The sequence below is a fragment of the Rhamphochromis sp. 'chilingali' genome (assembly GCF_963969265.1).
Source record: "Rhamphochromis sp. 'chilingali' genome assembly, chromosome: 17".
Lineage (NCBI taxonomy): Eukaryota > Metazoa > Chordata > Actinopteri > Cichliformes > Cichlidae > Rhamphochromis > Rhamphochromis sp. 'chilingali'.
The window spans coordinates 101,470-232,500 of NC_137944.1; the positions used below are offsets into that span (position 1 = coordinate 101,470).

General features: G+C 43.2%; 7 protein-coding genes across 12 annotated transcripts in view; 1 reads left to right on the forward strand and 6 right to left on the reverse strand.

Moving 5' to 3' along the window:
• Positions 1-15,935: 15,935 nt before the first annotated feature.
• LOC308383993 (uncharacterized protein) lies at positions 15,936-31,783 on the reverse strand. Of its 2 annotated transcripts, none has more exons than XM_080862278.1 (6): positions 31,561-31,780; positions 28,743-29,087; positions 28,209-28,322; positions 27,331-27,672; positions 25,175-25,235; positions 15,936-18,432 (listed from the first exon to the last, which is right to left on the reverse strand). In XM_080862278.1, exons 1-6 carry the CDS (start codon positions 31,619-31,621, stop codon positions 18,369-18,371), a joined length of 987 nt encoding a protein of 328 aa, XP_080718404.1. In that variant the 5' UTR covers positions 31,622-31,780; the 3' UTR covers positions 15,936-18,368. The 2 variants fall into 2 exon arrangements, with proteins under 2 accessions (XP_080718404.1, XP_080718403.1); XM_080862277.1 differs by lacking the exon at positions 15,936-18,432 and adding an exon at positions 22,507-22,825 and having other exon boundaries at positions 31,561-31,783.
• A 3,122-nt stretch (positions 31,784-34,905) lies between these two features.
• LOC308385166 (uncharacterized protein) lies at positions 34,906-42,505 on the reverse strand (the record flags this gene model as incomplete). The annotated part of the gene is made up of 9 exons (XM_080863948.1): positions 34,906-35,479; positions 36,361-36,405; positions 36,509-36,532; positions 36,696-36,764; positions 37,671-37,877; positions 37,974-38,210; positions 38,296-38,568; positions 38,703-38,744; positions 42,391-42,505. 9 exons carry the CDS (start codon positions 42,503-42,505, stop codon positions 35,244-35,246), a joined length of 1,248 nt encoding a protein of 415 aa, XP_080720074.1. The 3' UTR covers positions 34,906-35,243.
• Positions 42,506-67,725: 25,220 nt separating this feature from the next.
• Positions 67,726-76,351, reverse strand: LOC308384342 (uncharacterized protein). Its single transcript, XM_080862844.1, has 12 exons — positions 75,089-76,351; positions 74,843-75,005; positions 74,537-74,729; positions 73,114-73,215; positions 72,142-72,213; positions 71,872-71,973; positions 70,797-70,868; positions 70,527-70,628; positions 70,207-70,312; positions 69,245-69,403; positions 69,110-69,163; positions 67,726-68,677 (listed from the first exon to the last, which is right to left on the reverse strand). The coding sequence occupies exons 1-12, from the start codon at positions 75,189-75,191 to the stop codon at positions 68,430-68,432; spliced, it is 1,476 nt and encodes a 491-aa protein (XP_080718970.1). The 5' UTR covers positions 75,192-76,351; the 3' UTR covers positions 67,726-68,429.
• A 7,450-nt stretch (positions 76,352-83,801) lies between these two features.
• Positions 83,802-106,566, reverse strand: sh3bp5lb (SH3-binding domain protein 5-like, b). Its single transcript, XM_080863548.1, has 6 exons — positions 106,203-106,566; positions 105,923-105,985; positions 95,224-95,352; positions 88,844-89,005; positions 88,096-88,269; positions 83,802-85,765 (listed from the first exon to the last, which is right to left on the reverse strand). The coding sequence occupies exons 1-6, from the start codon at positions 106,416-106,418 to the stop codon at positions 85,151-85,153; spliced, it is 1,359 nt and encodes a 452-aa protein (XP_080719674.1). The 5' UTR covers positions 106,419-106,566; the 3' UTR covers positions 83,802-85,150.
• Positions 106,567-110,933: 4,367 nt separating this feature from the next.
• gtf2h4 (general transcription factor IIH, polypeptide 4) lies at positions 110,934-121,669 on the reverse strand. Its single transcript, XM_080863879.1, has 14 exons — positions 121,190-121,669; positions 120,805-120,993; positions 120,609-120,713; positions 119,600-119,731; positions 118,898-119,080; positions 117,130-117,238; positions 115,053-115,121; positions 114,822-114,905; positions 114,154-114,310; positions 113,785-113,915; positions 112,976-113,023; positions 112,799-112,877; positions 111,935-111,996; positions 110,934-111,518 (listed from the first exon to the last, which is right to left on the reverse strand). Exons 2-14 carry the CDS (start codon positions 120,918-120,920, stop codon positions 111,408-111,410), a joined length of 1,386 nt encoding a protein of 461 aa, XP_080720005.1. The 5' UTR covers positions 120,921-120,993; positions 121,190-121,669; the 3' UTR covers positions 110,934-111,407.
• Positions 121,670-125,274: 3,605 nt separating this feature from the next.
• Positions 125,275-127,187, reverse strand: polr1h (RNA polymerase I subunit H). The gene is made up of 5 exons (XM_080863323.1): positions 126,901-127,187; positions 126,661-126,780; positions 125,764-125,864; positions 125,566-125,675; positions 125,275-125,492 (listed from the first exon to the last, which is right to left on the reverse strand). Exons 2-5 carry the CDS (start codon positions 126,776-126,778, stop codon positions 125,468-125,470), a joined length of 354 nt encoding a protein of 117 aa, XP_080719449.1. The 5' UTR covers positions 126,779-126,780; positions 126,901-127,187; the 3' UTR covers positions 125,275-125,467.
• Positions 127,188-127,222: 35 nt separating this feature from the next.
• The window catches only part of ddx39b (DEAD (Asp-Glu-Ala-Asp) box polypeptide 39B), a 23,645-nt gene continuing 19,836 nt past the window's right edge, over positions 127,223-131,031 (forward strand). For 2 of the 5 annotated variants that reach the window (XM_080862571.1, XM_080862572.1), the window contains exon 1: positions 127,298-128,411. In XM_080862571.1, the coding sequence (XP_080718697.1) occupies positions 128,335-128,411 (77 nt within the window). In that variant the 5' untranslated portion in view covers positions 127,298-128,334. The other 3 variants (XM_080862573.1, XM_080862575.1, XM_080862574.1) reach the window with 3 other exon arrangements.

Consider the following 131,031-nt stretch of genomic DNA (forward strand, 5'->3'; position numbering starts at 1 on the left):
TTATTCTCCTGCTAGGTAAGAATTTGTGTTTTATACGTTTATTGTCACATTGTGCGCCATGTTATTGTTTCGGTGAAATGAATTTCTACAATGGCGGACTTAGACAAAATAGTGTTACTGTTAAGACACAGACACTGCAAACCTCATCTCTGGAGAAAAACCACAAGAACAACATCCAAAAGAAAGAAAACATACCTTAGAAACATGCCGGGTTAGAGGAGACGGCAGCACTGCAGAGGTGAGGACAGGCATCTGTTTGAAATAGACAAAACAGTAAACATAGTCATACAGACTCAGAGACGCTTTCCATCCAATCTGTCTGAGTTTGAGCTGTTTTACAGTGAAGAATGGGCAAATAATTCAGTCTCTAGATGTGCAAAGCTGGTAGAGACGTACTCCAAAAGACCTGCAGGTGTAACTGGAGCAAAATGTGGCTCTATGAAGAGCAGGGGGTGAATAGAAAAGAATGACACACTTTTCCAAATTTCATTTGCTTAGAATTTTGACAACCATGTATTATTTTCATACCACTTCACAATTATGTGCTACTTTGTGTTAATCTACCATTGAAACTGTCAATAAAAACATCTTTTGTTTGTGGTTGTAAGGTGACAAAATGTGCACAAGTTCAAGGACTATGAATGCTTTTTCAAGGGACTGTAATGTCAAATCACCCCACATGCACACATCAGTGCACAGGCATGTACACACATGCAGAGTTACATTATCAAAGAAGCTAAAAAAACAAGCTCTGCTTTAACTTTTAACTAAAAAAAAGACTGCAAACTTTAGGAACAATATGGAATGAGTGATAATGTCATCATTCCATGAATTGAAAAAATTTGTTTCACCTTAAATCTTTTTTTCTTTTCTTAATTGCAAAAACTGTAAATTTGGCTCAAGGGGACCTGAAAGCCAGGAGACAATTTATTGACTTTGCCCACAATCTTATGAAGAAAAAGATTTCCAATAAATATTAACTCATTCACTGCCAGCCATTTTCAAATGTATGCTTTCAATTGACGTCTATACACGTCAATGGCAGTGAATGAGTTAATAGAGCAAAATCTCTCTCTCTTAAGTATTTGTTGCCTAACCACGTCCTAACCTAGCAGTCATATACAGCTATTAATTAATCCTGCATTTTTTTGTCAAAGACATTTCTCACCATGAAATTACCCGATTACAGTTAGCCTTTGCAGTAATTTCCATATCTTAGTACTGCAAAATCAACAGTAAAAAACTCTAAAGGATGTTAGCAGTTTAGTACTGTAATTTGCATGTAATTGTGGGAAAATTCCATGAGATTACACTATTTTTACGGTAACTCACCGTACTCATGGAAACAGCTGTAAAATACAGCAAATGTAACAATTGGTGATGTTACTGAGATTATACTATTACACCATCCGGATTTCTGTTGTTTTCTACTGTAGATCTAAGAGTAATTACTTAAATCCTCATTCAGAGTGTATTACTATAAAATGTGATTCACTGTGAAAGCAGTATAACATATAAACTACAATATACAGCATAATTTTTAACTTAAGGAGTAAGTTGCAGCCACACTAAAATTTAATTCCTTGAACTGAATGGAACCTCATATATTAATAAATGCATTTGTTTAGTCAAACAATGTGAAACATTAGTAATACTATTAATTAATAGTATACTTGTAAGGTTAGTATTGTGATAGAGTCGAGTATATTTTAATTATACCCTTGTAGACATTATGACATTATGCTAGTACAATTATGGTGAACAAAAAGTACATCTAAAAGTTAATTTCAAGAATACTGTTATGTACTAAAACGGGGGCCAATATAGTCCCAAGAAGCATTATTAGTATACGTACTAGGTAAGGTATACTTGGGAAATATAATTGAAGTATACTTATTTTTGTATGGCCAGCAACAAAAACTAATGGCTACATTTAGAGTAATGTTTAAAAATGACTTCATTTAGCAGGATGTTGCTTTTTTCTCTTCTTATTCTTTCTTATACTGGACCTTCATTTGTTTTGTATAAGGTGGTACTTTTTAAGACACCTCTGCCTAACTACAGTGAACTGATTTACTAATATGCTCTGGTCGTCATTTTACACAAGGTGTCACATCCATGAAACCTACACCACTAACCAGCATCAGTCCTACAACTTCACTCTCAAAATTAATAAATTCTGGGACAAGCAGAAACTGTATTTTTAGCGGTGCATTTTGTTGCAGGCCAGACTGCTATTAAATGCTCTCCTAAAGAAATAATTCCTTTGTAGCACCACTTCGTCTTGGTTCAGAAGAGATGTCCTGATATACGTGATAATGTAACACATTATCACAGTTTAGCGCGTTGGGTTGTGTTTTTAAAGTGATTGTTACGTTTTTAAAGCTTTGTAATGCGACAGGTGCGATAGCCGACACCACACCTTCACCTGACGTACAACGTGACGTATGACGCACACGTCGGGTATTCACTTTCAAAACAACAATGGGGATAGAAAATAGTGCTCGAGGTGGTTAATGCTCCTTTCGCTGGTTGCCAACCACCATTAAATAACAACAAGAAGAAAATATTGATCTGCTTCTCTTAGTTTTGCACGTTTAAGCCGCAATTCAGACTCAAAAAAAGCTGCAAAGCAGGAGAACAACATGGCCATCAACTATTCTGTGCCACAGATACAGTTCGCTGCAGCACAGAGTGATGATGAGACCGTTAACATGTGCAACTTAGAAGTAGTCAGAGATAACTGGATGTTCAATCGGGTTAAATGCAAGGTTGATTGGATTATATCTGAAGATCGTATGCTATTCGTGGTAACTCTGCTAGACTCCAAATTGCTGCTCGTCCATGCGGGAGTATCTCAAAATTAAATGAAACCACTTAACACTTTTTCCCTAAAACGGACTGACATGGGACACATTAAAGTTGGATCGGAACCTGCTAATCAGTCTGAAGGTAAGTGTTTTTTTCACTTATTCGAGAGAAGTCCGAAATGCGTTCTTAGTACTGTTTGTTTTGACTTTTAAGCTACCAGGATATTTTCATTTAAAGACAAAATGTCCATATCTCTGAATGTGGAGACTCAAAAGACTAGTTAGGTAATTTGCCGATGGATTTATGAGACTTGATAGAAACTTGGACGTTTGCAACAGGTGAATCGGTGAACTACCGAGGTTGCGCCCAAATGCTTAAAGCTGTTAGCTGGTCAGTGTTTTCAGGTGTGCTTGTACTACCTGTACGGTGCGGAGTGCTGACTAAGTCATGTTAAACCCATTAAAGCGTCGAGCTCAAATATCTTTTCATGTTTGTGCACTGCTCTCTTGTCGGCACACATTTTCTGTTTATTGAAGCCTTTTGTGAATAATTTTGATCATGTAAAAACTGGGAATTGGTCCCTATTGACAATACTCTTATTTTTTGCATTGAATATGTCATTCAGGAAAGGTAATTGGTCACTGAAGTTTTTGCAACTGTGTATTTCTAAATTTTGTGGCTTCAGTGCACGCAAATTTATATTGTTCAGTTTGCATGTTAAAAGCCTGCCAAGCACCCCAAGGCTGATTATGCTTGGTAAGAAGTCATTTATGACATAGAGCTGATTAGACCATATTAAAATTTCTGTTTGGCACAGGAGCTTTTTGTGGACACAGGTATCCAGTCTCTGTTTTGTTAGCTCAAATTTCTGTAATTTCCTTTATAAACCAAGGTTGTTGGACATGTGTCTCAGTGAATCCAGCAAAGTAACAATATCAAATTTCACATTACATATTACTGATCAACAGTAGTCTAGCTACACCAACAGCAGAAATACTGAAGTCAATACTGTAAAGTTTAACAGCAGCACAAACTATAAACTCCAAAATAACCATACAGTTGATTCACCTCCGGTAATTTAACTGGGCTGACTCTTTGTTAGGTGTGTTTAATGGGCAGAATAATTCCCAATTATGTACAATTATAATATGTTAAAATGGACTTATGTACATAAGGCCATTAATAATTAACTGTACGTAGGTATTTGCTTTATGACTATCTAGACAGTGTGAAGAAGTGAAGTATTGAAATTATTTTATGTTGCATAATGACAACATGTTGCCCCTATACATTTAAGGACAAAGTTCAATGACCGCCACCTGCTGGATGGTGAGTGCAGAGGGGCGTGTGATTGTTGAGCTGGACAAAGAGAACACCTGTGCTGATGCAATGTCAGTCTTCTTTGGTTCATTCTATGTATTGAACCTGGAATACCAGGAGTCAGCGTGTGCAAGGTTTTTTGTAAGGATAAACCCTGAAGAGGGAACAAAATGTACCTCCAAGGTTGGGACAAGCAGGAAGACTGGGACCACTGTGAAGCGAAAGGTTGTTCACATTAACCCTCATGTCACAACTTTCCTCCAGTGGCTTACTGAATTTGAGTGGAGAACTTCAAATTAGGGAAATTAGTAAATTTCTTGTATAATTTAAGTGACCAATGTGTTGTTACCCATGTCTCCACAGATGATCCATGGCCCATGCTTTCTGGACATTTACACAAGACGAGCAACAATGAAGACAAGCTCTCTCGCCATCTTGCAAGACGCTGTCTCTGTCCAATAGGTTTTTTTGAGTGCAACAGTTTTGATTTTTTTTCCTTCTTTTACCCATCCATCCATCCATCCATTCGCTTCCGCTTATCCTTTTTCAGGGTCGCGGGGGGCGCTGGAGCCTATCCCAGCTGTCATAGGGCGAAAGGCGGGGTACACCCTGGACAGGTCGCCAGTCTGTCGCAGGGCCAACACACAGGGACAGACAACCATTCACACTCACATTCACTCGCACATTCACACCTAGTGGCAATTTGGATTATCCAATTAACCTATCCCCACAAGCTTCATGTCTTTGGACGGTGGGAGGAAGCCGGAGTACCCGGAGAGAACCCACGCAAACACGGGGAGAACATGCAAACTCCACACAGAAAGACCCCGGCCTGATGGTGGAATTGAACTCAGGACCTTCTTGCTGTGCAGCACCAGTGCTAACCTTCTTTTACCCGTTTGTTAAAAATTATTTCAGCTACTTACACTTTAATTGTCACATGTATTGGCTCACCCTACAAATCAATGAACTCAGTCCACAAAGCAAGATCAGGGTTCAGTGCAGGTCAGTCAAGTTCCTTCACACCACACACGCTCATCCATGTCCTTGTGGACCCTGTTTTGTGCAATGATTTGGTCGTGTGAGCCAGTATTTTGGACAAAGTGTATATAAAGGCAGACGTGTGGGGCTTGATATTATATCCATTACAATTCAGTTTATTTGTATGGTGCCAACAAAATGAATGCCAAGGCACTTCACATTGTAGGTTTGAGACCCTACAAAATATAAGTAAGGAAACCCAACACTTGAGCATGTGTTGTCTGCCATGATATGGATATGACATAATATCGTTATTGTTTGTACAACCATCTGAGAAAATAATGGATTACATGGTTTAGTAAAAACAAGTGCTTCCTCAATGAAAATATGTTTTCAGTTCTTTTCAGTTTTTGATTTTGGAAATGTGTATTTCAGCAGGGAAAAATCAGAATTGAAATAAAGTGGTGCAAAGCACATGAATTATATTTTGTGTGTGTGTGTGTGTGTGTGTCTATCCATCCATCCATCCAATTTTTTTGGAACCCTCCAGTCTCTTACAGTATGTTACTGTTAACTGAAATTACGGTAAATTATGACCTGTTAAAAGAGTAAATGACCGCCTGTTGGGACACGGTATCCTCTAGCAGAGATGAATATTTTTGGTACTGATGATGCGTGATAACGGTAAGTTACTGGTTAATATATTGCAGTTTATTACCTTGCAGCGGGCTTACAGTGACATACCGTGAATAAGCGGTAGTATACCAATTTCTTAATCACAGTATGATGTTACTTTGTTGACGTAATTTACGACATAACGACATAACGGTATCTCACTGACATAACTGTCGCCAGTGAGATACCGTAAAAAAGGCTACGGTGCGTTACCATAATTTGTCCAAGAGTATTATACCACACCAGCAAAAAACGGTATCATCCTGCAGAAAGGTAAGCTACCGTAACACGGCGTCACGGTATGACGCTGGCAGCAGTGACGCCAGTATGTTACCGTAAAGTGGCGATGAAAAGTCTAACAGTGCAGATTCACGGAGTAATCAGAAAAGTTTAGCATGAATCTGGACATTAGATTTAAGATTTAAGCTTATCAGATATCACTTGTTAGAAGCTCCTTACCGTTTGAAGAAATCTCTTCTCAATCTGCTGTCCTCTTCTGCTTGCATCTTTTTTTTTTCATCTAACACTGACGTTATTCCATGTTAATTATTTTTTCTCCGTGAAAAACACAGCAACTCATCTTATCCCGGGGTGCCAGGAAGTCGAGCTGCGGATCTCAGCAGAAAACTTTTCAAACTGATTCCAGGTTGATCCAGGTATACATTTGAAACAGGTTCTCCTCTGTGACGTGACAGTCGGAACGCATCTGCGTAACCATGGTTACAGGGGGACGCTTTGGAGCTCTGCTGCTCAGCAGCAAAATATTTCAGATCACTATGTAAATACTCCAACTCTAAAACCAAGTAAAATAAATATGCTGCATATGTGTATAGTGCGTTCATGTGTGTGTGTGCGCTGCGTGGTAACGTAGGCGCGTGCATGTGTGCCCCGGTCACAGCTCCTTTCAGCATGGCCGGAGGTAAGTCACTGCCACGTTGCTCTCAGCTAATTAAATTTTGTTCAGATCCCAAGCTGCAATGTGAATACAGCCAAACCGCCGCGTTTTTGTTTGTCATTAAGAGACTCATTCGGGATAAGTTTTGTGGAGGGCGGAGTTCACTAATATACACTTATAATGAGTTTTAGCCGAGAACGCAGCTAAAATGCTAGCATGCTAAGTTAGCCTGATTGCTAGCGGCTACTCGCGGCAGTCTTTTTTTAACAGCATGCACTCTTTTTTCCTTCGTCAGGAGAGGTGTACTGGCAGTCGCGTGACACACACAGATCAGACACATATTTCTGTGTTGCAGGTATGGAGATGTTCTTATGTTTTGGAGATGCAGTCTTTCATTCATTGTTTTTATAAGTACAGTGTTGTATTGCCTGTTAGATGGCGGTTATTAATATAATTGTACTGAAGTATAATGTTTGAACTATAAGTACCAGAATATTGGGTCCTGGTTATTGAATTGTATTTATCTGACTGTTTATTTGTTTTTGAATTATTTTGTTTATTGTTCTTATAAGTTGTTTTTGCTGTTTTTTCAGTGACATATTATTTAGTTTGTGCTTTTTGTTTTTGAGAGCTTAAGTTAATGTTTTAAAACAATTTGTTGTATTTGATTCATTATATTATTGTAGTGTTAATGAAGCTGCAGACACAGCTGCTTTCAGCATGGCCGGAGGAGAGGTGTACTGGCAGTCGCGTGACACACACAGATCAGACACATATTTCTGTGTTGCAGATGTGCAGTAAAGAGCCAAAGACCCAGTACTGTCTCCTGCCTCTTACTTTCACGCCAGAACACAACGCAAGAACAACAGGCGTAACACATGAACGGGTTACACATACTGAGGTGAGTTGTTGAGGATATGTCGAGCTGTTGATGAGCACGGCTGGTTTTGTGCTCTTATATACTGTTAGCCTGTTTTGCTGGCGTTAGTGAAGCTGTTTTCAACTGGATGTAACATTGTTGAACTCTGATGATTAATGAATAAACTCTCGATGTGACGACGTGAGCATGTAATTGTAACCCTGTGTTCATTTAGTCGTTTGATACCGTTTAATATCCAGCACATCTATTGGGTGTTTTATAACATGCCCTGGAATCATTTTAAGTTTTACAATGCCGGTGATTTACGACTCTTTCGCGACAGTCAACTGTGGCGTAAACTCTGGCGGGTCTCAGAGCTAGCTTATGTGAGCCAGCAGTGACATCTATACATGCAGTAGCCTTAAAATACTGATTATTTATTCTCCTGCTAGGTAAGAATTTGTGTTTTATACGTTTATTGTCACATTGTGCGCCATGTTATTGTTTCGGTGAAATGAATTTCTACAATGGCGGACTTAGACAAAATAGTGTTACTGTTAATTTGACTCTCTGCAGTGTTTAAATGCTTACATATACACACACAGTTACTGTCCCTCCACACGTAGGACTCAGTTCTGCTTCTATGCCCCATCTTTGTTTACTCTTTCCCACCCAACAAGTGCATAAATAAGATGTTAAAAACGTCATCATCATATCAAACATGATCGATTTGGGGGGAGTTTGTTTGGCACATGCTGACTGCATCTAATTATAATCAGAAGAGGAGGCGAGAGCAGAGAACGAGAGTGCAGCAGTTTGGTGAAAGGAACAGGTGAAGAAGAGGTGAGCATCCAAGAGACGAGCAAGAGGACAGTTTCAAAGCAGACATTATGGCACAATAAAAGCTGTAAGAGCAGAGATTCATTCATATCTTTACTATTTTTCTTTAGCTTTTACTCCCGCTGCTTACAATAAATCCGAGATAAAGAACAAACAAGAACAACTCACATGGCATTGATTGTTTAGTTCAGTGTCACTCTGTGATTGTTTGACATTTCATATAAATGTGACTCTAAAATATAGCCAATAATAAAAAGCTGCTGTTACTGAGTGAAACTTGAAGGATTATGATAAACTTCAGTTCTTACTGAATCTGTAACATTGCTTTTTTTAAAATTGTTAAATGACTTTTGTGTCACTGTGCACAGTGAAAAGCTCACCTGATGTAGTGGTGAGGCCATGTTCACCACTAGATGGAGACAACCTGGCACAGGTATTTTCTATACACTAAATTTCACACTGAAAAGCCTTGGTGGGAATTTTTGTTTCATAGAAAGTAAAGGAAAACATGTCTTGAGGTCTTTTTCCAGTGTTTTCAAAATTGTGTTTTTCACATACACATCAAAACTTCACACAGACAAACACACACACAAAACAACAAAATATGTCAAATTACATATTTTGTTGACTATTTTGTTGACTATGCACCCCTACCCATAATAAATGGGTAGGGGTGCATAGTCAGTAAAAGTCACCAAGGCTCTGCAGAGCTCCAAACCTGCTCTGCCACAGACAGAAGCATCAAAAATGTGCGCTGGGAGCTTCATGGCATGGATTTCTACAGCCAAGCAAATCTATATGTGTGTGGCCAAGAACCTTAGTCCATGTAGGGCATCTTAGCACAGTTTACTTGTGTCAGCTAGTGGGAGGGCAGAGAGGGCAGCCTTTACATTGTTTTATTGTAGAGTGACAGGAACTGCCTATGAGCTTCTAATCAAGCAGAAGTGTTGACGGAAAATCTATCAAAGGAAATACATTGATGAAAATCAAAGAAGAGAAATATTTATGTGATGTTCCATTTTCCTGAGAGCTGATTGGCTGTGATGACTCCTTCAAGTACTACATGCTACTTTGTCCTGCTAGTTAAGCCTGCTGTCTGTTCTCAGGCCTCCTCCTGATTCACTGCCATATATCCACCACCAGAGGGCTCCACTGACCTGCCTGCTGACATCAGAGCACACCCCTGTGTCATGTGACCTGGCAGGAGTAGCAAAGCTGGACTCAGACCTGGCCCAGGCAAGTTCAAAGGCAGCTGTGGTAGAGAGAGTATATGGGCTCAAATTGTGGTCATAAATATTTTGTACTTGTAAATCAGGATTTGTGTGTGTATGGGATCAGAACGATGCCACCTTGAAATGAAACCGAAAAAAATATTGAAACTGAAAAAAATATTGAAACTGAAATAAATGTACAGCGCGGCTGCAGTCACGGACAAACTTGCATGTGTCTGTTCGGGAATGGCAGATGCTGAGAGGTCCAGCATTTACATTACCGGCTATTTCAAAGTGACAGCCTGAGGTGTTCTTCAGTAAATTGGACTACCAGACAGGAGGACCTGAGGCCCCACCGTATTATTTTCGGTAAGTTAAATGTGTGTGTAAGCTAATCCGTAACTTAGGTCCTTAGGTGAGCACTCGGCTGTCGGGGAAACTTGTTTTGTAAAGTTCGTTTAGCTAACCCGTGCAGGTGAATGAATTTACCCTGACTAAAGAAATCAAGAGAAACGCACCGGGCTGCTCAGTGACTAACCACGGTTACTGTACTTTCTTTATGAGTATTATACTGTAAGAGCAACAGGCTGGACTCTGCTTCTGCTCCTGTGCAGAGCTGATTATTAAATATGTGCAAACAGCAGCATGTTTTCTGTCGCTTTCCACATGTGGAACGACGTTAACGCCAACTTTTAAAAACCTGGCACTTCAGTAACCCCTCATTAGTCAATAGCTACGGATTAAATAGCAAAGCCCGATACTTATGTACTGAAACCAACTACTTCCGCTTGGCAGCTTAAGTTAAAATGTTAATTTTTTCCTCTGATTATTTTTTTAGCACTGACTCTGTATATTTTTTGTTTGTTGCAAATATTCAGGTTAAAAAACTGTCCGAATTATATTTAATGAGGTATGTTCACAAAGTCACATGTGCAGTACTCTGTACAGCTTGCATCCTTTAGGACAAATAATTTGAAGCATTAATATTTCTTGTTCAATACTGAGCTGATAACACCTCCGTATTGTCATGGCCCTGGGTCATGTGACCCAGTATTCTGAGTTTCTTGGTGTTTTGTTATTCTTTTTAGTCTAGTTTCATTTCGGTTTATCTAGTTACATTCTGCCATGTTTCATGTCCAAGTTTTCTTTGTTTGTCAAGTTCATGTCACGTCTAATCTCCATGTTTTCTGTTTTACTTTGAAAGTCTGTATTCAATGTCAGTGTATTCAGTTTCATTTCTCCTGTCCTGTCGTTAGGTTCATGTGTGTCAGCTGTGCTCCCATGTGTGGCCACTTCCCCTGATCATCCCTCATGTGTATTTAGTCTCTGTGTTTCATACAGTCTGTGTCGCGTCGTCTGTGTACTTCCCCCCGGTCAAGTTAAGTGTTTTTCAGGAGTCTGTGCAGTTCATGTTTGCCATTTGGTTTATGTTGTTTTTCATGCAGCCGCACGATGAGGTTCCGTGCAGGTCATGTTCATGTCTCTTTCGTCACGCCACTTGGTTCACAGTTTCCATGCATCTGCACAGCATTCTGTTCACAGTGATCATAGTTATGCCTTTCAGTCAGGTTAGTGTTTTTCCAGTTTAGGTTTTTGGTTAGTTGCAGTCTCAGTCCCTGTTATGTTTTGTCTACTCCCTTCTGCATCAGCCCAAATAAAGGCTCGCTTTCAGTTTAAGTTTTCCTTAAAGTGTCCTTAAGTGTCCTTCCCAGCGCTCATGAGACTGCTTTGCTGCACTGTGGTATGAGGTGCTAACCTGTTGACAGTGTTAATTTTAAAATGTATTCCACCAAAGATAATAGAAGTAACATATTCTGAATACTTTACAACTACATGAATATCCTATTGCTGTGTGATTTATTACTATTACCGAAGGTTACTCTCCATACCAACACCAACTAGATGTTAAAATCTTAATATAAATGAGTAACAGTAGGTGCACATTAGGTAAGGCTGCACTTTTTGCAGTGATCTCGTAAATAAAACAGGTCCGCGGCTCCGAACCGTAGTAAAGGGACCTCTGGCTAATACGTTGGGGTCTTTTTTTTTTTTTTTTCCTGGATCACCTGTTGAGAAAGAAAAAAGAAAACAAGCAGAAGAAGACTAGAGCAATAAAATAAACAACACCATGATGATCTATGGGAATATAACAGTAAATACTAAATGTTAAACATTATTGTGCAGCACGTAAGATCGACAGCGCACAGTGTGCTTTAAGGTAGGAGCCAAAAAGGAGCAGAGCAGCGGCGTTAAGGACGTCCTCGCCGTACCTGGGTCCATCAGGTCCTCCAGACGCGTGAGCAGTTTGGTGAGTTTCACCATTTGCTCCAGGAGCTGCGCCTGGATGACGGCAGATTCCAGCAATACCACCGTCTTTCACTCGCCCAGTTTGAGGACCTGCTGTCCCGCGTTGGTCCCAGCATTGCCCGCCTTGACACCAACTACAGACGCTCAATCCCACCTGCAGAGCGCCTGTCCATCTCCCTGAGGTTAGTAAAAGTGTTTAATACGGTAGTCCTTTATTGATACCTGTGCTAATATGCTAAACCATCCAGTTATACACTGCTAACATGGATGTGCTATGCTATCAATGAATGCTGTCGGTGTTTACTGATAGCAAGCTGTGGTACGGAGACGACTGTTTATAATATTTCTAGTGATACTCGGGTCTCATCAAGTCCCGATTTACAGTGGGGCAAAAAAGTATTTAGTCAGCCACCGATTGTGCAAGTTCCCCCACTTAAAATGATGACAGAGGTCAGTAATTTGCACCAGAGGTACACTTCAACTGTGAGAGACAGAATGTGAAAAAAAAAATCCATGAATTCACATGGTAGGATTTGTAAAGAATTTATTCGTAAATCAGGGTGGAAAATAAGTATTTGGTCACCTCAAACATGGAAAATCTCTGGCTCTCACAGACCTGTAACGTCTTCTGTAAGAAGCTTTTCTGTCCCCCACTCGTTACCTGTATGAATGGCACCTGTTTGAACTCATCATCTGTATAAAAGACACCTGTCCACAGCCTCAAACAGTCAGACTCCAAACTCCGCCATGGCCAAGACCAAAGAGCTTTCGAAGGACACCAGGAAAAGTATTGTAGACCTGCACCAGACTGGGAAGAGTGAATCTACAATAGGCAAGCAGCTTGGTGTGAAAAAATCAACTGTGGGAGCAATCATCAGAAAATGGAAGACATACAAGACCACTGATAATCTCCCTCGATCTGGGGCTCCACGCAAGATCTCATCCCGTGGGGTCAAAATGATCATGAGAACGGTGAGCAAAGATCCCAGAACCACACGGGGGGACCTGGTGAATGACCTGCAGAGAGCTGGGACCAAAGTAACAAAGGTCACCATCAGTAACACACTACAACGGCAGGGAATCAAATCCCGCAGTGCCAGACGTGTACCGCTGCTGAAGCCAGTGCATGTCCAGGCCCGTCTGAAGTTTGCCAGAGAGCACATGGATGATACAGCAGAGGATTGGGAGAATGTCATGTGGTCAGATGAAACCAAAGTAGAACTTTTTGGTATAAACTCAACTCGTCGTGTTTGGAGGAAGAAGAATACTGAGTTGCATCCCAAGAACACCATACCTACTGTGAAGCATGGGGGTGGGAACATCATGCTATGGGGCTGTTTTTCTGCCAAGGGGACAGGACGACTGATCCGTGTTAAGGACAGAATGAATGGGGCCATGTATCGTGAGATTTTGAGCCAAAACCTCCTTCCATCAGTGAGAACTTTGAAGATGAAACGAGGCTGGGTCTTCCAACATGACAATGATCCAAAACACACCGCCCGGGCAACAAAGGAGTGGCTCCGTAAGAAGCATTTGAAAGTCCTGGAGTGGCCTAGCCAGTCTCCAGACCTCAACCCCATAGAAAATCTGTGGCGGGAGTTGAAAGTCCGTGTTGCTCGGCGACAGCCCCAAAACATCACTGCTCTCGAGAAGATCTGCATGGAGGAATGGGCCAAAATACCAGCTACTGTGTGTGCAAACCTGGTAAAGACCTATAGTAAACGTTTGACCTCTGTTATTGCCAACAAAGGTTATGTTACAAAGTATTGAGTTGTATTTTGTTATTGACCAAATACTTATTTTCCACCCTGATTTACCAATAAATTCTTTACAAATCCTACCATGTGGATTCATGGATTTTTTTTTTTCACATTCTGTCTCTCACAGTTGAAGTGTACCTCTGGTGCAAATTACTGACCTCTGTCATCATTTTAGGTGGGGGAACTTGCACAATCGGTGGCTGACTAAATACTTTTTTGCCCCACTGTACATTACAGTAAAAACAGTAATTATATAAAGAACAGATGGATCAGGATCCTGTCTGTGTCTTTACTATGATCTCAGCTGATAATGAGGCTTGAAAGAGACATGTTTGAACTTTTGCATTGATCAGACAAATAAGCCTGCATGTTTGCATGAGCTTTAACTGTAAAACATGAAGCCTTTATTATTAAAAAAACAAAACCCTTTTAGTGTCATACAGGTAAGAAAGCAGCGAAGCGTTTTTCTCTCTAACAGATGTTTCATCTGTTTTCTCTGCCGTTGCTCTGATGGGACCTGCAGGGTGTTTTTGGTGACGTGGAGGTTTGCACAGTTGCTGCCTGTGGTGTGTGTAGAAATGTTCATGTTCTAGTCCCACTGTGAAGCACATAGACGTGTCCTGACTTCCTGTCTGTCCCACACTCTGTCTCTGTTTGTTGCTGCCAACAGTACAAGTCATCTTTGCAGATTTTACTGAATTAACAAAAACATATTTACTGAAAGACTTATTCAGTAAACATGTTTGTTACACTGAGACTGAAACAGAGATCCCTGTTTACGCTCATAGAAAACGAGCCTCTGTTTTACTTTATTGAAATCAATTCTAATCACAGACAGGATCAGCAGCGTGCAGCTGCAGTGAGGTGTTAGTAGAGGAGCTGTGTTTGTGAGCTGTAGTCTGGATCAGGTCTCTGTGGGAGACTCGGTTACAGTACTTCTGAATATCCACGTGTCTACCTCACACAGCACATTTCTTCAGAATCGGTTGCTGTTTGCTAACATTTGACCTTTGCCCTTTTAGGCTGCCCTTCTGGCGCCCGTCGATGAGGACTTGGGATCTGACAAGAAGCAAACTGGGGGAAGTAGCAGAGTACCAGACTTCCCTCCTCCAGCAGGCCGGGAGATCTTGTTGCGCACCTGTGTGCCGCGACCAGCAGCGTACTCCAAGGCGCTGCCTCAGCGGCTCTTCTGTGTCCTGATGAGGGAGGAGTTTAGGTTGACCGGAGGCTTTTCCACAGACACGTCCTCCTTTTAAGTCCTGTGAACAATTCACACCTGGGATGAAGATAAGTGAAGGACACAGGATGGAGACTTTCACATGTATGAATGTGGCCATGGAGTAAGATCATAGAAATACATTTCTTCATTTGTTTGCTTTATTTGTAAGAACGGTGCAATATTTCAGCATCTACGGCTCGCCCAAGCTTAAAAGCAGGAAGCAGTATATTACTGGCATTGATTAAGAAGCATTTATGGCTTTGTCTGGAAATATGTGAAACTAAATCCTTCTGTGTATTCATAAATCTGCAGCTTCCTGCAGCTGTGATAAAACAGTTTCACACTAAAACCTTCATTTTACCTTCAAAGCTTCTCTTGATGCCTTTTTAAGGAAATGAAATTTGTCGTTAGGATGGAGTTCCCCATCCTGCACTCACCACACGCTAACACAACCTTCTCAACTCTGATATTTAGTAGATTATATTTCAGTTGCAGGGATTGGTCCTGATGGTAAACATGAGAGCCGGTGAGGACTTCATGGGTCGTTTCAGCTGAGCTCCATCCTCCAGCATGTCCTGCTGCTGGATTAACACACAGCTGTTTGTTTGCATCCAACCAGAACCAGACCGTGCAGTTCTTATTCCTGTTCATAAGCTGATTGTTCAAACATGAAGCTCTTTGACGTTGTATAAAAACTGAAACGACACTTTACAGCTGACTGTGATGTTTTAAATGGAGCTGGTTCCTCGAGGCGCGTCCGACAGCATGAGGGGAAACTTGGTTTTGTCATATTTTCTTTGTTTTGTTAAGGGTGTATCCATCCCATGATACAGACACATACAGTTTAAACGATGTTTAATGTTAATCAAAACTTCTAAGATCCAGGTTGAATAAAACAGCATTAGGTGTGTGATTTCACTCTGCTCCACACACCTGCGTGCTCCAATCAGAGACACCAGAGGAACAGGTGATGAATGTGATGGGGAATGATAGGTTTGTAGCATAAACCTATTCGCTGGAACGTTAAGGACAATCTGCTACGCAGCAAAAAGCAAGACTCAAGGCACCAAAGTTCTCTGGTTCACTCATGCATGAGGGAGATCTGGCTGGAGCCAAGTGTCGTCCCACCACTTGACCTCCGTCAGACTCTCAGCCAGACTCCCCAGAGCACTCCTTTTATTGTGGTGACATGAATATGCATTGGGTCATTAACATATAACATCTTACATAGGTATACATGTGAACAAAGAATACTGTGTGTGTGAGGTCAAGATGTGACCCTGTGAAGACTCCCCAAAGCTGGTGCCAGGAGTCTAACAGGTCCATCTAAACAAAAGGCTCTTACACTCAAACAGATATACATGTGTTTGCTATACCATATATCAAGAAAAGATAAAACCTCTCCTAGGGGGTGTGATCTATGCCAGAACACACTCTGTAGAGGAGTGAACGCACTCCCCTCTTCATGCTACACAGAGTTGTTACAGACCTCCTAGGATGAGACATTCTTTCAATCTACAATTGATTATACACTTCTAAGCATATATGAGTAAATGTTTCTAAGCATAAATGACAATCAACAATACAAAACCTAACATTCCCCCCTTTATTGACCTTTATGCTAGAAAAGTTTCCAGTTATGAATACCTCATGTCTGACAGTTTCAATGCCAACATTGTTATACTCAGCATACGTCAAATCACCCTAAATCACTGTAAAAGTACAGAGTTTAACAAAGGTATTAGCGGATATCCCATTCCCCATTGATCTCATCTCATGGCAAACTGCATCCTACAAACAAACAAAGAAATTGTTAATTTAATAGTGAAAATAAGAAGATAACATTTTCAAAAACATCCCATCTTGGTGATGCTTCCTCCGGGTGTGCAATCACATGTCTCTCTGCAGAGTGGTTTGAGTTCTGCAGGGTGTCATAAATGTCTCTTCCAGTTGTTTCCATCACTGTCCATAGGACCAGAGTCCAAATGTATGTAGAATAGACATTCAAACATACCAGTTAGTTTTGTTGTTTGTCAACATGGGTCTCAGCTATTTCCAAAGCTGCAGACCTCATAGGAAACTGCTGTTATCACCACCATAGCTTCTGGTTCCTGTGCTTTTCACAGAATCATGATGTCATCCTTAGACTCCTTCCAACGCTGCTGAAGGTTTAAGGCAGAGCATGTCGTACACCTTAGTTGTCTTCCTCAGCGTCAACATTGAATCTTTCATTGTATTTAAAATCTTGCTGTGGGAAGTCTCCTCTTGATCTCCTGGAAGCTCAGTAGCACAGCTCTCTGTGTGATGTCTGCTGTGCTGAAGATGATCTCTGATCCTCCTGAAGTCTCTCTCCTGGCCTCAGCTCCCATCTTGTGGACGATCCTCTCAGGCACTCCTTTTCGTCATGGATAGTCCTGATTTTGGGCCTGCTGGATCTGTCTCAAAACATTCAGGGCGTCAGTCATGTTTGATGAATGTGCGTCTTCTTTATGTAAATGCAGCATGTGTTGTTGAAGAGGACACAAAGTCCCCTTTCTCTGCTAATATCATAGAGTAGTTCTTCCCTGAGAGTTGGTCCAGGAACATATATAGTGTGGGGTATGTTGCCGTGCTGGGTAGATGGGAACAGACATAATAGTCTGTATTTGCCGATTCTGCTTTTGTTCTGTCGTGGATATAACGGTACCAGGCATTATTCATCCATGGAGGGATGTGGTCTTGCATCATGTCTCTTAGGTGAGAGTTGTCATGTGTCCATCCTCTCTGCCTTCCTCCTGGTTCAGCTGATTCCGGCACCAGCTGGGGTCCTGTAAAGGTGAGCGTCGTAGTCAAGGTAACCAAGAGGGTCCACCTTCCCATGGTTGCACACAGGTGCGTCACGCCTCGCATTTGGTTGCCCTAGAGTTGATCAGAGGCTGGAGGTTGAAGTGCGAGCTTACCCTACGGGGGCTCAATCAGCACTCCCCCCTCACCACTGAAACAACCAAGTGTGAGATTTCTCTATTGTGCTGTCTTGGGGGTGCCGGGGTTTCCTGGGACCTCGACCTCTTTGCAGTGGCTCTGATAAATCCAGGAGGGTCTCTCGCTATTTTGCAGGCAGTTGAAATGGTCCTTGCTGTGGCTCCAAGGTCTGATCTCATGATGGGCCCCAACCAGCTTGACCTTTGACCTCAACCACTGCCTGGGCTGTCCGCTATGCCTGGAATGTTTCTCGCGTCTCACTGCTGCACCTGTATTTCAGAAAAACTTCTATTTGGAGAGCATGTCAACAATCATCAAACCACATTCTTTAGTTCAGTGAACTTCACTTATAGGCCATCAAAGCCTCATCTGAACATGTAAATAAACGGTTAATCACACAACTCACTGCAACAATAATAGTAAACATTGTTTAGTGTTAATTCTGGACCCCACCACTTGACGCATGGACACTCTCATGCGTCAACTCATCAAACTCAGATTCCTGTCTGAAAGAAAAAGGGTAGCCAGATCATGTCCCAGGCAACAGCAGGGCATCTCCTCCCCTGGAGCAGCACCACCCTGGACCTATAATCCTGCAATAAAAATGTTAGTGTGTTTTGCATATTAAAAGTCACAAGGAGAAATCAAATAAGGAACAATACACAAAAAGACATGAATACTAAGACTGCTGGGCCAACATGGCCCAGGATCATGACATCAACCCCCCCCCCCCCCCCCCCCCCCCAAGGGCCGGCTCCCGACAGCCCAAACCCGAGAACCAAAACACAAGACAAACAGAACAACCCACCCAGGGCGGGAGGCGGGGGACCCGGACGGAGGGAACAAAACCAAACAAAGACGAGGAGCATGAACCAAAACTGAGCCCACAAAGACACAAAAACAGTTCAAAACAGGGAGGCAAATGTCCAAAGAGGTCAGAAGGTCAACCTGGGGGGCGACAGCACAAAAGTTCACAATTCAGCTGTTCCGGGGCCGGAAAAAGTGGCAGTGGCCGGCAGAACAGATCCGGAGGCCGGCCGCGTGGAAGACGGCGGCGGCTACAGAGCGGGTCCGGAGGCCGGCCGCGTGGAAGACGGCGGCAGCTACAGAGCGGGTCCGGAGGCCGGCCGCGTGGAAGACGGCAGCGGCTACAGAGCGGGTCCGGAGGCCGGCCGCGTGGAAGGCAACGGCGGCAATGACGTAGAGACAGGTCAGGGGGCCGACCGTGCGGAAGGCAACGGCGGCGACTCAGGCGAAGGCGGTCTTGGGGCCGACGGCGATGACGTCTGGCTAGAGGCCCAGAAACTGGCCGACGATGCCGAGGTACCGGATGTACTTTGGACAGGGGTGTAACAACCAGGCGTGGAGGATGAAGGCTCGGAGGCCGGACCAGGCGTGGCAGAAGCAGAGGCTGCGGCTGGACCAGACGACGCAGAAGTAGATGGTGGCTGGACGGGCTCCCCGGGCCCTCCAGCTGACGTGGCTCGAGGCTGAACGGGCCCCTCGGACCCTCCAGCGGAGACAGGAGGCTGAATGGGCCCCTCGGACCCTCCAGCGGAGACAGGAGGCTGAACGGGCCCCTCGGACCCTCCAGCCGACGTGGCGTGAGGCTGAACGGGCCCCTCGGACCCTCCAGCGGAGACAGGAGGCTGAACGGGCCCCTCGGACCCTCCAGCTGACGTGGCGTGAGGCTGAACGGGCCCCTCGGACCCTCCAGCGGAGACAGGAGGCTGAACGGGCCTCTCGGACCCTCCAGCTGACGTGGCGTGAGGCTGGACGGGACCCTCGGACCCTCCAGCTGATGTGGCGTGAAGTGGTGTGCCTGCTGCAGGGTGCTGGAGTGGCACACCCAGGCATTCAGCTACAGATGCAGGATGAGCAGTTATGGAGACCCCTGGCAAAACAGAGAGCTGAGCAGGGGGCTGAGCCGTTACCCTGGCAGAAGAAAGATGCCGCTGACTCTCTGGGGAATTTAATGTAACATCACACGGTTCATTTCCCACCAGATCACCCCTGAAAACATTATTCATTTGGTCACCGTCTGGTTCAGAACCCAGAACAGACATGTCCATGGCAGTCTGGGAGAAAGTGGTGTCGCAGCCAAGTACTAGGTGTGTGTTCCTTTCAGAGGTCTGCCTGTCATTGTCCAAATTCATATTCTCGTTTTCCTTCACAAACATAAAGTCAGAGTCTTTATTCTCAGTATTTGGTTCTTTTAACTCAGAAGCAGAAAAACACAAACTCAGATTGGCTGCCTCACCCTCACCAGAATTACATTGATTAATCTTGAACACACAGGCAGCATCTACCCCATAATATTGCCCAGAGTCAGTAACAGTCTCTGCACCATCTCTAGCGGAAATCTCGCCATTCCTAGCAAGCAAGTTAACTGTTATGGACAAACCCTGTTCGAAAAGTGGACCCCCAAGGCTCTCAGCACAGTTTATTTCCTCTGTCACAGGAAGACAACGTGACGTTTCTTCAGTGTCCACCTGTGACAGGGTTTCAGTCACCAAAGGGGCTAGTTCGACCACATGAGCTGCATTTATAACTGAACCGTTCCTAGAAACATGATTAATCAGTTCACGGCTAGGTTCCTGGACATCCATTAAGTCGGCACAACTGGTCAAACAAGACACATACGCGCTCATTTTGCAGTCATGTGGTGGACTTGTAACCTCATCGGTGTCTGTGCTTACACACACAGTAGTTACACTTCCTTCTGATGGGACGGCTGGCACTAGGTTAACGGCAAGAGTCTGAATAAACTCTTCTGTGATTGGTTTGACAGAGCCATTAGCTTTAGCAGTGACCACATTAGTCACAAACAAATCAAAAGTGATGCTGTCAGAGGGGATTGAAGCCTCATTATGCTCTGACTGACAGGAATCATGCGGCTCGGCCTGGTATTTCGCAGTCTCAGGCCTGCATTCCCCAGCTAGCCCCCCCACCAGAAGCTGACTTAGACAGAGACTCTGAGTCATCTATGAATGGAGGTGCCGCTAACACAGTGTCTAATAGAGCTGTGGCTGCCAGTGGTGGTGCAGACTGTGAGCTTACTATATCAGTAGTACTCCCAACCAACACCCCATCCTGAAATGATTTAGAAGAATCAAAAGAACATGGTTCCAAATTTACGCAAACTGACGGTAAAACATGACCATTAGAGACAGTATCGGAGGCCCAGATCTCAGCTTCAGCATTCCCTGCACCCTGAGGGGTGCTGGAGCTACATGGTTCAGACATGTGTGCCCCATCTTCTTCCGGGGGGCACAATTCACTCTTAGAGTTCAGAGCATAGACCACATTGCCATTACTGTTCTCTTGACCTGGAACACAAAACTCAGGTGAATTGTGCTTGTTGAGTACAGGAGTGAGAGCATCACTCAGAGATCGCTTTGAATTGTTCTCCTCTGGTTTACACAATTCATAACAAGTAGATGAGTCACAAGATGGATGAGCTAAGGAACAGTCAAGTTGATCACCGGGTACAGACAGGGTGTCATTATTAAAGTCACACCGCTCATGACCAGAGGTTATATCACCACCCTTCACACCAAACATGAGTTCGTGATCAATACTTTCATCGTTTAGCAAGAGAATGGGTGGTGTTGAGGAGCACTGGGTCGCTATCGCTCCTCCAGCACATGTAGAAATTGTCTTTATCTCTGGAGCGTCTGCGAACCCTTCATGACAGTCACATTCCAGCAACTCAGGAAGACTTTGAGGCGAAAGATTGTCACTAACCTCTATTATTAACGGAGTCCGAGAGGAAACGAGAGTTCCACCAACCTCCAGCTGCTGCATGGTGCTGCGGCGACGTGGATGTCGCCTCTTCCTTGAGGAAACCACTGAGGCTGAAGCATTGGCTGTTGGGGAAGTGAGGGGTGGCAGACCCTGGCAGCTCCGAGGGCCCCCGAGAGCCAGGCGTGTTCCCCGAAAGATGTGCTGACAATCGGGGGTGAGCCACGGCATTCCCCGGAGCTCCTCCTCTACGTGGGTGCAAGCTGCTTGCTGCCGCTCACAGAGGCCGGCCTCCATGATTTCCGTAGTAGGTCTTTCTGAACAACTAAACACAGTTCTGTCGGCTTTGGAGCACAATTCCGCTATAGTTTCCGGCCCCGGCAAATCAATGCTCATCTCCCTCTTCTCCATAGAAGGATCGTGAGGCACAAAAACACAGTCACTCACCGGAGTTAGCGCGGTGCAACAGCGGCGCCGGCGCCGCTTCTTTCTGGTAGCTGGTGCCATGGACGCTGATGCCACCAAAGCAGAGGGTGACGTAGCGGCAATCTCATCCTCTGCCCATATCCTCGCTAAAGGCGAGGCAGGGGAAGTGAAGTCCGAGCGGGGTGGAGAGGGCGAGCGGCTGGTAGGCGATGCAACAGGTGTGAGTTCCTCCTCCAGAATGAGCCAGGGCTTCCACCGGAGCTCGTCCTCCCGATAAGCCCGTAACACCTGCTGCCGCTCTTCCTCACCAAAGTCTATGGCCTCCGTCATCTCTGTGTGCTGCGCCGTGTGGCCAGACCGCGGTGAAGACCCGGAAGCCGATGAGGCGCGAGCGGATGGTGTGACGGTGGTGAGCCTCACCGTTCCGACCCTAACTGCGTCTGGCTCGCGAAGCAGCGGGGAAACAGGACAACAGCAGGGCTCTGGCGGCGCAGCCCGCACACTGGGCAGCTGCGGCTGCGGACGGAGTTGGAGAGCGGTGACGAGAAAGTCAACGATCAGCGGGTGTAGTGCCTCCCATAACCAGGGAAATACAGACGCGCATACTCCCACTTGGCGGGCTAACTCCTCCCGTTCCTCCACTCCGGAACACTGCAGCCATTTGCTACATAGCGACTCCACCGTCTGGATGATCCCACTCTCTTGTGTCGCTGGGTCCGGCATGGTCGCGTCGTACTGTCACGGTCGCAGTGGCAGACCGTGTGGAGAGTGTGTTGAGGACCCAGGTGCGAACACAAGTGAGGATACGGGAGTGCACTTAAACAAAAGCGAGCCTTTTATTGTGGCTGATGATCACGAAAGAAACAAACAAGAATGAGGGCAGCACAAGAGCAGGAACTAAACAAACCTAAACTGGGAACAATCTATGCTATGGCTGGGGATACAAAAGACTGGGCATGGAAACACGGAGGGTGGGAACACAGACGACGCGACACAGACTACATGAAACACAGAGACTAAATACACAAGAGGGATGATCAGGGGAAGTGGCCACCCATGGGAGCACAGCTGACACAGATAAACATAACAAGACATGGCAGGAGTAAACAACACTGACGGGAGACTGTCAAAGTAAAACAGGAAGTACACAGAGGTGCAGACCGGAGGAGAGAGAGAGCACGGGCATAGTGGGCTGGGGAAACATGGAATGAAACACAAGGAGGGGAGACGAGGGCTCTCAGATACATAGAGGGGCACACAGGGGATAAAAGTCACAAGGGGAAATCAAATAAGGAACAATACACAAAAAGACATGAATACTAAGACTGCTGGGCCAACATGGCCCAGGATCATGACAATATTAAGCCCGCAGGTTCCCCTCAGGATCCTTTTCCTCCACAATTTTTAAAATAATTTTTCCTAGTATAGAGCAGTATGTCCTTGACATTATTAACAGCAGTCTGACTTCTGGTGTGGTTCCTGCAAATTTCAAAACCTGGCCTTGATCACACAGTTTTAGCTAATTATAGGCTTGTTTCCAAGCTGCCTTTACTTTCCAAGGTTTTAGAGAAATTGTTTTTAGTCAACTGAAAGATTTTCTAGATGATAATGGCATCTTTGAGGTTTTTCAGTCAGGTTTTAAAACCCTTCATAGCACAGAATCTGCATTATTAAGGGTTTGTGGGGTGGCTGTAGCTCAGGCGGTAGAGCAGGTCATCTACTGATTGGAAGGTTGGTGATTCAATTCCTGGCTTCTTCTAGTCTGCATGCCAAATATCCTTGGGCAAGATACTAACCCCAAATTGCAGCATCCCACAGGGCTCAATTTTAGGGCCACTGCTCTATTTACTGTATTTATTGCCTCTGGGTTCCATCTTTAGAAGGCATGGGATCTCATTTCATTGTTATGCCAAATTTATTTGCCACTCAAGCAGATGGATGGCATCTCCGTAAAACCTCTCATGACATTCCTAGATGACATTAAAACTTGGTTGGCTCTGAACATTTTTAAATTTTAATGACAAGAAAACAGAAGTGATGGTGTTTGGACCCAGTGGTCCCTGTGAGTCGTCCTCTGTGATTTGGGACGCCTGGAAGTCTATTTTAAACCTGTTGTTTGGTTTTACCACCATTCACCAGTGTGTGAATGGGTGGATGACTGGATGTGTAAAGCGCTTTGGGGTCCTTAGGGACTAGTAAAGTGCTATACAAATACAGGCCATTTACCATTTGCCATTTAAGTTGGACAGTTATTTTAAATTGGACGACCAAATTTGCTTTGCTTAGGCTGCTTCCCCCGCGACCCAGCCTCGGATAAAGCGGATGAAGATGGATGGATGGATGGACAACCAAATTAGAGCAGTGGTGAAGTCTAGTTTTTATTATTTAAGGCAACTGGCAGCAGTAAAATCTTTTCTTTCTAGGAAGCACTTTGAAACAGTGATCCATGCTTTTATTTCTTCCCGCCTGGACGACTGTAACTCACTCTATGTGGGGGTCAGTCAGTTGTTGCTCTCGGGTCTGCAGCAGGTTCAAAATGCGGCTGCACGACTCCTAACAGGAACTTGTAAAAGAGAGCATATAAGCCCTGTCTTAGCCTCACTGCACTGGCTGCCTGTGTCTTTTAGAGTTCATTTTAAAATTCTCATGTTTGTTTTTAAATGCTTTTACAATCTTGCCCCGCCTTACCTCTCTGAGCTTCTTCATCCCCACATACCCTGTCGGTCTCTCAGGTCAGCTGACCAGCTGCTCCTGGAGGTACCGAGATCCAGGAGGAAGCTCAGAGGGGACAGGGCCTTCTCTATCGTGGTTTCAAAATTATGGAATAATTTGCCCTGCACGTTAGAGAAGCCTCTTAACTGTCCACTTTTAAATCACGTCTTAAAACCACTTTTATTCTTTGGCTTTTAAACTCAGTGAGACTTAGTTTCTCTAATGAATTATTTTACTTTGTATTTTATTTGGCTTTTATTTATATCTTATGTCATTTTGTTATTTAGTTCCAATGTACAGAACTTTGTGTCAGCTGTGATTGTTTCAAAGTGTTTTTTAAGTAAATATGATGATGATGATGTGAACATGTGTCCACAGAGGGGAAGGAGTCAAACATCATGACTGTGAGAATCATTCATGACAAACCTTCAGATAAACTCACTGAACACTTACTTTTCTTCAGTGTCGAGGGTTCTCCTCTCAGACAAGCCTGTGATGATTTTCCACCAGGTCTCTGCAGAGGACAAACACAGCAGTGACATCATCAACATGAGAGTGATGAAGAACAGCTGAGGTCAGATCCATAATCTCAGGTGGAAACACACACTTCGGCTGTGTCCCAATTCAGGGTCTGCAGCCTTAAAGGCCACATTTTAAGGCCGATTACATCAGAAACGCGACGAAGGCTGTCCCAATTCAAAGGCTGCTCGAAATGCGTCCTTCATTGCCCTGAATTTTAAGGATGGGTCTGTGTATCCTTCGTTGCCCACCATAGCCCAGACTTCATAGCGCGCCGGTGGGTGTGGATAATTTTGCCGGAAAAAAAACGTGCATGGCTGAAGCAGGGCGGCCGAAGAGTAAACTTTCAAAAGTAAGTACTGAATATTATGTCACTTATTTATGTGCAAATGTTTAATAATGAAGAACATTAAAACATTGCTGTTGGCCACATGTCGGCAAAGTTATGTGACATTAGTGATGTTTGTGGGGCAACCGTAGCTCAGGGGGTTGGGAAGCGTATCTGTAACCGGAAGGTCGCCGGTTCGATCCCCGGGCTCTCTGTCCTGGTCGTTGTGTCCTTGGGCAAGACACTTTACCCTACCGCCTACTGGTGCTGGCCAGAGGGGCCGATGGCGCGATATGGCAGCCTCGCTTCTGTCAGTCTGCCCCAGGGCAGCTGTGGCTACAACCGTAGCTGCCTCCACCAGTGTGTGAATGCGAGAGTGAATGAATAGTGGCTTTGGGTGCCTTGAAAAGCGCTATATAAATCCAATCCATTATTATTATTTGTACTAACTTGGTTTTAAAGCCTTTACTTTAAAATATACGCCGTTCAATAGTCGACCTTAATCTTACAGAGAATGTGATGATTTTGTGGATAATTAAAGTCATATATCCACAAACACATCAAGCTGAAAGTGTGGAGCCTGTGGAGACGGCTTATGGTTGAGAAATGAACATTCAATGCACGGGCGACAGATCTGGTTGACATTCCTGCTGTCAGCATGCCAATTGCACGCTCCCTCATTGCTTGTGGCATCTGTGGCATTTTGCTGTGAGACAAAACTGCACATTCCAGGGTGGCCTTTTGTTGTGGGCAGTCTGAGGTACACCTGTGCACTACTCATGATGTCAGATCAGCATCCTGATGTGGCACACCTGTGAGGTGGGATGGATTATCTCAATATAGCAGATGTGCCCACTACCACACATTTGGACTGATTTGTGACCACTGTTTGGGAGGGATGGTTATATTGTGTATCTGGAATGAATTTTAGGTCTCTACGTCCATCCCATGGGGAATGGGAGCAGTAACAAAGGTGCTGCGTTTATATTTTTGTTGAGTGTATATTATAATAATCTGACAATAACTATAATATTGGCCAAATTATATTTACATTACCAAAGTGAAATGACTTTAGTCTCATGAACAACATTAACTAATTGTTATTTACTAGCTTAAACTGACTGTTCAGTACAGAAATGAAGCCCAACTATCATGTTTTACAGTCCCGTGGTCTCAGCCACAGATATTCAACTGATCAAAGTGATGTCATTAAAAAAATGAATGAACAAAAAATATTTTTTCTCCTTCATTTCTTTCAAACAATGCTGTATGAAACGTTTCTCGTGGTTAGTATCATGGTTGCTAGGCAACCTGAGCAGCATGATGAAGGCCAGACCGTCCCATTTCACAAGCCTCTCACTTCCGGCTTTAGCGGTCTTTGAGTACGTGGCCCTTGTGACCCGTTAGGGCTGCGTACTCTAAGGCTGCAGACCCTGAATTGGGACACAGCCGTCCTCCTTCATCTTACCCAGCATCCTTCACTCACTCACTCTGATCCGTTTTCTGTGTACCTCTCCACTTCCTGTGTTTCCTTCACAATAAATGCAGCAACCAAACAGATTCTAAAGTGTTTCTGTGAATGTCAGTGACTGATCAGAGTCTGTGAGAAGTTCGGCATAATATTAATAATAGTAATAATATCACAGGTGCGTGCAGGTTAATGTGGATGAGCAGTGTTATGACGGTGACTGTGTGTGACTGCAGTGACACTTCATTTTCTGTTTGTCTCAGCTCAGTCTACCTCACAGTCTGTCATACTGACCTTTGACCCACAGCGCCACTACTGTCACTTTAATGGGTTTTCCATCCTGGCCGTAGACGACAAACAAGTAAACACCTCCATCATCACAGCGAGGCTTCATCAGAGTCAGGGTGAAGTCTCCTTCAGTCAGCTGATCCATCTGTACACGACCTTTATAAACAGGACCAGACTCGAGCTTCCACTGACCCGTCTGATCCTTCACACACTCACAGATCTCTCCATGTTCAGGTTGTTCACGTGTCCACTTCACTCTGACAGCAGCAGGCGGAACTTCACTCTTATCCCAGAGCAGTTTGATATACTCCGCCCCCTCTGTCACCTTCTCTGCTTTCAGCATGGAGACTGAGAGAAGAGAGCAGAGCTGTGACACTGAACATGAGCTCACTTGTTACAGTACCTGTGTGAGCCTGAAACAATGAGCTGATACATTCACCTCCATCATGTAAAAAGGCTGTTACCATGACAACACCTCAGCTGTCTCTATGGATTACACACTGACAGCTGCCATCCATCAGCGTAACAGTCTGTGACTAAAGGTCACACAGACTACATATTTTAACAGAAAGTTCACATTTAGTTTAAAATGAGCTCTTATTTTGTTATTTTTCTTTGTGTTCTGTGTTTTTTTTTTTTTATTTTGAAAGCTTCCTGTGTTCTTCCACACACCTCTGCGCTTAACATAGTTCAGAGGTGTGTGGACAGCTGATGGAACATCCTCAGCATCATCAGTTATTAGTTTCAGGGATGTTTGGAACCTGCTGCTGTTTGTGGCTGATTCCAGATCAGCAGTTTAAGGACGTGTGAGGTAAAAGGTTGCAGACATCAGCATTAACATACTGGAGGTGAAGGTCAGTGAAGTTACTGTGTCACACACTAACCTGCTCTGTTCTTTACTTTATTATTTGCATGGTACACGAGGGCACCAAAGATAACAGCCAGGAGGAGCACAGGAACCACGAATGCCACAACTATGGGCCAGCGGGGAGGAGGTTCTGTAACACAAACACAAGATCATCCAACATGTTCAATGACATGATTACATGAATCTGTTATTAATATTTTACCTGTGTTACTCAGAGCATCATCAGGTTACTCTGTGGTAAGAACTGAACCACAGGCCGCAGGGTTCAGACACTGTAAAACTCTCTGAGTTTAAACTCTGAGGTTTCGGCCTCACAGAGTGATGTTAGTTTAAAGTTAATGAGGTTCAGTCTGAGCACAAACACACATAAAAGACTAAAGGTCTGTGAAACCAGATGACCTCAGAGCACACACCTTATTATTAGAGCAGATAGGAACCTCTGTGACAGAAACACTCACATCTCACTTTACTTTAACTGAACATGTTCATGCATGAAGTCTGTGTGGACCTCAGGACCTCTGCAGTTGACCTCTGACCTTTGTCCACTCACCTGAGACCTTCAGCTGCACATGGATCTCCTTCAGATTGTCTCCAGTCTTGCGGGCGGTGCAGGTATAGGTTCCACTGTCAGAGACTGTGGGGTTCCTCAGAGTGAGGCTGAGGTCTCCAGTCTGCAGAGCGGTGGCTCTCATTGATGTTCGACCGAGGTAACGAAGGTTTTGGTTTGTAAGATCGTCACTGCTCTGCACACGCTTGTGGACCATTGGGATCGTGAACTCATCACGGTTCCACACCACAGCTGTGGAGTCACTGGAAACATCAGCTGGTACCTGACAGGGCAGCAGGACAAACTCCGCTCCCTCATACACCTGCACCCTAGATGCATGCTGGGAAACTGAGGAGAGAAAGAAACAGCTTTCAGCAGTTATGTGAGCTTTGTGTTGGACATGAACACAGAACCAGCAGAGTGGCCTTTTTAACCTGTTTGGACTCAAACCTGAACACTCAGTCAAACAACACTCAGACCACGTTACATGAAACACACTGATGATGATGATGTTCCTTGAAGCAGAATCTGTGAGCTCCATTAAGCCCACACATTTTAGTCATATGATGCAGTCATGTGACCAATTAAACTAAGATAGTGGAGGGCATTATACAGCAGTTGTTTTGTTTGACAGCCCTGTTAAAGATTAATATTAGTCTGTACGTGCTCCAGAGAGCTTTTCTTCAAATTCTTTAATTCTCACTCACTTTTGCAACTTTGTACTTTTGTGTTACTTGCAGAAACAACTCCACCTCATTGTTAGTCCATTTAAAAAACTCGGTGCTTTTCAAAGAGACTTTTCAACAGTCGCAAAGTAAATAAACGGCAGACAGAAATGAGGCAGGCCTAATCTTCTTGCGTTTCACGCATGCGCAGTACTGGAACATAAGCGCTTTCAATGTGGACGCGCAACTCTGTGAAAACGACTGAAAACGCTAGTGTGGATGCAGAGCGTTTTCAGTAGTGATGGTGAGATGAAGCCTCATGATGAACTGAAGCTTTCCATCCAATTGGTCGACTCATGGTTCGAAGCATTGTGATGATTCATTTGCTCTACTGCGCCATCAAGTGGACAATTCAAGTGAAGCGGGCTCTTTGATTATAATGATGTGTAAACCTTATGTACATCTGGATAATGACACAATAGTGTTTGGTGCTTCACTTTTTAATAAACTAAAAGACAGAAATCAGATTATAGGATGTGTAGTGTTGTTTATTTATATTTTGGTGTTTATCATTTGTGATATTTATTACTGTGTGCATACTTTATTAGGAGAGACAAAATTAAAAAAAAAAAAAACCATCTCTTCCTTGCTGGTTCCATCGAAGAAGAAATGCACAAGTAACTATGTAGCACGTACGTAATCCAATTCCACAACACGGTGTGATGGGGAATCAGCTGTTTTCCTGCCCATGTTATTTCGAATCTGGCGCGAACCGGTGAACCAGTCCCTGAATCAGTCACGTGGTACGGACTGCCTGCGAGGCCTCGAACGTCACTGCCTACGTAATCAAAGCAAGCCTCGATACGCGCTTCAGAAAAACGCCCCCGCGATTACCCGACGCACGATTCGAAGCTTCGACACACAGGACACATCACTAGTTTTCAGACGAAAACGCTGTTTTCAAATCTATCCGGGCTAGTGTGGACGTAGCCTTAGTCTAAGGAGCATGGAAAGAAAAGTGGCTGGACTTCTTTACGTTTCTTGTGACCGACATCTGTTTGACCTCGGCTTGTTTGATTAGGTAGAGGATCATTAGGGGGTCCATGTCCCTCTTGGGGGGACACTCCCCTAGGGCTTAAATCTGGGACCCTCGACCAATTGATCGTAGAACTGAAGAAGCTTCTTGGATGACAGGTGAAATGTCTTCAAGCAACTTAAAGAAGTCCAGTCTCTCCCAAGCTCCTTAGATTCAGTGGGCTGGTTTCAGTCATTATGCCAATCCACTGTTTATAAGGTTGGGGAAATCTGCAGTCAGCTGAGACCGAAGACGTCACCTGGATCAGTGATGAAATGTTTCTCCCACTGAAAAGATCCAGATGAACAGAATCAACCTTTTGGGATTTACCTACATGGATCATTGAGAATAAGAACAAGACAAATTTGTTATTAATAATTACTGACTGATTTAAAATGTCCTTAAATTATTTTCCAGTATATTTCTAAACCCTGAACAATCCATTCATTCAGCTAACCTGCATTCATATTTAAACTAATTTGGTTCTGTACTTCAGATTTATAGTAACTATTTAAAACAACCATAACTTCACTAAACCATAAATGCAGTAAACCACTGTAAAAACTAAAATTTGAGATTCTCCAAACTTGTTTCTGTTTCTTGTCAGTGTGGCTCAGCTTACAGTCCTGTTACCAAACAAGTTTTATTGACAGTCCTGATCTGTGGATTCTTGTCACGCATCACTGACAGACAGACACGCGGAAGCATCCTGCCCTCAGCATGCGCACTAACTTTGTCAAAAACTGCATCAATCTTAGTAATAATATGATCTATTTTACGGCAAAATACGGAAGTTTGTTCAAATTTAATGTTTACGGCACAGCAGAGTCTCAGCTGCTCGTTATTCGAGGTTTGTGTGTCGAGTGTCAGCGCGATTACGTTCAGACACGTCAAAATGAAAGTAAACTTAAGATGACTCCATTGAATCCATTTCCCTGTCTCACCTTTACCTGTGTGCCTACATTTACTCTACACTGTCACGCTGACTTTCAAAGACACTGCAGTAAAGTACACAGTGTAAAACTCCCCACATCTCTCCCCGCAACCAGCAGGTTTATTCACATAGGTACGCGCAGCTTACCTGTACAGTCCAGATGTCGCAACAAACAGAAGAGAAACACAGAGAACGGTGATTTTAACATCCTCTCCTTCTCTTCTGCGACACTTTAACTGTTTTAGTTTCCTGGTCAAACTTTCTTTGCTGATAAAGGACATCAGCAGCTATTTAGAGCTGGTACGTTCACCTCAGAGTTTTCTTAGTGGCACTCCCTCCACCTGTAAAAGGTGCTGTGCAGAAGTCGTTGCAGGAAAACCTTTTGCAGCGGATGAACTCGCTCTACCTGTCAGTTTAGTTTAACCGGATTTCTGTGATTGTTCAGAATGTGTGTTGGGTTACACCTAAATAATAACACAGATTGTCTTATATATATATATTTATATGAGACAGTGATTCAGAACATCATTGTACTGGTAACCAGCTGTTTTTAACAGTCATGGTATTAGATTATTAGATTATTGTTAGATAATCATTAGAGAATCACACGTGATCAGCTTATCACGACCAAAGTAACTGACTTTAAATGTTAGTATTATAAAAGCTGTCGGCATTAAAAATAGACATAACAGTGATATTGTGAATAGCAGCGTATCAACAGCAGTATATCAGCGTATCTTTTATTTTGATAACTAAATATAATCATAAAAAAGTTTATGATGTGTTTAAATGTTCAAAAATGCACAATAATGGTTCAAATACAGAGAGAAACTATTTAAAATGTGTTCACATATTCGAAGTTGTATTGTTTACGCTTTAAGTGGAAGAGGTTGTATTCATACAAATGCGTGTAATGCACAGCTGGAGTGGCCAACGGACATAATGGGCATTTGCGTGGTGGGCTGGTGTTTTTTTTTTTTTTAATGGTATAAACGATGCTGGATTGGCCAATTGGTCCCAATCGACTCTGGGCTGGACCCATTACAGCCGAGGAGGTGTTCCACCTTTGGGCAACAGCTTTGAAAGCAATCTTATCGCAGACAAACAGAAGAAAGGGAATCGTCCTGCATTCAGAGAAAATATTACACATTTCGTATTGAGCTGAAAAGAAATACAGTTTGTCCCGTCCTTCAGCTAGAATGGAAAAAGACACAAAGGTGGAGTTATTCTGGTTCTTTACGCTGCGGCTGCCTCTCCTTCTCTCATTCTCTCCCCTTCCCTCTCCTGTTGCTACTTCAATCATGAAACTGATCAATGATCAGCTGATCGGCTTTTCTCTCTTGTTTGTTTATCGCCCACTTTGCGCCAGAAAGAGGAAACCAGCGGATGGCCAGGATTACTGAAATTGGAGACTCGGCTTCGCACCCTTCATTCACCCGTAGCTAGCCAGGCCCCTGTAGCTGGTGCAGCCAAAGATAGCGTAGGCCCCGCTAGCTGTTCCCCGGCAGACCCCAAGCAGCTGGGGAAAGAGGGCGGCTAGGGGGACGGTGAGGAGGAAGCATAGTCCTAAACAGAAGCCCCACCAACCTGTTCATGTGTCTAACCGTTTTTCACCAATCGGTGACACACCCGCCGGGGGTCAAACTCTGGTAATTGGTGATTCTGTTCTCAGACATGTGAAACTAGAGACATAGTCAATTGTCTTCCAGGGGCCAGAGCAGGCGACATTGAAGGAAATTTAAAACTGCTGGCTAAGGGTAAACGTAAATACAGTAAAATCATAATTCACGTCGGCAGTAATGACACCCGGTTACGCCAATCGGAGGTCACTAAAATCAATATTGAATCGGTGTGCAACTTTGCCAAAACAATGTCGGACTCTGTAGTTTTCTCTGGTCCCCTCCCCAATCAGACCAGGAGTGACATGTTTAGCCGCATGTTCTCCTTAAATTGCTGGCTGTCTGAGTGGTGTCCCAGAAACGATGTGGGCTTCATAGATAATTGGCAAACCTTCTGGAGGAAACCTGGTCTTGTTAGGAGAGACGGCATCCATCACACTTTGGATGGAGCAGCTCTCATTTCTAGAAATATGGACAAATTTATTAAACCCCCAAAATATGACTATCCAGAGTTGGGACCAGGAAGCAGAGTTGCAGTCTTACACGCCTCTCTGCAGCTTCTCTCCTCCTGCTACCCCCCCAAAAACCCATCTCCATAGAGACTGTGTCAGCTCCCAAAAAGACGAAAAACAAACTAAAAACCAGCAACAAACAACTTAAACATAAACAATTACAAAGAAAGAACAATACAGTATCCACATCTGAACCAAAGAGTAAAACAGTGAAATGTGGATTATTAAATATTAGGTCTCTCTCCTCCAAGTCTGTTAGTACATGACTGAATAATTGATCAACAAATCGATTTACTCTGCCGTACAGAAACCTGGTTGCAGCAGGATGATTATGTTAGTTTAAATGAATCAACACCCCTGAGTCAGTCTTAGTTTGACATTGTTGCACATTCTTGTCTCATATACGCTGAGTGAACTGTGGAGCACAACACTAACTAATAGTGCTGTCAATTCTGTCAATAAAAGCGTTGTTTTCTATGCATACTCTTCACCCCTGTGTGCTGTCTCCATCTGAGTCCATACGTCTTAGCCGTGACAGTGATGTGTGTGGTTTAGACTCACAGCCTTCTTATTGATATTTTGAAGTGCCCTTCATTATTTTCTTTAATTGGCATGTACTAAAGCTCTGGTGGCTCCAGCCATAGTTTTATGCCTCTATCCTGCATGTTTACCTTTAGGAGTTTGTTTTATTGGAGCTCTCAAAGCAATAGTTGATGATTTTACCTCAGCGTTTGTCCACAATCAGCCAACCTAGTTGATAGGATAACTAATCTCTTTATTTTTGTGAGACCGTTAGATTTCCAGAGACATAAGAGTTTGTTAGCACCGTTAGTTTCCATCCTTCTATTTACTTCACCAGAGACACTGGTTTAGGTTTTCAGATCGAGAGCGTTTATCCCAAATGTGATGTTTCTGTATTGTATGTACGGTCGGCAAGGTCAGTCTCTTAATTGCCCCTTGGGGATAAATAAAGTCTTCTGAATCTGAATTGCTATACCGTCTCTTTTTTATTCTTTGTTTAGCCTGTTTTAATGTGCATGGGGTAATCCTGGATCACCACTGCGCCTAGTCCCTGACTAGCCTCTCAATCGAACAAGGTCCTGCACCCACAAAATGGAGAGAAAGATCTGACACCGTTACTTGTTATGCTGTTATTAACACATTGACTATGTGTTAATAGACCTCTCTGCACTGTACGAACAACCTGCCACTGAACATAACAGAGACACTGATGATGCTTCAAACACTCCAACACACATGCACATCTGTACAAAATCAGTCGTAGAGACTTTGTGTTATAAATCAGACACAGACACACAGTTTCTGTGTGCCTGTGTCTGCCTTTTATGTTGATATTAACAGAATATCTTGTGTATGACAGCCAGCTTTCAGGTTAGAAGCTGTAAAACGACATAATCCAGCTACTTTTTGTTCAGCAGCTTTACCAAAGAGATTTCTGATGAAGATACACTCATGCTAGCAAAGGTGAGCTCAGCTAATGACTCTACAAGAAGCTGAAGGCAGAAAAACCCTTTAAGATGTTTGATTGCTCATACACAGCCCAGCAGAGGTTGGAGTCATTTAAAGAATTCACCTTCAGCAGCTACACATCAAAGTTATGAACACATGAATCCAGGAACACTCAAGAACATCCACCATGAAAGCAAACACAACTTCATCGTAAAACAGCCTCTGCAGCTCAGAAGGCATGCTCAGTGGTGATAATAGCAGTAACATCATCACACTTTTCATCCAATTGCTGCAAACGTTGACCTCCATCACGCTGGGTCATCTCCATGGAAACAGGTTGTTTGTTCCGTGTCTTCCTGCTACAGCAGATGGACAGCAGCAGACCAGTGGAGATGCAGTACAGACAGAAGACCACTAGATGGCAGAAGAGTCTAAGCACAGACTCAGAAAAAAGAAGTGGAGGACCTAAAGGAGAAAGACATAGAGGAAGAGTCAAGAGACTCAAAGCCTTGACTTATGTTTCTAATGTCAAATTAATTTACAAAATTCATTACTTTTTCAAGAAATGTGTACATCTGGGATGTGTTACAGATTGTTTATCTGAATCTATCCATCCATCACCGATTCTGTTCATAATTTTCTAAGGACAGGATTTCTAGGTGCAGCCAAGTGGCGGAGGGATTTCAGTTACGTGGCCTCAGAATCTCATCTCTGCCCCAAGTGGAGGAGTTTAAGCATCTCGGAGTCTTGTTCACGAGTGATGGGAGAAGGGAGCCGGAGATCGACAGACGGATTGGTGCTGCGGCCGCAGTGATGCAGACACTGCACAGGTCCGTCGTGGTGAAGAGAGAGCTGAGCGAAAAAGCAAAGCTCTCAATTTACTGGTCAATCTACGTCTCTACCCTCACCTATGGCCACGAGCTGTGGGTAGTGACCAAAAGAACGAGATCGCGGATACAAGCGGCAGAAATGAGCTTCCTCCGAAGGGTGGCTGGCCTCTCCCTTAGAGATAGGGTGAGAAGTTCAGCCATCCGGGAGGGGCTCAGAGTAGAGCCGCTGCTCCTCCACATCGAAAGGAGCCAGCTGAGGTGGTTCGGGCATCTGACAAGCATGCCTCCTGGGCGCCACCTGGGTGAGGTGTTCTGGGCATGTCCCACCAGGAGGAGGCCCGAGGCAGACCCAGGACACGCTGGAGAGATTATATCTCTCGGCTGGCCTGGGAACGCCTTGGTGAAGATGGAACTTCTTTTCTTTCCAAGCTCCTTACACCACAATGAACTGGATGACTGAGAACCGTCACAGACACATAACCAGAAAAATAATTGAATGTTTTTACTGTCACTCACCTATAGAAAAAATTAAAAAAAACCTCACCAGCAGCACACACACACCTGCAACAGAAGGACAGGGGTCACTAAAGGTGAGAGATCACTAAAGTTCACCAAAGGTCAGAGGTCATGATGAGGACAGACAGGTGTAGGAATATCAGCTCACCTGCAGCAGTCAGCAGAAACAGGCCTGAAAACGAAGAACATACTGATCAGAGATCAAATTTTCACATGACAAAAGAGAACCATTCATACTGCAGTGATTGGTTACTGTTCCCACACATCAATAATCCACAGCGCCCTCCAGTGGTGGAAACACAGATGATACGTGAAGAAACATGAACGAGACTCACAGAAGAGGGAGACGCTCCGTCTCAGACAGCCGTCACCACCACACCTCCACAGGTCTTCTCCCCGAGCTCCTACATTACACAGAGTCTCATCAGCACAGGAGGAGTTCCTAATAAATTAACTAATAATTTATGGCAAAAGGGTGGGATTAAATAGGTGTCTACTTCTTCCCACTCCCGTTCAACATGTAAATGAATCAGAACGGTAGCAATATTGAAATGTATTGACTTTTGTATAGAATTTTTTCACCCTCTTATTTTCTTTACTAAATGTACCTGAATATTTTTTTTACATGTTTGAAATAAATTAACAAACAAACAAACAATCATCATCTTCATCAGCACAGGAGGAGCTCTCCACTGACGTTAATTAAACCACCGCAAAAGCACCAAAGGAGGAAACAACTCACTGAGGATTATTAAACATTAGGTCTCTCTCCTCCAAGTCTCTGTTAGTACATGATTTTATAAATGATCAACAAATCGATTTACTCTGCCTTACAGAAACCTGGTCACAGCAGGATGATTATGTTAGTTTAAATGAAGCAGCTGAGTCATTCTAACTACCAGAAACCTCGATTTCTCAAAATGTAAAAGAGCCATGTTAATGACAGACCAACTCTTGTTCTTACATATATCATAAAAACTGAGCAGTATTCCCTAAAAAGCCTCTTTTTTCTTATCATTATCTGGCCTTATTTTCATACACTAAATTATATAAAGGTGCTGTGTTCCGTTGGAGGTTTCTTCCTGGGAGTTTTTCCTCCCACTGGGAGTCAAATGATTGTTGGGATTTCACTGTATGTATTATTGTAGGGTCTACCTTACAATATAAAGCACCTTCAGGAGACAGTTGTTGGGATTTGATGCTGTGGAAATAAAACTGAATTGAATCAAATTGTTTAATTCAAATATACAGTTCATTCTAAATGAATTTTTTAAAGTGACAGGACTTTTACTTCTGTCCAGGTTTCTCACCTTTTATTTCCCTGCAGAAGAACAGAACTCCACCCACAACTAGAATCAGGAGAACCACAGAGACGAGACTTGCTACAACTGTGACCAGGAGAGACGGAGGAGGGGGGGGGGGGGGGGGGGAGGCTGGGTGGTGAATGGAAAGAGTAAAAAAAAGAGGAGAGTTTACAGGAGGAGAGGAGGGAGATGGTGTTTGAGGAAGATGAGGATCTGCAGGAGAGATGATGAAGATGATTCAGTCACTTTATTATCAGCTCAGCAGATTAATTCATGGCTTTAAACAGGAAGTGATGTCAGTGATCTGACCTCTGACCCTCAGAAAGCTCTGAGGAGACTTTCCACCGTCATCAGTAGAGCACCAGTAGAGGCCTTCATCAGACTGCTGGATGTTAGTGATGCTGTGCTCTCGTTTAGGACCAACAGAACTTCCTTTGATGGAGAAATAACCCTGAACTGTGCCACCATTCCTTTGTCTGCAGCGCAGTGTGACATCACTTCCTGTCCTCACAGGAAGTGCAGGAACCTCAAGGATAAGATGTTTTTCTGACCAATGGAGACAAACAGAGTTAATGAGAGTAGAGTCATATCCAGATGCTGTACCAGCAGATGGAGCAGTGAGTTTGTGTACCAGTTACAGTGATGTTGATCTGATCACTCCTCTGTCCAGAACTGGTTTCACACCAGTAACTTGCAGAGTCTGGCTCGGAGATGTCTGAGAGGATGCAGGTGTAACTTTTAAACTCCCCAAAGCCTGCAGCTGCTCCACAGTCCTCAGTAAGTCCTCCTCTGGTCCTCTTCACTGTCCATCCATCAACTATCTGTCCATCATCAACACAAGTCAGATACACTGAAGAAGGTCCACTGAAGAACTGCTGAAGGTTTGGGCTGACAGACAGAGACACTGGAGGACAGACACACACACACACACACACACACACACACACACACACACACACACACACACACACACACAGAATAAATGTATTTGTGTTCTTGTTGGAGTCTCACTGAAAGTTTTCACTTCCACCAACTCACCTGCAGAAACAGTCAGTGCAGACTGCAGCAGCACACACACACCTGTAACAGGAGGACAGAGGTCACTGAGGGTCAGAGGTCACTAACAGGCAGACCACAGTTGGGACCCAGAACCTGTTACACAAGGGTCCAAAGACAAAACTAAACCAGATTTTTAAACGTGCATTCAACTAATGTGACTAACGTGGACCTGAAGACGCACCTGCAACCATTGTTTACACACAGAGAGAGACTTTAAGATCTGTGACACAAACATTATATTAGTACATGACTTAATAATTGATCAACAAATTGATTCACTCTGCCTTACAGAAACCTGGTTGCAGCAGGATGATTATGTTAGTTTAAATGAATCAACACCCCCGAGTCATTCTAACTACCAGAAATCTCGAAGCACAGGCCGAGGGGGCGGTGTGGCAGCAATTTTTCCACACCATCCTATTAATTAACGAAAGACCAAGACAGACTTTCATTTGAAAGCCTGATGCTTAGCCTCGTCCACCCCAGCTGTAAAACTCAGAAACCAGTCTTACTTGTTATCATCTATCATCCACCTGGGCCTTACACTGAGTTTCTCTCTGATTTCTCTGACTTTTTATCTGATTTAGTGCTCAGCTCAGATAAAATAATTATTGTGGGTGATTTTAACATCAATGTAGATGCTAAAAATGACAGCCTCAACATGGCATTTAATCTGTTATTAGACTCAACTGGCTTCTCTCAAAATGTAAAAGAACCCACCCACCACTTTAATCACACTCTAGATCTTGCAGGACTGCAGGAATGTCTTAAAGACATAAAGACCTGGATGGCCGCTAACTCTCTGCTTCTTAATTCAGATCAAACTGAGGTTATTGTACTCGGCCCTGAAAATCTTAGAAATATGGTATCTAACCAGATTCTTACTCTGGTTGGCATTACCTTGGCCTCCAGTAACGCTATGAGGAACCTTGGAGTCATTTTTGACCAGGACATGTCCTTCAACGCACATATTAAACTAATATGTAAGACTGCTTTCTTCCATTTGTGCAACATCTCTAAAGTTAGAAATATCCTGTCTCAGAGTGACGCTGAAAAACTAGTTCATGCATTTATTACTTCCAGGCTGGACGACTGTAATTCATTATTATCAGGATGTCCTAAAAACTCCCTGAAAAGCCTTCAGCTAATCCAAAATGCTGCAGCAAGAGTCCTGACAGGGACTAGAAAGAGAGAGCAGATTTCTCCTGTTTTGGCTTCCCTTGACTGGCTTCCTGTTAAATCCAGAATTCAAAATCCTGCTTCTCATATACAAGGTCTTAAATAATCAGGCCCCATCTTATCTTAATGACCTTGTAGTACCATATCACCCTATTAGAGCACTTCACTCTTGCACTGCAGGCTTACTTTTTGAGATTTGCTTGTTATTGCATATAACCTTAAAAATATTCAGCAGTAGATCAGAGGTATGATCTGCAGTAGAGGAAAGCATTTTGCAATTTGGCATAATTTGTGAAAGTTTAAATTTCTTCAGTATTGAACAGCAGAAATTTGGCGAAGTTATTTTTGAAAGAAAAACAGGCAACAACACTGTACACAACGGTAGACTGGTGCATAAGAAGCAGAAAATAATGCAGAAAACAGAGATATGGGTACACTGGGAGAGAGAAGGGCAATAGAGCTGTGGAGGAGTTAAAAACTAAAGTAGGAGGCAATCCATGACGATGTTTTTCAAATCTGAAGCGTAGTTTTGATCTTTGTTTGCTACTGATTCGGTGAATTTTGGTCAGACTGATGAAACCTGCAGCTTCAGAATCTGTGAGATGTCGTCTTTCAGCACCCACCAGTATGTCCGCATATGTGGCGCAAAAGTGAATGGGGGGATCCGTGCTTTGTGTTTACGTCTTTGTGTGAAATCAATTACCTGCTCTTATTTGCTGTTTTACCTGTTTGGTGGTTGTTGAAATAGTTTGTGAGCTTTAACCTGAGATTCTAGCAAAATATATCTATATTTAAAAATCGATTCGGGATTTAATGGATCTATATCACGTTATTCAACCTAAAATTAATTTGCATTGGAGAGAGTTTTTAAACAAACCCCTACTATGCCGTGTCAAGTGAAAATCTTGTCTGAATTTTGCTATGTTCCTTTGGTGATAAAAGGCAGTCCTTGTTGTCTTTATGGAGAGCTTTCTTAAAACACGCCATTTCCTCTCCAGCTTACGAGTCATCTGCTTTAGGGTACGTGTTTGAGAATTATACCACAGAGGCAGGTACTTGAGGCCTTAGATTTCACTGGAGCTACAGTATCCAGAGTCGTACATAGTGAGGAGGTAAAATTATTAACAAGATAATCGGCCTCTGTTGGAGTAGCATTCAGATAGCTGCTCTGCTCTATGTTGGTACAGGGCATTGAAGATGATAACAGTGGGTGGATTATATTCTTAAACTTAGTTACAGTGCTTTCAGAAAGACATCTACTGTGATAAAGTCTACTCTCCACTGCTGTGTAATCAATTATTATAAATGTAAATGTTATCAGGAAATGATCAGACAGGAGAGGGTTTTCAGGAAACACTGTTAAATGTTCAGTTTCTATGCCATATGTTAAAACGATGGGGGAACAATGGATTTAAACTAACATAATCATCCTGCTGCAACCAGGTTTCTGTAAGACAGAGTAAATCGATTTGTTGACCAATTATTAAGTCATGTACTAACAGAGACTTGGAGGAGAGATACCTAATATTTAACAATCCACATTTCACTGTTTTACTCTTTGGTTCAGATGTGGATCCTGTATTGTTCTTTCTTTGTGTTTTTTTGTTTAAGTCATTTTTGACTGGTGCAGATGTGGATACTCCATAGAAGCAAGATGGTCTAGGGAGATACATGGTCATAATAGATGGGGGAACGTGGAATGGCACACACAAGGGGAAGACATGGGCAAAGAGGAGGGAAATAAGGCACAAGGACTAACACACATAAACATAGACACACAGCAGGGGACACAGAGGGAAAAGACACAACAGGAATTCTTAAAATTCAAGAATCTAAACAGGAAATGAAAGAATAACTAATACCATAAATGAATTTGAACATAAGCAATAATACAAAATATTACTATAACACAAGAAACTTAAAATGCTGGGTCAAAAGGACACAGAACCATGACAATTTCTAGAAATGAGAGCTGCTCCATCCAAAGTGGGATGGATGCCGTCTCTCCTAACAAGACCAGGTTTCCTCCAGAAGGTTTGCCAATTATCTATGAAGTCCACATCGTTTCTGGGACACCACTCAGACAGCCAGCAATTTAAGGAGAACATGCGGCTAAACACGTCACTCCTGTGAATTTAATTAGCGAGTACACACAGTGTCCTTTGGGTGAATCACATGAAGTTGTGACACCCAAAGGGACCGGGAAATAACAAAGGTTTGCAGTTTAGAGGACAATATCAGCAATATAAATTTAATCTGTGTAATATACTGTGATATTGATAATTGAGCTATTTTGATATATTCCGTAACTTTGCCATATATTGTATTATTTAATTAATTTTAGTCAGTTACTTTTCTTGTCGACTTGAGCAACTATTACCACATAATTTCCTCAGGGATTAATAAAGTATTCTAATTAGGTCAGCTTTGCTGTGTTTCAGACTGAGCTGCTGTGAACATCTATCCTGGAAACAAATGAGGGACTCACCGAGGAGGACGCGCAGAGGGGCCCACTTCATGGTGTCTGGATGTCGACTGGGCATGTGTGGTCTGAGCAGCAGACAGAGACCTCGGGCTATGATTTCATCACTTCCTGTTGTCATGTCTCTACATCAGCATGCTGCTGTGTGTCCGGCTCACAGAGGTTCTTCGTAAAGTCCATCACAGCTCCATGAAGCTCAGAGAGGAGAGGCTGACTCTGCTCATTATGGAGTTACAGCAGAGGACAAGCTGCTGTCACAGCCATCCACACAGAGCTCATCCACTCTTTCAGCTCATCCAGCTCTGGTTAACTCTGTCATTGGAGCTGAAGGAGCTCCAGAGTCACAGACTGGCCTCACTGACTGATTTACTGATGCTCTCAGGCTGTTTACACATAACTGCAGCCTTGAACGTGAGTTTAATGAGACAATACAAATGTTCATGTTGTTTAGTGGAGATATTCAAACAGTGGTCCACAGTCTGTGTGAGAGTAAAGCAACTTATAGTTCCTGTACAGACAACACGTCTCACTGTTTCCTGCTATGTGCAACTTCACACCTTTTCCAGACTGGGTAATGGGGGGTTTGGGTGCTGCATGGGATGCACACTCTATGCATCTCACGATGCACTGATTGTTTCTTCTTCACTCCCTACATTTTTATACACATCTCTGCATTTAAGTTTAAGTTATTATTATTAATCTCTCTTCCACAGCGTGTCTTTGTCCCGTCTTCCTCTCCTCACCCAAACTGCTCTCTCGGATGGCCATCCATTTATACTCAAATTCACAACTATAGACAATATATAAAACAATATATAAAAGACAATATATAAAACGAGCTGGCCCCAGTGTTTTCTGGAATTTTCAACTCCTCACTGCAGGCATGTCATGTGCCTGCCTGCTTCAAGTCCTCTACCATAATCCCTGTCCCCAAGAAACCTAGGATCACTGGACTAAATGACTACAGACCCGTGGCTCTGACATCTGTGGTCATGAAGTCATTTGAGCGCCTAGTTCTCTCCCATCTCAAGACCCTCACGGCCCCCCTCCTGGACCCCCTGCAGTTTGCATATAGAGCCAACAGGTCTGTAGACGACGCCATCAACATGGCCCTACACTTCATCCTGCAGCATCTGGACTCCCCAGGAACCTACGCCAGGATCCTGTTTGTGGACTTCAGCTCTGCCTTCAACACCATCCTTCCAGACCATCTCCGAGGCAAGCTTTCCCAGATGAATGTGCCTGATCCCATCTGCCGGTGGATCACTGACTTCCTGACGGACAGGAAGCAGCATGTGAGGCTGGGAAAGAATGTCTCTTGTTTCTTCCCCTCTGCTGTTGGACACATGAACAATAACCATATGACTGTTCCCGCCACTAACACATGACCCTATGCTGTGTCACTGCATCATTCCATGTTTGGCACTGATCACCACCTGCACTCATGTATATATCTTTCTACGTAGCACTCTTAATTCTTATTCTCATGTATATATCTCATGTATAGCTCATGCACATATCTTTCTACGTAGCACTTTTAATTCTTATCCTTACTTTTATTTTTTCATGTCTATTTAAGCGCAATTTATGACACTATGTTTGCACTGAAGCACCGCAGCAATTTCCTAATGTTGTAAACCTGCTCAACATTTGGCAATAAACCCCTTTCTGATTCTGATTCTGATTCTGAAAAAATTTAGAATAACCAATTACCTTAACTCTGCTAATGTTTTTCTGCATGCGCAATCATCCAGGTTAGTAAATCCCCAAAAAGTTGATTCTGTTCATGCAACTGATTCTGGATGCAGCATTGTAAAGCAGATAACTTGTAAGCTAGAGAGATAATGGAGTATAAGAAATTCAGAAGATCATCATTTAGCCTGGAGAAATTGTTTACTGCTTTATCAGAAAGCCCTCCGTAATACTTCTGGTATGATTCAATGCTGTGGTTTGTAATTACATGCTGCCTGTTTTGATGTGTGGCTCTTCCCATTGGGATGTTTGGCCCTGTCTCAATATGCATACTTGTGTGTACTTGTGGTAGTGCAGACTCGTGATACGTCATCAGTTGGAGACCAAGTACTGTTCCAATTCAAAGCAGCAAGCTGAGAACACAAAACATTCCTGGATGTGTTCTCACTCCGCCCGTTTTATCAAGCATGCATTGATGGTGACTTATGTGGACTTGGAACAGCTAAATATCCCAGAATGCATTTCGTCCAAAACTCAAATGCGGCAATAGCGGAGAAACATGGCTAAAAAGTTTGAAATATTACTCTTTCTGGGTCACAAAATAAACTTTTAAGATATTTTCAGGCGATGCATGTAGCTGTGTAAGCTTCAAATATCTGCTCGATTTATCAAGACATCGCATGTTTACAAAAGTGCTCAGACATTTTCGGAAATGCCTGTTACCCACCAGCTCGATAGCTGACGACGACGGCGAAAAGAGCCGACTCCCGGCACATTGTTTTCAGACCGCCCGCAGTCTTTTGCTACTCAGGTTAAACATGATATACAAGTCAGTTGGATAACTTCTAAATTATTTCAGTGTTTGATATTTTCCTGAGTAAATTGGTTTGGCTGAGATTAAAGTTAAGGTGGATAGTTTTATTTAATACTAAGCTGTCAGTATATTTTGCATCTTCACCCATCATATCGCCCCTGATGTAAAATGTTCTGTTATTATTTAAAAAGGTGACTCCAAATTAAATCTAGCATTAAAATATTTAAATTCAGGAATAAGAAGAACAGAGAAGAAACAGCATATTTAATTGATCTCCAAAAGTTGATTCTGTTCATCTGGACGTAGCGTTTTCTGGGAGAAACGTTTCGTCACTCATCCAAGTGACTTCTTCAGTCACTGAAGAAGTCACTTGGATGAGTTATTTTCCTGGATGATTGAGAATGCATCAAGACATATTTAATTGAGGAGGAAACAAAAACAGCATGTTAATACCTGGAGATCCTGAAGGCAGAAATGATCAGATTATGTTTTAAATATTTGTTCTCTTCTCCTCCAAACTCCAGCAGCTATCTGTTGTCAGTTTTAAGTATAAAATATAAATATAAAATATAAAATAAAAGCAAAAGACCCTTATGAAAAGGATATCGAGGGAACAGTTTACCCTGCCCGGGATAGGGTTACCGGGGCCCCGCCCTGGAGCCAGGCCTGGGGAGGGTGCCCGAGGGCGAGCGCGGCCCGAAGAGGAGACATGGGCCCATCCTCCCGCAGGCCCACCACCCGCAGGAGGCGCCATAGGGGTCGGGTGCATTGTGTGCCGGGTGGCGGCCAGGAGCGGAGGCCCTAGCGGACTGACCCCCGGCTGCCAAGACTGGCAATAGGGACATGGAATGTCACCTCTCTGGTGGGGAAGGAGCCTGAGTTAGAGCGTGAGGTTGAGAGGTACCGGCTAGATATAGTCGGGCTCACCTCTACGCATGGCTTGGGCTCTGGAACCAGTCTCCTGGAGAGGGGCTGGACTCTGTCTCAGTCTGGAGTTGCCCCTGGTGAGAGGCGGCGGGCTGGGGTGGGTATTCTAATATCCCCTCGGCTTGCTGCCGGTACGTTGGGGTTTTTCCCGGTGGACGAGAGGGTTTGTTCCCTGCGCCTTAGGGTCGGGGAACGGGTCCTGACTGTCATCTGCGCTTATGCGCCGAGTGGCAGTTCAGAGTACCCAGCCTTCTTAGAGTCCCTGGGGGGGTGCTGGAGGGTGCTCCACCTGGAGACTCTGTTGTCCTGCTGGGAGACTTCAATGCTCACGTGGGTAACGACAGCGAGACCTGGAGGGGCGTGATTGGGAGGAACGGCCTCCCTGATCTGAACCCGAGCGGTGCTTTGTTATTGGACTTCTGTGCTAATCACAGTTTGGCCATAACGAACACCCTGTTCGAACATAAGAGTGTCCATAAGTGCACGTGGCACCAGGACGCTCTAGGCCGTAGGTCGATGATCGATTTTGTAATCGTATCAGCAGACCTGCGACCATATGTTCTGGACACTCGGGTAAAGAGAGGGGCTGAGCTGTCAACTGATCACCACCTGGTGGTGAGTTGGATCAGGTGGCGGGGGAGGACGCTGGACAGACCTGGTGCACCTAAACGCGTAGTGAGGGTGTCCTGGGAACCTCTAGCAGAGTCCCAGTCCGCGAGATCTTCAACGCACACCTCCGGCAGAGCTTCAACAGCATTCCGAGGGAGACTGGGGACATTGAGTCCGAATGGACCATGTTCAGCGTCTCCATTGCCGAAGCTGCTGCATTGAGCTGCGGCCGCAAGGTGGTTGGTGCCTGCCGCGGTGGTAATCCCCGAACCAAATGGTGGACACCAGAGGTGAAGGGAGCCACCAGGCTGAAGAAGGAGTCCTATCGGGCTTGGTTAGCCTGTGGGACTCCGGAGGCAGCCAACAGGTATCGACAGGCCAAGCGGAATGCGGCTCGGGCAGTGGCTGAAGCAAAAACTCGGGTGTGGGAGGAGTTCGGAGAGGCCATGGAAAAAGACTTTCGGACTGCCTCGAAGAGATTCTGGCAAACCGTCAGGCGTCTCAGGAGGGGAAAGCGGTGCTCTACCTGCACTGTGTATAGTGCTGGCGGAGCGCTACTGACGTCGACTGAGAAAATTGTCAGGCGGTGGAAGGAATACTTCGAGGACCTCCTTAATCCCACTGACACGTCTTCCGAGGAGGAAGCAGAGTCTGGGGATGAATGGTAAATGGTAAATGGCCTGTATTTATATAGCGCTTTACTAGTCCCTAAGGACCCCAAAGCGCTTTACATATCCAGTCATCCACCCATTCACACACACATTCACACACTGGTGATGGCAGCTACATTGTAGCCACAGCCACCCTGGGGCGCACTGACAGAGGCGAGGCTGCCGGACACTGGCGCCACCGGGCCCTCTGACCACCACCAGTAGGCAACGGGTGAAGTGTCTTGCCCAAGGACACAACGACCGAGACTGTCCGAGCCGGGGCTCGAACCAGCAACCTTCCGATTACAAGGCGAACTCCTAACTCTTGAGCCACGATCGCTTGGATGAGGGGAATGACCCGCCAATTTCCGAGGGCGAGGTCACTGAGGCAGTTAAACAACTCCTTGGTGGCAGAGCCCCTGGTGTTGATGAGGTCCGCCCCGAGTTCCTGAAGGCTCTGGACGTTGTAGGGCTGTCCTGGTTGACACGCCTCTGCAATGTTGCGTGGAGATCAGGGGCAGTACCTGTGGACTGGCAGACCGGGGTGGTGGTCCCCATCTTTAAGAAGGGGGACCGGAGGGTGTGTTCCAACTACAGGGGGATCACACTCCTCAGCCTCCCTGGGAAAGTCTATGCCAGGGTGCTGGAAAGGAGAGTTCGTCCGCTAGTCGAACCTCGGATACAGGAGGAACAATGCGGTTTTCGTCCTGGTCACGGAACACTGGACCAGCTCTTTATCCTCTCCAGGATACTTGAGTTTGCCCAACCAGTCTACATGTGTTTTGTGGACTTGGAGAAGGCATTCGACCGTGTCCCTTGAGGTGTCCTGTGGGAGGTGTTGCGGGAGTATGGGGTGTCTGGCCCATTGCTACGGGCCATTCGATCCCTATACAACCGTTGCAAGAGCTTGGTTCGCATTGCCGGCAATAAGTTGGACTCATTCCCGGTGGGTGATGGGCTCCGCCAGGGCTGCCCTTTGTCTCCGGTTCTGTTCATAATTTTTATGGACAGGATTTCTAGGCGCAGCCAAGTGGCGGAGGGCTTTCGCTTTGGTGGCCTCAGAATCTCATCTCTGATTTTTGCAGATGATGTGGTTCTGTTGGCTTCATCGGGTGAGGGCCTCCAGCTTGCACTGGAACGGTTCGCAGCCGAGTGTGAAGCAGCGGGAATGAGGATCAGCACCTCTGAGGCCATGGTTCTCAGCCGGAAAAGGGTGGAGTGCCCACTCCGGGTCGGGGATGAGTTCCTGCCCCAAGTGGAGGAGTTCAAGTATCTCGGGGTCTTGTTCGCGAGTGATGGGAGAAGGGAGCCGGAGATCGACAGACGGATTGGGGCTGCGGCTGCAGTAATGCAGACGCTGCACCGGTCCGTCGTGGTGAAGAGGGAGCTGAGTGTAAAAGCGAAGCTCTCAATTTACCGGTCGATCTACGTCCCTACCCTCACCTATGGCCACGAGCTGTGGGTAGTGACCGAAAGAACGAGATCGCGGATACAAGCGGCAGAAATGAGCTTCCTCCGAAGGGTGGCTGGCCTCTCCCTTAGAGATAGGGTGAGAAGTTCGGCCATCCAGGAGGGGCTCAGAGTAGAGCAGCTGCTGCTCCACATCGAAAGGAGCCAGCTGAGGTGGTTCAGGCATCTGACAAGGATGTCCCCTGGGCGCCTCCTGGGTGAGGTGTTCCAGGCATGTCCCACCGGGAGGAGGCCCCGGGGCAGACCCAGGACACGCTGGAGAGATTATATCTCTCGGCTGGCCTGGGAACGCCTTGGTATTCCCCCGGATAAGCTGGAGGAGGTGGCTGGGGAGAGGGAGTCTGGGCCTCTTTGCTTAGGCTGCTGCCCCCGCGACCCGGCCCCGGATAAAGCGGATGAAGATTGATGGATGGATGGATGGATGGATGGGAGCTTTTCCTTCCCACTGTCGCCAAAGTGATTGCTCATAGGGGGTCATATGATTGTTGGGTTTTTCTCTGTATCTATTATTGTGCGATCTACTGTACAATATAAAGCACTTTGAGGCGACTTTTGTTGTGATTTGGCGCTATATAAATAAAATTGAATTGAATTGAATCCTGAATGGAGCCTTAGTATCAGCAGAAGAACAATGGATAATAACATCATCAAGGCTAAGCAGGGAGGTGTTCTTATATTGTCTCTTACAGAGGAGGGAGCAGATACGAGGTGAGACGTGGACGGAGGAGGATTATAGCAGACTGCTATGTTTATGTTGGGAGAAAAGACCCATAATAATCACTTGTTATTGTCACTCTATAAAAACCTGTAAAGCCCATCTCAGGGTTTTCTTTGGTGTGACTGAACGCTGTTTCACATCACGGTCCACAACGCTGTGTAAACTTGTAATTTTAACTGAATTAAATGACAGAACCTTCTCCCGAATTCCTTCTGCAAAATTTGAACACAATATTAATGCAGTAAATCATTGTCATTTTGTTAGAGTTCTGCATTTAAAACCAGAGCAGCTACTTCCTGCTGTTGATTCCATTTGACATGTATTCTCATACTACAGAGACAACTCACCACAGAGTGCATTGGTTTGGCCAGTAACAATCTTCATGTTGTGAGAAAGTGTTCACTTTGTGCTTTGCGGTGAAATGTGTGAGTTTGCAGTGGAAAAAAAGAGGTCAGCTTTGTGGTTGTCTTTGTTTTCTTCTCACCCAGTTCTTTGTTTCACAGCAGAGGTGTTCAGAGGTTGGAGGAAAAAACTGAAAACCTCTTAACAACTATTATTTAATGTCACCTTAAACAGAAAGATATTTTGCCTGAGTGCTACTGTAATACTATAACAGTACTGTAGTTGTGGTGGCCGTGGTAATTTATCTATGTTTTTTTGTACAGTGTGATCCAGCTGTAATCTTGTCAGCAGTGATAACTGAAGATATCACAGGGTTCACAGTGCACCTAACCCTTTTCCTTAGGTGCACCAGCACAAAAGTTAGACGCACCCAAATTTTTCAACCTGAGCGCTTTACATGTTCACTTAAAAGAGAGAGAGAGAGAGAGAGAGAGAGAGAGAGAGAGAGAGAGAGAGGAGAAAAAGGAAGAAAAAATGCTGTCCATTGCTGACAATATTGATTTGTAAATGATTAATTAACAATCTTGTTAATACAAAGTTTTTTATTTGGAGCACATTTCTACAAGAAAGGTAAGTTACGGTATTTTTCGGATCACCAGATTATAAGGCACATTAAGCAAAACAAGACAGATAAGTTAAACTTTACTCAATTCATTCTTGCTTCCTCCAGCTCCGTACCATTGATTCATTAATGTTGAATTCTCTCACAGCTGCTCTATTCCCATGTTCTACTGCCTGACTGACAGAGTTTAAGATCCACTTTGTAAGCATGTTTCTTAACAGATGCCATTTCGGGGTCCTTATAAACACACAATACGGTAATATTATGTTGAAGCACAGTATGTATTACTCCGCGAGGCTCCTGACTACGGTAGCCATGATGCTCCAACAATCCATGAAGCGGTGTGGCTTACTAGTATACCAAAGTCGTACTAAAACATTTTTTGACAGATTTATGAGCGCTGTGTGCCACATAAAATTGATTTGAGATATGTAAGCACAACCATATCAAAAATCCTTGAAAGAGTAGTTGTCAAACAGCTAACAGATCATCTGCAGAGGAATGGTTTATTTGAAGAGTTTCAGTCAGGTTTCAGAGCTCAGCACAGCACAGAAACAGCTTTAGTGAAGGTTACAAATGATCTTCTTATGGCCTCTGACAGTGGACTCATCTCTGTGCTTGTCCTGCTAGACCTTAGCGCAGCATTCGATACTGTTGACCATAATATCCTATTAGAGCGATTAGAACATGCTGTAGGTATTACAGGTACTGTGCTGCAGTGGTTTGTATCATATCTATCTAATAGACTCCAATTTGTGCATGTAAATGGAGAGTCCTCTTCACACACTGAGGTTAATTATGGAGTTCCACAGGGTTCAGTGCTAGGACCAATTCTGTTTACATTATACATGCTTCCCTTAGGCAGCATCATTAGAAGACATAGCATACATTTTCACTGCTATGCTGATGACACCCAGCTCTATCTGTCCATGAAGCCAGATAACACACACCAATTAGTTAAACTGCAGGAATGTCTTAAAGACATAAAGACCTGGATGGCCGCTAACTTTCTGCTTCTTAATTCAGATAAAACTGAGGTTATTGTACTCGGCCCTGAAAATCTTAGAAATATGGTATCTAAGCAGATTCTTACTCTGGATGGCATTACCTTGGCCTCCAGTAACGCTGTGAGGAACCTTGGAGTCATTTTTGACCAGGACATGTCCTTCAATGCACATATTAAACAAATATGTAAGACTGCTTTCTTCCATTTGCGCAACATCTCTAAAATTAGAAATATCCTGTCTCAGAGTGACGCTGAAAAACTAGTTCATGCATTTATTACTTCCAGGCTGGACGACTGTAATTCATTATTATCAGGAAGTCCAAAAAACTCGCTGAAAAGCCTTCAGCTGATCCAAAATGCTGCAGCAAGAGTCCTGACGGGGACTAGAAAGAGAGAGCATATTTCTCCTGTTTTGGCTTCCCTTCATTGGCTTCCTGTTAAGTCCAGAATTGAATTCAAAATCCTGCTCCTCACATACAAGGTCTTAAATAATCAGGCCCCATCTTATCTTAATGACCTTGTAGTACCATATCACCCTATTAGAGCACTTCGCTCTCGCTCTGCAGGCCTACTTGTTGTTCCTAGAGTATTTAAAAGTAGAATGGGAGGCAGAGCCTTCAGTTTTCAGCCCCTCTTCTGTGGAACCAGCTTCCAGTTTGGATTCGGGAGACAGACACTATCTCTACTTTTAAGATTAGGCTTCAAACTTTCCTTTTTGCTAAAGCATATAGTTAGGGCTGGACCAGGTGACCCTGAATCCTCCCTTAGTTATGCTGCAATAGATGTAGGCTGATGGGGGATTCCCATGATGCATTGAGTTTTTCCTTTCCAGTCACCTTTCTCACTCACTATGTATTAATAGACCTCTCTGCATTGAATCATATCTGTTATTAACCTCTGTCTCTCTTCCACAGCATGTCTTTATCCTGTCTTCCTTCTCTCAGCCCAACCGGTCGCAGCAGATGGCCCCGCCCCTCCCTGAGCCTGGTTCTGCTGGAGGTTTCTTCCTGTTAAAAGGGAGTTTTCCCTTCCCACTGTCGCCAAAGTGCTTGCTCATAGGGGGTCATATGATTGTTGGGTTTTTCTCTGTATCTATGAAGCGCCTTGAGGCGACTTTTGTTGTGATTTGGCGCTATATAAATAAAATTGAATTGAATTGAATTGAACCAGAATTCATACATAAGGTGCACTGACGATTTCTGAGAAAATTTAAGGATTTTAAGTGCGCTTTATAGCTAGAAAAATATGGTACTGAAAAAGTGCTTGTACTTAAAGTGCTTCACTGCAGAAAAAGAAAATCTAAACTAGAAAAATTTGCATTATGGCGAAAATGCTGTGTGGATGCTGTGCTGAAAATAGCTGAAAATAGCTGAATAAGCTGAATAAGCTGAAGTCAGTATCTGAAAAGTTCTTGATGAAAGATTTTTAATTTTGTGATTAATGCTTAGTTGTAGCTTCATTTAAAGGAAGAATAGGTTGTGAATTGGAGCCAACACAGGAAGAGATTGAAGCCATATGTGTAGAGGAATGCGGGGACATACGACACTTCCTCTTATTCTTACAGACAAGCTGGCGTTCTCTCTCTCTTTCTCTCCTTTTATGGGAATGTCTGCATTTCTATACATACCAAGTTATCTCCTATTTCAGCTGACAAGCGAACAGTCTCTCCTTTTATGGAAATGTTTTTGCCACTCCTACTTCCTTGAAAGCTCGTTTTAAATATAAATAAAGGACGTTCTGGATGCCCTGCGCGGTTTTTCTGTGTCTCATCTGTTGTGCACGTCAGTGCAAAGCAGATCGGACCGTTGACTGCCCATGCGCATGTAAAAAATAGATATCTGAGTTGTGAGTTTCTTTATCTTCTAAATAATTTTCTCTTCACATTTTCTTGGTCCTCCGAGCCGGATAGGAAGCATCGGCCGCTGTGTCCTGGCGTCGTGGAAGCTGCACTGAAAAGCCTGTCGACAGCCTAGGAGTCAAAGTCCAGAGACGTGAAATTCGGGTTCTGGCCAGTGTCATTAAGTCGTCCACGACGCTGGGATCCAGTGGCTGACTTTCAACATAGCCAGAGAGTTTTGGGAAGGTAAAGAAACCACTCACTTACACTCGCGTAAAACGAACCTAGGTCTTATCCGAAAGGATGTAATTAGTCTGATCCACTGCACGGATCTGTAAAAATAGGACTAATCCGCCGAAAGGATTTTCAAAATAAAAGCTTAAGGACTAATCCGCCGAAAGGATTTTCAAAATAAAAGCTTAAGGACTAATCTGCCGAAAGGATTTTCAAAATAAAAGCTTAAGGACTAATCTGTCATGGTCTCCGTGCCTGCCCGGTCGGCCCCACAAGGCTACATTTGCTGTTTCTGTTCTCTCCCTCTCTGCCTGGGCGGAACTCACTGTGGGCTCCCGCCCTTGGCCCACACACACACCTGACAACAATCACTGGTCATCACCGGGAGCACTATTTGAGGCTGAAACATAGATCCTGTCGTCGCTGGATGATTGTACTCCTGGCATTAGTGTTCTCACAGCTCTTGTGCTTCGTAATTCGTGATTTTTGATTGGTTGGTGACTTTCCTTCTCTTCTGCCTCAGATCTCACTCAGTGTGCCCTTCAGTTTCGCCAGCAACCACAAGCCTTTTCTACTGATGGTGCGAAAATCGCTTATATCGTCCAGTTACTCCAGGACCGTGCTCTAACCTGGGCTCAAGCTCCGATGTGCGATCAGGTGCGCGCACATCGGAGCGCACGCGCGCGTTCGGGGCATGCCCCGCTGGACTTTTGTGGGACCCCTACTGCAGCCCATGGGTCGTCTGACGCCGACACCAATGATGGGGAAGAGCCCATGCAGCTTGGGCGCTCACGGCTGTCGCCCGCGGAGCGCCAGCACCGCCTTGCCTCCGGTGAGTGCGTTTATTGCAGCCGTAAAGGCCACTCTGTCTCCTCCTGCCCAACGCTGGCAAAAGGGCACGCTCACCAGTGATCGTGAGGGTGCTGGTGGGCGATCTGTCGAGTGAAAGCCCTCTCCCCAGACTTCTTTTGCCGGCTACACTGCGTGTTTGGACTGTTTCTCATTCTCTCTCCGTTCTCATTGACTCTGGGGCTGAGCAGAACTTTATTGACACCTCACTCGCCGCCAAACTGAACATCGCCTTGGAGCCTCTGTCACGCCCCCTCCGCGTTCACGCACTGTCGGGTCAGCGCCTGCCTGACATCACTCATGTTTCTGAATTCCTTTCATTATCTCTCTCGGGCAATCACGCAGAAAGGATTTGTTTTTTTTCGTTTAAGGCTCCTCTCACTCCGCTGGTTCTGGGTCACCCCTGGCTTGTCTTCCACAACCCGCATATCGACTGGGAGAAGGGTGCCGTGCTGGGTTGGAGTGTGGCCTGCCACATGAACTGCCTCCGGGCCACGGCTTCCCCCGTTCCGCTCCCGCCCGCGGCCTCGCCGTCGGACGCCCCGGACCTCTTGATGGTTCCGCGGGTTTATCATGATCTGCGGGATGTTTTTTGTAAGGATCGGGCGCAGTCCCTTCCCCCGCACCGCCCGTACGATTGTGCCGTCGATCTTCTTCCTGGAGCTCCGCTGCCGTCTAGCCGCCTGTACAGCCTCTCCCGGCCTGAGAGGGATCCTATGGAGCGCTACATCTCGGAGTCGCTGGCGGCAGGGTTGATTCCCCCCTCCTCTTCCCCTGTCGCGGCTGGGGGTTTTTTTGTGGATAAGAAGGATGGTTCGCTGCGGCCGTGTATTGACTTTCGGGGCCTTAACCAGATCACTGTTAAAAACAAATACCCTTTGCCGTTGCTTTCCTCCGCCTTTGAACTGCTTCAGGGCATGACCGTCTTTACCAAGCTGGATCTGCACAACGCTTACCACCTGGTGCGCATCAGAGAGGGGGATGAGTGGAAGACCGCGTTCAATACGCATCGGGGCCACTTTGAGTATCTCGTGATGCCGTTTGGGCTGGCTAACGCCCCCGCAGTGTTTCAGGCGATGGTTAATGATGTCCTTCGTGATTTTGTTAACCGTTGTGTGTTTGTGTACTTAGATGACATCTTGATCTTTTCTAAGACACTCGAGGAGCACAAGGTCCATGTCCGGCAGGTCCTGCTACGCCTTCTGGAGAACCGGCTCTTTGTGAAGGGGGAGAAGTGCGATTTCCACGTGACGTCAGTGAGTTTTCTGGGCCACATTATCGAGAAGGGGGACTTGCAGACTGATCCGGAGAAAGTGCGGGCTGTGGTGGAATGGCCTACTCCTCCTGATCGCCGCCAAGTGCAACGTTTTTTGGGATTCGCCAACTTTTACAGACGGTTCATTCGCGATTTCAGCAGAATCGCTCTCCCTCTCACTAAACTCACCTCTCCCAAAGTTCCCTTCCAGTGGGATTCTGCCGCTCAGCGAGCCTTCGCCCTGCTCAAGGACAGGTTCACCACTGCTCCCATACTCCAGCAACTGGACCTTACACGGCAGTTCGTTGTGGAGGTGGACGCGTCGGACTCCGGGGTTGGGGCAGTTCTGTCTCAACAGACGGACGGTAAGCTGCACCCGTGTGCCTTTTATTCTCGCCGTCTCTCCCCAGCAGAGTGTAACTATGACATCGGGGACCGGGAGCTTCTGGCCGTCAAGCTGGCCCTGGAGGAGTGGAGACATTGGTTGGAGGGAGCGGCACAACCATTCATCGTCTGGACGGATCACAAGAATCTGGAGTACCTGCGCTCGGCTAGACGTCTCAATTCCCGGCAAGCCAGGTGGGCGCTGTTTTTCGCTCGTTTTGACTTCACTATCACCTACAGGCCAGGAACACGGAACGTAAAGCCAGACGCCCTGTCCAGGCAATTCTCCATCACTGGGGAGGACTCGGACCCTGAGCCTGTCCTCCCGGCCGCCTGCGTAATTGGAGCCATCTCCTGGGAGATCGAGGGGCTCATCCAAGAGGCGCAGGAGACCGAACCGGATCCTGGCACTGGTCCACCTGGTCGCCTCTTCGTTCCTTCAGCCGTCCGCTCTCAGGTTCTCCAGTGGGCTTACACCGCTCGCTTTTCATGCCATCCTGGGGTCCTCCGCACCTACTCGTTCCTCTGACGTTACTTCTGGTGGCCTGCTATGGCTAGGGATGCCAAGGAGTACGTAGCGGCCTGTTCGACCTGCGCCCGGAATAAGCTTTCAAACCGCCCTCCACCGGGTCTTCTGCAGCCTCTCCCTACACCAGCCCGACCGTGGTCCCATGTTTCTTTGGACTTTGTCACGGGCCTGCCGCCCTCCGCTGGTAACACCGCCATACTTACCATTATCGATCGTTTCTCCAAAGCTGCACACTTCGTCGCCCTCCCGAAGCTCCCCTCTGCCTTGGAGACGGCCCGGCTCCTCACCTCCCATGTGTTCCGTCTTCACGGGATCCCCGAGGACATCGTCTCGGATAGAGGGCCGCAATTCACGTCCCGTGTTTGGAGGGAGTTCTGCTCCGCACTGGGGGCCAAGGTCAGTCTGTCTTCCGGTTTCCATCCACAGAGTAACGGGCAATTGGAGCGGGCCAACCAGGAGCTGGAAGCTGCCCTCCGCTGTGTCGCTTCGCACAACCAATCGACCTGGAGTGAACAGCTTCCATGGATCGAATACGCCCACAACAGCCACACGTCCTCCGCCACGGGCAAGTCTCCCTTCGAAGCGTCCCTGGGCTATCAACCGCCTTTGCTCCCGGCCATCGAAGGTGAGCACTCCGTTCCTTCTGTAAAGGCTCACCTCCGCGGGTGCCGTCGTGCCTGGCGGGCGACTCGGGCTGCCCTACTCCGTACTAAGGAGCGGAACAAGACCCTCGCTGACCGTCGCCGGACACCGGCCCCCGTGTACACCATCGGTCAACAGGTATGGCTGGCTACCCGTTTTGTGCCGCTACGGACTGAGTCGAAGAAGCTGTCTCCTCAGTTTGTTGGCCCTTTTCCCGTTGAAGCCATTGTGAACCCTGTGTCTGTCCGCCTCAAGCTGCCGCGCAACATGCGCATTCACAATGTCTTCCATGTGTCTCAGGTCAAGCCGGTGCTCTCCAGCCCGTTGTGCCCTCCCTCCAGGGCCCCGCCACCCCCCCGGCTAGTGGATGGTCAGCTGGTCTACAATATCACCCGCATCATGGACTCCCGGCGCCGGGGTCGGGGTTTTCAGTACCTGGTTGACTGGGAGGGCTACGGGATAGAGGAACGCTCCTGGGTGCCTCGAGCTGCTGTCCTGGATGGGGCCATGCTCCGGGACTTCCACCGCAGGTATCCAGGCAAGCCTGGTGGGTCACCGGGAGGCTCCCGTTGAGGGGGGGGGGGGGGGGGGGGTACTGTCATGGTCTCCGTGCCTGCCCGGCACCACAAGGCTACATTTGCTGTTTCTGTTCTCTCCCTCTCTGCCTGGGCGGAGCTCACTGTGGGCTCCCGCCCTTGGCCCACACACACACCTGACAACACTCACCCATCATCACCGGGAGCACTATTTGAGGCTGGAACACAGATCCTCTCGTCGCTGGATGATTGTACCCCTAACGTTAGTGTTCTCACAGCTCTTGTGCTTCATATTCGTGATTTGTGATTAGTTGGTGACCTGCCTTCTCGTCTGCCTCAGATCTCCCCCCCGGACCTGCGACCTCCCTGCTGCGGGAACGTGTGTGAGTGTGAGCAAAGAAGACGTGAGCGAGTTACCCTGTGATTCCCCCGGAGTTTTGGATCCCTTCACTGTACATATATTGCACTGGCACTGTAAATAAACTACACCTTGGAGATACCTTACCGCTCTGCGTTTGAATCCCTGTACCAGATCGTGACACCACCTGGGAAGGAAAATGTAGCCCATCTGCATTATCACAACTTAAAGGAGCATTACTGAAACAAGTAGGAGAAACAAAAGATTTAAAGAAAAAAGGAAAACGCATGCAAGAATTAAATATTTCCAAGTATGGAAGCGAGAGGCAGATAGACGATGTGAGAATAAAAAAAAGAAACAAGAAAAGAAAAATGAAAAAGGCAGAGGTAGTCAACCCCCACTCCTGCTGCTGTGAGGCAAACCCCCACTCCCGCTGCTGCGACCCCCCTTAAATTATCATCTGATCCGATTAGACCTCAGCCTGGTCCTTATGCAGAGGCACAAAACATGTTAGATAAAATGGCACTAGGTGAAAATCCACAGGAAAAAATAGGAAAACATCGCTACGGACGAGATATGGGAGGTGATGTCGATCCACCTGGTCCTCCCGGCATTTTTCCCATGATAGCAGTACCAAACCCCAGATATGGCCAACCCACGGGGGAAGGTAAAGAAGGTGGAGAGGCACAACGTGATAATAACCCAAATATATTCATGTTCCGGCCGTGGTCACAAAAAGATAGGCAAAATTGGTGAAGTGAAACAAAAAGAAAATGAAATAGCGTCCGATTTTTTAGATCGCCTGCATCCGGTTTTTAGGCAACATTCAGGAATGGATTATAATGAAGGTCCCGACGGTCCTTACCAACAGCAGCTAAAAAATGCATTCCTGAATCGCCTGCTACCCGCAGTGAAATCCCACGTTGGAAAACACTAGGTCACAATGAATGACCACTAGCCGACGCATTGCAATATGCCGAGCACGCGCTCCGTGTAATATATAAAAAACTGCAAGCACAGGTACTTTCACATTAGATCCAGAAACAGAGTTTATCGCATTTTCAGGAGGATTTAGAAGGTAACAGACAGGGACAGAGGAGAGGAAATAGAGGCAGAGGAAGAGGAGGATTTAGAGGAAAGGGCCAGAGATATGTAGGACAGACAGACTTACGCGAAAGAAGTGAAGAAAGAGATAGTACGTGCTGGAATTGTGGCAAGGAAGGGCATTTCACCAGAGATTGCAGACATAAAACAGACAAATGGCAGTATTTAAATGAATGACTAAATGAGAAAAAAGCCAAATGAAAATGACAAAAGTGACGCAGAAGTATTTAATGTCTATCAATTAGTGTCTGAAGTAAAAGGCAAACCTACACTGACAGTATATGTCAATGGCAAACCAGTGCAGATGTTACGTAATACAGAAGTATGTAAAACCGTTTTGAACAGAAAACCACAGGAAGTACAACTCTCAGAAGATAATTTAATAGTAAAATCAGCATCAGGTCACACTACAGTGCAGTGAAAACTAGAGATCAAAGTAGTTTAAAAAGGTTGGAAACAGACCCCAACGAATAGATATAAATATAAGAAGTACAAAAATAAAATAAACAAAGACAAAATTACATTAGAACTTATTTTTAACGTATTGAAACTAATAATAGGAAGGATAACAACCTGTAAACTGATATTAACAATGAAACATAGTTGGCATGACGTTCATGCCCAGAATGTATAAAATAAATAAAAGGAAATAATTCACATGAAAACCTTTTAAACAAAATAGAGAGATGTATAAGGTACATTAAGGCTGTGTCATTGTTCAGCCAAGGAAAGTGTGTGAAAAGGTAAATGTCTCCAGCTTGGGAAAGGGTGAAACTGCAGATCACCCGAAGCCCTTGATGGATACAAAATAAAATATAAAATATATAATAATAAATTACTTGGTTCGACATGCAACAGAGAGAATGAATGTGACTGAAGGTTGGATCTGAGATGAGGCAAACAGAAGACCAGTCTAAAAAGTAGGCACAAACCTGTTCAGAGAAAAAGCAATTTGTACAGATTGGATGAATTCTAAATTATCTGTTTGCTGAGTAAGATGATCCTAACTATTAAATTGGCTCAGTAGTAGTATAGTGATATACACTAATAAAATATTGTAATATACTATTGTTATTATATAGAAAGAAAAAGATGATAATATTAATAATGATATAATATTATTAATAACAAGAAGTATCCTAGTCAGTATGATGTGAGATGGACAATTGTTATGAAGTAGTCTGCATCAAGCTTAAGGTTTGCTCAAACTCAGTATAATGACATATGAGATGAAGAAAATAAAGGAAATATCTAAACCAATTAGGTGCATAGAGGCACTTAACCTGCTTGAAAACCTGTCATTTATCCTAGATAAAATATTACTGAGATATAGAGCACATCAATAATAACAACTAATAAGCCAAACCCTGTAGATAATAGCTAAACCTACAGGATTGAGAAGCTGAATTAAATATGTGGACACCGCTAAGTTGATGAGCATGTTACACATTTCTTTTATTTTTTATTTATTTGTTTTTTTAGAACAGAGGCTGCATGCTATTAAAGGCCAACACATGCAGCTGTCTGTGAGCTCAGTTTTCCCTCACACTTCTGCTCTGTTTCAGTAGCAGCATTTTTCTTTTTGTGTCCTGACTCATGTATGCTTTCAGTTTTGTTTGATTATTTTATTTTGTTGGTTTGGAAACAAATTTGTGACCATACTTGTGGATCACAGTGACACATAGTGATTAGGCATATGATTTACAAATGCCTAGTTTTAGAGCTGTAAGCTATGAACTGTGAGCAATGCAAAGTTTAAAAAAAAAAAAAAAATATATATATATATATATATATATATATATATATATATATATATATCCATAGGTCCCTCATCCTATTCATGTAGCCCCTTCCGCCGGGGTTACTTGCGTAGTAGCATTCCAACAACGCCCTGTTTTCGTCCCTTGCCCACCGATGCCTTCTTGTTCCAGTAGCCCACTTTTCGTCAGGGTGCCCTGGTTCCTCAACACCTGACGCGGACCTTGTTGATCCGGGCGACGTCCGAGCCGGCATGCCTTCATATTTATCTGTCTCGCTCATGTCTGCGGTAGGCTTGCTTAGCATAGGGGGTCTAGCCTTAGGACCCTTACTGGATACAGACGCCCCAGGCAGGAATCGAACTTGCGATCCTCTGTTCCAAAGGCGTGTAGTTTAACCACTGGAGAAGCTGGAGAAATACCAAGGGCTCAGAGAAGAGCTCGAGAGGATGTGGAGGGTGAAGGTAACGGTGGTCCCCGTGGTAATCGGAGCACTAGGTGCGGTGACTCCCAAGCTAGGCGAGTGGCTCCAGCAGATCCCGGGAACAACATCGGAGATCTCTGTCCAGAAGAGCGCAGTCCTGGGAACAGCTAAGATACTGCGCAGGACCCTCAAGCTCCCAGGCCTCTGGTAGAGGACCCGAGCTTGAAGGATAAACCGCCCGCAGGGGCGTGCTGGGTGTTTTTTATATATATATATATATATATATATATATAAAACAAAACAAAACCCTAACTTCGAAGTTTGAAATATGTAAGATGTGTGAGTTCTTTGAAAAACTAGAAATTATCTAAAAATGCCTCAAGTGAAAATGTAATGTTTCATCTATGGAGAGGAAAAAAGAAGAAGAAGCGTTCAGTTATTTAAAAATAGGCATTACAGACAGATACAGTTTTAGCCTTGCCTAACTATGATAAGCCTTTCTACTTACGTGTAGATAGAGGAGCAGGTTATATGACAGCTGTGATAACACAGGCGTTTGGAGGAAAACAATGCTCATTAACATTCCTGGTGAAACTTAGACTCGTGTAAATTAGACTCTGTTACGTCAGGCCTGCCTGCATGTGCAAGGCTGTGTAGCCGCAGCAGAGGCAGTAAAAAAGTCAGCTGCACGTACGCAGTCATATGTGCATATGAATTGCACACAGGCCACAATATAAATATATACACTGACAGCCAGTTTGTTCTTTCAGCAGTGCACCACTTTGCAAAAATTTGACATAACAGAGGTATGGTTACCTCTATGGGTAACCCAGTGAAACACGGCAGCTTTTTAAAATCTTGCTGGGAGTGATCACCTTGCCAAAACAATTGGCACTTTGCAAATGTGCAGCATATCAAGAAGACAATTTTATTGTCACAAAAGGTAATAATTTTGCAGATCAAGTAGCAAAACAGGCTGCACAACAATTGGCAGAGCTACTAGTATCCGACTGCTGCCCACAAATACCACTTGATGTACTAAAAACCGAACAAAAAGCTGCAACAACCACTGAACAAAACAAGTGGCTGAAATGTGGAGCACAACTGAAAGATGACTTAATGGTCTGTGATGGAAAACCAATATTACCAGAGTCGTTACACAGGACAGCGGCTGTAGTGACACATGAAGTAATACATGTGTAAACAGGAGGGAGATATAGTATAGATAAACAATACAATACACACTTTTACACTATAAATTTTGAAACTTTAATTTGTAAGAACATGCCTATTCTGTCAAAAACACAACTCACAAAGAAACTTAAGACCTAAGAGAGGCCAGTTTTCCACACCATCCACATGGATTTTATTGAATTGAATGAATGTCAAGGATCAAAATATGAAATTATTGTGTGAATGACGCTACATTTTAGATCAAAAGTTAGTAGAATTACAAAGGGTTTGTAGATTGTAAATGCAAAATGAGTTTGATTAGCCTGTAGAAACACAAAAGAGAGTAACAGGAAGTGTGTGTGTGACAGGACCTTTGCATGCCCATAGAAGGAGTGAGCACCCAGAGAGAAAAACAGAAGAGACAGACTCTAGCCAGATGAAGCAATGGAGGCTTTAAGAAAAGAAATGAAAATGATATTAATGGTATGGTTTAGTGTGTTAATATATAGGCCACAAATAGATAAAGGTGGACTTTTCTCAACCTAGAATTTTGAGCATAGCAGCAAAACCATAGATTAACATAATTGGGAGAAAACAGGCCAAAGTTTGGCTTAAAATTTTACAGCTTGACCTCCCACTTGTCCCGATCCTGAGAAGAAGCTCAAAGGACAGTCAATCTCCTGATGAAGACCAACAGAACATCGTGAACCTGAAGAATTAACAGCAGGCTGGTAAGAACAGTGCGACATAACTGTTTAAAGGCACTGAATGTGATATTTTGCCTGGCTGGGACTTAATCTATAAGGAAAATACTGAAAAGAAACGGAGAAGAAACAGATTGTGTTTGCTGGAGATTTAAGACAACAAAGGACACTTTGAGAAGGGTACAGGGGCCAGTGGGAAGGTGAAGCCCAGAGGAGTATAATTGGGTTGAAATTGAAGCCTGAACTCATGATGGTGTTTAGAGATGTCCACCAGATCACAACAAAGAGGTAAATAAAAATAGAAAACACACATATATAAATTGTTACATGTGAAATTATTTTTGGAAAGAATCAGTAGTCAGATAGTTTGAATCAGACCTCAGTGAAAAGATGCATGATTTGATGCAAGTGAACCCATAGATAAATCTGTTAGAGAGACAACTTTAGTAGAAAATAGGGATATTGTTTTGAACTGCTGTGCAACGCTTCTCAAGTCTCTTGCAGATTAAACCCAGGCGATAAGGTCCATGCCAAGTACTCTTGACGACACCAACAGCTTGCAAAATCGCTGAGAGGCCCTTTTGGATCCACCAGAGCCATTGCAAAAAGGTGGAAGTGAGTGACAACATAACCTAAAAGACACCACCACCCCGACTCTTTGGTGATCTACAGGTGAAGGGAGGGCTGATTGGGTATATCCCGCCTTCTACTTCTCGCCTGTAGTCTACTCACCAGAGCAAATCGGTGTGTCTGGTCATCATGAAGATTATTCTGTTTACCACCTTGGCCCTGCTGCTTACAGCATGGACTCTGATGCACTTAATGGATCAAGAAGCCAACTTGTATAGAAGGACATGGACATATGACAACTCACACCTGGTCGAAGTGACACAGGACCACATCCATCCCTGGATGAACAACGCCTGATACAAATATATATGCTCACACATGCCTACTACAACACAGTATGCTATATTATATGGCAAACCTATGAATATGACTCAAGTGACATGCACAGCAAGCGTTGCCAGTCCAGATTATCAATATTCAGGAATTGTCCTAAACCACAGTGACCCCCTGACTATTGGATTATCGTTTTGGGCTGTTTTTAAATGCATCAACCACCATCAACAATGAGCAAAATCAGGAAATTGATGCCATAAGAATGACTGTTATGCAACACCGAGTCGCCCTGGACATGATCTTGGCAGAAAAGGGCGGTCTGTGTGTTTTGTTCGATACGACTTGTTGTACATATATTTTAGACAATGTGCATTCTGATAATATGACAAATGCTCTACAATTACTTAGAAATGTTCAACAGGCACAGGTGACCGATTGAGCGGCTCATGGAGAACATTGATGTTTAAGGTTTTGATGTTTATTGGCCTAATACTTATCATGTTTTGTATCTTTACTACATGTATTATTCCCTGTGTAAGAGGAATGATATCAAGAATGATATCCTAATCTCTCGTTGCATATGTCACTGTGCCAGATGAGGAAGAAGGAGAAGACGATGAGTATGAAACTAATGTGATGAATGATTATGTTTGAATGATACACATTTTATGACGACCAGACCGAAAGCACTCACAATGTAGGGTCTGTGTCTGAAACACATTGATGTATATTCTTTAAATTCGCGACAACAGGAGGGAATGAGGAAAGATTTTTAATTTTGTGATTAATGCTTAGTTGTAGCTTCATTTAAAGGAAGAAGAGGTTGTGAATTGGAGCCAACACAGGAAGAGAGATTGAAGCCATATGTGTAGAGGAATGCGGTGACATACGACACTTCCTCTTATTCTTACAGACAAGCTGGCGTTCTCTCTCTCTTTCTCTCCTTTTATGGGAATGTCTGCATTTCTATACATACCAAGTTATCTCCTATTTCAGCTGACAAGCGAACAGTCTCTCCTTTTATGGAAATGTTTTTGCCACTCCTACTTCCTTGAAAGCTCGTTTTAAGTATAAATAAAGGACGTTCTGGATGCCCTGCGCGGTTTTTCTGTGTCTCATCTGTTGTGCACGTCAGTGCAAAGCAGATCGGACCGTTGACTGCCCATGCGCATGTAAAAAATAGATATCTGAGTTGTGAGTTTCTTTATCTTCTAAATAATTTTCTCTTCACAGTTGTTGAAATAAGATAAGATAAGATAAGATAAGATAACCTTTATTAGTCCCACACGTGGGAAATTTGTTTTGTCAATTGTAATAATGTTGCAGATGAATGACAAATTAGCAAAAATATAATAACTTTGCAGAAATGCAGTTACTTAGAAGACACACAATTACTTTGCAAAAATACTACATTAAAGGAGAATTTAGCAGAAATATTGTAACTTAGTAGAAACATAGTAACTTGGCAGAAACAGTACAACATGGCAGAGGTATTGTAATACAGCAGAAATGTTAATATTTAGCACAAAAATAACAACTTGGAAGAAAATGTGTAAGAGTACAACTTAATATAAAGTAGCATAATAGTATAACTTAGTAGAAATGCAACATAGTAGCAGAAACACTATAATTTAGCAGAAAAGTAATAACTTAAGCAGAAACATTAGAAAAGCATAATGGCCAGCTGAAAAAAGCTGAACTACTTGTTGTTCAACTGTGAAAAATTGGCAGAAACATTAGAAAAGCAAGAAGGAAGAGCCAGCAGGTACATAAGTGTAAGGCAAAAATGACATGCCTAACGATGTTTACAAATACAGGGAGTGCAGAATTATTAGGCAAATGAGTATTTTGTCCACATCATCCTCTTCATGCATGTTGTCTTACTCCAAGCTGTATAGGCTCGAAAGGCTACTACCAATTAAGCATATTAGGTGATGTGCATCTCTGTAATGAGAAGGGGTGTGGTCTAATGACATCAACACCCTATATCAGGTGTGCATGATTATTAGGCAACGTCCTTTCCTTTGGCAAAATGGGTCAAAAGAAGGACTTGACAGGCTCAGAAAAGTCAAAAATAGTGAGATATCTTGCAGAGGGATGCAGCAGTCTCAAAATTGCAAAGCTTCTGAAGCGTGATCATCGAACAATCAAGCGTTTCATTCAAAATAGTCAACAGGGTCGCAAGAAGCGTGTGGAAAAACCAAGGTGCAAAATAATGCCCATGAACTGAGAAAAGTCAAGCGTGCAGCTGCCAAGATGCCACTTGCCACCAGTTTGGCCATATTTCAGAGCTGCAACATCACTGGAGTGCCCAGAAGCACAAGGTGTGCAATACTCAGAGACATGGCCAAGGTAAGAAAGGCTGAAAGACGACCACCACTGAACAAGACACACAAGCTGAAACGTCAAGACTGGGCCAAGAAATATCTCAAGACTGGTTTTTCTAAGGTTTTATGGACTGATGAAATGAGAGTGAGTCTTGATGGGCCAGATGGATGGCTGGATTGGTAAAGGGCAGAGAGCTCCAGTCCGACTCAGACGCCAGCAAGGTGGAGGTGGAGTACTGGTTTGGGCTGGTATCATCAAAGATGAGCTTGTGGGGCCTTTTCGGGTTGAGGATGGAGTCAAGCTCAACTCCCAGTCCTACTGCCAGTTTCTGGAAGACACCTTCTTCAAGCAGTGGTACAGGAAGAAGTCTGTATCCTTCAAGAAAAACATGATTTTCATGCAGGACAATGCTCCATCACACGCGTCCAAGTACTCCACAGCGTGGCTGGCAAGAAAGGGTATAAAAGAAGAAAAACTAATGACATGGCCTCCTTGTTCACATGATCTGAACCCCATTGAGAACCTGTGGTCCATCATCAAATGTGAGATTTACAAGGAGTGAAAACAGTACACCTCTCTGAACAGTGTCTGGGAGGCTGTGGTTGCTGCTGCACGCAATGTTGATGGTGAACAGATCAAAACACTGACAGAATCCATGGATGGCAGGCTTTTGAGTGTCCTTGCAAAGAAAGGTGGCTATATTGGTCGCTGATTTGTTTTTGTTTTGTTTTTGAATGTCAGAAATGTATATTTGTGAATGTGGAGATGTTATATTGGTTTCACTGGTAAAAATAAATAATTGAAATGGGTATATATTTGTCTTTTGTTAAGTTGCCTAATAATTCTGCACAGTAATAGTCACCTGCACACACAGATATCCCCCTAAAATAGCTACAACTAAAAACAAACTAAAAACTACTTCCAAAAACATCCAGCTTTGATATTAATGAGTTTTTTGGGTTCATTGAGAACATGGTTGTTGTTCAATAATAACATTATTCCTCAAAAATACAACTTGCCTAATAATTCTGCACTCCCTGTATGGACAAAGACACGCAGTGACACATAAGCCACGTCCAGAAAACAATGTGTATGAACATGGATTCAAAGATGAACACAGACATGCAAACATATACACACACACACACACAGTCACACAGAGACACAAACAGCATGGAGTGTCCTATGTGTTTCTATGCCAGTCAATCAGGCTGAATCTGCTCACTTTGAATCCAGTAATGGGATGCTGCCCCCCACAATTGGCTGTCTGGCGACCTGTGGTGCTTAAAAAAAGCTGAACATGGTTAAGTTCCTGCAAAACTACTTGTTAACCTGTGAAAAAATGGCAGAAATTAAAAATAAATAAATAAAAATAAGAAAGAACAGCCAACAGATACACACAATCACAAATATGGACACACAGATGCACAGAGAGAGAGACACACACACACACGGGTCTATGTGGTATGGCGGGACTATACTACGTCAATCCGCCCGGTGGTGGTTTAAGTGGACTACCCTTTTGAAAGGACTTAGAGCCAAGGGAGCGAGGTTAAAGTGTTCGAAAAAATCTGAAAAAAATTTGGGTCACTTCAGACCTCATACACTCCCTATAGAAGTCTAGATACACTGATACACACCAACCAGACTCTATTGTGTTTTCTGGAGACATTGTCCACTTGACAACAATGTGTTTTATGAGGTCCAAAAAAAACAATATTGGGTCTTTAAAGGGACAATGATGTAATATGTAAATAGCTCATCATTACCATGAATACACATCTGACAGGACACAGGATTACTGGAACATCATTTTATTAGTGTTCTTGGATCTGAACATTAATTTTAACCATAAATAAAAAAAGAAATCTATGGACAAAAATGCCCACGCTTCCCACAGAAATATAAAAATATAGAAAACAGAAAAATTAAAAACATTTAAAATGAATTTTAATAGTTTAAAGGTAAATATTAAGGGGAGAAAATATGCATTTATAATTTTTTATTTTAAATATAACCCGTCAAAAAAAACCCTAAATAAATTAAATGTAAAAATTATGAAATACAAACTACTTCTGTATTTAACAAGAACTTTTTTTTCTTTAAACAGAACATCAGTGTTAACAACAATTGGCAATCTGACCAAGATGTAAAACCACAGCTCTCTAAACAGTTATTTTAGTTCATTTTTTTCTGCCTTTTTGCAGTTAATCCTCTGTTTCTTACAAAATCTCTTATGTTTTGAACTGTTCTTCCTGCCAACACCGGATCTTCTACCAATTTGCAATGACTGCATTCATTTTTGGTGGCTAGTTTCCCTTCGTTTATGTGGTCTTTCAAATGCCTCATCACTGCAGCAACCTCAGCCTTGGACCACATGTTTTTGGGAGCTCTTCGGGAATTGTGGGATTGAGCAGCATTTTTCTCTGGAAGATATATAAAGTAGTAGTAGTTAAAACAAACAAAAAACCAAACAAAAAAAACAAAAAACATTTGCTTGTTAAAAGAATGGATGCTACCCTGTACTAACTTCTGAAATGTGTTGCTACCATCAATATCAAAACGAGCTAAAATTCTGTTTGAAAATTTATCAAATTTCTAAAATGAGACAACATTTAGTGTTCCGCTGTGAATAAAAGACTGAATAAAAAGTTGAATAAAAGTCTCTTGATGCATGCTCAATCATCCAGGTAAGTAAATCCCAAAACGTTGATTCTGTTAATCTGGACGTAGCGTTTTCAGTGGGAGAAACATTTTGTCACTCATCCAAGTGACTTTTTGCCACCACTCTGCAGTTTGCCATATGTTGCAAAGTGATGAAACAATAATAAGCTTCGAGAACCAACTGCACCCCTTACCTTCAGAGGGAGCAGCAGTCTCACTTGCTGCAGGCATTGTGAGTAGTCCTTCATCTGCTGATTACACAATTTGATTAAGTTTTAATATTTGTAACAAACATTTTATCCACAGAAACCAAGCTAGTGGTAACTTACCACAATCTACAGTGTCTTGGGGCTGCGCTGTGTTTGTGGAATCAGCTACTGCATGTACAGGCTCACTGGTGCCACACGCCGACATTGTGAGTGATGTGTCATCATCATCTGATTCACTCTCACTGTCCTTTGTTTCAGCATCACTTAATGCAATTTCATCTGAGAAATTGTGGGGGAAAAAAACCAAAAAAACCAAACACATACAACCCCCCCAAAAACCTCACATTAACAACGAGATATGACAAAAAACAGAGCAAATACTGGAAATTATAGTACATAGTTTTACTATTTAAGGCCTGCTGCTGGGTTGTTGCCCTCCTATGGCCTACTCCACATCCAGGTAGCACCTCCATGCTCTGGACACTACACTAACAGACACAGCAAACCTTCTTGCCACAGCTCACATTGATGTGCTACGCTAGATGAGCTGCACTACCTGAGCCACTTGTGTGGGTTGTAGACTGTCTCATGCTACCACTAAAATGAAATCACCGCCAGCATTCAAAAGTGACCATAACATCAGCCAGAAAGAATAAGTGCTGAGAAGTGGTCTGTGGTCACCACCTGCAGAACCAGTCCTTTATTATGGTGAATTGACTATAATTTCCACTTGTTGTCTACTCTATTTGCAAAACAGCATGTGAAACTGGTTGTCAGTGTTACTTCCTAAGTGAACAGTTTGATATAACAGAAGTGTGACTGACTTGGAGTAACATCGCATTGTTTAAGTGTTCCCTTTATTATTTTGAGCAGTTTATGTTATGGAATGGGGAATTGAGGACAATCCCAAGTATACCATTTTTACAAGGTCCTGCACCAATGAGGTAATACTACATTTCTTTAATTAGACGTGACCACCCATTAATTAAAAAGGGAGCAGTGTTCATTTCAGCTGGTCTTAACTTGTTGAACTCCATTAATGCTTTTTACTATATAATGTACCTATTCACTAAATGTCTCACCTTTGCACTTATAGCCAAGCCACTTGAGGGAGGAAACCAGTCCCACACACTGAATGCACTTGTCCAAAGATGATATTGTTGTGCACACCAGACGATGATTGTGACACTGTTAGCAAAATATTGCAACATTTATTTGTTTTGGACAGTTGGAAAGGTGAGGTGTTTTCAATTCAGTTGCAGATATCAACTAATAAACTTCGTCCATGTAAATCACATCACACCCAGGTGACTGCCAAACACACACACACACACAGCATCCATAAAGAATGATGATAGATTAAATTATTAGTTCATTAAGTGGTACACTGGATTATATTTACCCTTTCAGGCTCTGGATGTTTCAGGTCCAGATCATTGTTTGGAAAGCTGTTTGGTTGCGGCTTTAGGCAGCTCACAGTCTTCTGAATCTGGCTGGTCTCAGTCTTCGTGTGTAACAGATAGAAAATGAAGACAAAAGAACAGTAATCTGACAGTTACTAAAAATGCATCACTCAAGAGGATGAATAGACCATTTCACTATCGGCAAATAGCGTAAGGTACACATCGTGCATGAGAAACATTCATTAAAATCTGTCCTAGGTCAATGTTACCTCTTCAAAATCTTGCACTGAAGAAGAATGCATGGCTTCTGAGCCTTGCTGAGGCATTTCTTCATCAAGATCCTGCAACAAAGAAAAGATGGCACAAAGATTAGACCAAGTGCTCTTCTTGCAACTGTACTGGGCAGGCCTGTGCTTCTGTTTTTAATTTGCATGTGTGTGTGTGTGTGTGTGTGTGGGGGGGGGGGGGGGGGGGGCTTTCCACTCAAGAAATGTTTTCTTCTGAAAAAAATACTGGCTACAATAGTTAACAACTGATTCCTTTGCAATCATCCATCCTCTTCCACTTATCCTTATCAGGATTGTGGGGTAGCAGTTTTGGGGCCTATACCAGCTACCATAGGGCAGTACAACCTGGACAGATCACCAGTCTAACATGGAAGGACAAGCATTTGCATTCACACCAAAGGGCAGTTTTGAATCACCAGTTAACCTAACCCCATAAGCTACATCTTTGGACTGTGGGAAGAAGCCAGAGTACACAGCCAGAGAGAGCCCATGCACTAAAGCAGTAAAAAGTGCCTAAAACAAGTTAAGAAGTTGTATAGTACTATCTATCTTAATGTTCAAGCCTGAGTTTCAAAAAATTTCAACATAGAAACAAAGCACATGCAGTCAGTTCTGCATGCTGTAGGTCAAACTGTCAAGACATACGAGAAGACCCCTCCTAAAACCAGAGTGATGTCACCATGAAGCAAACTTTGACGGAGTCCCCCAATAACAGTGTGGTCCTCCTAAGTCACATTTGGGTGGTTAACACACACACACACACACACACACACACACACACACACACACACACACACACACACACACACACACACTCAGATGTTATCCAGACTTGCACTTTGAAACAATGAAAAGGACCTACAAGCCACGGTCCATGTAAATCACATCACACCCAGGTGACTGCCAAACACACACACACACACACACACACACACACACACACACACACACACACACACACACACACACACACACACACACACACACACAGCATCCATAAAGAATGATGATAGATTAAATTATTAGTTCATTAAGTGGTACACTGGATTATATTTACCCTTTCAGGCTCTGGATGTTTCAGGTCCAGATCATTGTTTGGAAAGCTGTTTGGTTGCGGCTTTAGGCAGCTCACAGTCTTCTGAATCTGGCTGGTCTCAGTCTTCGTGTGTAACAGATAGAGAATGAAGACAAAAGAACAGTAATCTGACAGTTACTAAAAATGCATCACTCAAGAGGATGAATAGACCATTTCACTATCGGCAAATAGCGTAAGGTACACATCGTGCATGAGAAACATTCATTAAAATCTGTCCTAGGTCAATGTTACCTCTTCAAAATCTTGCACTGAAGAAGAATGCATGGCTTCTGAGCCTTGCTGAGGCATTTCTTCATCAAGATCCTGCAACAAAGAAAAGATGGCACAAAGATTAGACCAAGTGCTCTTCTTGCAACTGTACTGGGCAGGCCTGTGCTTCTGTTTTTAATTTGCATGTGTGTGTGTGTGTGTGTGTGGGGGGGGGGGGGGGGGGGGGGGGGGGCTTTCCACTCAAGAAATGTTTTCTTCTGAAAAAAATACTGGCTACAATAATTAACAACTGATTCCTTTGCAATCATCCATCCTCTTCCACTTATCCTTATCAGGATTGTGGGGTAGCAGTTTTGGGGCCTATACCAGCTACCATAGGGCAGTACAACCTGGACAGATCACCAGTCTAACATGGAAGGACAAGCATTTGCATTCACACCAAAGGGCAGTTTTGAATCACCAGTTAACCTAACCCCATAAGCTACATCTTTGGACTGTGGGAAGAAGCCAGAGTACACAGCCAGAGAGAGCCCATGCACTAAAGCAGTAAAAAGTGCCTAAAACAAGTTAAGAAGTTGTATAGTACTATCTATCTTAATGTTCAAGCCTGAGTTTCAAAAAATTTCAACATAGAAACAAAGCACATGCAGTCAGTTCTGCATGCTGTAGGTCAAACTGTCAAGACATACGAGAAGACCCCTCCTAAAACCAGAGTGATGTCACCATGAAGCAAACTTTGACGGAGTCCCCCAATAACAGTGTGGTCCTCCTAAGTCACATTTGGGTGGTTAACACACACACACACACACACACACACACTCAAATGTTATCCAGACTTGCACTTTGAAACAATGAAAAGGACCTACAAGCCACGGTCCATGTAAATCACATCACACCCAGGTGACTGCCAAACACACACACACACAGCATCCATAAAGAATGATGATAGATTAAATTATTAGTTCATTAAGTGGTACACTGGATTATATTTACCCTTTCAGGCTCTGGATGTTTCAGGTCCAGATCATTGTTTGGAAAGCTGTTTGGTTGCGGCTTTAGGCAGCTCACAGTCTTCTGAATCTGGCTGGTCTCCGTCTTCGTGTGTAACAGATAGAAAATGAATATACAGTGCATTTTTGAAGAGGCTTTTGAAACATTAAATAAACTGTATGAGAAAGATAAGTTTCAAGCTATTGTCTTTAAAATATTCACTGTCATGTATAGAGAATTTAAGGCCCTATGATTAAGAGACAAATAGTCAGTGTGATTTCTTTATTTTTTAAGCCATTGCTAAAGGAGTAAAACAATCACCTGTAGCAGCAACGAACTGTCACTAGGGCCCATTTATCTTCGAGGGACAAAATTTAAAATGAATCTAACTAAAGAGGCTACACAGCAAAATCTCCAGTGTTAAATTAACACTAGAGAGTGTCTATATGGGTCCACACAACACTGTTGAGTGTTGAATTAACACTTTTGACAGTGTTATATGTTTAAAAGTAACCTAGTCAGTTTTGAAGATTAACAAAGACTAACACTGAGCAGTGCTGATTTTCTAACACTGGAATATTTCTAACATTTTGAGTTATTTTCCAGTGTTAGAAAATCAGCACTGCTCAGTGTTAGCCATTGTTAATCTTCAAAACTGACTAGGTTACTTTTAAACATATAACACTGTCAAAAGTGTTAATTTAACACTCAACAGTGTTGTATTTAACACTCAGAGGTGTGGACCCTTATAGACACTCTCTAGTGTTAATTTAACACTGGAGATTTTGCTGTGTAGAATCACATTAAACATCAATCACTGTTAAAATTTAGAAACCGAAAGCCATTTTTTATTTCTGCATACCTGCTGATATTTTTTTAGTGCTTTTAGAGGGCTTTGATGTGGCAGCCATCACAATTGCCTGTTTTCCATTAGTACCTACCCCTGTTTTTCCAGTAGGTTATAGTACCATGTAGTTTTTCAGTAACTACTGCACCAAGGTTCCAAGTGATCCAAAGTGATCAGAAAATTTGACATAGACTGAATGCCACCAGGTGGCTGGTCAATGGTGTCACTCGATAAGTTATGAGTGCGCCTCCTTCGTGAAAATCCAAGCCATCATTTTTGAAACTCTGAAATGTTTGAAATAGCGACCAAAATTAACAGCGTGATCCCTGAATTGAACACTAAAGTATAGACTGAGCAGCAGGCATTTTGTCACCTTGACGTCCATGCTTGCTGTGGCATTTATATCACTGGATGCTTGGCTGCATTGCTATAGTTACCCCAGGCACAGTAGGTGATACTCAATTTCAGTGAAAAACTAGATGCCCTAAGTCACGTTAAGCCAATTTGAGTAGGTACAAATGTAAAAATGGCTTAGGGTATGCAATTTATCAGTTCCAAAAAGTACAATTGTAGAAATACCTTGCATCTCCAGAGCCAATCCGAGTCACCATAATTATAGTCTATTTCTTCACCTGGACTTATGTCTCTGCTTGCAAATAAGCATAGATGGGGCTTTCCATTGATATTTAATATTTTCATCTTAGCACTTTGACTGATGTGGTTGTCGTTGACAAGTCTGCCTAATGACCCATCTTCTTGAGATGCATCCACACTGTGGGGTTAGGCAAAAAAGTATTAGCTTAACTAGTTAGGAAGCTTTTTTTTCATAAATCAAAAGCAATGTGTAATTTAATCTTAATCAAACTACACTGATATAATACGCACCACCAGAGTTTTCCATCAAACTTGAATTCAAACATGAACACCTTCAGGCTGTCATGATAAACTCTGTGTCTCCGCTCACATTCTTCTTTTGTTATGAGTTTACCTCTGTATTCCAAAAGAAAGTCTCCTTTTTGGAATGGAACAGTCGTGAAAATGCCCCGACCTGAATTGCAGAGGCATACCAAGTGAGTGACAAAAGACAAAGTGACAAACTCCAAATCTAATCCAAACTAAAGACCAACTTACCTTTGAAGGCATTTATGTAGTGGATATCAAGTCCCAGTTTGTCCCTTCCAGCAGAAACATGACAGACTGCATCCTCCCGTGGAGGAATGCGTCTCCTTCGCATGTTCTCCTGTACGTTTTGATTGGCTGTATTACCAAAGCATATAAAGTATTACGATTATCGTCATCATTGTCATCATCATCAGTAGTAGCAGAACTAGCAGTAGTGTAGTTTACAGCATAAACACAGCTGACTTATTCATAGTGCTAATTTATGCCTTCTTTTAAAATGTTAAAGGCCTAGTACTCAAAATGGCGACATGTGACATTTCTGTAATGGCGACTGCAGAGAGTGATACAAGTACTGAGAAAGCTTAGGCATCAAAACTGTAAGAAGTTTTTTCTTCAGGCATATAAATAAATACACGACTAAATACACTTATACCCTTGCTTTTATTTTAGGGCTGTCAGCAGAATGGACAGACATTGGACAAACTGCCCGAAATTAGCTAACAGCGACATCAGGGATTTTGACTCAGACTGCGCTGGTTTAATTGTTAATCGCGTTAGTCGCGATGTCGGCATTAACACGTTTAAGCCACAATAATGCTTTAACACCGAGTAAATCCTAACACGGGTTAGCCCGCTTTATCGCGTTGACGCGGTTAGTCGTCAGCCCTATTTTATTTACTCAATGACAAACGCTGGGGCCGTTTTACTTCTTCAAAGACTCACTAACAGTCCATAAAGCATAAATTAAACCAGTTTAATATAGGCCTGTGCACCTATAATTTCATATAGTATTAAAGTCATGGTGCATTTTACATTAAAAAAGGCTTACCTTTGTGTTTTTAATCCGTCTTCGTATTGCCGTCGACATACACTTGTTAAAGGGCACGCGCGCGAAAGTTGTGGCGCCGTTTCCTGTAGGTACCGCCTATATATATAGCCTACCAATCACAATGACTTCCGGCCGTGTGTATTGAAAATGTGTATTAAATTGCAGTACCTACACACATCCACTCTAACTCGAAACGTCGCTGTGCAATACACTGGAATACACAAAAATCAGGTGAGGGGTATAGGTGGACTTTTAAGAAAATCAGAAAATCTTTTAATTATAGTTTAATAAATGAATTTACACTACAGTTTAAGCAAATACAGGTCAAAAGATAAATAATGACCTCATAAGAAGTAGAAAAAATTATTATTTAGACACTTAAAAATGCATTTACAAGTCATGTTTTAGGGGGACACATGAATACACAGCAAAAAGTCGAAATGTCCCCGGATCCCAGGTACAGCGCAGGTCAAATGTCAATCCATACCACATAGACGCACTCACACACACACACACACACACACACACACACACACACACACACACACACACACACACACACACAGGGAGAGAGAAGCATGTTTTCAGTCAAGCAGCCTGGGAGCTGCTAAATTTGAATCCACAGAGGCTGTGTACTTTTTCCCGCCAAAACAGGTGCACACACACACAAGATCCAATTCAGTCAACCAGTCTAAATATATTGAATTTAAATCTTACAATGAGATCATCCCATTAAAAGGCTTTCTCTCTCTCTCTCTCTCTCTCGTTCTCTCTGTCTCTCACACACACACACACACACACACACACACACACACACACACACACACACACACACACACACACACACACACACACGGAGAGAGAAGCAAGTTTCTAGCTCAGTCAAGCAGCCTGGGAGCTGCTGAATTTGAATCCACCAATCAGAGAGGCTGTGTATTTTTTCCCACCAAAACAGGTGCACGCAGCACAGAGAGACACAGGATTTTTGTAGTCTATTTCTCATAGTGACGACTCCCCTCAAACAAATGACCATAATTTCCTAACCGTAGGGGCTAGAACGGTCATTCTTACACCGTTTTGTTCAGAAGACATGGGGGAATGTTAAAGTGTTAACAATTTATCATTAAAATATGATTTATTAAAGATATTTGACTTGTAATGCACCATAACTGAGTAGAGCGAAGCAAAAACTGCCTTGACCTGCCCTCAAACAACGCTTTGTAACTTTAAATCTATTTGGAGCATTGATATCATTCTTTCACCGTAAGAGACAGCATGATTTGGTGAACAGTCTCTGTGGAAATCCAACAAAAAGTTATGACGAGAGAAAAAAGTGGTTCATTTCCCGAGTTTGAAATCTGAAGAAATCTAAGCGAAGGACAAATTTCATACCCTCAAACAAGTCTAACTCATTTCAGAACGGTAAGAGGTGAGAAAGAAATTCTTGAATTGTGAGCGTCAGGAGTGTCTGAAGATATACTGGGACAAGCCTCATGTCTTAACTTTGTTTCGTTAAGGAGATATGACGATTCGAATATGCCTCTCCTTACAGAAATCAAGCGGTGATTTTGAACAAACTCTCCATTGACTTTCTATGGAGAGTTTTCCGACTTTGTGTTGGTCTGAGGAGATTTGCAAAAATTCTATAAGTCCCACAACAATGATGGTGACATTTCCTGAAAGCCAGCAAAAATACCTACGTTTTGATGTATAATTTGTGGAAGTTGAGTAAAGATTGAGCAAGTAGCAAAAAGTTGTTCGGACATAAAGAGAAGACTGCAAAACCTTCAGTGGCACACTGGAAGCCAAGAGCATAGCAACCATAACGACGCATGTATTTTGTGAAAAATCACAATTTTGCAACTGAAAACTTTAAGAGGCATAAAAGTAAAACGGTAAAAGATTTGAAAAAGCTGATTTATACCTGAATAGCCCAATAATTTGAGAACATTTTAAAGTTTGAATGGTTGTTCTAGGTGAAAATATGAGGAAGTAGTTAAGTTTCAAAAACAAGCAAATTTTAGCAGAATTGCAGAAGTTTCCCATTCATTTCAAATTAAAGGAAAAAAGCTTACTATTTTAAAAAGTATAATAGTGAAAAATACCAAAGACATAGCCGTCATTAGCAGAAATAGCAGAATAGTTTAAAATTTGAACGGTGAAAATCGGCTGAAAATTGTGGAAGTAGTTAAGTGCCAAAAAGTGTACGGAAGTCCCAAGAGGAACTCAATAGTGTGGATGCTTAAAGCATCCACACAATAAAGAGAAACAGGAAAACAATAGTGTGGATGCCTTAAAGCATCCACACAATTAGGTGACTTCTGAAGCAATTGATTGCACTGGATTTTATTTAGGGTATCAGAGCAGAGGGGACTGAATAGAAATGCAAGCCACACAGATTTTTATTTGCTTAAAATTTTTTGAAAACTATGTATCATTTTTATTCCACGCCACAATTATTCGCTACTTTGTGTTGGCCTATCACAGAAAAGCTCAATAAAAAACATTTACGTTTCTGGTTGTAAGGTGACAAAATCTGTAAACGTTCAAGGGGTATAAATACTTTTTCAAGGCACTGTAAATTAGTGGCACACTATTTCTTCTTCAGATTACAAGTTATCTGCTTTAAGGTTTGTGTTTAACAGTTACTTTGTTGTTAAAGGATTTAACAAAAAAAAATTCATAAACAGCAAAATGCAACAGCATGGAGAGAGCTAAATGCTGAAATAAAATGTCAGCATATTGTACCTCTAAAATATCCAACCATCTCAGCTGAAGCTCCATGAATATAATAACATTTACCAGTGTGTAATAATCAAGACGTTTTGGACCCTTTTCTTTGGAGGAAAATTGCATTCTTGGTATTGTATGTCAAAGGCTTAAATACTTCTTTTTTTTTTAAGTATCTTAAGATAATGTTAAAGCATCTGCATGTCATGGTCCCCTTATATCCTATGTGGTTCAGATCCCATTTCTTTTCTGTGCATCTGTGCAATGCTTTGTGCAATGTTTTGTCGACAGGCTGTACAGCTCTACGCACTCTACCCTGGAGGGGCCTGATTGGGAGGAATGGCCTGCCAGATCTGAGCCCATGTGGTGTTATGTTACTTGTGTGCAAACCACCGTTTTTCCATAAGGAAAATAATGTTCGAACATAAGGGTGTCCATAAGTGCAGGTGGCACCAGGACACTCTAGGCCGCAGATCCATGATTGATTTTGTACTCGCATCATGAGATCTGCAGCCGTATGTTCTGGACACTCGGGTGAAAGTTGAGATGAAAGTTGAGACTTCAGGAACTTATAGAGATTTACATACACTTTAAATGGAGAAACACACAAACTGACTGATTTAGTAGTTACTAGGTGGCTACTGTTAGGATTGAAAATGTTTGATTTCTCTTACTAAAATAAGCAGTTATAATCATTTTCACACATTTACTGCAAATGTGCTCATGTGAGTTAGCACTCAGTCTTTTGAAGGTCAGAAGCTTCGTTCGTCATGACTGTCCGGGCTGATATATTGTAGGAAATGACTTAGACTGCAGACGGGTAATCGCAAACACGCTTACACACACGAATAATGATTAGAATAAGTCTCTGGAGAGTTCTGAACATGATATTCTAAACCAAATTTGAATCACTAGAAGAACAATGGATGATAACATTAGATTATCAAGGCTAGGCAGAGAAGTGTTTTCCTTTTCTGTCTCTTACAGGGGATGGAGCAGATACCAGACGAAGTCACAGAGAGACGAGGATGCTTCTCACCAAGACTGCTGTTGGAGTCAAATTGTTAAATGTTGTCATTGTGTTACTTAAATTTGTAAGGCTTAGTTCAAACAGCATGATCAAAGACATTCCTGTGTTTCTGTTGACCTCTCCAGCCTGTTGGACGGTGGGGGAGGCTATAGTGTTTTATTATAGGGACATCTATGTGAGGGTTCTGTTTTCTTGTTTAATAAGCTTCCTGCCTTTATGACCCTTTTGTGGGCAGGAGGTCACAAACACAAACACACACATACATTCTCGCACATGCATACACACACATACACACATAGTGCCTTATGTTTTAGAACCATAGGGGGGTTTTACAATGGGAGGTGCTTGTGTGTACTGTAACTGTTTTCAATAAAAGGCGGCAAGCGAAGGCCTAAGTCTGGGTCATTCTGCGGTTGGATTCAGAGTGCTTTTCTGAGACACCGACCAGGGCCTCCCTTGCGGAATTAAAATCAATTGATCGCTGATTGTCTTGCTTCCTTGTCGTTAACGGGAATAAGTTTCTAAACCAGCGGGGCCTGTGGAAGCACAGACCCAACAACTGCCACGTCCGTGCAGGAGGAAGATAGCTGTTATAATCTATGCTTTTGTCTCACTATATAGAATAGAATAGAATAGAATTCAACTTTATTGTCATTGCACATGCACAGGTACAGGGCAACGAAATGCAGTTTGCATCCATCCAGAAGTGCTTTAGTGATATAGATATATTACAATATATATTAGCAATAGTATAGATATGTAAGTATATTACAGAAATGGGTCTATTATGGTATGTTATAATGTACACGGTATGAAGTATGTTGTGAATATTCTATAACTAAGTATGTACAGGCTGTAGTGAGTACAAGCTATGTGCAGGCTATGAACAGGATATAAATATGAAAAACTATACAGAATATGAAATAAATAACTTTACAGAAATCTGAGATATACAGCTATACAGAAATGGGAACTATGCAAGTTGTAAACAGTTGTAGGATTAAAGATTATTGAATGTACAGAATGATTATTTACACGGAGCTATACAGTAGTGCAGTTAAGATAAGTGAGGGTGTAGATAGTTTCTACAGAGGCTATATAAAGTGCTAGTGGTTGTGAGTGGTGGTTCAGTCCATGTTATTATTGTGTTTGAGGGTACAGTTGTCCATTGTGGGTGTGTGTATGTTCAGTCCATGTTTTAACGTGGGTCAGATGTCAGGAGGCAGAGTTCAGGAGTCTGACAGCTGTGGGGAAGAAGCTGTTCCGGTACCTGGTGGTCTTCGTCCGGAGGCTCCTGTGGTGCCTCCCAGAGGGCAGGAGGGTGAAGAGTCCATGTGATGGGTGACTGGGGTCTTTGATGATTTTCCCAGCCCTTTTCAGACACCGCTTCCTGTAGATGTCTTTTATGGCAGGAAGTGGTGCTCCGGCGATGCGCTGGGCAGTTTTCACGACCCTCTGCAACGCCTTCCGGTCCGAGGCAGAGCAGTTCCCGTACCAGACTGTTATACAGTTGGTCAGGATGCTCTCGATGGTGCAACGATAGAAGTTCACCAGGATGTCTGAGGACAGGTGGTTCTTCCTCAGAGTCCTCAAGAAGAAGAGGCGCTGGTGAGCCTTCTTGACCAGCTTGGAGCAGTTGGTCGTCCAGGTGAGATCCTCGGAGATGTGGACTCCCAGGAACTTGAAGCTGCTCACACGCTCCACAGCCGTCCCCTTAATGTGGATGGGTGGATGTGGGTCAGCATTCCTCCTGTAGTCCACGATGAGCTCCTTGGTCTTCTCGGTGTTAAGCAGCAGGTTGTTTGTGTCGCACCACTCAGCCAGACGATCCACCTCCTCCCTGTAGGCGGCCTCATCGTTGTCACTGATGAGACCAATCACCGTGGTGTCATCTGCAAACTTAATGATGGTGTTGGAACCATCAGCAGGTCTGCAGTCGTGGGTGAAGAGGGAGTAGAGGAAAGGGCTCATCACACAGCCTTGTGGTACACCGGTGTTCATTGTGATTGTAGATGAGCAGTGGTTATCCAGCCGGACATGTTGGGGGCGGTTGGTCAGGAAGTCCAGTAACCATTTGCAGATGAGGGAACTGATGCCCAGGTCTGTCAGTTTCCTGATGAGTTGTGAGGGGTGGATTGTATTGAATGCTGAACTGAAGTCTATAAACAGCATTCTGGCGTAGGTGTTGTTGTTGTCCAGGTGTGAGAGGACAGAGTGCATTGCGATGGAGACTGCATCCTCTGTGCTCCTGTTCTGGCGGTATGCGAATTGGTGGGGGTCCAGGGTGGGGGGGAGACAGGATTTGAAGTGTGCTAGGACCAGCTGCTCTAAGCACTTAGTGATGATGGGGGTGAGTGCTACTGGGCGGTAGTCATTGAGGCAAGATGGGTTGGAGTTTTTGGGTATCGGGACGATGGAGGTGGATTTGAAGCAGGCCGGTACCACAGCGTGGGCCAAGGACAGATTGAATATGTCTGTCAGCACTCCTGCAAGCTCCTCAGAACACACTCTGAGAACACGCCCGGGGATGCCATCGGGACCTGCAGCCTTGTGGACATTGATCCTGCTCAGCACCGCTCCTACATCGGTGGGGGAGAGAGTCAGAGGTTGGTGGTCTGGCGTCATGTCTGCTTTGGTTGTGGTTGTGGGGTTCCCTCGCTCAAAACGAGCATAAAAGTTGTTGAGCTCGTTGAGGAAGGAGACATCAGAGGATGCGGGGGAGGGTTTGGTGGTCCTGTAGTCTGTGATGGTCTGGAGTCCTTGCCACATGCGTCGGGGGTTGGAGTTGGAGAAGTGTTCTTCTACCTTCTTTTTGTAATGGTGTTTGGCTTTTTTGATGCCCTTCTTTAGATTAGCCCTGGCTGTGCTGTAGGCGTGTGCATCTCCTGACCTAAAGGCGGTGTTGCGGGCCTTCAGGAGGAGACGAACATCCTGGTTCATCCAAGGCTTCTGGTTGGGGTACATGGTGATCCGTTTCTGGGTGGTGACACTGTCTGTGGTTTCGGAGATGTAATCCAGTACAGATGAGGCGTACTGGTCCAGGTCTGTGTGGGTGAACATATTCCAGTCTGTGTTTTTAAATCTGTCCTGGAGCACTGCCTCTGTCCCCATATAATGTTGTGCAGCCCGCTTGAGGGTCATCCTTTTTGTAAAACATGCTGCTGGTTCACATAGAGATCCACAGCGCTGTGTAAACTTACAAGTTTACAACTGCCAAAGCAAATAAAATCTTTTTAAAAAGACAGACCTTTCTCCTGAGATTCCTTCCAAAAATTTCTGAACACAAGACTAGCATGTGCTAGCAGAATAAGCATACAGATCTGCTTGAGGGAAGGAAAATAGTTCTACACAGAAGTAACACCCATGTTAGAAGAAACCCAAGGCTTGTTGGTGTTCAAACAGCTCTGCAAAACCTCCAACTTCACAAAAATAACATTTATGAGAAATCTCAATCAAGGCAGAGTGCTACATTGGGCAGCAGGTCACCATCTGTTTAATTTAAGGGAAGCAAAGATTGGCTGACTATTCGACTGTTGGATACTAGCAGAGATGTGGCAAAAAAGCACTCCTGCAGTCTTGTTAACAAATTCTTTTAAAAACAAAAGTTTATATATGGTAAAGAGAAATGTGGGCAAATATGCAAAATTTGACACTTAGATCTCCCAAAAAGCCCAGGCTTAGTTGACTTTGTGTGAATCTCACTTGGAAGCATACATTGTTTGTTTATAAGAGATAAAATTTTCAGATATTTCATGGCTATACGCTGGATACACAGATGGAGTCAAGATACAGTATATCTGAAAAACAAAGAATCTAGAGTTGAGAGTCTAGATTACGGTACGAGTATGGTAAGATGGGAGAGGCATGAAAGAGCCTTATTCAGGTGAGGCAGACAATCTGGTGGCAACTGGGTGCTGGAGCTGGTCCTTAAAATGGCTGCTGAAGAGGCTGATGAGCAACAGGTGAGCTAGCTGAAAAGCAGGAACTCAAGACTTCACCCATCGGTAGCTCCACAACCTGTCCGACCTAACACTCCCAAAAATGTTCTTAAGTACAGTAACAAAGTATTTGTACTTCCCACCTCTGGCAGTTGCTGAACTCAAGGACAGAATGAAGCTCATTATCTTTTTGAAATTAGACGTTTATTTTAGCAGCACTGGGTTAGGGTTAGGATACGGGATTGGTTAATGTACAATTCACAAAGTTCACGGCACATCCATGTACAATAGTGGAAAATGTTCCACTCTATGAAATTATGCTATAATATATTTTATAAATATTTTTATGGAAAGCTGAGCCTAACTGCACCCTACAGTGTGCCTCTTTACCCTGAAACCACTGCTTGCTTCAGTGTGGTTGATGTTGCTCTTATTTTGGCAGCGCTTCAAAAACAGAAGTGAAAGATTCCCGTTGAGTCTCGTGAGAAGATACAAATCTGTAAACTCAAATATGTAGCACTGCCTGCTATGGTGACCATTGTGAATAAGGGAGTAGCTGAAATCAGTTTCAAGACCGATTACATACGTCCATACAAATGCCATATCCGAGCATGTGGCGTAAAAAAGACCCACAGTTTACAGACTTATTTTATCCTCCACAGACAATGCAGTTTTGTGTCCACATTCTTTCTTCAGAATTGAGGATTATCACAGTTTTCCAGATGGGTTGGTTCAGGTCATGCTGCCAGTTTGTGTCCAACCCAAGTGTGACTGCTCATGTTTCTTGTCACACTCTGCATGTTCCTACATCAGGAAAGTTTGCAGAGTGAATTCACTCTTATTGCTCCTAAAGACCATACTCACTTGCAGAAGCAGGCACAGCAGCTGGTGGACACCACAGGCAAGTTGTTATGATTATTTCCTGGTCTGCTTGGAGTGCACTTGGAAGATGCATGTACAGCTTTTTCCCCTTGCAGCATAATCATTGTAGAGTGGTCAAATTGGAGGGTACATATGCGTATGTCTTTACAAAGCCTTACATTCATCCTGTGATGGCACAAATTTATGTTACCCAGACCCAAAGGCACCCTTGCAAACTTGTAAATGCAGAAAGTATAACAGGTGCTTCAGACCATCCTTAAAGCAAATACAAGCTGATAGCATGCTAACACAGGGAATGCCAAAACCAGGTGCACAAATGAAACACAACTATGTGTTTAAACTGTTGTTAAAAGCCTTTTTGTACTTTACAATTACTTTTTTTCCTCAGCTGTTGAGCAACAGATTGGATCAGACTCAGTGCGCTGTGCGGGGCTGCTCCACTGGATTAATGTTGTCACACAAAGATTCATTAGTGTGCAGCTGATGTACCTGTTAATCCACCCACCTATTCCTAACTTTGTCAATCACTGTCAGCGCCTTCTTGTCAGCTTGTTTGGCACCTCTCAGTCAGAGATATTTCAGATTCTCTCAAGTTCTTCTATGATCCCTCAGCCTAATCACCACGATCATCACCATCACAACATTCCTCCTCCTGCTTGATATCATAGACTAACACTTCTGTGGTGCTGCTTAACAAAACTCTCCTGTTTCTCTTTATTAGCAGCTCCTTTCTCCTGGTGAACAAGCTCCTGCTGAGGCCCTTCAGTCACCATCTCCCTGCTGACTGGCTTGTCATTAGACTTGCTGTAGTGGTCCCACTCTTCACCCAGCACACTCCCAGCATCACTCAGGTCGCCCAAATGCTCCACCGAGTCACACTTTTCCAGGTCGGAGGCGATGGTTTGAAGGCTGATAACCGACATGCAGTCTGAGCCGACCTGCTCTGCCTCCAGTTGCTCCCTCTGGCCCCAGCCACTCTCTCGGTGCCGCTCTACCCACAGTCTGGTTTTCTCACCATCTGCCCAATCACTCTCAATAGTGTCGACTCCCACACAGCTACTGTCATGAATTCCAGCGGCAGTTCTGACCTCAGCTTCAGCACCTACAGGGGAGCTCCGACCCCCACAGATGGCAGGATGCCCCCTGCTAGCTCTGGCCCGCCCCCTCTGTGCATGGATCTGCTCACTGATCTGCTCCAGGTTCCGCAGGGCCACGGAGTAACGCATTTTTACTTTTGCCACTTGCTCCTCTAGCTGTACGACTTTAGCCTTATGCTCCTGCAAAAAAGGTTACAGCAAGTTAGGAAGGCTCACGCTGACACATTTAAACATCTCTACACTCCAATTAATTACACCTTGGTTAAAACAATGAATATTACATACACTCAACAAAAATATAAACGCAACACCTTTGTTACTGCTCCCATTCCCCATGGGATGGACGTAGAGACCTAAAATTCATTCCAGATACACAATATAACCATCCCTCCCAAACAGTGGTCACAAATCAGTCCAAATGTGTGGTAGTGGGCACATCTGCTATATTGAGATAATCCATCCCACCTCACAGGTGTGCCACATCAGGATGCTGATCTGACATCATGAGTAGTGCACAGGTGTACCTCAGACTGCCCACAACAAAAGGCCACCCTGGAATGTGCAGTTTTTTTGCGCTATTGGGGGTCTGGGGACCCAGAACCGGTCAGTATCTGGTGTGACCACCATTTGCCTCATGCAGTGCAACACATCGTCGCATGGAGTCTATCAGATTGTCAATTGTGGCCTGTGGAATGTTGGTCCACTCCACTTCAATGGCTGTGCGAGGTTGTTGGATATTCGTGGGAACTGGTACACGCTGTCGTATACGCCGGTCAAGCACATCCCGAACATGCTCAATGGGTGACATGTCCGGTGAGTATGCTGGCCATGCAAGAACTGGGACATTCTCAGCTGCCATCTGCCCTGAACAATGTGAACCATGATTCATCCGTGAAGCGCACACCTCTCCAACGTGCCAGACGCCATCGAATGTGAGCATTTGCCCACACAAGTCTGTTACGGCGACGAGCTGGAGTCAGGTCAAGACCCCGATGAGGACAACGGGCATGCAGTTGAGCGTCCCTGAGACGGTTTCTGACAGTTTGTGCAGAAATTGTTTGGTTGTGCAAACCAATTGTTCCAGCAGCTGTCTGGGTGGCTGGTCTCAGACGATCTTGGAGGTGAACCTGCTGGATGTGGAGGTCCTGGGCTGGTGTGGTTACACGAGGTCTGCGGTTGTGAGGCCGGTTGGATGTGCTGCCATATTCTCTGAAACGCCTGTGGAGACGGCTTATGGTTGAGAAATGAACATTCAATGCACGGGCGACAGATCTGGTTGACATTCCTGCTGTCAGCATGCCAATTGCACGCTCCCTCATTGCTTGTGGCATCTGTGGCATTTTGCTGTGAGACAAAACTGCACATTCCAGGGTGGCCTTTTGTTGTGGGCAGTCTGAGGTACACCTGTGCACTACTCATGATGTCAGATCAGCATCCTGATGTGGCACACCTGTGAGGTGGGATGGATTATCTCAATATAGCAGATGTGCCCACTACCACACATTTGGACTGATTTGTGACCACTGTTTGGGAGGGATGGTTATATTGTGTATCTGGAATGAATTTTAGGTCTCTACGTCCATCCCATGGGGAATGGGAGCAGTAACAAAGGTGTTGCGTTTATATTTTTGTTGAGTGTAAATGCAGCTTCTTATACCATGAATGCAAGCCTTATCATTAGTTAGTAATTTTATTGTCCAGCATAAAGAAATTCACTCTTCACTTTTGTCAGTGATATTTTACACAGTAATTAATTTTGTGAGCGCCTGGGTGCAGTGGACCAAACAGAAAAGACGTCGTTACACGAATTTACTACTTTGAGGGTTTTACACCTAAACAGGTACACAATGTTTGATCTTTTGTATTTGAAGTAGAACTGGCTTAAGATGTGAAAAGTATAGCACACATGGTAAATCAAGTGGTTCTTATACAGCGCTTTTCTACTTTGAGCACTCAAATGCTTTACACAACTTGTACATTCACCCATTTGCACAAGCACTTTTTCCCACGCTAAGTGCTTCCTATCTAATGTTCACACACATTCATACTCCGATGGACGCGTCAGAGAGCAACATGGGGTTAGTATGCCTCACACAGACAACTTTTACAGACAATACATAAATAACTGCAAACTGCATTCTGATACTGTTGTGGGCACTATCTTGATTTTAAAAAGTTCTGATTTTTAACTGCAAGGACTGGGGGTGAGGAACCGCTAACTCTTCTAATGAAATTTGTTTTTCTTCAATTTTCAATATGTACGGCAACCACGTTCAGATAAAGGATTTGCTGCTTCTACAACAGCGAGTATTATCTGTTTGTGTTTAACTGAAAAGGGAAATTTGCAATGCAAAATCATGCAATGCATTCTCAGTGACTGTCACAGAGCTTTTTGGAGTAACTGGAATAACATTTCTTGTCTGCCTTGATAAAGTGTTTTACAGCTGAAAGGCTAATTCATGACTAATGAATAACTCAAAAGATATTTTTAAATTAATGATGGTACATACCTCCAAAATGTGATTGAACTGAGCCTTGAGTTCAAAGTAAGGCTTGGACTTAAGAATGACTTTCTTCAGGGCTTTCTGGAGAGTCTGGACTCGAGCTTCAGCATCCTGGCACAGTTGGGTGACTCGCTGGTGCTCTCGCTCACTGCGAAGGCGCTCCTCCTCTGCCTCATTCACCTGACAGGACAAAAACCATGACTAAGAGTAGGAACGCTGGATGGACACTTAGATCACACTTTAACTTCTGCCCAGATCCCAGGTTGGCACTGATATAAGCAGACATGCTTCATTTTCAGTTGTCACAGTTATTAAAGATTTGACTAATAACATTAAAATGGTTTGTATTTAAATATTCAGCCACCATTAAATTAAAACTTTAGAAAAAGTTGGGATGTAAATAATCTGGAAGCCTTTATTTAATCGGAAATGAGACAAAACACAGATATATTTGTAACCATTACTATTAATGATTGTGTATTTGTTTGTTATAAAGAAGAACAGACAAACAACCACCTGAACTTTTTCATATAAGTGGAAATAGTGATGCAGCCACAGTCTCAGCTCCATGAACTGTTGTAGCTGTTTTGGTCTGTAGTAATGTAGTAAGGTTTCTAGTCCCTTGGGAAGGTTCCTGTGTTGGAGATTTATTTTTGGTGACCTTTTGTTCAGAAAGAATTATCTATAGCGCACTGATTTTAATTGTATAAACAGCACAACAACACTACCATCAGCAAGAGGCAGAAGTGTGTACCTTGGCGGTGGCATGGTTAAGCATCTCCTGCCAGGTTGGGTCCATGGTGTTCTTGTCAGCCAAAAGGCCTTGCTCTGCCACATACACCATCTCTCTGGCAGCAGTGTGCATGGACACAGCCCTCTCATATCTCAGAGCTGCCTTCTGGGTCTCCTGTTGGGCCTAAAGGAATAGATAGCAGCTATTAAAACACAGGAAAGAGATGCATGTTCGAACATACATGCATAGAGATAGTCTTTTCAGCATTAGAGCTATGATTTGATTTTTTCCATACTATTAACTCAGAGACTCTGGTTACATAAATTGATAATTGATATAATTTCATTAATGTAGACAGATACCACAACAGTTTAAATAGCTTTACTCCGTAGGGTTAAAAAAATATTCTCAAATAACTTATTTTTACTATTATGTACTCTCTGCCTACCTTGCTGCACATATTTTGGCAACATCCATAATGATCCTTTTTTTTATTTCTGTTTTTGAAAACTAAAAAGTAAAAGTTAAAAAAAGTAACAATTGAAAACTCAAAAGTACTGTGCAGGGTCCACAGTGTGCAGTAAAATGCAACTCTGCGCTCAGTGACCCCGCTCTGTAACTCTGTGTTGTGGTTTCCACTCTGCAACTTGATGTGGAGCGCTGGACATAAACCTAACTTCCATCCATAGATTCCCAATAGACGCGCAGAGCCCCACAGCTGAATCCACAAATTAACGCTGAAAAAGACACAGTCAGCATCGCATCCTTCCCTATTTGTAGCTACCACTGTAGCTACAAAGTTTCTTCTGTTTTAGTGGACTTTGGGGTGAAAAGAGAAATCTTTACTTTAAAACATGTCACAGAACCATTGAGAGCTCAATCTGACGATTAACTTCAAATAACAGATTTCTGGTTGAAATGAAACGTCCAAATATTCCTCAGGCCTAAGATCTAATTTTTATCATGTGGGAAAGCTGATTATTTTCTTAGTGTGAGATTTGGTCCCTCGCTATAACGCGGTTCACCTTTCGCGGCCTCGCTCTTTCGTGGATTCTTCATGTGCAATTTTTCTCTCTCTCTCTCCCTTTTTTTTTTTTTTTTTTTTTTTTTTTTTTTTTATACAGCGCATTGTGTTCTGCATCCTGATTGGCTGTAGACCATTGTCAATAAATCTCATGCCGTGTCTCCTGTACAGTACAGGATGCGTTCAGCTTGTCAAATTGACATAAATCTTCCATCGCTAGCTGTGTGACTCTGAAGTGCTGCACTGTATGTTTGTAAGTTTTCTCCCCAACAAACACAACAATGTCGACGAGACGTCGTCACCTGCGGGTGCCTTTGGTCTCATTCTGTAATACTGAACTTATTCTTCTACGAAGGTTTGAACTTTGAAAGAGTTTAAACAAAAGAATGAAAAGTGTGAAAATAAATGTATAAAGTGTGTATTGAGGGGTTTTACACCCTTAAAACATCTATAATAATTGTAAAAAATAAAGTTGGCTACCTCGCGGGTTATTTTTAGAATGTAACTCCCACGATAGACGAGGGACCACTGTACACAAAACTGGATTTTTTGATTTCAGCCACTTCCTCCATGTGTCGATGGTAAATCCAATGTAGGGGCCTGGTCTGTGATACTTCCTCACCATCTGTCTTCAGCTGCACAAGGAACTCTGGAGCAGCTCATCTCTGGGGCCATTTTCCTGTTTTATTTATAGATGTTCTGAGTTTAATGCTGAATTGTGTCTCTGACACTCACTAATCCTTGTCCTCCATAGCTCACAGATCTCAGGATGCTGGACTTCAGTGGAGACCTCAGTGAGTCGTTCTTGGTACCCGCCCTCCATCTGTCTCCTCCTGTGTGTATTTTTCCAGCTGGGTATCTGATTACTTTTAAGCAGAGGTGGCAAAAGTACAGACTTCTTTTCTTAAGTACAAGTACAGATGCCTGTGTTGAAAAATACTCCAATAAAAGTACTGAAGCAACTTTTTTACTCAAGTAAAACTGAGAAAGAACAGGCTCTGAAATGTACTCAAAGTAAGTAAGTAAAAAGTAGCTTGTTGAAAACTGGTTTTACACAAAGGTACCTGAACCTTGTGCTACATTAATATGACAATAAAATAATATTAGTACACGAGAATACAAATTTTTGAATAGAAATTCTAAAGTCCTGAGTTTTAATCTGCCGTAGGACACATGCGGTGTAGGATCATTTGAAAAAACATTGTGTTGCCTGTAGGGCTGCCACGATAAGTCAACTAGTCACAATTACGTCGACTATCAAAATCGTCGACGACTGATTTAATAGTCGACGCGTCGTTTGAAGCTTTGTAAGATCACAAAAGACGCAGGAATAAGTAGCAGGATTTAAGAGTGTAATAACGGACTGAAACAGAAGATGGCAGCACTGCATGTACAAGGATGCCAGCTGCCGTTAAACCCCGAAGAAGAAGAAGAAGCTCTGTCCCAGAATTCATAGCGCGGCCCAGCTCAGTTTCCAACAATGGCGGCAGCTACTTAGTTTTAATGTTACTCTTATTTTTCTTTCTGGGTCACAAAATAAACGTTTAACATATTTTCAGGCGAGAATGTAGCTGTGTAAACCTCAAATATCTGCTCAGTTTATCAAGACACCACATACTTTCAAAAGCGCTCCGACGTTTTCGGAGACGTCTGTTACCCACTAGCTCGATAGCTAGCCGGGGGCTAGGCTCACTAGCGCCGTGAGAACACCGGACTCCCGGCAAATCGTTTTCAAACCCACCGCCGTCTTTCGCTACTCAGGTTAAACATGATATATAAGTCACTTAGATAACTTAAAATGTTGTTGTTTGGCTTTTTTCAGTCTTTTATTTGTTCCTGAGTAAATCGGTTTGGCTGAGATCAAAGTTCTAGTTTTTACACAGCTGAGTAAACGTCAAGCAGACAGCTGATTATCAGAAGTGTGAGATGCTGGAGAATTTACTCCAGTGTCCTGTTATATTTTAGATAGCAAGGAGTTTATTAAACTTCACTGAAACAATCTGCAGATTTCATTAAAATTTAATAAACTATCATCTTGTCTTTATTTTTAGTTTGCACCTGAAACACTTAAAGCTGTAAGCTAATGATAGTTATATAAGAGCAGATGCTGCTGGTGCAATAAGCTGTAGTTTTACGTCCAATGGATGATGATCTGATTAGTCGACTAATCGCAAAAATAATTGGTGACTAGTCGACTATCAGAATAATGGTTTGTGGCAGCCCTAGTTGCCTACACTGTAGAGGGTGACTTCACCTCCTGAGCTAAACAGTAAAATTAGCACAGTCAGGGGTTACAGTGGGCAGGTGGGGGAACCCTAACATCTGTGTCGTGTCTCAGCATGGGGACAAAAATCACAACTCAAAATCATTTCTAACATGAGCTTCAGCAGATTTAGTGTACAGGATTGTGGATGTACACAACGATGTAAGCAGATCTTTTACAGCTATCTTCACTGATTTCCATTTCCTACACTGACATTATGCTGTACAATGTCTTTATATTAGACTGGATACAGTTGGTATAACGTCAGAATTCAGTGAGTTAATCCAACCATCATCATCTTAATTGTAAATCAGTCTGCTACACTTGATGTAAAACCAAGACTGACCACTGACACTGTGCACCACTCCAGCTTTACAATAACTTCACTGCAGTGTGACAAGCTAACGTCTTTAACCCATACAGAGTACAGAGTATTTTCATGCAACATTTGATTAACACAAAGTTAGTATAACCTGGTTTGTTTTGAAGTAATGTTCAATATGAGATTATACATGTACGTTTTAAATTTGCAAATCAGATTTCCAGGCTTTACTGAGCTGGCCTGCCTTTAAATCTAACCTCTCTGCGTCCCCTCCTGTCTTTTCTTACATCTTTCTCCATCTCAAAGTTCTCACACTCTTTTCTCTCCTTGGAAATACAGCAGCTATCAACACACTGCGCACAAACAGTTTGTATGTTTGCTGATGTTTGTTGAACTGACCAAAACATTGAGTCTGAAATTACCTGACACTTCAGAGACATCACTCCTTTCAAGCTTCCTCCTCTTCCATAGCACTAGCTACATTCTACTGTAAATGATGAACCAAAAGGAGTAAAAAGTACAGGTATTGGTTTAAAAAAGGGAGTAAAAGTAAAAAGTTTCAGAAAAAAACTGTACTCAGGTACAGAATTCTACTTGAGTACAGTAACAAAGTATTCGTGCTTTGTTTCTTGCAAAGTCACATGCATTGATGACTTGCATCATATTGCTACCGATCTGCTTTGTCTCAGCTCGTGTCTTATGCAGATATTTGTCTGTTACTGACATTCATGCATCTTTTTCATGATGGCCTGTGCAACACACAGGTACCTGCAGCTGTTCTGCTTTATGGGAATGCTGCCCCTTTAGAACTCAACCAGTCAGTTTTAGACATCCAGTCCAAATGACTTTCCCATGTCCTTGCTGTAGATCCTGGTGAGGTGGATCAGTGAGTTCACTCGTGGCATACAGCCTGATGTCATCCATTTACAGGAGGTGGCTGATGGTCACTCAGCTTCAAACAGCTGGCTTAGGGGTTTAAAGTCTATACAGAACAGCAGTGAGGACAGTGCATCAGCTTGTTGTCTTCTAAGGTCTCCCTAAGTTCCTGATGAATGTTATTGTCATGTGTTAGCCTTGTAAGGTGTGCCAAGTCCCTGACAGTGGCTTTTTCAATGATGGAGACAGTCCATGGTCTGTCGCCATCATTTCTCTTCACCTAGCACTGCCATCTGTTGCTGTCACTGTGACAGCTTTTTTTTAACCAAACTTACAGCTGATCATCTGGGTTTGCATACAAAAGAGCAGTACAGTGGTGTGTGCCTCACAGCAAGAAGGTCCTGGTTGGAATCCACCATCTCCCTGTGGCCTTTCTGTGTGGAGTTCGCATGGGTTTTCTCTGTGTACTCCGGCTTCCTCCCACAGGCCAGAGACATGCAATTAGGGTAGTTAGGTTGGTTGATAATTCTTAATTACCCATAGGTGTGAATGTCTGTGTCTCTGTGTTAGCCCTGCAACAGCCTGATAACCTGTCAGGCTGTACCCTGCCTCTTGCTCGTGGCCCCCCATGACCCTGATAAGGATAAGGGAAGAGAGTGGAGTGTAAGATTTAAGCTGTCAGACTGTGTTGAAGAGGTCCACACTTCAGCATGTCTTCTGAGCAACCAAATAAAACAGATGTGCTCGTGTTACTGTTGTTAATTCTGTGTATAAAAATTGATATTTCATTCGTCAAATACAGCCAAACACACCATCCACTGATGGCCACATTCCACACCATGAAATTCACATTGAAATAAACTGTTATACTCTCTATTAAGATTTAGAAGGCTCAACCTTCCCATTCCCTGTCACATACATACTAATCAAGAATCACCATTTACAGGACTTCATGTGACTTCATGTGATATATTCTGCCACAGTCGTTTGTTCTTGTGTTAAGTTGTAGAAAGCACATTACACTGCATATAGCTGTGGATGGAAGGAAGGTCCTTCTCACACATTGCCTTGTCTCAGATAGCTATGCCTTCAGCCATGACTGGGACTGAAACTGACACAACTTGGGACCTCCATGGCCCTTCACCACACTGACATGCTGCTGGGTACCTCACCTAAGAACGTCAGCTGCTAATTGCCAACATACAATAGCTAAAGATATGACCCCAGTAAAAGGAGGTGAGCTTCTCTAGCAGTCGAAAATGTTTCATACACTGATGCACAATTATCTCTTTGAAGAAATAAAGCACTGCATCGAACTCTAGCTGCCTCCAGGGCACAGCTGCATTTTTCCCAACCTGTTCCTACAGCCTGTTTTTCAACTGGGACCTGGACTGGCAGTGTCCTTCACCATCCTGTGGGTAGGTCGTTGTAGCTCTTCTTGACTGAGCCCAGCCCCATGGCCTAAAGCCTAACCAGCCCAACCACCTCTTGAACTCCAAGCCTCAGCAACCCTGTCCCAGATTGGGTAACCTGTACCCACCTTTTGAATATCTTGCCCAGCTCAGGTGGTAGAGCAGGTAAGCTACTAACCGGAAGGTTGGCGGTTCAATCCCAGGCTCCACCAGTCTGCATGCCAAATATCCTTGGGAGAGATACTAACCCCGTGCTGCTCTCTGATGCATTCATCGGAGTGTGAATGTGCATGAATGTTAGACAGTAAACAGTTTAGAAAAAGTGCTTGTGTGATTGGGTGAATGAATTAGTTGTATAAAGCGCTTTGAGTGCTCAGATAGAGTAGAACAGCGCTATATAAGAAGCAGTCCATTTACCATACTTTGTGCTTAGCAGCTCTAATAAACTGCTAACTGATTGCATATATCTCACTCTGTTGACTTGTGAGCAGTAGAAACACATACCTCTTTGGCAAGTCTGCGAGCTTCATAATAAGGCCTTGCTTTGTCAATGCACGCACCGAGCTGGGAGCCCTGGGCATTGAGCTTCCTGGCAGAATCAGTCAGGATCCTCCTGTAGCTCGACCTGGCGTCCTGAGGGAGCACATGCATAAGATTGCACATTACATTACACACCGTGAGTCTTGACACGACTCACTGTGGCATCTGGGGCTGTGACAGGAAGACAGGAGTCAAGTGTACAAACACTTTGAGTAGGTTAAGCAGGCACCAGAGAAGGGAAAAAGGGGTTTATTGTTATATCCGTGACCTACATTCTAAGTTCTGTGATTGACATTCAACATATCGCTTAAACAAACACCACTTTACTAAAACCTTCACCTCAGTTTAGAAACATAACATAGCTGCTAGCGTACACATAACACCTCACAGATAATGGTCAGAGATGCACTTGCTTTTGAACCATGAGCATTTTAAATGTACTTCTGCTATGCTCATAGATTTTCTTTGGATAGGTTACTGAAATATTTCAGCATCTGCACTCACAGAATTCAGATTAAGACACTGTGGAAGCAAAAAAGAAATATGTGGTCTGAAAGGTTCTGTAGTAGAGCTTTTCCTACCTTAAAATAAGAGAATTTCTAGTTTCTTATGAAAAAACAAGATCCAGCAGTAATCATAGCAGGCTTCATTTTAGCACTTCTCTAAATGTTTCTAATTAGTGTTTAATCAAGCAGTGATCACAGCTTCATAAATGGAACGCAGCTGGAGATTAAAATTATGCCTACGGGACAAAAAACGTACAAAATTACTTGGCAAGGAAAAACAGTTTCAAATGAATGTTACAATTGCTATGGTGTGCAAAGGGTATGTGGAGTTTCAGCCACTCAACCATGCAAGACTTCTGTCCCCCGATCTTTAATCTTTTCTTCACCCTTGCAACAACCATCTAAGTAAATGTGACAAATATGCAAAATATGAGACAAATAGAAGATCCATAAGTGGCCAGTGATATGCTATTCCTGTTGTTGTGGTGTACTGCGATGCCTCAGTAGTCAGCTGATTTATATAGGGGCTTTGACAGGAAGCTGTTCAGCCAGCTGACCACTGTTCTCGAGACGGTCAACCACCTGCTTCAGGCTGGTCAGCACTGTTCTCAGATCTTAAGGCAGTGCTGTTAGAGGGTCAGTCTCATTACTACTGATCTGTGAACAACTTAGGAAACGAGTTTATGTAAGCTGTCACACTGCACATTCAATGATCTGTTTTTACACTGAATCATTGCAAAAGGCCTGCATGGATCTACAGATTGATATTAATTTCTTCGACACTCTGAGAGCAATTTGAGCACTTTGAAAAATCTGCAGTGAATGTGCGCTCGTCATAGAAAGATCAACTACAGGATACCAAGAGGCACAAAGTGTTTGCAGATAAAGACAGAGCACAAAGTCACTTGGCTGCTTAGACCACAGACTGGCTGCACAGCAATCATGAAAAGTTTAGAAACTTATTGAACATAAAATCTTGGGTTGTGAACACTGTTCATAAACCTGCTAATGCAATACTACCCATGTGAACTGAGATAACCCAGTTTGATGCTTTCTTCACAGCAAATAAGACAAGTCTCATTTGGATGAAACGCGGTGTGCAAATAATGCTTTTAAAGATGCCAAGAATTTAAAATGAACTGAGGCTACGTCCACACGTACCCGGGTATTTTTGAAAACGCAGATTTTTCTATGCGTTTGCACCTTTCGTCCACACGTAAACGGCGTTTTCGGTCACTGAAAACTGAGATTTTTAAAAACTCCAGCCAGGGTGGATATTTTTGAAAACTCAGTTTTTGCATTTACGTGTGGACGAGAAAAACGGAAAAAAAACGCAGAAAACGCAGCGTCAAAGGTGTGCGCCTTTTTTGACGTCACACTGTGCACCGCGTTATTGTTTCGGTGAAATGAATTTCTACAATACTGTTACTTGTACTCTCTGCAGTGTAAATGCTTACATACACACACAGTTACTGTCCCTCCACACATACGACTCGGTTCTAGTGATGTTCGATTCGTGAACGAATCGTTCAATACTCGAGAATCACTTTACTGACTCGTGAATCATGATTCACAAGCCCAACTGACTCACTGACTCATCCCTGTTGCTGTTAGCAAACTAATTCCATTAGTAGAAATATATCTAGCTTATAATTAAAATTGTGGGGGGGAAAAACAACAGCCAGTTTCGTAACAAAAGCATTTCTGCTCTGAACTGGAAGAAAAACCCCTGAGTAGAAGCTCACATCAAGAAAATAGCTCCTCGGTTCACAGTAGCATCGCGCTGCTAACATGCTAACAGCACATTTGAGCTACTCACCCCCTCCCTTCCTGTGCTGAATCGTAAGCATAAGCGAATCACTCAGGACTCGCTCACCCCCTCCCTCCTGTGCTGAATCAAAGAGCGAGCGAACGAATCACTCAGGACTCACTAACCCCCTCCCTCCTGTGCTGAATCGTAAGCATAAGCGAATCACTCAGGACTCACTAACCCCCTCCCTCCTGTGCTGAATCAAAGAGCGAGCGAACGAATCACTCAGGACTCACTCACCCCCTCCCTCCTGTGCTGAATCAAAGAGCGAACGAATCACTCAGGACTCACTAACCCCCTCCCTCCTGTGCTGAATCAAAGAGCGAACGAATCACTCAGGACTCACTAACCCCCTCCCTCCTGTGCTGAATCAAAGAGCGAACGAATCACTCAGGACTCACTAACCCCCTCCCTCCTGTGCTGAATCAAAGAGCGAACGAATCACTCAGGACTCACTAACCCCCTCCCTCCTGTGCTGAATCAAAGAGCGAGCGAACGAATCACTCAGGACTCACTCACCCCCTCCCTCCTGTGCTGAATCAAAGAGCGAGCGAACGAATCACTCAGGACTCACTAACCCCCTCCCTCCTGTGCTGAATCGTAAGCATAAGCAAATCACTCAGGACTCACTAACCCCCTCCCTCCTGTGCTGAGTCAAAGAGCGAGCGAACGAATCACTCAGGACTCACTAACCCCCTCCCTCCTGTGCTGAATCATAGAGCGAGCGAACGAATCACTCACTCACCCCCTCCCTCCTGGCTCACAGCTTCTTCTTCTTCTTGGTTGGCAACCAATGTTAAGGCGCATTACCGCCCCCTGGCTCAAATTTACCATCACTACTCGGTTCTGCTTCTATGCCCCAGCTTTGTTTACTTTTTCCCACCGAGGCTTCTAGACTTCTGATTGGCCAACATTTCTACACTGTTAGGAATATATCGCCACCTGCTGCTTTGGCATGTTCCTAGCAGCGTTTTCCTTCATTTCTGCCTTTACATGTGGACGGGATTATTTTTAAAACGGAAACGGAAAATCTCCGTTTTCAAAAATACCCGTGTACGTGTGGACGTAGGCTAAGTAGAATGCAAAAACAGCAGTGCACTCTCACTGATGGCGTCCAACCCGACTTGCTGTGACAGAGTCTGCAAAAAAAAAGAAAGCCTGAGAGAAAAGTCTTTACAACCCTAACACACACCGTCACGCAAACGCACACACTAGGGCTGGGTATCGTAACTGACTTCTAGAATCGATTCGATTCGATCCACAATTCGATCGACTCCATTTGAATCAGGGAAACTTTGCCTCAGACAGTCAGAAATATTATAATTCTGATCACTTATCAGTTCATATCCATATTTTTATATCTATAAAAAGAAAGCTGACACTTGTGAGACTTTATCAAAGGTGTGAGCATCACAGCAGAGGCCTTTGTGTCAAAGTAACTGAGGATAAAACACAGAAAAACATGAAGGTGATTTTCGTGTCCTGTCTTCTTATAGCAGATAACCTTAATAATACTCTGCAGTAGAACAAAAACAGAAGAAAACCATGAATCAACATTTGAACATTACCTGATGCTGCTGAAGTGACGCAGAGCAAAGTTACAGAGGTTTTATTAGAGACACAGCTGCACAGATGCAATTTTGCATCATTTTAAAAACAGAACAGCAGAAATGAGGCTTTCTTGTCGGAAGTTAAATTTAAAAAGAAAAAAAACAGCAGCCGACAGCGCTGTGCATAACAGTAGACTTGTGCATAATAAGCACGCGAATAATGCAGAAAACAGAGATTTGAGATGGGAAACTGCTCTTGAAGTACACAGGGAGAGAGAGAGCTGTGCATGAAGTGTGATTTTATCGTGCTGGAAGCAAAACAGCAAAAGTCAGAGGGAATTCATGACGATGTTTATGTGAAACGAGACGTGAAGCGTAGTTTGGATCTTCTTTTGCTGCTGGTTCAGTCAACTTTGTTTGGAGAGACAAAACTGCAGCTTCAGAATCTGTGAGCTGTCGGCTTTCAGCCCCGATGGCGTGTCCATGTACGTGCCGTCGTGAGAAAGCCGACAGCTCACTGATTCTGATGCGTTAGCCTGTCCGCGCTTTGTGTTTACGTCTTTGTGCAGAATCTGTGTACTGCTCTCATTTACTGTTTTAACTGTTTGCTAGTTTAACCCGAGATTCTGGTATTTCTGGCAAAATGAATTTATATTTAAAAATCAATTCAGGGTTTTAATGAATTGATATCACATTATTCAAGCTAGAATCGGAAAATCGATAATCAAAACCCACCCCTAGCACACACACTGAATTATGAAATGACGTTTTTCTAGTTCTAGTTTGGCTGACCTAGGCTACTTGTAACTTCTTTTCATATCCAGAAAGAAAGAAAGAAAGAAAGAAAGAGGTGTCCAGAAGAGAAAAAGAGGGCAAAGAGGGATGTAATGCTGACAGTCGTGGGGTCACAGCCGTGTTTTGGAACCATTCACCGGTGAGCTGGCACAGTGTAGGGGCTTGCTGCTACGATGCTTGTTAGCTTTCGGTCGCCCGTCGCCCTCCTTCCCTCCTGTGGTTAGCTTACTGGGGGGAACAGCGCTGGCGTGGACTGAAGTCTTTTTTACGTTCTGACCCAAATGATGTTTTTTAGAATGAGTTGAAGAGGACTTTCACTGACTCCATGTCTGAGCAAACTTCCACAAGGAAATTATTAAATCTCCGCCAAGGTAACGCAGCACAATTTGTGGTCGAGTTCCAGACTGTGGCAGCCAAACCAGGTTGGCCCAAATAAATGTCTCAGCTGTTTTATTTCAAGCTTTGAATGACCGGATGATTGATCAGTTAATGTCCGGTGACAAACCGTGGTGTCCTTCTCTCTCAGAATTTACAATCTTTTAAAAGAGAGTAAGTAAAATGTATTTATATAGCACTTTTTAAGACAGAAATCTGTTACAAAGTGTTTACAGGGGATAAAAAAACATATCAGAGGGAAGCCAAAAAAATTACACGACCCCCAGAGCATCCGCCAAGGCCAGCTTTGAGCCCATGGTAATACACTCAACAAAAATATAAACGCAACACCTTTGTTACTGCTCCCATTCCCCATGGGATGGACGTAGAGACCTAAAATTCATTCCAGATACACAATATAACCATCCCTCCCAAACAGTGGTCACAAATCAGTCCAAATGTGTGGTAGTGGGCACATCTGCTATATTGAGATAATCCATCCCACCTCACAGGTGTGCCACATCAGGATGCTGATCTGACATCATGAGTAGTGCACAGGTGTACCTCAGACTGCCCACAACAAAAGGCCACCCTGGAATGTGCAGTTTTTTTGCGCTATTGGGGGTCTGGGGACCCAGAACCGGTCAGTATCTGGTGTGACCACCATTTGCCTCATGCAGTGCAACACATCGTCGCATGGAGTCTATCAGATTGTCAATTGTGGCCTGTGGAATGTTGGTCCACTCCACTTCAATGGCTGTGCGAGGTTGTTGGATATTCGTGGGAACTGGTACACGCTGTCGTATACGCCGGTCAAGCACATCCCGAACATGCTCAATGGGTGACATGTCCGGTGAGTATGCTGGCCATGCAAGAACTGGGACATTCTCAGCTGCCATCTGCCCTGAACAATGTGAACCATGATTCATCCGTGAAGCGCACACCTCTCCAACGTGCCAGACGCCATCGAATGTGAGCATTTGCCCACACAAGTCTGTTACGGCGACGAGCTGGAGTCAGGTCAAGACCCCGATGAGGACAACGGGCATGCAGTTGAGCGTCCCTGAGACGGTTTCTGACAGTTTGTGCAGAAATTGTTTGGTTGTGCAAACCAATTGTTCCAGCAGCTGTCTGGGTGGCTGGTCTCAGACGATCTTGGAGGTGAACCTGCTGGATGTGGAGGTCCTGGGCTGGTGTGGTTACACGAGGTCTGCGGTTGTGAGGCCGGTTGGATGTGCTGCCATATTCTCTGAAACGCCTGTGGAGACGGCTTATGGTTGAGAAATGAACATTCAATGCACGGGCGACAGATCTGGTTGACATTCCTGCTGTCAGCATGCCAATTGCACGCTCCCTCATTGCTTGTGGCATCTGTGGCATTTTGCTGTGAGACAAAACTGCACATTCCAGGGTGGCCTTTTGTTGTGGGCAGTCTGAGGTACACCTGTGCACTACTCATGATGTCAGATCAGCATCCTGATGTGGCACACCTGTGAGGTGGGATGGATTATCTCAATATAGCAGATGCGCCCACTACCACACATTTGGACTGATTTGTGACCACTGTTTGGGAGGGATGGTTATATTGTGTATCTGGAATGAATTTTAGGTCTCTACGTCCATCCCATGGGGAATGGGAGCAGTAAAAAAGGTGTTGCGTTTATATTTTTGTTGAGTGTATGTTCTCCTTCGCTCAGCTCCTAATTCCTTGCCCTCTCCTTCAGAGCCCCAGCCTGAACACATTCAGATCAGGCATTGTAGGCTTGAGAGGCTAACCAGTGTGCAAGTATCTTTAATATGGTCACTCGGGACACTTTCTCACTTCCTGTCCTGCGCAGCCAAAAGAGCCTGCCCACCTGTAGTTTTGGGCGTACATGTTGGATTTGGAGGAGACAATCCGAAAAGGCCTGCAAATTGACCATTGATCTTGGCTCAGGTCCCCTGGCCACCGCTATGTCCCCACAGCTGTTTGTTCTGCTGTGATTTACTTGGCTCAGACCGCCCACCTCGCCTGCCTGTACATCTAAGCTGTTTTTCTTCAAGCTTTGAATTCCACCTCGGGGTGAGCAGAACCATAAGTCTCCTCAGACGCCGTTTCTGGAGGGGCATGTTGGAGAAGGACATCAGGCAGTCTGTTGCAACATGTGCCACCTAAGCCTGAAGCAAACGTAGCACTCGACGAGCGTCAGCCAAAAATCTCAATAAAGGGATGGACAAGGCCAGTAATATCTTGGGGATGGAGTTGGACTCTAAGACGGTGATGGCGTGCTGGGTAGTCACAGGAGCACATCAGCATCAGCAGCATCAGTGAGACATAACCTTTAAAGACGGAGGAAATCAATTCTTGCTCCAGAGAGTATTAGGCCCCATATTAGACAACATCTGGGTCCTTTCTCATCCACGGTAAAATTAATTTTAAAATGATCAAATTAATTTTTGATCATTTTCTGTTTTTTGATGCTTATATCAAGTCTGTGACCCGCTCCTGTTTTTTTCATTTAAGAAATATTGTTAAACTCAGGACTATTGTCTCCAGAGGTGAAATGGAGATGCTTGTTCGTGCCTCCATCGCCTCCTGATTAGATTATTGTAATGTTTTCTTCTCCTGTCTGTCAAAGTTTTCTTTAAATCACCTTCAAGTGGTCCAAAATGCTGCACCAAGGCTTTTAACCCACAGTCATAAATTCTCTCGTATCAGTCCATTGTTAAAGTTCTTGCACTGGCTTCCGGCTGAGTGCAGCGGAAGCCATATACATTTAATTTGTATAATATACTAGGTTATTTCTAATTGTGCTATTTGTATACATTACATTTATTTTGTTTGTTTTTTTCACTTTTTAATACATGTTATTGTTTAATTCAGTTACTTTTCTTACTGTTTTGGAGCAACTGTGACCACATCATTTCCGCAGGCATTAATAAAGTGTTCTGATTCTCACTCAGGTAACCAGAAAACTGGCTGCTCGTTACATAGGTCCATACGAGATGGACTCAGTGATCAGCTGTCAGACTCAGGCCACTCCCAATGCTATGCAGTCAACCCACTTTTCGTGTCTCACATATCAAGCCGGTGCAGTCCAGCACATTGCGCTCTCTGTGTTTCCAGTTTTGCACACTTGGATCATCATTGGCTAAGCTCTATTAGGAACCAACTTCCTCTGATGCTGGTCATCCTCACTCACTCTCTGCTTGCCTGCAACTTACCTGTCAGTTGCTGCTGCCCTTACCTTTTGGCCTCCTGGAGTACTATGGATCTCACCTGCCTGGCCTCCTATTCGCTACCACGTACCACCACTCTGGAAAAAGAGCAGACAGGTCGGACATCCTATTCCACTCATTGCATCACTGAGAACCACCCTGCCCTCTTTCCTTGCTTCGTCCTGCAAACCAGTAAGCCAACCTTCTTTAGTCACCTTCACGCTCTGTGAATAACACATCGCTCTCTCTGTTGCAGTAGCTCTCGCTCACTTTGACCTTAGTGATCCCTGTGTTAAATAAAGTTTTTTAAAAAATGAAACGTCAACTTTCAGGTCCAACCAGTACACAGCAGCTGCTCGGCCTTGACTGACAGACAGACAATGCTCAAAGAGCAGTGGAGGAAAACAGAAGACAGTCACAACAGAGGCAGCAGCAGGTGTGTGTTTGTGTGAGGACAGTCAGAATATGCCCCAGTGAAAGCAAAAACAGAGCTGTTTTGGGTTTTTATATTTTCCATTTATCATTAGCCATTTCAAGCAGTATTATAATTGTTACGCTGTTCTGACTTTTTATTTTAGAGCGAGGCATAGTGCACTCTTCATGATGAAGCGTGTACAGTACATGCCCTCTATTTCCTTACACAAATTTGAATACATAAAACTGGATATTTAATTTTAATGTTTTTTTATTTGGCCTACACAGATGTAGAAATAATTACTACATATAATATATAATAATGACTACATAACAAAGGTTGGGGGACCAGCGGTCTGTAACACCGTAGTTCAGACCTGGTTAATACATGCTGAGGTGGGTGGTTGGTGATGGGTTTAGCTGTGGACACGGTCAAAAACCAAACCTCGGGCCAGCACTGGCTTACCGGCCAGTCAAAAGCAGCAGGCAACGTTCTGAGAACAGCAGCAGGCTGCTGCCATTACTATGGGAGCAGCATACCACTGGCCACTTTTGGATCTCAGTACTCCTGAAGATCCAACATCCTGGAGTGGGTGTCCTGGCCAAGGGAACCAAAATGTTCCCCACTTCAAGAAACACAGTAAAGCCAGCCCTCACTATATACGAGGCATTACAGTAACAGAAACTGAGACCAAAGTCCTCTAAAAGCGATCTTCAGTGCCTGTATAAATGGGTGTGAATATGACATGTTGCATAAAGCACTTTGAGTGCTTGAGTAGGTTAGAAAAGCACTATAACCAGTCCATTCACCACATATTGTGTGTGTGCAGGAGACCAGATGGGATGGAAGCAAGGACAAGAGATTAAACAGCTCTCTTATGGTGGATATGGATAGGGTCAGTCTGGAAGAAGTGCATGAAAACAGTGCTGTGGATATGAAGAGAGTGTCAGACAGCATCATGAGTGTGAAGCGGGACATCAAAGGGGTGATGTTGAATGTTTTCAGTGCGTATGCCCAACAGGTTGGATTTCAGTTAGAAGAGAAAGGAATTTGGAAGTGAGATGGATGAATGGGTGGAGTGTGTCTTCAAGACTGAGAGATTTGTGATTGAAGCAGACTTGAGTGGACTGGTAGATGAAGGTAACACAACTGATGAGAAGGTGTTGGATTGGAGAGTGATGCAGAAGGACAGATGGCAGTGGATTTTGCCAAAAGGATGGAAATAATGGCTGCGGTGAACACATGATTCAAGAAGAGGGGGGGAACACGGGATGATCTATAAGGAGGAGGATACTATACGTTGGACTACATCAGGGGTCCCCAATCCCAGTCCACGAGGGCCAGTGTCCCTGCAGGTTTTAGATGTGTCCTTGATCCATCACAGCTGATTTAAATGGATAAATTACCTTCTCAACATGTCTTGGAGTTCTGCAGAAGCCTGGTAATGAACTAATCATGTGATTCAGGTGTGTTGACCCAGGGTGAGATCTAAAACCTGCAGGGACACCGGCCCTTGTGGACTGGGATTGAGGACCCCTGGACTACATCCTATGGAGAAGGTGCAATCTGAAAGAGAAGATTGCTAGATGGAGAATGTACCTAGGAAGCATCAGATGAACGTTGCAGAGATTTCAGGGAAGAGTTAACAGATAACTGGGTAAGTACAGAATGAAGAAAAACAGAGAGAAACAGACAGGGGAACATTAGTGAGTAAAAGCCTAATGAAATGTTTTCCTTGTGCTTCACAGTGTTAATATATGGAAACCTGTTTCCACAGACTGAGTGACTCTTTGAGCATGGATACTGCTGATTTCAAGTAAAATGTATTCTTCATATTTATCATTTATTTCATGACATATTATATCTTTAGTGTTGGGTAATGTTGAAATTACATTCACCTTAAGATCGCTTTTACTTTGCAATGGGGTCTCGGGTTTTGTTACCCTAATGTACGAACAAAACGCAAAACTACGTGGGGGCTGGGGTGTCCGCAGGTTTACTGTGACCTCCTCACATCCAGCTGCAGCTCCAGCTTGTTGATCTCTTCGCTAGCTTGGTTGAGGTGCTCCAGCTCCTCCTGGAAACACACGGGAAAGACGACGTGTTTTAAAAGCAGAATACAACCAGACAGCTAGAAATATTGTTAGACAGGGGATGGGCTTGACCCAGGCGTCGGTCTGTGTCAGGAGCAGATCGTTGCCATGTACGGTCGGCGTTTATCGTAGTTTTGTTTGGCTCGGGAAATATGACGCATTTGCTAATGCGGGGAGGGAAACGGTCCTTTAGCAACATACCTGAATTCTTGGGTCCAATTCCTCCTCGTATTCCTCTCCGTTTTTAATCTGGCTGTTAGACTCTCCATCATTCCCACAGTCTGCTCCCACTTGCTTTCTCATCGTGGTTCTGCCGTCTCCGCCTTTCGCCTCTTCTCCCGGAGTCTCCTCCCGCAGACCGGCCGGGTTGGGGCTTCCTGCACGCTTCAGAGTTTCACGCGAGGTCCCAGGCTCCATGGGCGGCCCAGTCGTTCGGCTGCTGTGATATTTCTTTAACCTCCCGGTACAATAATGTGTCAGTGTTTAGGGCAGTGGAAGGTCGCCTCGCGTGTACTCATACTTTGAGTACGAGTATGTGTACAAACTAGTGATGGGATTTCCAGCTCTTTTTAGAGTACCGGCTCTCTCGGCTCGACTCACTAAAAAGAGCCGGCTCTTTCAGCTCCCAACCGGCTCTTTAGGTTGTTTTGTTGCTTCAATGAATTTATTATTAACAACAATATAAAATTATGCACAAAATTAATTACTAATGTAAAAAAAAGTGGTTTTATTTATATATGTTTATATATAAATATATGCGGTGGCCCCAAGAGACAAAGCACGTACAAACTCCAAAACACATTTCTAGCATTAACTGAACTTCCAAAACAGAGCTACCTAGATCACTTAAATTACACAATTGAAAGCATAAGTGTATTGTTTGTGTATTTATACACATGCACTCATATATATATATATATATATATATATATATTCAAATAATTTTAAAAAAAATGTTCATTTACCTGTTACTACCACACACCAAATCCGGTCGCTGGTACTTGCTGGCTTGCGTAGCCACTAGGTAACAAAAGCTCAACACTGTGCCTAGCATCCTGGAGCACTTCTGTTGTCTTTTGTACGTGTTTTGGAGTTTGTACGTGCTTCGGGGTTTTTACGTGCTTCAGAGTTCGGACGTGTTTTGAAGTTTGTACGTGCGTTGTCTCTAGGGGTCACCATAAATATACTTTTATTTATTCACTCCACACAAGGCTCGCGTGCAGAGTGAAGCGGGGAAAAAAGTGCGAGAGAGAGGGTGAGAGAAAGGGGAAAAAAAACAAACAAAAAAAACCCCACGGCTCGCGATAAGGAGTCGGCTCTAAGAGCCATTTCGTTCGCGACCGACACATTACTAGTACAAACCAGCGCCTGACTAACGCTAGGCCAGCCAGTCACATGGCACCGACTATGGCACCCCACTACAGCCCACTCTTCCTTCTGCTGGTTTAATTCTTTTCACAATCGCAGTAATTTTTTAAAAATTACATTTGTATCATGATATTTAATATACATAGATATAATACTGGGTTAAATGTAACTTGGCTAACAATCTTTTGCGGGTTCAGAACAGAGGCGGAGCCAGACATTTGAAACACCCGGGGCTTAGCCCAAAGAGTAGTATGCATGTGGGATTTTTTTTTTTTTTTTTTTTTGGGGGGGGGGGGGGGGTGTAGAAATGACTGAAAGATTAATAGGCTCTGTTCAAAAAAGAATGACTTCATATAGGGAAAAATATATATCACATGTGCAGGACACCTTAAACTAGTTTTTTAATTAAGCAGCAAGGCAGAACAAGGTCAGGGCTGTATCAAGACACGAGGACTAAACCCCAATTCAACCAGACCCAGAACTGATCCAGAATTAAAACAGGACTACAACAGTTCAAAATCAGGACTACTGAAGACTTAACCAAGACAGAACCAGAATCAGAACTAGATGATAGCACTAAAAATCATCATAGACCTGCACTACACTTATTTTTTTAATTCTACCAAAGTCCACTATTTAGATTGAGAAAAGTTTATATAATTATTTAGCCTTGTTGTGCAAACAAGCCTGCAGAACTTAATAAATACAGAATTTGAAAAATAACAAACCTAAAAAGAAACACTAGGTACGAGATACATGAGGACCTATGATACGGTGATGCTTTTGGTAAACAACCATTTGACTAACATGTGTGTCTCACCTGCTCTTGTTCATCTGTTCTGTCCTCGTTCTCCTCTCTCCCTCTTTGTGCTGACAATCATCAAATATACAGTTGAAACCAGATATTTACTCTTCAGATAAAAACACTTTTTTAATTGTAACATCAAATCAGACTAAATGTTTATTTTTTTAGATTGATAAATATAAAAACATATTTGTTAACTTTAAGAGTAAAGAGAGAAACTATCTGTATTTCTTAATTGCAAATGGCACCAAATTGTATTCAAACTTGAGCCACATTTATGGAGCTCCACAGTTCTTTTCCTGGTGTTTTGGTTGACATCTCTTGATTTTTCCATGTCAAAGAAACAGGCTCTGTGTTTTGCCTTATATGCATCCACAGGTGTGCCACCAATTTACTCACATGGACTCTACTAACCTATCAGAAGCTTCTTCAGCTCAGAATGGAATCGTCTGGAGTTTTCTTATTAATTAACAATAAATTTAGTGTACATGTACTCCTAAATTTGATGAAAGTGATAAAAATAGCTGTCTCTCTTTATTCTGAAATTTAACTAATTCAAAATATATTTCAATATTTATCTAAAACAAAAATTTACTCTAAATTGATGTTGTACAGTAAAAATTTTTTATGTTTTCTCCCTAAAGTGTATGTAAATATCTGGTTACAAATGTGAATATCCTGCTGTGTACTGAAATCCCTCTTATTTTGCATAGAAATATACTGAACAACATACAAAGCATAATATATAAAATAACATTTACCTGAGTTTTTTCTTTGAAAGAACCCTCTAATGTCCATTCTTATATTTCAGTGCATTACTGAAACCGATTTAGTCGGGGAGGGTAAGAACTGAAAATATGAAATAAACACACGTAAGCTAAGACTCTCTAAAAAAAATAGCATTTGTTCAGCTTTTCATTTTGCCATTTGTTGATTCACTTGAAGAGCAAGTAACGTAATATTGGTCAAGTGATCAGTTTCATATCAATCTTTCGTGATGCACCGTCATATTTACATTATTTGTACGGTACGAATGATTTGCTTTGGTACCTGGTCAAACTTAAGCTCTCCTTAGTATGGCTGGCTCCGTCTCTCCAACAGCGCACTCACGGGCAGCAGCTGCCCCGCCCCCTCGCTCAGTCGCTTAGTGCCTGAGCTTGGATCATACCAATATCAGGGGGGGATTCACGCACAGTCGTAAATTCCCACAGTGTGCACTATGTGCTTCGAATATTGTGTGTACTTTTTGTTTTATACAGTTGTCAGCCAGGCATCTAACTATGAAAAAATTACACTCCAAAATACCCCGGGCTTCTGACAAAACAACCCGGGCTTAAGCCCCGTAAGCCACCCCCCCGCTCCGCCCCTGGTTCAGAACCTGCAGTGAATACTGCAGATGGTGGGCTGCATTATATTTATAACACATGTTTATTACTCACGTGTTCATGTGGAGTTAAATCAGATGTCATTTAACTGTACATCCTTTTATAGATCTTTTTAGGTTTCCATTGTAGCTCAAACATACAGGGGTCCAATAAGACAAAGCGTGTCTGGAAAGGGCGAAAAATAAAGAAAAAAATACCAATCTAATGTAATATCAGATTATACATGAAAGAAAACAGTTCATGGGCCCTTATATATGCCACGTAATCATCAGATTCTCCCTGAACAAACTTAAACCTTTAGATCAGATTGGGGCAATCACAGCCCTCTTTGTCAAATATCACCTTTACCTCAGAACATGGAAATTTGCTTTTGATTTGAAATTTGCTGTACACAAGTACAGCTTATTCTGGTATGTCACCACTTTGCCAAAATCAGGAAGAAGACCTAAATTGTCATCTTCAGATGAGAAGAAAATAGTTTGGATGCTCAAGAGCAACTCAGGAACCACTAAGGCTCAATCCTGCCATGAACTGGAAACTGCTGAACACCAGCATCACTTTCTATAGTGAAGTCAGTTTTGCATCAACATGGACTGAGGCTACCAATCAAGAACAAAGCCTTCCCAAAACCCCAGACTTTGACCCCATAGAAAATTTGTGGGCTAAGTTTAAAAGCAGAGAGAAAACCAACTGATTTAAAGAACTCAACCAATTCTGCCAAGAAGGGTTGTCCAATATCCAGAGGTGCCTGTGTGTATACTTTTGACTGTGTGGATGAGAGAAAATTCAAACTTGTGCACCTCATTCTTGTTTTTGAGTCACTGAAGATGTATGCTGTACAGTCATTCCCACACTGCAAAAGAAACTATTAAAAGACAAACGTTACCATGATATTCTTGCTCATGAGGAGTGCATTTTAACTTCTCATCAATTTCATTTACTCATACACACACATATCTACACAGTGTTTTTATCTATGCCTAGGCTCCTCTAACATTTTCATTCAATCACACTCACTAACTGGCACTATGGTGAACACACTGAAGGAAACTCAGGAGTTGCGATCCTCCTCAGGGAAGCAGGCTGGAGGGATCCATCAACCTTCCAACTGGTCCATGGCCTGGTCTAGCAAAATTCTAGTTAATCCTATCTGCTACTTCAAACTGGGAGCTACCACTAAGGTCATCTACTATATTTTACTGAATATGGATGAGTACTTCAAACAGCAATTACTTACAAGACACCATACTGTCCCAGTTAAACTTCCACAGCCACGAAAAAAAGCTGCTCTAGTGGCAATACCAACATAAAGATAAGTGTCTGTTGTTTCAAGCAGGTATTATGTGAAGTTAATTCAAAACATTATTGTGAAAATATAATTCAACAACTTTTATTCTGAACTCAAAAATATAAAAAGCCACAATCCTTATCCAGTGTGTACAGGGTGTCTTTGAGCCATGCATTTAGTTTTCAGGTCACAACACCAAACAGATCAATTAATAAAGTTGGCTTCTTACAAATTAATCTTCTGAGTTTGGTTCCATTATTGCTGTCAGCTTTTTCACTGTAACTCCACCAGTTATACGATTATTTACAGTGGCTGTTCCACAGTACTTTGTAGTACTTAGAGTCCAAAGGGTGTCTTCGAGAACTCAGTAATCAAAACCTGATTCTGAGTATAGGATACACACAGCTACTCAAAAAGGAAAGCATGAGCAGAAACTGTTCAGTTTAATACTCAGATGCTAGCATGTTGTAAAAAAATACAAAGTCATCTTCACTTTCCTATCGTACTAACAACGGTGATGGTAGTGGAAAGCAAGAAAAGCCACATTTCTCCTCCTCCGTTTACGTGTGAGATCGCTGACGTTTCCAGAACCTCTTGACCTCGCTGTGTCCCTGTGGTGTCACCACCATCACTCTGTGGGCCACATCCTGCCACACCAGACAGCCCAGGCCCTGCACCAGAACACCTTTGTTAGACACCAGCAGGCTACAAAGACAGTCTTGGCATTTGATGAACAGAAAAGTCATTAAAAAGATGTCCATCTGCTGTAACTACAACACGTCGATCGCATGGAATTATATGAATACATACAGTGAAAATATGGCACAACGTCACTGGCTCTTGTGCTGTAACACCAATACAGGAGTTATGTTTAATAAAATGTGTACTATTACAACTTGTTACGTTTTGTTGTACACCAGGACGTTCCATTATGAAGACATTATGAGCGTCTTGGAGCAGCAGGTACAAGCAATGCTGGAGACCTCAAAATCAAAGCAGCATATCCTAACTGACTAAGGATCCTTAAAAACATTACACAGTATATTAATCTGTTATGATTCTGGTATTAATATAAAAACAAACCAACCTGAGCTCTGTCTCGCAGAACCTCAAAGTCAGCCTGGGAGAGGAACTGGTTATAGAGCACACCTGAAGGAGAGAGAGAGAGAGAGAGAGACAGACAGACAGACACACAGACAGAGACAGACACACACACACACACACACACACACACACACACACACACACACACACACACAATCAGTTCTCTTCCTCTCTATCATAGTGTAGAGTTCATGCAATGAGAGTTACAGCTCAGCTATTTTGAAAGGTCTCTGTCAGCAGTCAGTCCAGCGTCACCAGGAAGAATCAAATGATGGTTCACAGACATTACATAGAGCGCCAAGGAACCACTCACTGATAAAAGTACATGTACACAGTCTGCTGTTTATTGCCACTTCATTAGATACACCTGTTACTTGTTAAGGCATATGACTAATCACTGAATCACATGGCAGCGACACAATGCATTTAGGCAACTAGGCATCATCAAGATGACCTGCTGAAGTGTGAACTGGGCATCATCAGAAAGAAGAAGAAGAAAGAACAGTGGATTAAAATAGCCTGACTGTTGGGATTGTCCTACACAAGCAATCTCATTTACAAAGAGCAGTCCAAAAAGGAGGAAACATTGAGTGAGCGACAGTTTGCAGGGAGATGTTTCACATCTAACAGGGAGGGCGGGTATTTTTCACTTTTACCACAGGTTTTAATGTGAAACTGAAAACAATATGTGAGAGCAGCAGACTACTTGTTAGCATGGCACGATTACTGATGCACGCCTGTAATTAGCACAGTGGATATGTACATTACAACAAATTTATGAAGACAAGAAATAAACAAGTAGTGTTAAGTGTTGTTTTGAACACACACACTTGATAAACATGCTCACCCTCTGTGAACTGCAGGCGATCTCTCTCCAGCTCCCACAGTCTGATCTGGTCTGTTATAGTTGGAGGCAGCACCGGGGTCTAAAAGCACAACAGAGGATGAGGATACTTTGCAGAGCGATTAACCTGTTCATTATTCATTTTACTAGACTGAACTGCAAAAAGAATCAATGCTGTACCCGAGTGAGCATGACAGGGTGAGCTCTGGTCCTCAGAAAATGGATAATCTGAACAGAAGAGAACACAAAATGTAAAAACTCAGCTCTGGAGCTCTGGAGCCAGTCGCCTTCAGAGGGACTAGACTCTGTCCCAGTCTGGACTTATCCACAGCGGGTGGGTATACTTGCACCGGCCCGGTTTGCTGTGGCATTTTGGATTTAAATAAATTGCCCGTGATTGTAAATGTAAGTTTTCTCTGTGGCCTGTCCGGGGTGTGCGCCGCTTCGTGCCCGACGCATCAATGTCAAAACAAGTGCACCCTCTTAAGGTTTTACACATCAGGACATTCTAAAAATAAAATGTTCCTTAATAGGGCTTCAATTAGATGAATCACAAAACTATGTGCCATTACTCATTTAACAAAAATGAATATACTGTTCGACAATTCGCTGCTCTGGATTCAGGTGTGCGTTAACACAAAATCAAGTAGGGAAAACATTTGATCCTGAAGTTGTTGCTGAAAAGTATTACTAAAAGTTTCCAAAGAGGAAATCAAAGGTTTATGTGAGCTAATTCTTTCATACATTTACTGAGTGTTCACTTTCTACTGTAACATCAGGCCATGTGACGAAGGTTACAGCTCTGTGGTGGCAATGCATACGGGAGTGCAAGTCTAATGTTCTATCATAATTACTTTCTGTGTTTGTTCCAATCTGTCTAATGTTCACAGTTTGTGTTTTTGCTGCGGCTCCATCAGTACAGGGGATTGGAGGATGGGAAAGATGAGAACTGAATTTTTAGTGTGTAAGTGAGCCCAGTGCAGCAGTACCTGCTGTGCAGTGATCCCGTTGGCGATAGCCTGTTGCACAGACTCCCTTGTCAGCTGAGCCACAACTACATTGGGGAAGCGGTAGAGCATTTCACTGAAGAGAGCCACCAGAGCAATCTGAAGTTCTGAATCTGTGAGAGTCACACAAACACAAGTCTGGACAGGTTCTGTATGATAGCTGTGCATCCTTTCAAATGAAACAAAGGGGAAAATTACACGAACAATTAGAGATGCTACTGTAAAACAGTTAAAGGAAGTCAGGGTCAAATTCTATGCGGTTTACAATGGAGCTTCAGCCATCCTGACACCCTCTTAATCAATGGTTACATAGTGACTAGATGTGAAAAGTCTTGAGGTGTTCACACATACTTGTGTAGGCATAGATACGATAATTGGTTTCCACCACAATGAAACCTGCATCTCCAGTACCAGGACTGGAAGCCAGGTTAGAGGAGGAGGAGCTGCTGGCGACTCCTGCAGCCAGAGTGATTGCCAGCCTGGTGGGATAATATCTCCTGGACTTCCTCTAAATAGCAGAAGATGGAAGCATTAAAAAACAACAACCAAAACCAGACTTCTAACTACTGATAGTGTTCTGGTAACTAACTCTATACAGATTTCAACCATTTTTAAGCATTTAGGTCATTTTGCCTTCCACAGCTCTTTGTGGTGACAGCGTAATCAAACCAGTCCAACCCTGCTACGTAACTGCACTAACTTGCACTGCAGTAGCAGCTAGCAAACCAGGTCTCACGTGCAATGGCTCTGTCAGTGTTGTACTCTAGTCCAGGACACACAGGTTTCAGTTTGAAGTGTTTATTGTAAGCTGTACTTAACCTTTTCCCTCTAACTGCCCAAATTTGTCAAACAGTAGGAATGATTCTACACTTTCTTATTTACACAAGAAAGAAAACCAATCCGAAGGAGAACAACAACTGGTTAAGTAAAATCAAGCCACAACCATTAAAGCTAGACCCATTCAAACAGCTAGTTGGGTTGTTTTTTTGCACACAAAGTAAGATTCTCAAGTAGCTCACCTTTCTTTGGAACACCAGTCCAAACTCTCGCAGGTGCTGCAGAAAAGTCAGTAATGACTCGCTCATACCCTCCACCGAGTAATCCTAGGGCACACAGGCAGCACGTTAAAGGAAGACCTGAGACCACCGTATTACAGCAAAGTTATATTGCTTTTTGCACACACCCCAGTAAAAATAATCAATTAAAAATGAATAAATAAGTCAAACAGATGCTAACTGCTGTGCACTCACTCTGCCCAGACTAGAGAAACTGAGCTGGAATAAGAATGACAAGATTTCCACCAGGTCCATCCCTCTGGACTACAAGACACAAAGTATGAGATATGAGTAGATCGGTTCAATTACACATTTAAGCATTTAATAACAAGCAAAGGAAAACAAATAAACTCCATCTTGGATCATTGCATGCACCACATGGCACTTTACACAGCAGGGCTGAGGTCTTACAACAGCAGTGAGATAAAGATTCGCTGATACGGAGTCATTTCTACAACCTCCTCGATCCTGAATGGACAGTTTCTTTTTGTGAGATCAACACTTTTGGTCCGTTTCAGGCTGGGGCTTCAGCTCTAACATTTTAATTCAACACAGAGGACACCGAGACACGTGTGATGCAGCACTGACAAAAAATGGAAAGCAGAAGATGTTTTCTTTGGGAGTAAGCAGGATGGACAGGATGAGAAATAAGGAACAGCTCATAGTAGGAGAGGATGGAGGGTGGATATGGTGGACAAAGGATGATGAAGATGGAGCTGCCAGGCAAGAAAAGGGGAAGCCTGAGAGGAGGTTCGTGCATGTAGGACATGCAGAGGGCTGGTGTGACAGACGAGGATGAACCACTGTGGAGAGCACTAAAGGGAGCAGCTGAAAGAAGAGGGGGATCTTGAACTATGGGCACAGATTTGATGTCCTCTTTTTAAATCTATATTAATGATGCATTCAACATTGATCCACAATTAAGAGGTGGCTCATAGCGTTTTTCTATAATTTACATAATTTGTATTTCTGTACGCCTGTCTGGTCCAGGTCACCCTTAAAAAAAGGTTTTTAATCTCAGTGGGATCTTCCTGTTTAAATAAAGGTTAAATAAAAAAAAATTAATTAATGACAATTTGTAGTCATTAATATTAGTCTAATGTAACCATAAATTATTGTCTTTTACGGCAAACTTACCAGCAGAGTGGTGTTTCTTGTTGGACATAACAGGAAACAAGTACAGCTCTGCACACTCTGCAGCTCTCTGAGTGTTTGCTTAACTGTTCATCGACACGGGTCGAGTATGTCCTCAGGTCGAGCTTTAGTTGCTAGGCAACTGACAACTAAAATCATTGGTGAATAAACACCTCAAGGACAGTCTTTCAACAAGCTTTACAAATGTATTTCTATCCATAATTACACTTTTAATTATGTTACATCAGGATTCATCCATCCGCTTCCGCTTATCCTTTTCAGGGTCGCTGGAGCCTATCCCAGCTGTCATAGGGCGAGAGGCGGGGTACACCCTGGACAGGTCGCCAGTCTGTCGCAGGGCTAACACACAGGGACAGACAACCATTCACACTCACATTCACTCGCACATTCACAGCTAGTGACAATTTGGATTATCCAATTAACCTATCCCCACAAGCTGCATGTCTTTGGACGGTGGGAGGAAGCCGGAGTACCCGGAGAGAACCCACGCAAACACGGGGAGAACATGCAAACTCCACACAGAAAGACCCCGGCCTGATGTTGGAATTGAACTCAGGACCTTCTTGCTGTGCGGCAACAGTGCTAACCACCGTGCCACCGTGCTGCCATCAGGATTCATTATTCACTTTAATCAACGTGGAGTGCGACAGGATGATTAATGATTAATTATGATTAAATGGGTCTGGTGACACGAAGAGCCTGATTGGTTCAGCTAAAGATGTTTTTCTTACTTCACAGGGAAATGATGGCTGATTGAGAGTGGGAACAAAATGAATTTACACGCTGATGTAAAGATGCTGCCCAGTTTTCATTGTTATTCACAACTGCCAAGTTTCACTTTGTCTCACAAATAGATTTCCATTCCCACACAGAGCTCAGCCCTTCAGGCCAGTATGTGCACTATATAGAGCAGATATCCTTAGAAAAGATTTCTGTGACCCAAAGTAGGGTTTTCAGTCCAGCCAGCGTCTGCAGCAGCTCGCATCGAGGACTAGAGCCCCGTCTGCCTGAACACGTGCTAGTCAGAGTAATGACAGGCTACAGACTCTAGAGGCTCAACGACCTGCTCGTCAAATCAGTTTAAACCTGATCAGGTTGAAGTAGTAGAGAGGCATACCTGAGCAGTTTTGAGGTACTGCAAGGTGAAGTACCATAGCTGAGAGGCTGTGTCCAGAAGGAGGAACTGGAAGCCAGCTGAGGTGATGTAGGGCGCCTCTCCTGCTTCACTGACAGTCGGAGAATAAATCAGGACAACATGAGATACAGCGCCGACATTACTCGCCAACAAACCCTCCCCCATGGCGAGTTTCTGTTAACGCCATGGAGATGAAAGAAAATTTATTTTAGCATAGTCTACTCTTTACTGTTACTTCTTTCATACAATGTTACAGCTGTCCACTTTGGATTTCCTCTTACTCAGGCGCACCCAACACGTTATTTACATTTGACCTGAGCTCACACAGGCTGCACACATCATCCCCCCCCAGCCTGAAGCCTTTCTTTGATGTTTTCTGGAAAAGTCTGACCTGGGCTTCCTTGTCTTGTACGGTTACAGTAACAATCTACAGCGTCAGTGGTTACTAATCGTAGAATCCATCAGGCTCGGCAGCTGGAAAACTCATACGTCATGTACAGGCAAAGTCACTGAATACAGACTAATTGAATTTACACTGCATGGGTGTGTCTAGCTTTAGGTGCCGCCTGACTCTACCCAGCAATTGAGCTAGAGTACTTGAGGCCAGAGAAAGGAGAGCTGCCAGAGAGCCTTTCTGGTTTTCAGCTAGTGAGCTGTGTGTGGTGACTGCTTACGACTGGTCTGTGAAGACGAGTGTGTGACTGGCCTTCTGTTTAGTGACCAACTTTGAGTGTTTCCTTTCTTTTGAAGGTGACAGTGGCTTGTTGTCTCTTTCAGTTTAATTAGTATGAAACAAAAATTAATAAAAACCTAATTTATCAATTTTGCCTTCATGTCTCTTTTTTATTACGTTCCCCCATCCCTTGGAGTTTCTAAAGCATAGGTGTCAAACTCTGGCCCGCAGCCTAATTACATTTGGCCCGCAAAGCCACACCAAATGACTATCAGAGCTGGCCTACTGGTATTATACAGTTAATATATATATATTGTTTAGTATAAAGCTTTGCTTGTTCCATATTCAGTTTTTCAGCAAAACGTGTTTGAGTCCATAAGAAAAGATTCATTCTTATATCTGGAGGAAGACTTTTTTTTTCAATAAATATTAGCGTTAGCCCGCGACTTTGTTCCAGTTTTGAATTTTGGCCCACTGTGTATTTGAGTTTGACACCCCTGTTCTAAAGGATATGAGTACCAATTCTTTTCCCCGCATTAAATAGTCCAATCACCATCAGACAACAGCCAGAGGATTCAAGCCACGTTTCATTCGTTTTTCAACACTGACTGTTTCATTGACTGCAGCCAAAGCAAACGCCCCAGGGCTACAAATAAAAACATGAGCACTTCTTTATAGAGAAAACCAACAACATCTCACAGTAACAACCATCACTGGCAAGAATGCAGATGTTTTTGACTGGAGCACATTATAATGCTGAATTTCATTTATATCACATGAGCTGTAAATGCAGATTTAAAAGTGTTTTAGAGTTTTTACTGTTACATTACTCTGGCCACTCTGCTTGCATTGCTCCGCAGTGCTCATATGGCACAAAGTACATTTGCAGATTTTTCATTAAAAAGTTCCTGATTTTTAATTTAAATGTACTTATTGTTTATAATGTTTGCACAGTCACATTTCACTGTGTTTTGTACTTGTACGACTATGCATGTGGCAAATAAACAATCTTGAATCTTCTTACTTTCATATACATTACATGTAAAATGTGAATGTGACATAAAGACTACTGCATACCTTTTCATGAGGCCTGCTTGAACCAAAAGCTGTGCCAGGTCCTGGCTGACAGCGCTGGGAGAACCCACCATAAACTGCAGGATGATCTCCCAGCGCTCCATAGCATAGCGGTCAAGACTCTCAATGTCTCGTGCATGGCGGTCAGGGCCCAGCGTGCTGCCCTCATCAGCCCAAGCTCGCCCCCTGTGTGTTGAAACAACAATGATTTGGCTCTCTTGGTTAATACTGGTCCTGCAGGAATGAAAGAAAGTGAAACCGAGCAGGTAACAGGTGACTTCACTGACTTAGTTTTGGGCCCAGTAACTGTTGTGGATAGGCGTAGCTTTGGGTCACGTGGTGTCGGTAACAGTAATAGTGATTGCTATATCATCTGTTCACGTCCCGAGGGAATTTTTGTGAATGAGTGGGCGATGGGGGAAGTCGACTTTTGCTGACCGCTCAAGCTTAGAATGTTTTTGATCAGTGTTTTTCTGGATTTTAAGGATTTGATAACAACTAAAGAAGTTTTTAATCTGGAACTTTGACTTACGTTTTGAACAACGGGCGCGTCAACATTATTCCCCTATTCAGCTGCTCGGCGACTCAAAGGCTTGACAGTCGCCAATAGTAACCATGTTTTCACTTTTCAAAGAACAGTTCCTAAAAGAGAGAGAGATGCTGCAGCCCCATGACTAATCGGTATTTTCACAGTGGCAGACGTACCCCCCGAGCAAAGCTGTCCTCAGGTTGTCTTTAAACACCGGATTTAAAATGTATCCCTGCAGACCACCCTGCAGCTGCTGACTGTGCCAGAGGCGGAGACCAGCCAACACTGAGACACATTCATCGTGGTCCCTGCAGGAGGAAGGCAAAGACAAAAAACAATGAACAGAACTGGTTATCACGTTGAAATGTGCAGTCCCCTGAAGATGTCAAAGACAAACTGCAAACACTGAAGAAAACTTATTTCCTGTTTCAGAGACACAGGGATGCTCCGCCATCCAAGGACAGAGCACACCTGACAGTTATCAATCACTTCATGAGGCAGACACAGGGTTGAACAGCGAGTCATGCAGTTAAATGATCTGCACCATGTGTTATGCTGGTCACCTGCCGCTCCAGAACCAAACATACAAAGGGGACAAAGAGCACAATGAAGAGAATAAATTTAAATCTACATTCAACCATTTAGGAAACACCTCTAAGCCACACACGAGGAACATAAAAGTGTAACAAACTTCTAATAAATTCATGGCAGTTACCATTATCTTGTTTTTAATATCTTCTGCTAAGCTGTTAATTGCTTCACAAACCAAACAGGCTGCTGACTCTTTGGCAACAATTCCTGCTCTCATTTTAGTCTCTGACAAATGTTTCAAATGAGTTTTAAACAATGAGGAAAAAAGTTTAAAAGCAGAAAACAAGGGCACTGACACAAGGCTGATATTTGAGGCATAAAAACAGGGGCTCTCCTGCTCAGACCTACCAGGCTGGGGTCATCAGCTGACAGGACCAGTGTGTTACAGAGCTATTTAGAAATTTACTGTGATTTTAATGAAAAAAACAAAACTTTGGAGTTTGTCGTGCATCAGCCACCAGTGATGTGCACCAAAGTTTAGCAGGTTGTTATTTTGCCCATGCTCTAACTCTTCTATTTTCATGAGAATCAGCAGAGTAGTTTTGTACTTGACTGACAACACAGCGGACAAACAGAACAACAGAGGCAACTTACTTCTGACTGTCTTTCTTTACCCACAATGCCACAGCTGCCTGGGGGAGAGGCTGATCCAGGAACAGCATGCGCATCACATAATTCTTTGCTAGAGAGGGGAGTTCCCTGTAAAATATCAAAACACATAAAAAAACAGGGAAGAAGATTCACTCAACACTTTCTATATAACAAAAAAGAACCAGTCACAGGCACGCACCTGTACACAGCCAGGCATGTCGCTGGGTGGTTGTAGAGTCTGTCCAAAATCTCCGGACTCAGCTCCTTCAGGTATTCATGCAGGTTCTTGCATTGCAGCTGGACACGCAGCTTCATGGTCTCCAGCAGCAAAGAGGAACTTCAGCAAACGCGGTAAAGCTACTTCATACCCACGAGGCTCCCAGATTTCCTTTAGAAACACAAAAATGTAAAATTGCTTCAGCCGTTTTGTCAGACACTGACAGTATCTGACGGAAGACTCCGTATTCTGTGGATCCAGCTTTATTTCTGCACATGTGTATTCTGCGTGTATAACTGGACTATAACCAGGACAGCTGAGCCACACAAAGCTACCACGTGAATACAAATATAAAAAGCTATTTTACCGTAAAGTAAACCGCCGTCTTCCTATAGATAAGTACTTGTGCTGTTCAAAGTAATTGTTATTGCTCGATAGCTTTCTCAGCTTTCTGAAGCGGCCATGTTTCCAGGTCATGTGACCTGAACAGGAAAGTTCTCATTGGTCGTTTTCTTCTTCTGTTGCTTTTAATTGAGATCGTACTATTAGAAGGGTGCTATGTCGCCGCCTGCTGCATTTAGTTTGGAAACGCTGACATCCGGGGAAATTTTTTAAAAAGATGCTGTAAAATTACAAAGTGGATTTGTATTGTGGTAAAACCTGTATTTTACGGAAGACTCGAGTCAAAATGTTGGACATTTTACAGTTTGCTGTTCTGTTCAACAGTGTTGTGTTATGCTGGGTTTTTTCTTCTTCTTCTTTTTCACAACCCAGTTATACAAATGAAGGCAGGCTGTATAATAAAACCACTCTCTGTATATTAAAGTACAGTTAGACAAGGATCTGGAATATGAACTGTTAATTACGCCCATCCTTGTGGACTAGTTTGTTTGTGGACTTAGTTTGTCTGTTTGTTATTTTATCTTGTGCTTTTGTTTTTATTGTTCTTTATTTTGTCTTTGTTCTATTACGTGTTTTATTCTATTGTTAAGTATCTTGAAAGACATTTTATAAATAAAATGTATTATTATTATTAGTAGTAGTAGTAGTAACTTTTTTATATAAGTTACTAGTGAGTAACTTATACCAAAGTGTTCAAATATCCAGTAAGTGAGTGCACTAGCGTATGCTAGTGCTCTAGCATGAGAGAATAGGTTGTCTAATACTCAGGGTAGGGTAAAGGTAATATCTCTCCATACTGTCTCCGTTTTGGAACAAGCGCTTGCATACCCTGATAAACCCCCAGGAAACTGAGGCTTAACTGTGGCTGTAAAGCAGCTGATACAGATCTTACAAAGGTATAATCCACAGATAATCCAATCTGCACTTATACCTTTCAAAGCTGCTCTGTCTTCCAACCTGAGCTTGGCCAGAATCAAAGCAAATATTACTGTCTGTTGCCCAACACAAGTCATTTTTGTAATAAAGAGCTAGCTCATTTAAAGTCTTCAATGTCAACACAAGTGAAGATGGCCAACAAAATAAAGCTATCAGAGAGCTTGTACATTCTTACAAAGAAGAAATGTCCTGCTGAGCAAAACAAACTGCAGAAGATACGCACCAGTGTCTCAAGGCAAAGAAACGCTCTTCAGTTGTCCTCTGAATACCTTCACAGAGTGACAACTGTAAACAAAGGTTTCAAGAACAAAATGTTATTGCAAATAAAAGATATTGTGACCCTATTTTCCTTTCATTTGACACCTTTTAGTTTATGTGGGGGTAGTTTGTCCTACATTTCTGTTAATCACCTGCACACAATCCTGATTTGTGATCAGCAGATGGCGAAAAATCATTAATTATAGAAGAAAATTAGAAGGGGCAGTTATATACTTGATTAACAATGTGACAAACTTTCATATTTGAATCCAGGTGAAAAGACTCCTTGTATTCAATCGCACATTATCTGGTCATGTTATGTTTATTAATTCCTTCCAAGGGCATAGACGGAAGGAACATGTCCCCACCAATATCCAGCAATTATTGAATTGTCCCCACCAATAATTTAAACTCTTCGAGTAAAAAAAACAAACGCGATAGAATGGGGGGGAAAACTGTCAGCGTCTCATTCAACCAGCGGTGCAGAAAGAGTTAAATTACTTCTACTGGAGTCCTACCTAATGTAACAAATATGGCCAATGTGATTGGCTGTGCCATTCAGGGAGCTCTGTTTAGTTTTAGCAGCTGCAAGCCTGCGCTGCCAGGAGGAGAGGAGGACGGCAGCAAAATGGAAGAACCTGGATATAAGAAAGTGTTTTTCAAAGAAACCTGTGAGTCGCTTAAAGTCAAGCTCACTCATAAAATGTGTCCATCATAATAACGTTACAGGCTATGCCAGGCTTTGGCCCACATCAGTCTAAAACTGTATGTAACCATGAATAACGTGTTTGGGAAACTAACTGCACAACATGCAGCACTGTTAGTTCTCTCAGTCTCAGAGCAGCATTTCTAATTTTAATTGAAACTGTCAGAGAAAATGGCAGCCTCGGGCAAGCCAGGATATTAGTTCACAGAGGCTGTTAAAGTTATACATCTAATGTTAAAATTTCATCCTAATGGTACTGACATATTCATAGGGTTAATTTTTGAGACAATATATCATGAGGTAGTCATGATTTTGCAAATATTCCACCTTGTAGTGCAGTTTGCACAAATTGTTTTAAAAATGCACTCACACTACAAACATCACTGATGAGTCAAGATCTGCACAAATTGACAGAAACACTGAAGCAGCTGCACATTTTATTCTTATTGTCATGTTTGTCCTATTTGTCAGGTGACAGAAGAAGCAACACAAAGCTCAGAGAGCAATGGTGACACAAGATCACAGGTGAAATGATGACTTGTTGGTTCATGACTGTATTTGAAGCACATGTGTGACTGCATGTATGTGGAGTGTCTCACTGTTATTGATCAGGTGACAGAGGCAGCTCTGCCATGTTGTAGCTCAGACAGAGGTGAAGAGGCGAGCTCACAGGTGACTGGCTGATGATTTGGTGCTATAGATTAACTAGTATTTATTATCATGACAATTGTTAGGCTGCTGATGTAAATTGATTCATTAGTGTATGTTTGACAAAGAATCTGAATTGACACGTCTCACTTTTTATATGGCACGAATCATGTGTTATTTTATCAGGTGGCAATATGTCCTAGTGCAGTCAGAGGGGAGGAGCCAGGGCCAAAGGTGAGGCACAGAATAATAATTGTAATCTGAGGATAAAACGCAGGTACTGAGGCTGAAAGAAGCCTCAGTGCTCTCAGAAGACTAAAAACATGGCTAAGGTCAACAATGACTCAAATGAGATTAAACAATGCTGCTGTGTGTCCACCAGGACAGACTGGACAGTATAGATGTAAAACAAACATGTCAGCAGTTTATCTCTGTTAGTGAGAGGAGCAGGCCTGTGTTTGGCTGCTTCACATAGTGGACATTGAGTTGTTGTGTGGGACACCAGTAGCTGTAACAGTAGTTCATGTTGAGAATAAAAAGTCCCAGCTCACCGAGTTAATCGGGGCAATAGTGCCTAAAATGTTGCATAATTTTGCTGAGAGATCTTTTACTTTGTGGTAATCTTAGATGAGTAGTTTTATGGACAGAAACCAGCAGGTCACTCAGTGTTCCCTTAGTGCTGATGTATCAGAGATGTTGGTGTAACTGAAGTAATGCTGTTAAGTCTTAAAGTCATATTCTTTTATTGTCATGACTGTATTTGAAGCTATTTTTATTTTTGTATGATACCTGATTTATATGGAATATGACTGAAGTAAACTAAAGTCTAAAATACTTAGTCATTTTTTAAAATAGTAATTTAACATTATATCATTCACATGTAAAACTATGAATTGTGATTTTAAATGGTTTAAAAGCATGTAGAATAGCATGTGTAGGCAAGTATATTTCTCCTTTTTTATCAAGAAGCAAAGACAAAAAGGAAAAAAAGGAAACAGGGCAGGGTTCGGTGGCTGAATCATCCGTCCCCACCAACGCCAAAACCAAATCTACGCCCTTGATTCCTTCAATCAGTGCCCTAAGTGGTCTCAGTCAGAGTTGTTACTGATGTCTTTGGTTATGGACATTATTCCTGTATCTGCTGCAACCTTCAGCCAAACAGGCCAGGTTAGCTGTGTCAGCTCATAGACAGACGTTAAATACTAGAAACCTAAAAGGCATTAAATATGGATACATTTAGCTGTAAGCACACATTTGTTTGTTTTGATCACCTAAACAATATACAAAGTTTATTTAGTGCAGAAAAAAAACCTGTACAAAATAAAGCTGATACATTTCAATATTGCTTCACCTGTTCTGATTCAGTTACATGAATTAGTGGGGGCTCCATCAGGACAAGAATATGGTGTTGCTGAAATCCTGCTTGAGTTTATTCACACACAACTTTCTGCCGACTATATATCAGCGCTGTGCATCCAAGCAGCCAAAGAGAAAAACAGGAATGCTGCTTTAATAAGTTTTTATTGACGTGGTCAGCTGTACAACAGTCACATAAACTTAAATGTTGTTCAATCCTAACTGTACAAACTCAAGTTTAAAATAAAGGTTACTGTAAGCTCTGTTTAAACTGGTTTTTGTGCAGTCTTCAACAATAGCTGAGTAAGCAGGAGGGGGGAGATGCAAAGGACCCTCTTCTTAGGAGTCCTCCTTCTCTTGATACCTACAATGACAAAATGAAACGATGAGCAAACAATCACAACAGCAGCAACATATGGTGACCTCATGATGATTACCTGCAGTGTGTGCAGGTGAAAAAGACTGTCTGTCCTTCATCTGCAGACCTCATCTGCCTGGTATGGTAAATCATACCCTCTTTGTTGCAACGAGAGCAGCGCCTGTCAATCTACAGGAAGCAGAGAGCTTATTAGTAGCACACAGAGCTGTTGGCATCATGCAGTACACTCAGCAGGCAGCAAACAGGCAGCACTTACCACAGCACCCTTCATTTCAGAGTCCTCCTCATCCTGAGACACAGCCGTCTGCTCCACAGGGTTAAACACCACGGCAGAATAGATCTCCTGACCTGAGAACTCTGAATAAGCAGAGAAGAAATCATCTGTGCACTTATCACTCACTAATGTGTTATCAGTGCAGTATCCTTAAAAACAACCCCACACCATAAACCCCCCCTCCACCAAACTTTAGACTTGGCTCAATGCATTCAGATAAGAACCGCTCTCCTGGCTACCACCAAACCCAGACTCATCTATCGGATAGCCAGAAATAGAGGCGTGATTCATCAATCCAGAGAACAGGTCTCCACTGGTCTAGAGTCCACGTGCTTTACACCACTGCATCCAGCACTTTGCATTGCATTTGGTGATGTAAGGCTTGGATGCAGCTGGTGGTCACGGAAACCCATCCCATGAAGCTCTTTGCACACTGTTCTGATTTAATCTGAAGGCCACATGTAGTGGCATCCTATCACGTTACCATGCTGGAACTCACTGAGCTCCTGAGAGCGACCCATACTTTCACAAATGTTTGTAGAGGCGGGCTGCATGCCTGGATGCTTGATTTTATTCACCTGTGACCATGGAAGTGACTGAAACACCAAATTCAGTGATTTGGATGAGTGAGTGAATCCGTTTGCCACAATACTGTATATTGAGCTTATAAAAATACAATCACTTGCTGCAAGAAACTAAAATGATCCAAAGATGGACAGCAGATAGCTCTCAGATAGCTGCTCTGCCACTTCATTTGTACAGGCTGTATAAATATCACAGGAATATCAAGATGGAAGCGAAATGAGAAAAACAAAAAGTGAGATAGCAGCAAAATCTCTGCTGCTCATGCTCACACATAAACTCTGATATGGAATTTACCTGATACAGGGATCCTAAAGGAGCAGCCGGGGCAGCACACTACGTCCGGTATTCCTGGGAGAGGAAGAACATTCCCACACTCTGGGCAGAAGTTCGGACCACCACCAAAACACGACATCTCTGTTTCATGCGAAGTATTATTGTTATACATTTTGATACCATTAATAACTGTAAAATGGAATCGAATAAAAAATTTATACTGACTTATTTTGCTTTGTCGATTCATATTTTAGAGCTTACCTTCCAAAATAAGTTAAAGCGGTAATGTTGTTTTGTTGTCTAACACTCGCTGGAGCAAAACACCGCGCGTGGCACTTGAACACGTGAAGATCGATCAAATCCGCAACTGTCAACTAACCATGTGTTCAGCTTTCGTCGTCAGCCTTCAGCTTTAACAAAACACTTTGATGACTTACCGTTCAATGTCTTTACAGGGTTGGCAATCTAAACAAGACGCGGTTTATAGCAAAGACTCCCTGTTGTTACTTTCAGCCTGGCATCTGCATGGTTACACACCGTGGGGTCCTACAGCGGTTGGTTGTCCGTCGCATTCTACACGTCATTGTGACGCGCTAACAATCGCGCTTTACTTTAAACAGACGTTGACTTTTCTCTCTCGTAGTGAAGGTATGTCGATTATTAAAAGAACTGTAGGCAGTGCACGTTATCAGTACCTGCGGCAACATGACTGTCACCTCTCTGAAGTTTAATGTTGAGCCGTGAGATGTTCCAGTGAGATGTGATGAGTTGTTTGTTAGCCGCTGAGCTAATGACAGCTAGCTGTTTAGAATACTTGGGATTTGCTTTTACGGTTATTGCTAAAACGGCCACTCATGTGCGCTGTGTTTACGTGAGCTGCCATAATATCAGACGAGCTCGAGTAAATAACAGAGATCAGGGATGGTCCCAGTTTTATGGCGTCCGTAGTTTCATGTCGGTAATGATCTGCAGTGTGATGAAGAAATCTTAAAGACATCAGTATTGCTGGATTTGAACTTTCAAAAGTCAAACCATAACTGCGTGTGTGGTTATAGCTATTTAATATTCAGCGACAATAAAAATAAAAGTTCCGGAATATTCCTTCAAAATGAAACCAGGCAATTGATTTTTAGCACAGTGGACTGATTCATGTCTTCAAACTGAGGTGGTGGACATCACTGGAGTCCTTATAGAAATTCTAGCCTGCTGTAAAAGTTGGTGCCTCATGTTAGACACTCACCTCTATTCTGGCATTTATCCAATCCAACTTTATTTATATAGCACTTTAAAAACAACAAAGTTGACCAAAGTGCTTTCCAATAATAAAACAGAGATAGCAGTTAAAAACCATACATTAAGCATACAATGAAATCAATAAACAAAATAAATATATAATTGAAAAAGAAGATAAAAATAAATCAGTGTATATATTAAATATCAAAACATGAGTAGAATAAACAATATGAATAAGATTAACAAAGTAAAAAGATTAAGAATGACCAACAGCTGACTAAAAACTGACTACAAACTGACTCTGATAATACTCCTAGAAAGCCTTTGAAAAAAAGTGTGTTTTTTAAAAGTGATTTAAACATTTCAAGTGTTGAGGCCAGCCTAATATGGAGGGGCAGTTTGTTCCATAGTTTGGGGGCCACAACAGCGAAAGCTCGGTCCCCTCGGTGTTTCAGTCTCGACATGGGGACAGCAAGGAGTAACTGGTCAGATGATCTGAGAGACCTTTGTGGAGTGTATTGGTGTAAAAGGTCTGACAGGTAAGAAGGAGCCAGGCCATTTAAGACTTTAAAAGCAAGCAATAAAATTTTAAAATGAATTCTAAAATGGACAGGCAACCAGTGTAAGGAGGCAAGAACAGGGGTAATGTGCTCATGTTTGCTCATCTATGCAATATAAATAAATTTTGCAGGGTGGCACAGTTGTTAGCACTGTTGCCTCACAGCAAGAAGGTCCTGAGTTCAGTTCCACCATCAGGCCGAGGTCTTTCTGTGTGGAGTTTGCATGTTCTCCCCGTGTTTGCGTGAGTTTTCTCTGAGTACCCCGGCTTCCTCCCACAATCCAAAGACATGCAGTTAGTGGGGTTAGGTTAACTGGTAACTAAATTTCCCGTGAGTGTGATTGGTTATCTGTGTCTATGTGTTAGCCCTGTGACAGACTGGCGACCTGTCCAGGGTGTACCCTGCCTCTTGCCCTAAGACAGCTGGGATAGGCACCAGTGTGACAGTACCAGTATTCTGCTTTCACTCAAAACACTTTGTAACCTTTGTACACTTTGTTAGTACTGATTGAATTCTTTGTACCAACAATTCAACGAGATGCTGAAAACATTTCCTCAGAGACTGTGGCCCATGTGGACATCATAACATCACACAGTTCCTGCAGATTTGTCACCATCTCCCAAAGGTGCTCAATTGGATTGACATCTGGTGATTGTGGAGGCCGTTTAAGTACAGTGAACTCATTGTCATGTTCAAAAAACCAGTCTCAGATTATCTGAGCTTTGTGACATGGTGTGCTATCCCCCAAAGGGGTGGACATGGTCACCAACAGTACTCAGGCAGGCTGTGGCATTTAAGCAATGCTCATTTGATACTAAGGGCCACAAACCATGCCAAGAAATTATCCTCCAGGCCATTACTACAGCAACACCATGAGCTGCGGATACAACCCAGGATGGATCCATTCTGCTGTATCTTGTATTCCTCACTATCTGTCTGAGAGGCCTCAGTTTGTACGGCTGTGGGCCAACCTGTCTGATGTGGTGGTTAGTAATACAGGGTTACCACAGTCACCTGAATGACAGATTGGACTGAAGGCCCAACGGTGATGCTGTGTACAAGAAGGGGATGAGCTGACTCTACTTTCTAAGGAAGCTCAGATCCTTTAATGTGTGCAGCAAGATGCTGGAGATCTTCTAACATCCTGTGGTAGAGAGTGCATCTATTCTGCTGCTGTCTGCTGAAGGGGCAGCATCACTGCCAGCAAGATTTAAACACTAATCCAAAAGCCTGGAAGCATCTTTGGTCAGAATTTGGAGGTGTTTGAGTCAGTGAGGGTCAGAGGTCACACTCATCTCCATCAAGGATAACCCATCACATCGGCTGTGTCCCAATTCAGGGTCTGCACGCTTGAAGTACGCATTTCAAGTGCGGTTACGTCACCGCCACGCGACGACGGCTGTCCCAATTCGAAGTGTACTTCAAATGCATACTCCAAATGCGCCGTCGATTTCCCCAAATATCAAGCGTGGTCCGGTGCACGCTTCGTGGTCCCATATATCCCACAATTCATAGCGCGGCAGTGGGTGTGGATAATTTTGCCGCAAAATACGGCAGAAGGGAGCGGCCGAAGAGGTTTTTTTTGTTTCCAAACTTTATTGAACTTATAAAGCGAACAGTCAGTCATTCCAGTTCAATTTGTACAGTAGACATACAAGGCAAATAAGAGTAACAATATACAGTACAATGAAATAAGAAGGATAATTAAATAAAGGATAAAAAAGAAAAAAAGGGGGGAATGTGACAGACTTCATAACAACTTTGTACTTGAAAGTTGTGACAGCTCATTCCTTAAACATTTCTGAATGAACTTCAATCAATGATAAACCTTTTTTATTGGAAGTTTAAGAGAGTTTAAGTAATATTCAGTTTCAATCAAAAACAAATTAAATGATGGGGTTGAGTTTTGAAATTTACATTTATGTATGTGGACTTTCCCTAATAAGATGGAGCGGCCGAAGAGTGAACTGTCAAAAGTGCTGAATATGACGTCACTTATTTATGTGCGAATGTTTAATAATTAAAGTCAGTCATATATCCACAAACACAACAAGCTGAAAGTCAGTGATATGTGTGTGTGTGTGTATATATATATATATATATATATATATTAGGGGTGCAACGATATTCGTATCGATATTGAACCGTTCGATACAGTGCTTTCGGTTCGGTACGCATATGTATCGAACAATACAACATTTGTAATTTATTTTATCAACTTTCCTTCTGACGATGCTGTCTGTGTTGAACGCTCAGTGAATCTGTGTTCGACTACTCCGCCTAGGCTGCACTGTCGAGCGCAGATCCACTGAGCGCTCAACACAGACAGCATAGTCAGAAGGAAGAGCGCAGGGCAAGCTAGCGAGACAGAAGTTAAGCTCCCCTTACAACATGAACCTCCCCCACCCTCATTCAGATCTGGCGTTTGGAATTATTTTGGTTTTCATGTGACGTATGACCCTGAAGGTAAGCGAGTCATGGACTAAAGTAAAACAGTATGTTGGATGTGCCATGCAATGCTCAATTACATTGGTGTGAACTAGTGTGTTAGCGCAGTTAGCTCGTTAACGTGTTGGCCGTCCAGCCCCATGCACGGAGC

Bases quoted from the DNA above. Each gene is read 5' to 3' on its own strand.
- polr1h (XM_080863323.1), bottom strand. From the start codon at position 126,778: ATGTCGTGTTTTGGTGGTGGTCCGAACTTCTGCCCAGAGTGTGGGAAT. The intron at 125,865-126,660 runs GTAAATTCCATA...CTGCTTATTCAG, and splicing joins CTTTAGGATCCCTGTATCAG to AGTTCTCAGGTCAGGAGATC. The intron at 125,493-125,565 runs GTAATCATCATG...TTGTCATTGTAG, and splicing joins TTCACCTGCACACACTGCAG to GTATCAAGAGAAGGAGGACT.
- sh3bp5lb (XM_080863548.1), bottom strand. From the start codon at position 106,418: ATGGAGCCTGGGACCTCGCGTGAAACTCTGAAGCGTGCAGGAAGCCCC. The intron at 95,353-105,922 runs GTGAGGAGGTCA...GTGCTCCCTCAG, and splicing joins AGCTGGAGCTGCAGCTGGAT to GACGCCAGGTCGAGCTACAG. The intron at 89,006-95,223 runs GTATGTGTTTCT...CTATTCCTTTAG, and splicing joins CTCGCAGACTTGCCAAAGAG to GCCCAACAGGAGACCCAGAA.
- LOC308383993 (XM_080862277.1), bottom strand. From the start codon at position 31,621: ATGTTAAAATCACCGTTCTCTGTGTTTCTCTTCTGTTTGTTGCGACAT. The intron at 28,323-28,742 runs GTGAGTGGACAA...TTTGTGTTACAG, and splicing joins TGTGCAGCTGAAGGTCTCAG to AACCTCCTCCCCGCTGGCCC. The intron at 27,673-28,208 runs GTTAGTGTGTGA...CTCTTCTCTCAG, and splicing joins TAAAGTAAAGAACAGAGCAG to TCTCCATGCTGAAAGCAGAG.
- gtf2h4 (XM_080863879.1), bottom strand. From the start codon at position 120,920: ATGAAGCTGCGTGTCCAGCTGCAATGCAAGAACCTGCATGAATACCTG. The intron at 117,239-118,897 runs GTATGCAGTAGT...TCCGACTGTCAG, and splicing joins CAAGCAGGCCTCATGAAAAG to TGAAGCAGGAGAGGCGCCCT. The intron at 115,122-117,129 runs GTATGCCTCTCT...TGTGTCTTGTAG, and splicing joins AGTACCTCAAAACTGCTCAG to TCCAGAGGGATGGACCTGGT.
- LOC308384342 (XM_080862844.1), bottom strand. From the start codon at position 75,191: ATGCGAAGGAGACGCATTCCTCCACGGGAGGATGCAGTCTGTCATGTT. The intron at 73,216-74,536 runs GTATTTCTACAA...TTACACACGAAG, and splicing joins ATTGGCTCTGGAGATGCAAG to ACGGAGACCAGCCAGATTCA. The intron at 71,974-72,141 runs GTAACATTGACC...TTACACACGAAG, and splicing joins CAGTGCAAGATTTTGAAGAG to ACTGAGACCAGCCAGATTCA.